Below are 121,896 nucleotides of genomic sequence, written 5' to 3'. Positions count from 1 at the left end.
TTATGGCTGTCCTTTAAAACTATCTGTCAGCTGAATAATAGAAACTTGAAAAGTAGTAGCATACTTACACATAGGTTTACCATTCAAAATCTACTTTATTTATCACAATCCACCCATAATAAACTCCAATTTACTGCATTCATGCTGACCTTAATGCCCATTTCATCCTTTTTAAGTTCTTTTCATGGAACTACTATTAAAAGAACTACAAAGTACAATATGTTACAAGTATTTCTTGTCTCAGAACATTCTCATAACCTAATCCTCCTCAAAACTTAACCCATTTCCATGATTGAAATGTCTCAACTTTTGTCAACCTGTTCACAGTAACAAGTTACAATTTTAAGAAAAGTTCTCCACTATTTCAAATAATCCATTTACTGTCAGTATGGTCTCATTTAAATCCACTGAACAAAAACAAAAAGAGCACAACTTCAGTTGCCACTCAGATGTTTCTAGTTAAGGTTATAAATGCCTCACAGCAGAGAGTTGAAAGCAAACTATAATTAAAAACAATTTGCTTTGACAGAACATTCTTGAAATCCAATTACAGATCATGCCATTTATAGTTGAGAGTATAGTGCTAGAAAAGCACAGCAGGACAGGCAGCATCCGAGAAGCAAGAGCATTGACGTTACTGGTGAAAGGCTTATGCCCGAAATGTCAATTCTCTTGCTCCTCGGATGCTGCCTGACCTGCTGTGCTTTTCCAGCACCACACTCTCGACTCTGAGCTCCAGCATCTGCAGTCCTCACTTTCTCCTATGCCATTTAGTGTCTTGTTAATTCAAACAGGCACTCTACCAAGAACCTAGCAACCCATTGTGTGTATTTCATTTATGCAATCTTGGAAACCTGATGAGTAATTACTCTTTGACTAAATAATTCAATGATTTCTTCCAATATTTAAATCAAATCCAATGCAAAGTTTTGAATGACTTCCAGAGCCCCAGAGTCAAAACCACAAACATCCAGCATGCCTCTGTCATCCGGGTCAGCAATGGTGAAACCATTAGAAGCCAATCCACAAACAATCAATTTGGCAGGAACGCCCATGTTCTGTAACAAGAAAATAAACAAAAAAAAAGAGTAAGCAAACAAAAGCCTGTCAATTAAAGATAATATGAATCAATATATCTCTACAGATGCTGCTTGATTTCTCAGTATTTCTAGCATCTTCTGTTTTGATTGCAAATTTCTGGCATCTCTAGTGCTTTATATTTGAATGATTCAAAATGACCAAATCATAGGTGTTATTTGGACACATTTGGCTGTGTTCATCCTGTAGAACAATATGGGCAATATTTCTCTCAAGAAGCACAAAACTTCAACTGCTACAATGGAGTTGCCTTCCCTTTAATTATAGTATAGTATATCATGCAATTATGTAAACATACTTGTGGGGTCACAATCTTTCATTGATTTTCTGAATGGTTGGAAAAAATCATTCAGACTACTTGTCAGAGACTTGATCACTTCTGACGAGCAGTACTTCTAGAAATAGCGTCTGTAACCCTGTTAGCTTCCTGAAGATATCATTGAAAATCACCCTTTTTATTGATTCTGTTTCGGGGCATAAGTGCTAAGATAATACTGGTACGCCATTAGAGTTGATGTTGACAGAAGACTGTAAGGTGAATGTTGCATTTACTTCAACCTAGTTCAGACATTTACTGGTAATCTTTAGATCAAAGATCATTTTAGTACAATGTGTTAATTCAGGTTTGCTGAAATCACACTTCAGAAGCAACCTTAAATAGGAGTTGGGATGTACCCTGAATATTTGACACCAGCATTTGCTAATGTAAATGGAAAACAGCTGCAAGATCTAGATAACAGAATAGCCGAATTCTTTGTAATAATTTGAATGCACAACAAATATCTGAGGGACATCTCTAATTCCCTGCTCACTTAAGCAATTTCTCCTCATTGCAATACAATTTGTGCTAATCACAAATGGTGTTGGCACTAAATAGATGCAAGTAGTTCGGGAAATGGAAGAGTATGCGGGTACAACACCCAATTAGGAATTCTAATAGAATATCATCAATCATTGTCAGGAATTGAATACTAAAATAGGGAGGTTATGCTTCAATTATGCAAAATGCTGTTCAAACCACATATGGAGTACTTCGCACATTATTGGTCATTTTTTGAAAGAAGGATGTAAATGCATTGGAGGCATTTCAGAGAAGAGTCACTGGACTAATACTTGGAATAGGCAGACTGAGTTAAGAAGAAAGGTTTCACATTCTTATATCCATTGCAGTTTAGAAGGGTAAGAGGCTGATTGAAACATAAAATTCTTAAGTATCTTGACAGAGGAGATGTGGATTTTATTTTTGCAGACATGATAGCGACACTAGCTAGGATACCTTTTACTGCCCATCCCTAAATGCCCTGAGGGTAGTTAAGAATCAATTATGGATCCAGAGTCACACGGAGACCAGACCAGGTAAGGGTAGCAGTTTCCTTCGCTAAAAGACATTAGTGAACCAGATGGGTTTTTCCAATAATTGATAATGGATTCATAGACATCCTTTGACTCTTAATTCCACCATCTACTGTGGTGGGATTTGAACCCTAGTCCCAAGGACATTACTTAGGTCTCTGGATTAACAACCAGCAATAACATCATTCGGCCATTGCCTTCCCCATGTATGTTTTCTCTTAGAGAATCCACAACTAAGAATCGCTGTTCAAAAATAGGGGTCGTCCATTTTAAACAAAGTTTAGGCAAAATATTTTATCAGAGGTTCACAAACCTTTGGAACTCTCTCCCTGAAAAAATGCTGTAAGCAGAATCTTTGAATATTTTTTCAGGCATAAGTAGATAAATTCTTGTTAAGCAAAGCTTTGAAGGTTATGAATGGTAGTCAGAAATGTGGACTGTGGTTACAATCAGGTCAGCCACGATGTTATTGAATGGTGGAACAGGCTCAAGGGGCTCAATGGCTCCTGATTTGTATAGTTGTATTAATTGTCGCATTCCCAATGTTTGTCAGTGCCAATATCTTAGCCTATTAGAGTAAAGAGCTGATTCTACTGGTCAGGATGGTTCAGTACTACATTGGCTGTTAGATTTTTCTACAGAGCCATTTGTGCTAGCTCAATTTCTAGTGAACTTCCAAGTGTCAAATTATCACATATCATGTCAGTATACATTTCTGGATTTAAAAAAGAAGAAAATTATAAACAATTTACACCAAATTACAAATTTCTATCCTCACTCCTAAAAATGTTAAACTTTATTACAGCATTAAAGTTTCTCAGCTGCTGGGCATGCTAGCTGTTTCAGCCAAATGGTTATTGTTCATATTGAGCTGGATGAAGTGTGTTGGCAGCTGATCCAGCTGTGGAAATTATTAAAGCCAAGCCTAATTTTGCCTTATTCAAGAAACCAACATACAACCAGCAGTTGCCATTTGATATTTAGAGAAAGGACATCTGACCATCGGTCCCCCTCTAATCCAGGAGTGTTATTCCCAATAGCTCCACTTTCTTGCAGAACCAGGCAATGCATTTCAGGCAACAGACTACAGTGGCACCTTCCTAACTTTAGATTGCACCTACTGCACATTTCTAACAATTCTGACACTACTAACGTTCGAGTTTGTTTCACGTTTCTCAAATCTAATATTCACTTCCTTGTAAAAATTGTTCCATTGTAAGATTACTGTAAGATAATTCTCTCACCTTTCTGTATTCTCTTAGAGCATCTGCAGGATGCATATTTCCATAATATGTCTCATTATCAGTAAAGACAAGAAACATGTCTGCAACAGTTTTTGTCTTAATAGCCCACAACATTGGGAGAGCACAGTCCGTGGCACCAAAAGGGACCTGTTTGAAAAAAATTCAAAGTTGTCTTTATAATTGGAAACAAAACATTCTTTTCAGGTGTGAAAAAGATGCACAAGTTGGGAAAACTGAAGAGACAAACAGTCCAAATAAATTATAATTTAAAAAAAAATCGAGTGGGAGAAAAAATATGCATATTTAAAGTTTAAAGGAAGGCAAGCCAGGAAAATACATGCAATTACTTGGGCAGCATGGTGGCTCAGTGGTTAGCACTGCTGCCTCAGTGCCAGGGACCTGGTTTCGATTTCACCCTCAAGTGTCTACGTAGATTTGCTTTGTTTTCCTCCCACAGTCCAAAGATGTGCAGGCTAGACGCATTAGCCAATGGGAAATGCAGGGTTACAGAAATATGGTGGGTCTGGGTGGGATGATCTTCAGAGGGTCAGTGTGGACTCAATGGGTCAAATGGCCTGCTTCCACACTGTAGGGTTTCTATGACCTAGGACCAACATGTGCACAAAAATCTTGGCACCCAACACCCTCACATCAAAAGTATTGCAGTACACAATCCTTTATCTGAAGTCCGAAAGGCTCCAAAATCCGAAGAGATTTCGTGAAGTTTTTTTTCTGCATAACAAGGTAGTTTGGCATAGCAAACAGCTGATGCAACTCCACACCCACTTGACTCACGTCACTCTGTTGTGATGTGGTGGCATGGCCTAGCATTGGCAGGCATCAATTGTATCTCAGCGCTTGTACTAGTCACACGTTGGTCTGCCGTTCGGTAATTTTTAAAATTTCACTGCAAAAATGTCATTTATTCCAAAATCTAAAAAATTCCGAATTCTGAAGAACAACTGGCCCCAAGACTTTTTGATATCTTGTATGCATTACAAGATATTGAGCATTGAACTGAATGAATAAAACTATGTCTGAAACACTCACTAAATTAATTTGCACTAATACTCATGCTGATGTGAAAGTTTATTTCAAACAATACAATGCTTAATTTTTAAAGATACTTGATGAATCCCCATATTTATATGGGTTCTGAAATAATCTTTCATCCACAGCTGAACTATTACTATTAACTTTTAGAATTACAGGAACAAAGTTAGCAAAGCGGGCAAAATACAGGATTTAGGATAGGCCAATGTGGATCAAACTCGTAGTCTCTATGACAATTGAAGTTCATAAGTGTAAGGATTTTACATTACCGCATGCATGGCAGTAAATACTTCATCCATTGTCATTTCTGAACTGATGTGTATTGGAACCATTTCATCAGAGAAAGCAACTATTGTATAATTGGTTTCTGTGCGTGCAATTACCTAAAAAAAAAGAAAACTCAATGATTACTTCATAGACAGGACTCAGATACTCATGTACCATTAAAAACTTTGAAAGTATTCACTGACCAGAATTATAACAAGACAAGCCATATAAACACTGACCACAAGAGATTGGGAACTCTGTGCTGAATAACTCATCTCTTGTTTTCCCAAATCCTGTGCGCCATTCAAAAAACAGTCATGAGTGTGGTAGAATACTCTTCACAAACCTGGGTAACTTCATCTCCAACACAAGATCAGCAAACAAGGCAAAGCAGCCTACTGAATAGTACACCATGCACGACCTGAAACATTCAGTCCCTCCAAGATAGTGGTTGTAATATGCACCATCTGAATGATTCATAGCTGCCAATCACCAAGTCCTCTTAAACAGCTACCTCTGCAACCTAGAAAGACAAAGGCAGCAGAGGCAAGGGAACACAATCATCCACAATCTCTAGTTTTAGTACACAACGTCCTGACTTGGAAGTACATTGCAGTTCCAGCACTGTCACTGGCTCAAAATCATACAACTCCCTTCACTTATACCCACAGTATTGCAACGATTAAAAAAAAAGCAACTCATCAACTTCTTAACGGCAACTACAGATAGACACAAATGCTGGCTCATATCCCATGAATGAATGAAAAGAAATCATGGATAACAGAGTGAGCCGAGGTGGTCGTTCAAAATTGGCAGCTCTGGGAAGTGACAGCCGTGCAAGTCTCAATGCCAACACATGGATTAATGGAGCTTGGAGTCCCACAAAACTTCCCAAGTATTAATACAAGTCTAATCACCTTACTGGCTGGTACTAAGGTGATGAGGAGCATTAACCAGCTTTTCCATGGATCCTTCGACTATTTCACATTTTCACCAAAAGCAAAGGACAAATATATGAACATATAAAGGCATACAGTCAGTTTTGATATAACACGATAGTTCCGTCCTTGTGCAATCTCACATTATGAGAACATTGTGCAACAGCCGTACCATTTAAACTAATGGGGCCAGAGGAACATTATAATCAATATAGGTAAGGAGAGCTCACGTTCTACAAATAATGGTCTAAATTCTTCAATCATATTAATCCAATTCACATGGAAGAAATGTGCGTTATAGCAGAACCGACTGTACTGGAATTTTAACAGCAGCAAGTCTGTCAAATGTTTCTCATTATAAGTGCAAGTACACAAAAATAATTTCATATTTTAATAAGATTCCTGTTTACTTACGCCAAATGTGGGATAAGAGCTACCATGATCAGATCATTTCTTGTTGTACACAGTACAAACTCATGAATGGGAGTAAAGCTCTCTTGAAAAGTGCCTAGTTGCAAGATATTTCAACAGGCGAAGCTAGCTGTTTAACATTGTTGTATGCAGTAGCAATAGGAGTTCATTCCTAACAAATCAAAAAACACATCTGCCCATCATAAATGACGATTGTGGTACATCAACTTCAGTAATGGAATACTAGGTGAGTAGATCATACATCTCAAAGACTCTTGTGAATCACATCAAACTGCTTATCTCTTTGACTGTTTACAACAAGCAAAATACTGACTGTACACCCAACCACCCCGCACTTGCAAAACTCTCAACAGCGTTCAACATTAGATGTGATTTTATAATTGGACAATGTTTTATAAATAACCCTAAGTGTGCAAAGAATTAAAGTGAGAAACAATTTAAGCTGTCAGCTGGACTCGTGGTGGGACACATGTGTGTGTGTATGGAACCTACACTAGCTGGCCAATCAGAACTCTTGACTCATAAGTAGAAATGTTGTTTTCCCTGTTTTTATTAGATTTTTTTTGGAAATTGTCCTTTTGAGTACAAAAAGCTTTGACAAAATGTGCTTTTGTTCTGCAACACTACCTAACAACTATTAACACAAAAAATATTTGTTATTCATATAGATTTGAGGTTCATCGTTTTCAAATATGTTCACACAAAGAAATTTCTAGGCATATTTCCATAGAACCATTTTCTTCAACATCCAGTGATAATCAAAGAACAAACTGTCTGAGGAAAAACATAAATAGCTTAATTTGCTCATCAATAGAGCAACTTCAAATCTCTGCTATTCCCCTTAGATGTTCCTTGAGTATACTAAGGAGACAACATGCATGTGTCTTATAATTCCAGATAAACTCTCCTATGCACATGCATGGGCACCTTAACATTGATATCTCATAAGGTTTCATTGCTCAAATTATGTTGATCACAGGTGGGTATTGCCAACCTTTTCCTTGACAAATTTCAATCTCAGTTACTTCTGAGAGTGCCCTGGAAGAAACTCTCCTCAGGTTGCTTACAAATTCCTAAACATTGCACTTTTGAACTTCCATTCATAACAAATTGTCTGCAGCCACCCAATTCAGTCATGTTTTTCCCCCACTTTAATTGTTCTTATTGCCACTTCCTTACAATCAAGAGACACAGACTTTAATATTTCAGGTGGACAATTGGTTTAGCTACTGAAAACTATATATGACTAGACCATATTGAGTAACAGATGCTGCTGTTCTCAACCAAAACAGCTTCCTATTTCTGGGCAATTCTAATTCTTTTCCACTGCAAGCTGCCGACAAAATCATTGCCCTCGGGCTCCTAAATCCTCAGGACGTGTGAGGGAGTGTATGGAGTTGTTCTCAGCAAGGGTTAAGCCACTCATTTCACTGCTACTCTGCATTTTCCATACACCAGGAGTTCTCAACCTTTTCACTTTTATTAGATTTTATATCAGATTACAGTGTGGAAACAGGCCCTTCGGCCCAACAAGTCCATACCGACCCGCAACCTACCCAGACCCATTCCCCTATATTTACCCCTTCACCTAACACTACGGGCAATTCAGTCTGGCCAATTCACCTAACCTGCACATTTTTGGACTGTGGGAAGAAACCGGAGCATCCAGAGGAAACCCATGCAGAAATGGGGAGAATGTGCAAACTCCACACAGTCAGTTGCCTGAGGTGGGAATTGAACCCAGGTCCCTGGCGCTGAGGCAGCAGTGCCAACCACTGTGCTACCGTGCCATCCATTTTGATGCCCCCTCTCTCATCTTATGAAATTTCCACATACACCCTCTAACACAAGCATTACTTCTGTAGAAAAGTGTTTAGAATTAAACATAAATTTTGTTTAACTTTTATTTAATACTAATTTAAATGCTGGATGGTCAAACAGAGGTGGGTCAAACAGAGGTGGATCAAATGACATACCTCATTTGTAAATTCAATGATCTTGTGGAAATGGCCATTTGTTTGTAGTAAATCAATTTAATGAAACCAATAAATGGTCGCATTGTAAGGGCTGGTATGAACAAGCTGCAGAGTAATTCTGATAATACGACTAGAAAATTTCTGAACTGGCAGCATGGCTGGAAAAGGTTTGAGGAACTTGCCCTGCTTTCATCAAATAAAAAACAAAATACAATATCCCATGAAGAACTGCAAGCAGTTACACTTATACAGAGCTCTTATAACCGGAGATGACGACAAAAATACCAAATATTCAGGAGATAGCATCAACTGTTCTGAATGAATTTGTCAATTTTTAAATAACTAGGATGTTTTTGATGGAGTTTGAAAGGGTTCATGCACAATGCCTGGTTGCAATTTCAGAAACTGACAGTTTTGCAATAGCAAAATTTTACATATAAGGCTCCTGCAACTAGCTTGGGTGCTGTGGCCTACTTCCAAGAAGCCAGTGGTCATTACAACTTTCTAGTGCCACCTAGTGGCTGCTTATAACAAGAACAAAACGTTGATAAAACAATGAACTGTTCAAATTACTCATCCAGAGGAAAATGGGAGTCATAGTACTGTACAACAGGGAAACAAACCCTTTGGTCCAATTCGTCCAAGCCAATCAGATATCCTAAATTAATCTAGTCTCATTTGCCAGCACAAGGCCAATGTCCCTCTAAACCCTTTCTATTCATGTAACCATCCAGATGTCTTTTAAATGTTGCAATTGTACCGGCTGCCACCACTTCCTCTGACAACTCGTTCCATACACTGGCCACACTTTGCATGGAAGAGTTGCGCCTTAGGTCCTGTTTAAATTTTTCCCTTCTCAATGTAAACCTATGCCCTCTCGTTCTGGACTCTCCCAACCCAGGAAAAGGCATTGTCTATTTATCCTATCCATGCCCCTCACAATTTTATAAACTTTTATAAGGTCACCCTCAGTTCTATAAGGTCACCCTCAGCTTCCGATATTTCAGGAAAAACAGCCCAGCCTATTCAGCCTCTCCCTCCAGCTCAAACCCTCTAATCCTGGCAACATCCTTGTAAATATTTTCTGAACTCTTTCAAATTTCACAACATCCTTCCTATCGGAGGGAGACAGGCATTTCACACAATATTCCAAAAGTGGCCTAACCAATGTCATGTACAGCTGCAACATGACCTCCCAACTCCTATACTCAAAACTCTGACTAATAAAGAAAAGCATACCAAACATCCTCTTCACTATCCTATCTACCTGCATCTCCACTTTCAAGGAACTATGAACCTGCATTCCAAGATCTCTTTGTTCAGCAACAGTGCACAGAACCTTACCATTAAGTGTATCAGTCCTTCCCTGATTTGCCTTTCCAAAATGCAGCACCACACATTCATCTAAATTAAACTCCATCTGTCCCTCCTCAACCCATTAGCCCATCTGATCAAGATCCCATTGTACTCAGAGGTAACTTTCTTCACTGTCCACCACACCTTCAATCTTGATGTCATCTGCAAACTTACTAACCATACCTCCTATGTTCACATCAAAATCATTTATATACATGACAAAAAGCAGTGGATCCAGCACCAATCCTTGTGGCACACCACTAGTCACAGGCCTTCAGTCTGAAAAGCAGCACTGTCTTCTATCTTCGAGCCAGTTCAGTATCCAAGTGACTAGTTCTCCCTCTATTCCATGTGATCTGATCTTGCTAACCAGTCTCCCATCAGGAACCTTGCCGAACTCCTTACTGAATCCCATGTAGACCACATCCATGCTCTGTCCTCATCAATCCTCTTCATGACATCTTCAAAAAACTCAAAGATCGTGCAACTTGATTTCCCACGCACAAAGCTGTGCTGACTATCTCTAAGCAGCCCTTGCCTTTCCAAATACATGTAAACCCTGTCCCTCAGGATTCCCACCACCAATGTCAGCTCACTAGTTTATTGTTCCTGTGCTTTTCCTTATCATCTTTCTTAAATAGTGGCACCATGTTAGCCAATCTTCAGTCTTCTGGCACCTCACCTGTGACTGGGGCCCAGTAATCACTTCCCTATTATCTCACAGAGTTCTAGGATACACTGAATCATGTCCTGGGGATTTATCCATCTAATGCATTTAAAGACATCCAGCACCACCTCCTCTGTAACACAGACATTTTTAAAGACGTCACCATCTACTTCCTCACACTGTATATCTTCCATGTCCTCTTCCATACTAAACACTATTGCAAAATACTTGTTTGCTATCTCCCCCATCGCCTGTGGTTCCACATAAAGGCTGCTGAGCTGATCCTTGAGGGGCACTATTCTCTCTCTATTTATCCTTTTGTCCTCAATGTATGTATAAAATCCCTTTGGATGCTCCTTAATCTAATATGCTAAAGCCTTCTCAAATCCTCTTTTCGCCCTCCTGATTTCCTCTTGAGTATACTCCTACTGTCTTTATACTCTTCTAAGGTTTCACATGATCTCTGCTGTGTATACCTGACAAATGTTTCCTTCTTTTTCTTGACCAAAACCTAAATTTCTCTAGCATTCCCTACATCTACCAGCCTTTCCTTTCACCCTAACAGGAATATATTGTCTCTGGATTCTCGTTATTGAAGGCTTCCCATCTTCCAGTTGTCATTAACCTGCAAACATTTGCCCCCAATCAGCTTTTGGAAACTTGCATAGAAGGAAAGGAAAAACTGGAAATCGTATTTTCTGTTCAAAACATATTACACAATGATTAATTTGGAAACCTTGCAAACACTTATGTTTTACTGATTTTAAAAAATGTTAATACAATGTATTTGTACTAATTGTTACATAATTATAATACAACGTACAAAACTAATTGGGAAAACACTAAAGCAAGAACTGCTTTGTGAAAGCATCTTACCATTGACATAGCTGCAGCAACACGATTAGCATAAAGTACTCTGCATCCTAGGACCTGACTGCACATGGATGAACTGACATCTAAGGCCAAAACAAAGCGCTTTCCCATTGGTTCCACATTCTGTAACATTACACAAGAATACTTCATTTATTTTCTACAAATCACAAAACATACTATAAAGGCTGGAAAATGATGCAATTACCTTGAAAGCTTTATAAAATGCCTGATCAAGTACTACTAAAATTTCTGGATTAGGATTCCACTTTAGCTTTCCTCGATTTCCTTTTCCTCCCTTGTATGTTTCTAGAGCCACCAAAATGTGAAATGGATGGATTCCAGCCTAGAAGTCAAACAATAATGTGTTCTTGACAAATATAATCCATATGTGGTTGTGATATAATCTATATATGGCTCAAAAACATCAGTGCATTATTTCCCTCACCTAGTACTATGCCCTCATCACAAAGGCGTTTAAGTATCTTTTCACAGTTGTAATAGCCTTTAGCATTTTGCCCAAAAGGTTTACTTTTCACATATGCACATTTATATATAATGCACGTTTAAACTTTCTACCCAAACAATATTTTCTTACATCAAGAGAAATTTTGCAATTAAGTTTAATTATTTTTGTTTTGTTTATAAGGAATTGAGACAATTAGGAATTGAGACAATTAGGTAAGACAGGCAAAAAAAGGGAGAAAACAAATTTTAGTTTTTATTTTGTTAGAATGCTCCAATAATAAGACAAACTCTAAAGTAACTCCAGTAACTAAGATTTAAAACACATTCTAAAAATTTCACTTACATCTGAATACCCTGTCCCTAGCATTTGCTGCCCAATTTAATGGGCAAATGTAGCAACTTGGAAGGATTTGAATGCCAGGTCAAAAGAAATCAGTGGAGAACAATTTGAGTTACAGATGAGAAACTCAGACAAACACATTAGCTATTTTCTTTCAACCGCATACATGTGAACTCCAAGAATTGCTATCCATTTACCTCAATTTACTCTTGAGGCAACAGCCAAGGTAATAATAAGACCTCTTATCTTAATTACACTGTTGGCAAGCAGTAACTAATGGAGTGCCACAGGGCTGTAATTATTTACAATCTTTATCAATAAGTTGGATGTGGAGATCAATTGTATTATAGCTAAATTTGCAATGACAACAAAATAGATAAGAAACAAAAACAGAAATTGCTGCTCGAAAAGTTCTTCTGCAGAAGTGTCAGAAACATTAATGCTGCTTTCTGTTGCCACATCTGTTGAGTTTCTCCAGCAATTCCTTCTTTTGTTTCAGATTTCAAGTATCTGCAGCTCTTTGTTTCATATTAAGTTAAATTTAAAAATTAAAGTTAGAAAATCTACTCCAAATGTTCAGTAAAATGTGATTATGAGCAGGTGTGGTTAAACGTATGTTATACTGCCATTATGAACTGAATGTGAATTATTACAACTATTTAGTTAGAAAAGCAAACCTTTTTTAAGACAGTCTCATTGTTCAATCTTTCACACACTATGGTAACCGCTTCACTTTCTGGTTTAAGAATGGAATCAGCAGTCATTTTTCCCAAATGTCTAAGCATTGTAATAACAGGCATATCCTGCAATAATGCCCTCCACACCTAATAAGAAAGAAAAACAGTTTAAGATAGAAAATGGTGGAAAAACACAGCAAGTCTGAAAGCAACGGTGGACAGAAAAAAGCAGAATTGATATTTCAAGTCAGTAAAAACACACATTACTCTGATTCATATTATACAACAGGACTTAAAGATTCAACACTGTGAATGCCTATGTTCAACATAAAAGTACAATATTTAGAACTGCTCATGGAACAAAGAGAGGGAAGGAAAAAATATATATTCTGGAAAGGCAGTGGAAAAAGACAGAACATCAATCCTTACACACTTGCGTAATTATTTATTTCCTAAAATTCACCTTCTGTAGCATGCAACTTTGAAACCAACAACCACAATCTTCTTCTATTTAAATAGATACTAAATATATCTACCCATTTAATTTTAGTGATTTCCTTTCCAGTAAGTCAGCAAGTTAATACACAATCTTTCTCATTTAGACTGTTTTGATAGTGTTCATTATCCCACACAATGGATAATGTAGGAGCTGACTGTCTATATAACATTCATTCAGTATACCACATTCCATATGACCATTCTTAAAAGATTCAATATGGCCGATTGGCTAACTCACTACCGTGTTCCTGCTTTTTCCCCACATCCTTTGATCACTTTAGCCCCACGACTATTTCTATCTCCTTCTTGAAAACATTCAATGTTTTGTTTCACAATTCCACAAGCTCTCCATTCTTAGGGTGAAGAAATTTTTCTTCATCTCAGTTCAAAATGGTCTGTAAAAACAGACTGTGACTGGTTTCCATACAATTTCCTTTCATTTTTCCCTACTCCAGTGAATATAATGCGAAGTGATCCAGTTTTGCTTTGCAGTTAAGTCCCCAGGATCCCAGAGCATTGTCAAAAGCTAAGAAAGAAATCATGGGATCGCTAGCAGAAATATTTCTGTCATCTTCTGCCACGGGTGAGGTGCTGGAAAACTGGAGGGTGGTTAATGTTGTGCCTTTCATGAAGGAAGGCTGCAAGGAAAAGCCCAGGAGCTATAGACCAGTGAGTCTGACATTAGTGGTTGGTCAATTGTTGGAGGAGACTTTAGGTCACATAAGATCCAGGGAGAGCCAGCCAATTGGATATAAAATTGGCTTGATGGGAGGAGACAGAGTGGTAGCAAATAGTTAGAACATAGATAGATAGAACATAGAAAAGTACAGCACATAACAGGTCCTTAGGCCCACGATGTTGTGCCGGGACTCAATCCTGATGTAAAATATAGTAACTTAATCTACGCACCCCTCAACTCTCTGCTATCCATGTACATGCCCAGCAGTCACTTAAATGTCCCCAATGACTTCGCTTCCACCACCTCAGCTGGCAACGCATTCCATGTATTCACAACACTCTGCATAAAGAGCCTACCGCTGATGTCTCCTTCATACCTTCCACCTAATCTCTTCACTATGACTTCTCGTACCAGTCAATTCTGCCCTGGGGAAAAGTCTCTGGCTATTGACTCTATCTATTCCTCTCATTATTTTGTACACCTCGATCGGGTCTCCTCTCTCCCTCCTTCTCTTCAGAGAGACAAGTCCGAGCTTATTCAACCTTTCTTCATATGGCAAGTCCAGGCAGCATCCTGGTAAACCTTCTTTGCACCCTCTCCAAAGCCTCCACATCTTTCCTATAGTAAGGCGACCAGAACTGGACACAATATTCCAAGTGTGGTCTCACCAGGGACTTGTAGACCTGCAGCAAAACCTCGCGGCTCTTAAACTCGATACCCCTGCTAATGAAAGCCAAAACACCAAATGCTTTCTTAACAACTCCTTCCATTTGGGTGGCAACTTTGAAGGATCTATGTACTTGCACACTCAGATCCCTCTGTTCCTCCACACTGCCAAGGTTGTTTTTTTGGATTGGAGGCCTGTCACCAACGATGTTCCATAGAGATTGGTGTTGGCTCCACTGTTGTTGGTCACTGGTATAAATTATTTGGAACAGAATATAGGAAGCTTGGTTAGTAAGTTTATAGATGACACTGAAATTGGTGATATAATGGACGGTGAAAAAGATTACCCAAGAGCACAATAGGATCTTGATCCTTGAAAGTTGCGTCACAGATAGACAGGGTGGTAAAGGCGGCACTTAGCATGCTTGCCTTCATTGGTCAGAGCATGGAATATAGGAGTTAGGATGTCATGTTGTGAACTGTACAGGACATTGGTGAGGCCACTTTTTGAGTCCTGCACACAGTTCTGGTTGCCCTATTATAGGAAGGATACTATTAAATTGGAAAGAGTGCAGAAAAGATGTACAAGGATGTTACCATGACTAGAGCATTTGAGTACTAAGGAGAGGCTGAATAGGTTGGGACATTTTTCCCTGGTAAATAGGAGGTTGAGGAGTGACCTTTATAAAGGTTTATTAAGTCATGAGGGGCATAGATAAGGAGATTAGCAAAGATCTTTTCCCTAGGATGGAGGGATTATGGGACAAGTTTAGTTTAGTTTAGTTTAGTTTCGTCGGTCCCTATGGAACATCGTTGGTCATGAGTTGGACTGTAAGGTCAGTTTCCGTGCCATGTGACTCAATGACTTTATACGTCAGTCGGTATTGTTTTGGATTTCCAGCATCTGCAGTTTTTAGTCTTTTTTCCCCACTGGTAAACCTTAGTTGCACTATCTCCATTGCCAGAACATTCTTCTTCAGATGAGATGACCAAAATTACACACAACACTCCATGTGTGGTCTCACCAAGACCCTGTACAAGATATGTCTTCTCCTTTAGAACTTGCTTAAGGAGCATGGGCGACGCTTGCTGGCCAGGATTTATTGCCCATCCCTAGGTGGGGGTGGGAGTGGCGAGCTGCCTTCTTCAACTGCTGCAGTCCACGTGCTGGAAGGCTATGATGGCTAATATACCACTTGACTTCTTTACCACCTGCTCAATCCGAGTGCTTATGTTCAATGTCTGCTGTACAAGGACACCCCATTCCCAATGCTGCACCTACCCCAGTCCCAATCCAGTCACTATTCAGAAAATGATCTGCCTTCCTGTTTTTGCCAACGAAGTGGATAACCTCACATTATTAAGCATGACCCCAAATTTTAAGTTCTACTCTAATCTGATTAATACATTCTTCTCAAATTCTGCAGTGCCACCCTAAAATGTATTATCACCATGAAATATGCAGATGGGTAGAAGTTTTCCTTTCCGGTAACAATAAAGCACTGAAGGGTATTATGTTAGGTGTACACAGCCTACATTCAGCAACATTAAAAATCACACACCAGATTATAGTCCAACAGGTTTACTTGGAAGTACAAGCTTTTGGAGAGCTGCCCCCTCATCAGGTAGCTACTTGACTAGGGAGCAGTGGTCCAAAAGTGTGTGTCCAAATAAACTTATTGGATCATAATCTGGTGTTGTGCAATTTTTAACTCTATCCACCCCAGACCTACACCAGCACCTCCACGTACTTTCAGGAAAGCAGACCTCATTGTCCCTTGAAGCTTTATTCAGCTACTGAATACAGTTGCTGAGTTTCCAAAGTTTTCATTCAACATCGGTTGTCTTTGAGTTATTTCAAAAACACTTCTCTCTAAAATGCATTACCTACAGAAATGTGCCTTTTCTGCCAATTGGTCGTCTCTCGCATAAATATGTGGCCAAAAGAACGAAGATTATTTTTTAGGATCTTTTCCCAACAATGGAAGAAATTAATGTCTGTATCACCCAGGTGCTTTTCAGAACCTTAAGCAATAAGACTCTATTTGCCCTTCTAATTCCCACTTGCAAGGAATTCCAATCCATCTACGTGGCAAGGCTGGTCAACTTTTATCTACCTCAATCTAAATGCTAAACTCTTGTTAACCATCTCTTTTATTTGACACTCCTTATTTATTCTCACTTTATTGGTCATTTACAAAACACCATGATCATAAGGTTGTAGCTTATAGTCTTTTGAGACTGTTTTGTAGCCTTTATTTCATCTTCTAATCTATTCAATCCATTACTAAAATTTGCACAGAACTCCTTTGCACTGACGTTTTTCGCTGGGTACATGACTGCTTTCTGACACAAGTCACTTCTCAGTTCGGTGACTCTCAGAATCTTCTTAAGAAGTGTTACCAGACCAGAAGCATCAACTCTAATTTCTCTTCACCTGCTGAGCTTTTCCAGCAACTTCTGCATTTGTTCTGATTTACAGCATCTGCAGTCCTTTGTTTTTAATTAATCTGGGTAATTGGTTTATGGATGAAGTAATTCTGCTTGTAAGTGTTATTATCACTTACATTACCACCATACCTTTGTCCTTCAAATGCTTATGCGCCACATATACTTCAATCACCCGCTCAGAATCTGTGGTTGTGTAATTAATTCTAATTAATTAGGAATGACCTATTTGCCATGTTTGATAAATACAGTCATGACCTGTTATCATACAAGTACTTTTCCATTTTCCATGTCCTCTCTTTAGTGTCATAATTCTCCTTTAGATGGTCTACTGATTTTCTGAAACCTCTCCCTTGATGAAAGCCAAGCTCCCAGTACATATCATTCAAATACTTAGAAAAAACTCAACTAATTGTAATATATTCTGGTGCGGGAGGACGACCGAGCAGAACATAAGGTGCTCTGAAACTTCACCCAACGACTTGTTTGAGGGTGCAATCCCTATATAAAGTGAATTATTTCCATGAAGCAGCCATGTTAGAAAAGATGTCAAATTGAAGTCTGATTGATCAACTAAAAATGTTATCTGGCATTTTATCAATCATTGCCTGATTCCTTTCACATTGCTGAACTAACTTTCAGCTGCTATAATTTCATATCTTTACTATTGTCTCTGAACTAGTCATTAGCAAATTCCACTCCACTATCAGTCAGAAACTTCACTTGTGTCCCAAATCTACCTCAGTTTCTCTATGCGTTTGTCTATAACAATTCTTTTGGCCTTAAGTTGTACTATTAAACTAATCAAATCTCGTCACTAGGTCTACAAAATGTAGAATGAAAATACTCTGATCTTCACCCCATCTCCTTAGAATCATGGCAAGTACATGATGAAAAGGACACACCTACACATGAATTAGAATGGAAATGGAGACATTCTAGAACTCCTTTTACTGATTTTACATTCTTGTTAATGTCTTCTATTAACTTTGTATACTATTTCAACTGTTGTTTCCAGTTGTACTTAGATTTGACTCAGGTTTCGGCCATGGATTTTCATGTGACTGAAAAGGCCAACTCTTGACACACTGATCTTTGGGCACAGAAGCAGTAGGATTTGGAGTGCAGGAATTGCTTTCTTTCCTGCCTTCAAACAGAGCTGCAGACTTTAGGATCTTTAACATTTGACAAGCATGATGAATAAATTGTTGATCTACCTTCAAGACAATTAGTTTCTTCCCTTTCTGATGGTTATTGCGTGCTAGCATTAACTTTGTCAAATATTCTAATGAGAAACATCAGGTTTTCTTAAGATACATAATATTTTGACTGGTAAAATGTAGATTCACTGACTTTCCAAAATTGCTCCATTTAGAGTTGTAGAGATGTACAGCACGGCAACTGACCCTTCAGTCAACTCGCCCATTTGGAACAGACCTCCTAACCTAATTGGTCCCATTTGGCAGCATTTGACCTATATCCCTCTAAACCCTTCCTATTCATATACCAGTCCAGATGTCTTTTAAATGCTGTAATTGTATCAGCCTCCACTTCTTCCTCTGGTAGCTCATTCCACATACACACCACCCTTTGTGTGAAAAAGTTGCCCGTTAGGTCCTTTTTTAAATCTTTCCCCTCTCACCCTAAATCTATGCCCTTTGGACTCACCCACCCCAGGGAATACCTTGTCTATTTACCCCATCTATAAGGTCACCCCTCATTCTCTCATGCTACAGACAGAACAGCCCCAGCCACAATATGACCTCCCAAGTCCTATACTCAATGATCTGTCCAATAAAGGAAAGCATACCAAACTCCTACCGTAGGTATAGAAGAGCCTTCATTACCCAAATACCAATTATCTGAAAATTGGATTATCCAAAGTAGATCTCGAGGTCCTGATAGAAACATCACATCAAAGAAGTGTTTCCAATAGTGATCGCGTCTTTTGTTTATCGTGATTCAACAGGCAACGTCTCCAAATGACTGACCTACCCTCTCTCTCCCTACACTTTCCTTGAAGTTCTACACATTGATGACCCCACAACCCCCAATACCCCGGATAATTTCTACAACTGTATACTGTATCCTGGTGCGTGCGTGTGCGCATGCGTGTAATAGGGCGGGGGCACTGTTAAACGGGGCAGGAGGTGGTATTGGATGGGGTTGGGCGAGGGCAGTGTTGGAAGGCAGGCGGGGGCTGGGGCTCGCGTACTGTGTGCTGCTGCAGGCTCCTGAACAGGGAGCAGACTTTAAAAACTCCAAGTCCCAGAGGAAAGGCATTTAATTGATTAACCGAATAATCTATTATCCGAACAAAATAGTGCCTGCCCATCTCGTTCGGATAATCGAGGTTCCCCTGTACCTGTAACTCCACTCTCAAGGAACTATGAACCTGCATTCCAAGGTCTCTTTGTTCAGCAAAACTCCCCAGGATCTTACCAGTAAGTGTTTAAAACCTGCTCTGATTTGCCTCTCCAAAATGCAGCACCTTACATTTATCTAAATTAAACTCTATCTGCCACATCTGTCGGGCGGCACGGTGGCACAGTGGTTAGCACTGCTGCCTCACAGCACCAGCGACCCGGGTTCATTTCCCGCCTCAGGCGACTGACTGTGTGGAGTTTGCACGTTCTCCCCGTGTCTGCGTGGGTTTCCTCCGGGTGCTCCGGTTTCCTCCCACAGTCCAAAGATGTGCAGGTCAGGTGAATTGGCCATGCTAAATTGTCCGTAGTGTTAGGTAAGGGGCAAATGCAAGGGTAGGGGTATGGGTGGGTTTCGCTTCGGCGGGTCGGTGTGGACTTGTTGGGCCGAAGGGCCTGTTTCCACACTGTAAGTAATCTAATCTAATCTGATCAAGATCCTGTTGTACTCTGGAGGTAACCTTGTTCGCTGTCCACCACACCTCCAATCTTGGTGTCACCTGCAAACTTACTAACTATACCTCCTATGTTCACATCCAAATCATTTATATAAATGACAAAAAGCAGTGGACCCAGCACCGATCCTTGTGATATACCACTCGTCACAGGCCTCCAGTTTGAAAAACCAGCCTGTCTTCTACATTCAAGCTAGTTCTGTATCCAAATGGCTAGTTCTCCCTGTATGTCATGAGATCTAACCTTATTAGATAGTCTACCATGAGGAACCTTGTCGAACACCTTACTGAAGTCCACATAGATCACGTCCACCATTTTGCCCCCATCACTCCTCTTCATTATTTCTTCAAAAAACTCAAATCAAGTTTGTGTTACATTATTTCCCACGCACAAAGCTATGTTGACTATCCCTAAACAGTCTTTGCCTTTCTAAATACATATAAATCCTGTTCCTCAGGATTCCCTCCAACAACTTGCCCACCACCGATGTCAGGCTCACCAGTCTATAGTTCCCTAGCTTTTCCGTTAGCTAACTTCCAGGCTTCTGGCATCTCACCTGTGACTACTGATGATCTAAATATCTCAGCAGGTGGTCCAGCAATCACTTCCCGAGCTTCCCACAGAGTTCCAAGGTACATTTGTGCCTATTTCTTAGAGGAATCATATTATTCAGGATATATCTCACTGGAGGCTACATTAGTACTTGTAAAATGTCTCCATTCTAGTCATTTTACATGGAATTACAACTTCCCATAATTACCTCAATGCACTACAATCACAAAAGTAGTCCTTTGATCCACATACTGAGTAAATCACTAATATTTTAACTCATCTATCCTACATACAATTGAAGTATAAACAGTTTCTAGTACTGCACAGTTATCAGATTCCACAACTAAGACATCCACAACAGGATGCCTTCACCAATTCATACCTGTTTAAATCAGAAAACACAACACAGTTGTAGATTTGGTCTAGACTGGAAACAATTTGATAGTATGTTGATGGGTTGGTGATTACAGGTCTGTCACTGGTGCTGGAAATAATTTGAGGTGATGAATTCAGAACACCACACCAGGATAAATATCGCACACTAAAGTAAGTTAGTTTCACGTATAATTTACCATACAGGAAACTGTTAACAAAATGCTAAATAGGTATGGTCATAATGCTCCTGTTTTCAGTAATCGTTGAAGATTAAAATTCTGCAATTGTTCAAATCTTATAGTATTATAAAAGCAGCAAATTTGTTGTGTTCTGTTCGCCGAGCTGGGAATTTGTGTTGCAGACGTTTCGTCCCCTGTCTAGGTGCTTGTGAGCCTCCTGTGAAGCGCTTCTGTGATACTTCCTCCGGCATTTATAGTGATTTGTATCTGCCGCTTCCAGTTGTCAGTTCCAGCTGTCCGCTGCAGTGGCCGGTATATCGGGTCCAGGTTGATGTGCTTATTGATTGAATCTGTGGATGAGTGCCATGCCTCTAGGAATTCCCTGGCTGTTCTCGGTTTGGCTTGTCCAATAATAGTAGTGTTGTCCCCGTCAAATTCATGTTGCTTGTCATCTCAGTGTGTGGCTACTAAGGATTGCTGGTCGTGTCGTTTCGTGGCTAGTTGGTGTTCATGGGTACGGATCGTTAGCTGACAACGGAATGAGGACATGCCGCAACCCAAAGGACTGGCCACATTACCATACATCAAGAGCATTTCCGAACTGACAGTCAGACTATGTGACCACTAGGACTCCTAACAGCACACAAACCAACAGCCACTCTCAGACAACAACTCACCAGGACAAAAGGACTTGATACCCAGCATGAGCAAAACCAATGTAGTGTACAAAATCCCATGCAAGGACTGCACAAAACACTACATAGGACAAAAAGGAAGACAGCTAACGATCTGCATCCATGAACACCAACTAGCCACGAAACGACATGACCAGCTATCCTTAGTAGCCACACACGCAGGTGACACGCAACATGAATTCGACTGGGACAACACTACTATTATAGGACAAACCAAACAGAGAACAACCAGGGAATTCCTAGAGGCATGGCACTCATCCACAGATTCAATCAATAAGCACATCGACCTGGACCCAATATACCGACCACTGCAACGGACAGCTGGAACTGACAACCAGAAGCGGCAGAGACAAACCACTGTAAATGCCAGAGGAAACATCACAGAAGCGCTTCACAGGAGGCTCCCAAGCACTGAGGATGTCAGCTAGACAGGGGACGAAACGTCTGCAACACAAATTCCCAGCTCGGCGAACAGAACCACAACAACGAGCACCCGAGCTACAAATCATCTCACAAACTTTGAGCAGCAAATTTTAAAAAATCAGCAGGAGTGCTTTTCTGGGACATTAAGATACAGGTTGGCAACCAGCTCAACAACAGTATAGCTTGCTGCTTTTTGGCAAATAGAAAACATCATTTAGTAGAATGGAAACAAAATGTTTTCCTCCTTGCTGGATTCACAAATACTAATCACAACATATCTACAAACACTATTCAATCAGCAGCTATTTGATAAATCAGATATAGGCACCATTAGTTTCATTCAGTAACTCTTGAGTAAAGAATAAAGCATTTATTCATTCACCTCCTGTGACTTCAGATGATTCGTCAGTAGGTGTTCCCTGACCAACCTGTACTCCTCAATAAGTCGAGCAACTTCATGCTCATCTTGGGTAATTTTTACTCTCTCCAGAGCTTCGAAATACTTCAATAACTGCTGGATTCCATCAGAGTTGTCTTTATCCTTGTAGACTTCTTTGACCTCCTTCCAACCTTTCATAATATACTTAGTGACCAAAGTGAGATCTAGTTTAAAAAAGAACAAGTAAATAATTTAAAATACCATTCTCCACATAATTCTGAGACAGTAGCTTTGAATTTACAATATGCACATTTGTGTAATCCAGAACGAAACAGTCACACATTTGCATTAAATTGTAGCCACATTATTTTCTCACACCAAAGTTTCTACCACAATCAAGGAAAAGTAAATTCAAAGCTCTTCTAATTTTCTATCTATATCTGAGCAAAATGGTGGGGCAGCACAGTGGTTAGTACTGCTGCCTGACAGTGCCAGGATCCCAGGCTTGATTCCGGCCTTGGACAATCGTCTGTGTGGAGTTTGCACATTCTCCCTGTGTCTCCTCTGGGTGCTCCAGTTTCCTCCCACGTTCCAAAAGTGTGCAGATCAGGTGAATTGGCCATACTAGATTGCCCATAGTGTTGGGTGCATTAGTAAGAGGGAAATGGGTCTGGGTGGGGTACTTTTTGGAGGGTTGGTGTGGACTTGTTGGGCTGAAGGGCCCGTTTCCACAATGTAGGGAATCTAACCTAATTAAACCAGACTTGTTGACTGCATCCCTACTATATCACTAAGGTAACAGACTTAGCAAACTAAATTGTAACTTTAAATAAAACATCTTCACAATCTACACTCATTCATTAATCAAAGTCAAAAATCAAAATCAAACTTTTCAAGCTTAAGAATTTTATTGGCAGGAAATTGCAATTAGTTAATAAATAACAGCTAGCTAATTCTTAGATATGAAGAACAAACATAGGCAACATATTTAAGAATTCTAAAGGGGAGATAGGATCAGAGAAACCTAGTGCACCAGTGTTTAGATGCGATAGGGCAAACAGAGGGAGTGACTGAATAGCTATGCATGATTCTAAGCTATATAGAGGCACAAAAGTATGAATGGCATTATTAACCTTCCTAAAATACTGATTCAGTCTCAATTGGAGCGTTAGTCTCTGCCAGCACCACAGCGGAGGAACAAAGATGGGGAGCCAGTAAAATATGAGAAAGATAAATTAGAAGGTAGACATCTAATTTACATAATTAAGGGGCCAAGTAAAGGTTATGTTAAAGAATGGTCCCTGCTATCAGATATGGACTATGCCAATTTCATGCAGCAATCCATGGTCATTGGAAGCTCCATGATCTAAATTTGGAGCTACAGGAAAAGGCTCAGTCATTGTGATCCCAGCAATCAAGCTGGAGAGATATATCCCATAAATACAGGAGCAGGAGAGGTGATGTTTTGGGCATAAGCCCTTCATCAGGAATCTGCACATGCCCTTCATTGAGTATCAGTTCCCTTGGTAACAGGCAATGGCCTGCCTAGATGGAATACATGAACTGAGCTCTTTATAAAGCAGACACAAACTTCTCTTATAGCACGAGTCCCTATCCATGAACCAGGAGACCCTGGGTTCAAGTCCTATCTGTTCCAGAGGTATATAATAACATTTCTGAGTAGGTTGAGTAGAAAAATAGGTTTTAAAGAAAAACAGACCCAATTTAGCCCCTTCCTATTCTCGCTACTCTTCCATCACTTTTGATGGCTTGCACTGTCCATTATGGGCTTTGCTTGTAAACAGAAGAAAGTAAAGACTGAAGATGCTGGAGAATCAGTTGAAAAGTGTGGCACCGGAAAAGCACAGCAGGTGAGTCAGCATCTGAGGAGCAGGAAAATCAACGTTTCAGGGATATAACCTTCATCAGGAATGGAGAAAGTGAGGACTGCAGATGCTGGAGATCAGAATCGAAGAACGTGGTGCTCGAAAAGAACAGCCAGTCAGGCAGCTTCCAAGGAGCAGGAGAGTCAACATTTTGAGCATAAGCTCTTCTTTATCGGGAATGGGCTTATGTCTGAAACGACAACTTTCCTTTCCTTCGGATGTTGCCTGATATGCTGTGTTTTTCCAGCGTCAACCACTCTTTTCAACTTTGCTTGTAAGTATTCAATTGGCTACATGGGTGATTTAACTGTGGTAATTGATATTTAAAAATAAAAGGTCATTGTCCTTTTAGTGGTAGGAAAGCAGTTCGGTGGTGTATCAGAGCACTTCCAGATATTAAAAAAATGCAAACCCAAATAAGGCTCTTGTGCTGTGTGGCAGTGCCCCTACCTCTGAGCTGGGAAGCCCAGGTTCAAGTTCCAGAGGTGTGTTTTAATATCTCTGAACTTGCTGTTGGTAAAATATCTAAATAAAGCAGATCTGGTCCCTTCAAATTCGGTTTTGATTTAGCCCCTCCCTGCTTTCCCTACCTCTCCCTGCTTTCCCTACCTCTCCCTGCTTTCCCTACCTCTCCCTGCTTTCCCTACCTCTCCCTGCTTTCCCTACCTCTCTCTTACTTTTTGATGGCTTGCATTGTCCTTAATGGGCTTTATCCAATTGGTAACATGGGTGAGCTACCAGTGAAGGATAATAGATGACAAAACAAAGTCACAGTTATACGATGATGAAAAATGCCAGCTGTGTGCAAGAGTACTTCTAGATATATAAAAAGAGAAAGAGCAGTACCAAGGGCCTCTTGTGGTGCAGTGGTTGTGTCCTTACCTATGAACCATGAGGCCTGGGTTTATAACACCTGCTCCAGAGATGTATAATAATCTCTGGACAGGTTAGTTTAAACTAAATGAAGCAGACCCAGGTATAGGTCTGCAGAACTGTCTGTCCTGGGCTGGGACTAGTCTATCTATGCTATTTGTATTGGCTCTAATTTGGTGTTCAACGATAAAGCTTGTTCCTTCCCACTGGAAGTGCAGAGTCAATACACATCTGAAGTGAAAAAAATTCTAGAGTTCCAAGGAAAGGCTGGGGAGTTGGGACAAAGCTGAATAGCTCTTCCAGTCTGTCAATTCAGACATAAGGGATTGAATGACCTCCTTCTGAATCATGATTCAACATGTGCCATTTCTTTCATTCCCCAACAATACAGAGGAACCGCGATTACCCGAATACCAATCATCCAAAAATCAGATTATCCAAAGGAGATTTCGAGGTCCCGATGGAAACATTACATCAAAGACGTGTTTCCAACAGTGATCGCATCTTTTGTTGAGTGATTAAAGAGGCACTGTCTCCAAATGACTGACCTGTTCGCCATCCCTCTCCCCTCACACTTTCCCTGGAGTTCTACAGCGGGGTGTACTCTAAATCCCCCTTCACCAGATAATCTCTCCAATATTGTCCCATACAGGGCAAAGGTGGAACCTGTCAAAAAGTTGCAGTAAAAAGTTGTGTGTGGGCTGTGTGCGTGCACGCGTGCACAGGCACGTGCTATTTGGAGACTTGCTGCACAAAGGCAACTGCAGCAGTCTTGTTTTTGGTGACCAGTCCAGCTGCCCTGGATAGGTGGAGGGTGTGTACGGGGTTCGGGGGTGGGGGTGAGTACAGGGTTCGGGGGGGTGGGGGGTGGGGGGGATCTTGTACAGGGTAAGGGGCAGGGGGAGATCTTGTACAGGGTAAGGGGCAGGGGGAGGTGTTGCACAAGGTTGGGGGTGGGGGGAGATGTTGCACGGGGTTGGGAGCAAGGGAGTTGTAGCATGGAGTTAGGGAGGGGGGAGGTGTAGCACGGGGTTAGGGACGGGGGAGGTTTTGGATGGGGTTGGGGGCGGGGTCCCGCGCGCTGTGCGCTTCTGCAGTCTCCTGAACGGGGCACAGACTTGAAAAACTCAGAGCCCCAGAGGAAAGGCATTGAACCGATTAACCGAATAATTGATTATCCAAACGAAATAGCGCCCGCCCATCACGTTCGGATAATCGAGGTTCCCCTGTTTACCCGTTCATTCTTAAGTCAGTTCAACAACTGAATCCAGTTCATCGTCCTTCATAGAACTGCACCAAGGGCACTCAAGCACCTCAGTCAGGAGACCGTGCCCCAAGCCCTTTGTTTCTGCTTCAAAAAGAAATTTTCACCAAAACATTCTAGCCATCTTTGTACAAGAGAGTGGATTGTGAAAGCCAAACTAACATACAACTTAAACTTAAATTTTCTAATCAGGAACTATTGTAGTTTTTTATTATTGTTGGAGGATGTAGCAAGCAGGGTGGATATCAGTAAATCAAATGTATTTGCAAATGGTATTTAGTAAGATGTCATAAATAGGGTTACTACTCAAGATCAGAGTTCATACTGTTGGAGTAACGTATTAACAAGAATAAGGAACTGTGTAAGTAACAGGAAAGATATTTGAAATAAATGTGCCATTTTCAGTTGGCAAATTGTAACGAGTGGAGTGCCACAGGGTGCTGGACTATTTACAGTCTCAACCATTTACAGTCTACGTTATTGAATAAGTGAATGGATGGAGTGCATTTTTTAAAAATGCATTTATTTGTGGGATGTGGGCATCGCTGGCTAGCCAGCATTTATTGCCTGACCCAAGTTCCCCTTGAGAAGGTGGTGGTGAGCTGCCTTCTTAAACCGTTGCAGTGCAGCTGCAGATTAAGTAAAGATAAGAAGGAAAGTAAGTTATGAGGAAGACCGAGTTAGCAAAGGAATCCAGGTAGATTTAATAAATGGACAAAAAAAGTTGGTGAATGGAGTATAACAAAGGAAAATGGCAGGTTATCCACTTTGAAGGAAGGAATAAAAAGGTAAAATATTATGCAAATAGACGAGACCACAGAATGCTGCAATATGGAAGAATCTCATGCGTGAATCATAAAATTTTAGCATGCATTAGATAGCAAATTCCCCTTTCTCAAAAGGTTAAAATAACTTATCCCAAACAGATATGTTTGTATGTACATGTGTTGTCAATATGATTGCATAAACAGGTAAAATAGAATTTACAAGATTGTTATTTCAAACTTTGATGGAACAATTTGCAGGTTTGACAGTTTATCCCAATCTGGTGATTGTATACTCGAGAAGTGCACATTGTTCTCTGCTGCACGACAAATTGGTGGTCTTGCTGCTAGCGGCTATCCCTCAACATCACTGCTTAATCCTCATAATTTTCTTCCACATTTTTATTTGTGCAAGATTGGTGTGTCGTCCTTTGCAAAGAAATAGATGCTGCTCTGATCAATGTAGCATTGTGATCAGTAATGACTTTTTACGATCTGGGTTGGCCTTTATGACAACAGTACAGGGTTTAAAAACAGTTAATTTTCATCACTGCCAACAGATCATTGGTGAGATCACACATACAGCACTATGTACAGATTTTTTCTCTTTATCCAAGATAGGATTTATTTGTATTAGAGGCATTTCAGAGAAGGCTCCCTAGATTGTCTCTTGGAGTGAATATTGAAGCCAAGTTGACCAATTTGGGTAAACCAGGTTTGGACAGTGGGCTTACACCATGCCTGGAGGGACTGTCTTTCAAGGACAAGGTGAGTAGGGTGGACCTGTACTCATTGGAATTCAGAAGAATGGGAAATTACCTTATTGAAACAAAAGATTCTTAGGAAACTTGACAGGGTCAATGCAGAAAGGTTGTTTACTCTTGTGGGAGAGTCTAGGACCAGGAAGCATAATGAGAGAGTAAGGGTTTGCACACTTAAAACAGAGATCAGAAGGAATTCCTTCCCTCAGAATGTAGTAAATGTAAGGAATTCTTTACTGCAGAGGGCTGCCGAGGTTGGGTTGTTAATTATATTCAAAGTCCAGTTCAACAGATCTTTGACCTACAAGGGAGTCAAAGATTATGAAGCACAGGCTAGAAAATGGTGTTGAGGCCACAAGGTCAGCTATCGTACCTAGAATCTATTTAGACAGTAATACTTGTGAAGTGCAAACCCCTGGTTTCTATTAACCTGGGTCTTGAAGGCAGGTAAAATAGGGAGTTTGCATACTTTGATGAAATCTTTAACTTTTATAACCACTTTAGGAAAAGTGTGGCATGATTTCCAGCATGCTGACCCAATGAAGCACAATAATATAGTCAGGTGTAGTTACTCAGACCAAAAGAAATTTCAAGGCAAAGTACAAGAGCCACCCAGTTTTGTTAAAAGCTATTAAACATCCCTGTCTGGAACTTATTAGCGATACCAGGAATTTATGATAAAAAATATTCCAATAACAAAAACAGGCTTCAAGGTTACAGTTAATTTGTTTTGAGAATTTTATATTCACTAACTTTATTTCCACACTTTTGGACACATAATCGAATTGCTATATAAAATGCACTTTTTAAAAAAGAGCAGGAAAAATCAATTAGTAAACAGGGACACAAGATTCAAGCAGATGGTGTTTGTGTCTATAATTATTCGTGTATTCATTATCATTTGCCAGTTAAGAACATAATCACTTAACTCTTAAAGAAATGAACATCACTGCAATTCACATTCACGGGTCCATGATTTTGTTGACGATTGAAAGAAACTGAATCAAAAAAACTTCAGCAAAAATGGTACTCCATGATATTTACTTTAACATTTTAAAAAAATATCTGCCATAGGCAGAGGGCGTGAAACATTGAACTTGACAACATCCAATCTTATTAGGACTGATAAGATCACTGAACTTAGCCTGATCCTAACTTGCAAGCACGTGCTTTCAGTTCGATCATCTAAATATCATGGCATGGAGTAGGTAGCTAAGAACCACTGTTAGAATGAATTCAGGTTATATTGCAATATTTTAAACAATAATAATATGGTGAAAATTTAAGTTTTATTCACACCAAGAGTCCTGGACACTCAAGAGTAAATGCATTGCCAAATGTTACATGATAAAGGTCAAAATTCAATATCCAGCCGATACCAAGTTAACTGATCTAAGCTAAGGCAGGATTTTGAGCAGATGACCACAAGTAACTGATAGAAATCATAGAATCAACAATTTGTTGGTACACAAGGAATTGCATCTCATTGAGCAGCTGCAGCTCTAGTCAGGTGGTGAAAATGTTAAAATCAAAAATCAGTGAACCACAATGTTATTACTCACCTTCATTAGCTGGCTTCAAATGTGACAACCGAAGCAAGTCTTTGTGTGACCATCCTGCTCTCCGCTTATACTTTGTAACTGCCATTGCGATAGTCATCCCATCTTTACTGTTGTACCAATTTGCCACTGCTTTCCTTAGGGCTCTTCCCCATATACCACATTTCGTCCCACCACTGAGATCCTTTCTAAACTGAATATATGTGAATAGATGGGTTGGAATGCGACAGATTTCAGCCAGTGCTTTGTACGCAGCTTGTTTTGTGGAAGCATCTGAGCACTGCGTGCAAAGAGCCAAAGCAAACAAAACAGGTTCTTGTGTGACTGTTTTGCCTTCGTTACCAAAAGTCTTTATTTCCTGGACAACCTCAGTCCCTTTACCTTCTTCTATTAGTCTCAATATGGCCTGAGCGTTCTCTTTTTTAAGTTTGTCCTCACTGGTGTAGTATGTCCCACCCTCATAACCAAAACAGAGAAATCGGCGCAGACGGGTTATGTCGGTCACTTGCCACATGGAACTACTTTCAGAGTTCACTGCATGCTGCTCATTCAATAGCTCTGTCTGGTGTACTTCAGATTCTGACGACATTCTAACAGCTTTGAGTCCATCTGTGATACACTATGGAATGAGAAAAATAAAATATTTTATGAATACTGAAGCTAATCTTTTCAAAGATAGAATTTCTTATTGCTCTACCTAGCAATAGCAAATTTAAGGATGGAAATAGGTTGTCAACCTCACTGGCAGAAAGCAAGGACTGCAGATACTGAAGATCAGAGTCGAAAAACGTGGCGCTGGAAAAGCACAGCAGGTCAGGCAGCATCCCAAAGAGCAGGAGAGTCGACGTTTCAGTCATTACTCCTTCTACACATACAGGTGTTCCCAGTATCCATGGGTAGTACATTCCAAGATCAACCAAAACAGTGGATAGTAGTGAACCTTCTCATTTAAATGAGAAACTTACCTCCCCAGCAGCCCCCGGAATTATTTCTGGAATGTTCCATATATCTTTGGACTGCAGTAAACCGCAGAAACCAAATCCGCGGATGAGGGGATGGGGGGAATCTACTATACGTTCTCCCATCCAACCACCTAATCAGTACTTTTCTACTTCATGCACTTGGTATTTTTCTTTGTTCTTTGATTAGATATAGGTGTCACAATCCTTGCGCCTGTCCCCATTGTCCTTGGCTTGTCGGATCATTTCAGAGGACAACCACATTAGTGCAGGTTAGGTCAGACTAGGTAAATGTAATTTTCAGTTAAGTGAATCAGGTGGACTTATAACAATTGACATAACGTTCATGGTCCCCAATACTGCAGTCACCATTCAACTTCAGATTTATTAACTGGATTCAAATTCCACTAGCTTCCTTATCAGGAAATAAATCCTTGTCAAGGGAACATCAAAGTAAAAGCAACATACTGTGGAAGCTAGAGATCAGAAATAAAAACAGGAAGTGCTGGAAGAACTCAGCACTTAAGGTGAGAGAAGAAACAGTTTTAATGTTGCAAGTCCAATATGACTTTTCCAGATATATTTGGTTCTGAACAAGTCATGTTGGACTTGAACAGCCAACTTAGATCACATGAGATTCAGGGAGAGCTTGTCAATTGGATATAAAATTGGCTCAATAGTAGGAGACACAAAAGGTTAAGGTAGAAGTTTGTTTTTTTGGACTGGAGGACTGTGATCAGTGCTGGGTCCACTGTTGTTTTCACTTGCATAAATGATTTGGATGAGAATATAGGAATCGTGGTTAGTACGTTTACAGATGACTTGAAAATTAATGGCATAGTAGACAGTGAAAAAGGTTATCTAAGATAACAAAGGGATCTTGACCAATTGGGCCAATGGGCCAGGAAATGGCATTTGGAGTTTAATTTGGATAAATATGAGGTGTTGCATTTTGGTAAGACAAACAACGGCAGGACTTACAATGTTAATGGGCCTCATGAATGTTGTCAATGACATTGAATGACCGAGGGGTTCAGATAAAACAAAGGTTTGGAAATTCTTATAAAAATTATGGACAACATTTATAAAAAAGATGGTGCATTAAATGCATTGAAGACATTGTTAGAATTTGATAAATTAAGAAAGCCAGATTGTGATTTCAATGAAGAATATACAATAGAACTTAGCAAACCATATACAAGACTTTACAAATTCTATTTGGAAATTACTAACTCAGTGCTTGGTTCTAAATTGTTGGAATGTGCAAAGACATGGTTAACCCCTTGGTGTTAACTAGAGCTAGATTCTTAGAAAGAGATATGCATTCGAAAATTCCTTGGCAAATAGGACAATCAACAGTAACACAAAAGATAGAAGATTCAATGTCAGCAACATCTGAAGACTATACAAGTATTGGGGGCACGTGTCAATATGAAATAAGAATCAAATAAAAGGGTGAGCACTGAGATAACTTTGGCAATTTTTGACAGACAAAAGGAATTGCATAACTATAACAGAACAATGAATCTCAAGAACACCTGGGGAAATGTCAACACAACATAATTATGCAATGAATTGCTAACATTGTTATTCTGTTTTGGACAAGAGGGCAAAGTGGCACAAGACAGTGAAGATTCGGATGGAGAAAATAATAATACTGATCAGTCTGAGAGTTATGTACTGCTCACACTAGTCCAGTAATGAGTGTTCAGGTTGTGGATTTATTCAATACACTATGTTGGATCGGAGGTGGTCACCCACATTGTACAGAGTTAAAAGATGTCTAGATAAATAGAAAGGACAGAGTATGAAAATCCCACTCACTTCAAGTTTGGGCAAAACAAAACGTTAAAGTCCGTGAAGAATAATGATTCCATTTTATTAGCAATAATGTAGAATCCAGTCATTGGCACTTACTGTGGAACAAGTAGTCTATGAAAAACTTTCAAACAAAGCTGGATATGGATTAACAGTTTATCCAGACCAAACATTAGGACATCACTTTGACAAGACTGAAAATATTCAATTAGCACAATAAAAAACGCCACTGGCATCAGGGAACAGGACTTTAAAGGGAAAAAAAAAGCAAGGTGTATTAAAACTACATCAACAATTTACTTATTCACCGCAAGTTAAAAATCCAACTAAAGCACACAGGAGAAATGGATGAGGAACCATATGCTTCACACGCAAGGAATAAGCAATGGCTGATACTGAACTGATTGAATATAGAGAGTGAAATATTGAATAAGGCTATTTAGCACAAAGGACAATGACTGACAATCACATGAATGTAACATATATGCCAGAAGAGTCCAGTGTATTGAGGGATGTCAAAGATTAATTAAAAGTGCAAAATAAGGAACAGAAGGTAAAAATGCAGAGAGTTAGAAACACTTTGAGATCTCCAGAAGCACAACCCGAGAGAGAAAAAAAAATCACAGCCTAATGACAGATCCTCTTATTATAGCTGGGAAAGCTCTTGCAACAGTAATCTTTATACAGAGAGATAGGAGGGTCAAGCAGAGGCCATAGCATGATGTTAACAAGAATGATAGAATAGAATAGGAATGCTAGGAACATTATGATAAAGAGGTTTAGTAGCTACTAACAAATTAATAGATAAAATTGATCAAGGATGCAAAACAAGGAGTTGGATAGTTGGAAAGAATTTGGTGCATGCTCTGACGTACCAGTTGGAAAACAGCCAGACTTATCACACATATGATATGAACAGAAAAGGTGCTTCATGATGGGGCTCAAGTCAGATTATTGGCTTGGTGTTCTGAAGAGAGAATTGATCATGAACATGTTACAGCCTATTCCTTGAATGCAAGAAAAATTATCTTGAAGACTTCCTCTGCACTTCCAGCAACGCATTCTGAGAAATGCAAGTCAATCTAAAAGCGGCATTTTCACTTCATGAAAAGTTCCAAAAATAAGCATTTTTAACCATCGAAAACAGGGAAAATTAAACTGTTAATGGGTTGAATGGTGCAACAAGGATCGGTGGACATGATCTTTATAGACTTAAGTAAGGCATTCCATAAGGATTCCCTATGGGAGACTGGTTAGCAAGATTAGATCTGATGAAATACAGGGAGAACGTGCCATTTGGACACAGAACTGGTTCAAATGTAGAAGACAGAGGGTGGTTTTTTTAGACTGGAGGCCTGTGACCAGTGAAGTGCCACAAGGATCGGTGCTGGGTCCACTACTTTTTATCATTTATATAAATGATTTGGATGCGAGCATAAGAGGTATAGTTAGTAAGTTTGCTGATGACACCAAAATTGGAAGTGTAGTGTACAGCAAAGAAGGTTACCTCAGATTACGAGATGGGCCAATGGGCTGAGAAGTGGCAGATGGAGTTTAATTTAGATAAAAGCGAGGTGCTGCATTTTGGGAAAGCAAATCTTAGCAGGATTTATACATTTAATGGTAAGGTCGGAGGGAGTGTTGCTGAACAAAGAGACCTTGGAGTGCAGGTTCATAGCTCCTTGAAAGCATAGTCGCAGGTAGATAGGATAGTGAAGGTGGCGTTTGGTATTCTTTCCTTTATTGGTCAGAGTATTGAGTACAAGAGTTGGGAGCTGAAAATGTGTTGCTGGAAAAGCGCAGCAGGTCAGGCAGCATCTAGGAACAGGAGATTCGACGTTTCGGGCATAAGCCCTTCTTCAGGAATGAAGGGCTTATGCCCGAAACGTCAAATCTCCTGTTCCTTGGATGCTGCCTGACCTGCTGCGCTTTTCCAGCAACATATTTTCAGCTCTGCTCTCCAGCATCTGCAGACCTCACTTTTTCCCTACAGGAGTTGGGAGGTCATATTGCGGCCGTACAGGACATTGGTTAGGCCACTGTTAGAACATCGTGTGCAAATATGGTCTCCATCCTATCGGAAAGATGTTATGAAACTTGAAAGGTTTCAGAAAAGATTTAGAGGGATGTTACCAAGGTTTGAGGATTTGAGCTATAGGGAGAATATATGCATGAATAGGGTAAATAGACACCATCTTTTGCCTGGGATGGGGGAGTCCAGAACTAGAGGGCATAGGTTTAGGGTGAGAGGGCAAAGATATAAAAGAGACCCAAGGAACAACTTTTTCACACACAGAGGGTGGTACGTGTATGGAAGGAGCTGCTAGAGGAAGTGGTGGAGGCTGGTAATATTGCAACATTTAAAAGGCATCTGCATGGGTATATGAAAAGGAGGGATTTGGAGGGATATTGGCCTGTGCTGGCAGGTGGGACTAGGCTGGGTTGGGATATCTGGTCAGCATGGACGGGTTGGACCAAAGGATCTATTTCCGTTCTATACATTCTATGACACCATGATGTTCCTGAGTTAGGTCCATCTAGTTAAAGGTAGATTGTTACATCTGCTTTCAGTTAAGTAAAATGTTCTACTGGTATCACATAGGCAACTGGCAGGTTTATGATTTGCCGTGGGGATGTTCTGTGTAATTCAAGCTATATACAATGAATAAAATGAAAAGAGAATTTAATACTCAATGTCAGATCTAAGAGGCTCTGAAACAGATATTACACAGAAAAATAAACAGAGCCAAATGACCTTTGGCTCGGCGGTCTTTGTAGAAAGCATTAATTGCATCTCAACTGATCAGGCCAGGTTCTCATTGAAAGCTGACCTGACATTCAGGGCAGAAACAGACCAGTTAAGAAGCTGGACAGTTAAAATGGTTGCACACTCAGACTAGACTTCATGACCCTTATGATGAAATATTTTCTTTCCTAAAGGACATTAGTGAGCCAGATGGGTTTTTACAACAATTAAGAGTAGTTAAATGGTCACCATTATGCTGGGCCTTTATTCCAGCAATTGTTTTTAATGAAATTCAAATTTTACCATCTGCTATGGTGGGATTCAAACGCATAACTTCAAAACTTTAGCCATAGGTTCTGAATTACTTGTACAGTGACATTACCACTATATCGCAGTCTTCCTGAAGGAAACCCTGTATGAAGGCAATCTGAGAAATGTTTATTCAGAGGATGTTTTATGAATAACCATTCCCTTTACACAATGTTCGTTCAATAAATGCACGCTGAAAAAATTGAGGATTGGCTTTGTAAATATAAAAGAAATCCTGGGAAACAAAAAAGATTTGAGGTAAATTGTTTTGATAGAAGTCATTAATTGTCAGATTGTTTTACAAAAAGTGCTGTTCCAAGAAATAATTTTGACCTCAAAAGAGATTTATGGTGTTGCAAGAATATGAAAATCAATTTTTGCTTTTTTTGGTAATTAAACATGTTGAGCGAATATAAAAGGATGATTGTATTTTAACACAAAGTACATAAGTATTTTATTTAAGGAAAAATGAATTGTTAATATCAAGCAACTAGGGTTAAAAGGGAAATGAGTGCAGGTGCTAATTGATTGACTAATTGTCTGGAGATATGTACACATGTATAGGGGAATAGCTGGGACTGGGAAAAGGAGAACTGTAACACTGCAAGTTTGTAAAATTTTCTGTTGAGGTGAAGTGATGTCTCTCTGTTGCTAATTCAAGCTTGGATCTTGTTAACATAGATTTTCTATAAAATGTTAAAGTTTTTCATCTCAGATGGATGCAACAAAAACCATATAATATGATATCAAAAAAGAGCAGAACCATTATCCACACTACATTAGCAACAACTGTCCCTCAATCACCAAGACAATAAATAAATTATCTAGTCATTATCACATTGCTTGTTGTGGGAATTTTCTATGTTAGCCCATTTCTTATATTATAGCAGTGACCACACAAAATATTCCATTGCCGTTCAGCGATTTGAGACGTGCAATGGTTGAAAAAGGCACTATATAATTGCAAGTCTCCAGAAGGTCTGGGTTTGTTTGCCTCCCCAGATACTTGTCACATGGTGTCTCAACAGGTTGAGTAAAAAATCTATAATTGTAAGTCATTCCTTTTGTACCTGAAAATGTTTGTATTCAATAGTTGCATTAAGTTGTGAATGATTTCATGTGCAATATATTATGTTTTTCATAAAAAAGGAATCATTAAAAATGCGCAGTACCATAACAAAACCAAAAAAAAATACTTTGAAAACTGGTGTAAATTTACATGGGCAAATCAATTGTAAATATTTGCCCCATGCTATTACAGATATGGTTATAAAATAAAGGTGAGTGGGAATTAAATCAGGCTTCTTTTGCATGCTGATTTCAACATTTTCTATTTCAATAGATTAAAAAGAAAAGTATTACCTCTAAACAGATTGCATTTCAAACACATACTAAGCTGTCAGAACCTTAAGCAAAGCAAGTATCCTGATCATTCCTGGATGTCTCACAGTTAAGACAAAATGTCAAACTCATTTGCAGTGAGTATATCAAATTCCAAAAACAATATTCTAATACAAAACATTTCTATACTATACTGCAAGAATTCACCCCATGAACTTCACGATTCTACATATGGCAAGCTCACTCTTTTAGCCAATTACTATCCTCGTTCCAAAGACACTGGGATTCATGTCCGATGCTTGCCGAGCATTTTTATATTATTTCGTACCAACCATTTAACTGTTCGTTGAAGATATTTTGAACGTCCTTGTACCTTTGGGTTTGAATTTCAAAGGCGTCGTAATTAATAAAAACGAAGACTCAACTTGAAAACAATTCTAACGCGCGTCAAGTCCGCAGGTCTGTGGCTCTCACATACTAAACGGTCCAAATTTCTGATCTCCACGGCTAGCGTGCAGTGGGAGGGCAGTAGCTAGTTACATTGAAAAGGTAGGGAGCGGTTGCTGAGGCTCCTTTATCATAACAAAAGTTTCAAGGCTCAAGTACCACTATTAGCGTCTATAATGAATGGTGTATCATATTTTAGGGCGCCTGTGTAAAAGACGACAGGGAATGTGAATATCTTTCAGCCCCTCAGTCACTCGAGGCCTGCCTTATCCCAGTCAGCAGCGAATGAATCACGACAACTCCTTTCGGTTATCTGCTCCTGGGTGGGGGTACTTTAAATCCCGGGTAAGCGAAACCAAATATTAACCAGTGACACCGGTAAACAAAAGTGAGATTACCTCCATGCTGCGTTCCCTACCGTTGGGATGTGTCGGATAACGGCATACACTCAACGGAAGGTGTTACCCCCCCCCCCCCTTAACCTCTGTCTGTACACCACTCTCTCACCCTCACTCCCACAGCCGCCCGTTACCACAGCAACATCCGGGCTTCCACTCGCGCTGACGTCACTGCCAACCAATCAGATCCTCCGGCCGCAGCGCCACCACTGGCCGAAGCGAGAACTGACCTCATCTTCCTCTCTACATCCCTGGCCCCAAAGGGAACAACTCTCAGTGGCCAGAGGGGGGGAAAAAAAGACCATTGCCCACCTCCGCCTTATATTTCTTATCCTTCCAACCAGAAGGACTTTATTTTCTTCTCGACTATCCCAGTCCTGGATTCCAAAAGAATCTAGCAACCTCAGCAGCCCTGCGAGTCCCTCAGTCATGACCAACCAAAGACAGTAATTTACAGGTCCAGGATGGGTTTGGAAGTACTGGAGGTATGTTTATGGCTCACAAACGAAACCAGGAATATCTGGAAAAGCTCAGTAGATCTGACAACATCTGTGGAGAGAACTCCAAATTAACCTTTCAGGTCCAATGACACTTCCTCAGACTCTGGCTACCTGCCTTTCTCTTACCGTATTGGCTACGTCCCACTCATCTTGTAGGGGGAGCAGGTGACAATCACCGATAACCATGATGCTTCCACAACTGTTAGGCTCACCTGAGAGATCAAGGTATGAAAAGCTTCCCTGACTCCAAAACAATATTGATAGTTAATTTACTGTTAACAGTACTTTAAACATTTTAGATTAATTGGAAATTTTTGTCATTTTCTTAATTGTTCTCTTAAACTAATGTTCACACTTATTTTTGTTTGACTTCCAACAACCATGACCATCTTTCTGTACAGCTCTCAAGGCCTTAATTGCCTATGCACTGTCTATAACTTATCTCAGATTTTCTAGCATAGTTTTGTACCATATTCAGTTAAATGCTACCTCCTTATTCTCACCACTCATATGACATTAACCCCTTATTTTCAGTGTCCGGGTCAGACCTATGTTGATTTCTGGAGCCAAGTGATTCTGATACAATCAAACTAATATTGACAAGGAAGTTGTCAATGATTTGTCATTACGTTCTAGGAGAATAGTTACCTTTTTCATTATTGAGGCTGTTTGAGCTATACTGATTCTTAGAATCATAGACTGATACTACCCAGAAGGAACCATTCAGGCAATTGTGGCAGTGTTGATTCTTTTGTGGATATATCCAAATATAATTAGACTTGTTTTCCTTTTACGAATAAGAAATGCAAGGAATTTTCAATACTGTTGAGTGACTGTGTCATTCCTGCACTGGAATATCTTGGCTGAAGTGCTGGCTTTGACATTTGCAGATTTTATTACAATAACCAAATATTGTCAATCTATAGCCTCCACTTTGTCAAATATACACATTTGGTTCTTAATCTTATATGGTGTGAACCACATAGGCTGAATATTTGCATCTGTGATGGTATATATATATATATGTAATTGCAAGTCTGCATAGTGATGCAGGGTCTTTTCCATGTAAGAACAAATCCTATCCCTAAATGTTGCAAGTCTACATTTTTTCTTTTATAATGCCAACTCTGAAAAGTGAAAATTCTTCTGTTCTGCCGAATGATAAATCTGAAAACATCATTCTTCAATTCTGTCTCTGAATCAATCAGTCACTACTCTATGACATCAGCTGCTTTAAACTGGCTTCTCTGCTTTAGCATAGCCCATAATGCAATGGAATAAAAACAATATACTGTGAATGTTGAAAATCTGAAACAAATACAGAGAATGCTGGAGAGACTCAGTTCTGAAGAAGAGTCATCAAACGTGAAACGTAAATTCTGCCTTCTCTCTTCACAGCTGCCAGACCTGCTGACTTCTTCTAGCTGTGCTGGTTTCAGTGCACTGGAGCTGCCTCTCTCTCCTGGTGTCAAAATTAAACATTTAAAAGCCACCATAATCTATTTTCAAGATGGTTAGGCATCAATTTAGCTAAGTAAGATACCGTGCTAATTAACTGACAGTTAGAACAATTGGTGAACTCTGAAGCAAGGTAACTGCAATAATCCTTTTAATTCACACTACTTTTCTTCTGTTAACACAAACATGTTTTATGATAAACCTTTATATGCAAAAAAGATTGTCACCTCTAAGAGAATTTAAACCTTATCATGTCTTGCTATCCAGATATCTGTAATGTTACATCCAAATTTATATCCTATGTCCTCAACCCCTCTTTATCCCCATTGAATTAGTACATATATAATTATTTATTATTACCATGTTAGATATTCTCTGCTGTTCCTCTTCTTGTAGTAAATAGTCTCATGTTCAAATTTTTCTTGTCAATTTGCAGATTAGCTTGTGATGAGCCTGGAAGAATAGCACCTCATATTGCTGATAGAACCTGCTGACCGGTCTTTGCATGATGTCAGCTTCTTCTTTAAGTCTAACCACTGCTGTAATTCATTGATTAAGTGATGATCATATTTCCCCTGTAATACTTAACTACAGTAATGATATAAAAATAGACACACCATATTCCATCACAAAACTCCATCAGTTTAAATTGTCAGTGACTCTCGCTGAGTTCAAATTAATAGGATGATTACAGCAGCCAAATGTCTGAGCAGTAACTATAATGCAAAGTTATCTTTGTTTTCAAGAGTTGGCTTAGAGGTTCTCATCAAAAATCTGGTCTAAGGCAATGAAACCAGCTGTTCTGTGAATGCAGCTCCTTGAGCTCCATATTTAGCTCATTAATGACATTTTTAAAAAAGTATTACATCAAGGTTCTCCCTCTGGTGACTGCCTGAAAACCCAAAATGTGACAGAGGAAGTTAATAAATAGTAATTCTGAGGAAGTGTCACTGGATTTGAAAAGTAAGCCTGCTTTCTCTTCATAGATGTTCCCATGCCTGCTGAGTTTTTCACAAATATCGGGGTTGTTCTCAGAGAGTAGAAACCAGCAAAGAGCAACATAACAATGTCTTTATCAACAGAAGAGGTATCCAAAGATGTCCAAAAGATACCCAAGTTCATAATATTTTTCCTTTGGTTCACTGGAAGGATGTTGTGAAACTTTAAAGGTTCAGAAAAAAGTTACAAGGATGTTGCCAAGGTTGGAATGTTTGTGCAATCGGGGAGGCTGAATAGACAAGGGCTACTTTCCCTGGAGTGTTAGAGGCTGAGGGGGTGACCTTATAAAAGTTTATAAAATAATGAGGGACATGGATAGGGTGAATAGATGAGCTGTTTTCCCTGGGGTGGGGGAATCCAAACTAGAGGGCATTAGTTTAAGGTGAGGGGAGAAAGATTTCAAAGGGACCTAAGAGGCAACGTTTTTGCAAAGAGGGTGGTGCATGTATGGAATGAGCTGCCAGAGGAAGTGGTGGAGGCTGGTACAATTACAACATTTAAAAGGCATCTGGATCAGTATATGAACAGGAAAGGTTAGAGCAATATGGGCAAAATGCTGGCAAATGGAATTAGATTAATTTAAGATATCTGGTCAGCATGGATGATTTGAACTGAAGGGTCTATTTCCATGCTGTACGACTCTATGACTTCCATATTGAAAATATCCACCAACTGAAACTGGACTCCTCAGATATAGGTACTTCTCTTATAACACCATAGTTTGGTTGCCGTGAGATCTTGCTTTATGAGGAAATTGTGCAATAAACTATTGGGGCCGGAATCATGTTATAGCCAATACAGCTATGGAAAGTTTGTACTTTGCAAATATCAGTCCAAATCAGGCAATCGTTTTATAGCTAACTGGTGTTGTAGAAATATGTGCTTTGGGGGATTGCCTGTACTTTCTCCCTATCACCTGTCCAACTGATAACAAAATAGAACACAGTGTTCAAAGAAAATTAAATACACTTTGTCTTTGGTAATGTCCAGGTTGTTTTGCAGTCATGCCTAGGAGGGAAGTGTTTCATTCAATCTCGGAGAGTTGACAATGATAGGATGAAGTCAAATAGTTACCTGATGAAGTAGCAGCGCTCTGAAAGCTAGTGCTGCCAAGTAAACCTGATTAGATTAGATTAGACTTACAGTGTGGAAACAGGCCCTTCGGCCCAACAAGTCCACACCGACCCGCCGAAGCGCAACCCACCCATACCCCTACCCCTACATTTACCCCTTACCTAACACTACGGGCAATTTAGCTTGGCCAATTCACCTGACCTGCACATCTTTGTGACTGTGGGAGGAAACCGGAGTACCCGGAGGAAACCCACGCAGACACGGGGAGAACGTGCAAACTCCACACAGTCAGTCGCCTGAGTCGGGAATTGAACCCGGGTCTACAGGCGCTGTGAGGCAGCAGTGCTAACCACTGTGCCACCGTGCCGCCCTGTTGGACTATAACCTGGTGTTGTGTGATTTTTAACTTTGTCCAACCCTTTGTCCAAATCCCACACCTCCACATCAATGATAGGGTGAGATAGGATGCTACGAGATCACCAGCATCCCTGCTGTCAATCTCCTCCTGCCGTGGTCCAGTTTGCTGTCGGTTGTCGTGGAAACCAGCGGCGCGCTTGCGCGAACGATGGGTAGGCGTGGCCGAGGCGGGTCGGGGTTGAGGTTGGGGGGGGGGGTGTGCCGGGGGCGCGGGGTGTGCCGGGAAGGCTGTGTTGGCCTCCTGTCCTCCCGGAGTTTTACCAGCCCCCGTGCGAGTCGCAGGCGCACGCTGCAGAAATGGCGGGCAGTGCCGGGGAATGGTGCCTGATGGAGAGTGATCCCGGAGTGTTCACAGAGCTAATCAAGGGTTTCGGTACGGCCGTAAACACTCCTGTGCTCTCCGCGTGGTTTAGGTGTAGCGGCCCGATAGGGATGGAGCTGGAGGGCGAGTGGCCAAGATGACACAGAGAGAGGGAGAGGGAGCTGCTGCCTCTGGCCTGCTCGCTGCAGCCTGGAGCTGAGTGCAGGTCCACTCATGCTGTCTTCAAGGAGCAGGAAGCATTACTTGAGCATAACTGCACCACCGTACTGATTTTGTTTTTCTTCCCTCCCTCCCGGGCAGTTGTTGTTTCCTTTCGGTCATTTGTTTGGCTTTCGTTGCCGTTGTTGCCCGCACCGGAGCATGTCAAGTTAGGCCCAATCTTTGAGCTTCCCCTGCAGTGAGCCTGCGAGGGAGTTGATAGTTTTGTTTGCGGTGCAACAGAGTTTGAGTGTTGCCAGCGCTCAAGCTCGCGACACGATTTCAAGGCCGCAAAAGGTGAGGCGAAGTTTGAAAGGTATTACGTCTCGTTTGTAATAACTTTGCTTGCTTTGCCCTAACCAGCCCACTCATGCCCCAGATTGGGTTCCGTCAGGGCCGCTCAACTCCTGACCTCACTGTAGCCTTGGTTCAAACAAGGACAAAAGAGCGGAATCCCAGAGGTGAGATGAAATACCTACTGCAGTAGGTATCAAGGCTGCATTTAACTGACTATGGTGTTGAGGAGCCTGAACAAAACTGGAGTAAATGGGAACACTCCCCTTGTTGCCGTCATACGGAGCACAAAGTGTTACTTAGTTGGTGTCTCAGTTCTATAACATCTGTACAGGAGTTTGTCAGGCTAATGTCCTAGATCCAACTGTCTTAAGCATCTTCATTGATAACCTTCCTTCCATCAAAAGGTCAAAGTAGGGAATCTGATGAGTCACACTGAAGCAGGCTATGTTCAAATGCAAGAAGACCTGGACAACATCCAGATTTGGACTGAAAGTGACATGTTACACACAAATGTGAAAATAGAATTAACTTTCTTACTGTCTGTTACCATCACTGCATCCCCACTTCCAATAGCTTGGGAGTCACCATTGACCAGAAAATGAACTGGATAATAGTGGACCAGAGATTAGGATTACTGCAGTGAGTGCCTCACCTCTTGGTTCCCCAAAGCTTGTCCACATTTAATCAGAAGTGCAATGGAATACCCTTGGAGAGTTCTAACAACACTCAAAAAGTTTGAAACCATCCAGGACGTTGTGGCCCACTTGATTGGTACCACACCTTCAAACATCTACCACTACAGACGCTCTGTTGAAAGAGTAAAACTATCAACTTGATTTTGTTCTTGATCCATCTGGGGTATCCTCTCTCTCTCCAATAGTGTAATGTTTGCATTTGTCAATATAGCTTTTTTTCCTTCTCTATCCTTTCTGAATGATTTGTATCCTTGAATATTTAATACCCAGTACTGCTGTTTTTTTGAGTCAAGTTTCTGTCATTGTTCAAGCACATTTCTATGACTCGGTGTCTCACTGTTCTTTCATTAGATCAAAATTGTTGAACTCCCTCCCTAAGTACACTGATGGTTCAAAAAAATCTGAATGCCAGATTCTCAAGGGCAATTAGAAATGTGTAATAAATGCTGGTTTTGCTGTCAGTACCAGTGAGAAGGTTGTATGAAGCAAATTTTTTTTTCATTTTCATACTGTTCATTAGAAGATATTTATTAATGACTTGGGGTCGGTTAGCTCAGTTGACTCAGCGGTCCAGAATAAGACCAACAGCATTGTATTGATTTCTGTTCTGACTGGGATAGACTTGGGACCTAGGTACTTTTCCTACCCTGAGAATAATGAAAGAAGATGGCAAGCCACCACTGACAAAAACTGCCAAAAGAAGCAAGTTGGGTTGAAACTGACAAAGAATCAAAGATCTAGGGCAGAGTACTCAGATAGAATGTATTGCTTAATTGTGTAATTGATGCAATGAACATGATGGCCTTAAATGTCAAATGGACTGCGTTCACAGAGGCATGACATACAAACCTCCAGATAGAGGAGATAAAATACAGAGAGCAAATGTTCGCCTCATCATGATGGCTATGTATAGACTCTTGGTGCGCAAACCATCAAATCGCGTAACATGCTGAGGTTCTACTGGTCCTGAATATCGTGAACAATGGGTTTGTCCACATTGAGATGGAATGCTCCAAATAGTTCTCTTGGAAATATTTATACAAAACAATACCTTTTAACTACAGCTTTCCTAAGTAGTGGTTAATGTGTAACATCCTAGAGACCCTGTAATAAAAGGAAAGGACTGATCCTGTCAGTTGGTTCCCATTAGAATGCTACATTACAAATAAGCCCCAAGATGCAGCTTAACTAGTAGTGAGAAATGTCTTTCCAGTCATAATCTTCCTACGTGCCCAGAGTCATACTCTTTCTCGCACTGCTGTTGATGTGTCTGTGATGGGAGAAGAGACTGTTGGGGTACCTCCTTTTGAACTGTGCCTTTGTAAAGAGGTTCTTGAGAGATTAAATAGTTCATTTGAGGTTCATCATTCACAGCTCTATGATGTAGGATTCTGTGTGCTGGGCAGCTCTCGGATGCACATCAAACCAACATAACCAACTTGAACACAACCTGTTCAAGGTCCATCAACTCAATGAATGACATTTTATACAAAGAGTTGTCCTTGACCCAGTGTTACAGACAGAGATACATTCCAAGGTCCAGGACTGTGTGCTAACTTGTGCACTAAAATTTGAGGCAGCTGCCCCAAGCATGATAGAGTAGTACTACCATGGGCAGCACGGTGGCACAGTGGTTAGCACTGTTGCCTCGCAGCACCAGAAATCTGGGTTCAATTCCCACCTCACACATTGACTGTGTGGAGTTTGCACATTCTCCCCGTGTCTGTGTGGGTTTCCTCCCACAGTCCAAAAATATGCAAATTAGGTGAATTGGCCATGCTAAATTGCCTGTAGCGTTAGTTGAAGGGATAATTGTAGGGAAATGGGTCGGTGTGGACTTGTTGGGCCGAAGGGCCTGTTTCCACACTTAAAAAAAAACACCGCATGCAGCTTTTTTGGCGAAAAAAAACATGAGGGAGAAACCAAAGGATCCCAAGCTTTCCACGTTTTCCGTGCCTTTACAAAGGAAAGGATAATATTTACATACTTTAAAATATGCTGAGAAGTGACAAATTATCGTGAAATGTTTGTCATTTGTAACACTGAGCTTTGCCTTACTGGTTTTCCAAAACATATCATCATTCCATAACTTTGTTTCTGTACACGGATATTTTATTTACACTAAAATCTGCAGTTCCAAATAAATAAGGAACCGTTACAAGGTTAGAGATTATGTATGCATTCAGCTTGTGTCATGTTTACTATCTCAGACCTTTTGCCACAGTCCATTTTAACTTATTGATCTATAACTTGAGAGTTGGCCATCATGCAATGAGAGTTTTTCCCATCATGCAATGTTAAATATTCCCCACACTACCACAGGCATCCGCCCTCCCAAGATGATCTAATTAAAACAATTAGTTGGCGCTGCATAAGACAAATCTTAGAAATATGCAAGAAATTGGACTAGTATTTAACAGCACTGCTGTTGTTTTTCAGGGTGCAAAGGTGTTCAGGTAGAAGAAATATGGAGCCTAGAACCAGAACACTTTGACAAGTTAAAGTAAGTAACCAGGCCTAAGTAAAACACAGCTTGAAAAACTGTTATTTTTGTTTCAGTTCTATTTTATCTAGACATACAATAAAGAAATCAGCACGTTGGTTAAGGGAAGACCACTATGGTAAACAGCTATTGGATAGCAACAGACTTCAAGAGGATTTGGACAGAGTGGGGTTAATGCAGACAGGTGAAGATGCTGTATGACACAAGTGCACGTTGATATGCTTTGATAGGAAGAATGAGGAGAAGCAAGAAATATTCAGAAGTACAATTTTAATAGGAGTTAAGAAACTGATTTGAGGGTGAATATGCACTCATTTTTATCTAGGACAAGTTGAGAAGGTTCATTAAAGAAGACTTTATTAAAAGGAATAGACTTCACGAGCCAAGGAGCTATGTTAACACTGTATGACACACCAGGTATATCCCAGCCGAAGTTTTGTGTCCGATCTGGCAACTACTTTATAGGAGAGATGCCAAAATCTTGGAAAGGGTATGGGTAAGATTGAACTAGAGTGGGTGAGGAATTTTAGGCACGTAGAAAAACAAAGAAGTTGGGTTTGTTCTTTTTAGAGTACAAAAGATTAAGGAGTGGTTTAATCAAGGTCTTCAAAATCATGAAGTGTTTTGACAGGGTAAATGAGGAGCAACTGTTTGAAGCAGCAAAAGCATCAGTATGGGGAAGTGGTGGGAGAAAGGGATGAGTTGGCTAGCTTTTACAAAGACAAAGCTGAATAACCAACTTCAGAGGGTATCACTATATTACAAGCTATAGGAATAAAACCTTTTGCTGTACTTGTCAGTGTGGATATTCTGATATTTTGTTTGTCGTTCCACAAGAATAATTTTTCCAACTCCTCAATTACTAGGCATTGAAGGTTTTAATAATTTTTGTTTAAAATGTACATATGTATGTATGAGTGTGAAACTGAACAATTTGGTAATGGATTATCCTGGGAATATGAATAAGGTAATCTTATTAGATTTCTCTTAGACTTTCCTATTTCTAATGTCTCATTTGGCATTCGTCAGATTCCTCAATGCTGTGTTGTTGTTTTTTGGGGCTTTCATAGTAGTTGAAATGAAAAAAAACGTGGTTTTATTTGGAGAGCTTTGCTGTTTCTAGAGATTAGTTATGGAGTTTCTAAAATATAATGCATTATACGTTGGAAAATGGTTTGCAAAATTTTTGTCAAGCCTCTTGGCTATGCTGTTATTTGTTGTATCATGTTTGTTCTCCATACTGGGGTGGCTCAGTGGTTAGTACTGCTGCCTCACAGCGCCATGGACCCAGGTTCGATTGCAACCTCGGGCGACTATGTATGTGGAGTTTGCACGTTCTCCCAGTGTCCGCATAGGTTTCCTCCCACAATCCAAAGATGTGTAGGTTAGGTGAATTGCCCATTGTATTCAGGGATGAGTAGGTTAGATGCATTAGTCAGGGGTAAATGTAAGTAATAGGATAGCGGAATGGATCTGGGTGGGTCTGTGTGGACTTCTTGGGCAGTTGGCCTGTTTTCACACTGTAAGGATTCTATGATTAATTGTAATTTTGCAAATGATAAAACCCCTTAATAACAGGCAATTTGTTATGCAGCAGGAACTGTTGATACAGTTCTTAATGTACTCTGTAACACGCATTATTTTGGGGCAGAAGTGATTTTTTTTTCAATTTTTGGATATGGAACAAAGCGACCTGTGGCAGACTTTGTTCCAGAGATGGATGTAGACCACAAATTTGTTGAGGTGAGCAAATAATGCCAAACAAATTTGACTGTGCCAACATGAATATCAATATTACTGAAATCCTGAGACCTTAAGAGTACATAGTTCCAAAAGTGCATTAAGTAGGTGGCAAATATACAGCATAAACGTATCCAAATCTACCAAGAAATCTTGAAGAAATGTCAAAGTGATTGGCAGTAGAAACATGATAGGAAGTTTTATATTTCAGGATGTATTTAAAAACTAGGTGAGCTGAAGAGAAGATGCTGTGCACTACATATAGTGGGAATATGCAATTAACCGATGTACATGATATAATCCCATTTCTGACTGTTTATGTGCTTAACTTCAATGTCCATTATTAATGTGAGCAAAATGATTGCATAAAATTCCTGTCCAATATAGAGATTTTTAATTTTTAAATATTTAAATATTATTTGAACCACGTCAAAAATTTTTTTTTGTTATATTATTGGTACTTCACTGACTAATCCCTGAATTTCACAATGCATCAATAGCAATACCAACTCATACAAAAGTAACCAATGTTGAAGGTAGCTGCGATAATATTAGGTGTCCATTATTAATTTAGTAAGATGCCCTTGAATGATTCTAATATGGTAATCTGATGTTTATATTCAGAGGACTGTGGTGAGCATTAAAAAAAACTCTACCTTTTGCTATGTGGTTAATGATTTGGTTGCATGAGCACATGCATTATGTGTGCATTTAGATCTTTCAGAAATGTTAAACAATTTTTCTCATGTCTAAAAACAAATTTATTCTGAATAAATCGCAGTAGAATGCCAAAAATAAGAAGAAGAGTTCAAGGTGCGTTGTTTCTGGCCAACAAATCAAAAGTGTATCAGTTTGTTCATCTGAGTGCTGCTTCAGCCCTTATTTCCAGTAGTTTTTAATACAGGTATTTGGTTTACAAATCGTGAACCCCAAAAGTCCTGATGTTTTGGTAGAAGTCCGATGATAAAATAGATTTCAGTCTAATTTGTATTTTGGCATAATAATTTTTATTCGGATGTAAAGTCCAAATGAACTGCAAACTGATGAAAGTGCAGGACTGCTCAAAACGTTAGATTGATGTTGAGCCATGGAGTTGGCATTCTTTGCTAAACCAGAAAGTTGTATTCCTGTTTTAATTTTTGAAATATTTGGTTAATACAGTCATTGAATCAGAGTTATAACTAGGTTTAATAAATCTGAAATAAATGAACATGTTTTTACAAGAGTACAAATTAGGTGCAGGCCCAAAGTATGTATCTGTTCAATCTTTCATAAGATCTTGGCTGATCTGACTACCCTATATTCTTGCTCACCCCTTTACTTATCAAAAATACATCCATCTCTGCCTTAAAAATATTCAAGGATCTTTTAAGGAAGAGTTCTAAGGACTCACGACCCTGTGTGAGAAAAGATAATCCTTCCTGTATCTGTCTAAAATGGGTGAACCCTTGTTCTAGATTCTCCCACATGAGGAAAGATCCTTTCCACATCCACGCTGTCAAGATCTCTTGGAGTCTTTTATGTTTCAATCAAGTCATTTGAACTCGCAACATGCAAGTCTAGCAATCCCACCTTCGCCATGAGCCAAGCAGTGGTTGGCACTGTAGCAGTTGCTGATCCTGGGCAGGACTTAGCCCATCATGAGTGAAAGTGTGCCCTGCCTGGGGAAGAGCAAGCCTTTGTGGGGAAAGGTAGAGTGGAGTGTCTGCAGATACATGGCTTAAGGGAGGACTGTAATGTTTAACTTTTAACTTTATTTCTTCATTTTTCTACTTTATGCTAAGAAGAACTGTAGTGTTGAACCTTTTAAATATATTTTTCTATTTCTATACCTAGGATTTTGTGCCTAGGTACTCTTATACCTAAAATGGTGTTGGGAATAGCGACATTGTACACTCTTCACTGTACTCTTGTACCCCTGTATTTGAGTACATGTGACAATAAAACCTAAATCTAAATCTTTCCTAATAAGACAACTTATCCACTTCAGGTATAAGTCTAGTAAATATTCTCTGAACTACTTCCACAGCATTTATATTCTTCCTTAAATAAGGCAACCTCTACTGTATACAGTACTCCAGATGTGGTCTGATCAGTGCCCTGTATAACTGAAGTGTATTCTCCATGCATGTATATTCAATCGAAATAAACTTTAACATTTACTAGCTTTCCTAATTACTTGCTAAACCTGCGTACTGACGTTTTGTGATTCATGTAGTGGGGTAGTTGGTTCCCTCTGCATCTCAGAGCTTTGCAACTCTTACCATTTAGTCAGTATGCTGTTTATACTTATTACCAAAATGGATAAGTTTCACATTTTCCCACATTACTCCATATTTGCCAGGTTTTTGCCTACTTAATCTATCTTTACAGCCTCCTTATGTCCTCTTCATGACTGACATTCCTGCCTGTCTCTGTCATTGGCAAGTTTAGTAAATATGCCTTCTTTGTCCAAGTAATTTTTTTTAAACTTCACTCATGGGATGTGCGCGTCACTGGCTGGTTATTGCCCATTCATAGTTGCCCTTCAGAAGGCTGTGGTGAATTGGTTTCGTAAACCGCTGTTGTTAGGGAGGAAGTTCCAAACATTGAGCCAATTGACACTGAAGGAACAGTGATGTATTTCCAAGTCAGGATGGTGACTGTGAGCTTGGAGTTAATAGTTTCCCATGTATCTGCTGTCCTTGTTCTATAGATGGAAATGGTCTTGTGTTTGAAAGGTGCTGTTGAATGAGCTTTGGTGAATGTCTGCAGTACATCTTGTAGGCGATGCACGCAGCTGCTATGAACTTGGATGGTGGAGTGAGTGGATGTTTGTAGGTGTGGTGCCAATCAAGTGGGCTGCTTGTTCGTGTATGGTGTCAAGTTTCTTGAGTATTGATGGAGCTGTACTGATCCAGGCAGGTGGAAATTATTTCATCACACTCCTGACATTTAGGTGTTGGACAGGCTTTGGGGAATTATGAGGTGAATTACTAATTGCAGGATTCTTAGCCTCTGACCTGCTCTTGTAGTCATTGTATTTGTACGTTTCATTCATTTCAGTTTCTGGTCAGTGGTGACCTAAAGAATATTGGTAGTGGGAGTTTTAGTGATGGTAATGCCTTTGAACATCAAAGGATGATAGTTAAATTCTCTCTCGCTATAAAAATAGTAAAAGGTTGCGGCTTCAGAATTAATGTGGCACTCCACTGATTATATCTTGCTACACAAAGTAAACCATTTATGCCTTGTGCTTCCTGTTAACTAGCCAATCTTCTAACCATGGCACAATGTTGACCTGTACATCATGGGTTTTTATTTGACCTGTGACACTTCAGATTCCTTCTGGAAATCTGAATACTTTATCCACAGCACATGGTACTTCCTCAAAGGACTCTGACAAAATGCTGTTGGCACTGCCTGAATTATCTTGAATTTTTCTGAGTGCCCAGCTATAATGTCTTTAATAATAGCTTGTAACGAGTTTTTAAAAATCTTCCCTACGGCAGATGTTGAGCTGACTGGCCTATAGTTTCCTGCTTTTTGTCTCCCTCTATTAGGGAATAAAGGCATTACACTTGCGAGTTTCCAATTTAATGGAACCCTCCCTGAGTCGAGAGAATTTTGACAATTGACAACATTGAGTTCTCCAATTTCAAATAAGCTCCCTTCCCAGTCCCTCCCCCCTCCTTTCTACTCATCACAGACACCTACCGAATTTATTCCTCCCGTTGACCAACCAGAACGTACCCTCTGCCCGTCTTCACCTGTCCTTTCTTCACTCTGCCTAACCATTCCTTTTATTTGCAGCTCTGCCTACATCCACTCCCAGCCCTGAAGAAGGGTTACACCCGCAACAATGACTTCTCCACTTCCCGGTACTGCTTGGCTTGCTGTGTTCCTCCAGCTTCCTGCCTGTCTAAATTAAACCTTAAGCATCAATTATCTGGTATAAAGATGTTACAGCAATGTCCATCAGGACCTGAGATCTTGGCAGCCAGCATCTCCAACAGTTTGCTCAGTACCACTTCCGTGATGATTTATTGTAATTTTCTTCAGTTCCACCCTCCCTTTTGTTTCCTATTTACATAGAACATAGAAAAGTACAGCACAGAAAAGGCCCTTCGGCCCATGATGTTATGCCGAGTATTATTTCTAATCTAAAACGAAATGACCATATACACAGCCCTCAATTCACTCCTGTCCATGTGCATGTCCAGCAGTCACTTAAATGTCTCGAATGACTCTGTTTCCACCACCACTGCTGGCAACGTATTCCATGCATTCACAACTCTCTGCGTAAAGAACCTACCTCTGACGATTTCTCTATACCTTCCTCCTAACACCTTAAAATTGTGACCCTTTGTGGCAGTCAATCCTGCCCTGGGGAAAAGTCTCTGGCTATCGAATCTATTCATGCCCTTCATTTCCTAATCCTTTACTGACTGAAGAAACACGTTACCTAGCAATCCATGCGGATATGGGGAGAATATGCAAACTCGACACAAACAGTTGCCCGAAGTTGGAGTCGAACTCGGTCTCTGCCACTGAGAGGTAGCAGTGCTAACTACTGCGCCACTGCGTCACCTACGTTTCTAGGATATAACTTGTGTCCTCTCTAATAAAAATGATGTAAAATATCTGTTCAGTTTATCTACCATCTCCTTATTTTCCATCCAACAATTTACCACTTAAGCAGCTAGCTTTCAATGAATGATTATGATTCAATATATACGTTGATGGAACAGAAGTGCGTTTGGAATCTCGGTTGTAATAGGAAGGAAAGATTTTTTTGTTTGATTTGCCCGATGCTTAAAGATTTACAGAATTTGGAACTAAACACCTGCTCAGCCTGCTTGTGATATTTGTACAAATTCTTCAAACATGCTTCTAGAGCAAGGAACTTGCATTTTTCAAGTACAAGTCCTCAAGCACTTTCAGCCTAGTCGTGGTGCATTTGTGATAGTTTGCTATATCTCGTAGTGAACCCACATACTAACCATTTGGTCTGCTCAAAGTGATCGCATTAATGTTTTAATAGAGATGGGATGGGTGTATATTTTCTATTGGAGTATGCATTTCATGTAATGATTTACAAAATTATCATTTTGAAAACTTCAGTATTTGTCATTCTTTCTAGACCAGTTCATGGCCTCATCTTCCTATTCAAGTGGCAGCCAGGAGAAGAACCAGCAGGATCCATTGTCCAAGATTCAAGACTTGAGAAGATTTTCTTTGCTAAACAGGTAAGCTTAATGATTATATTTTATTAATTGGAAATGAAAGACAATTACAAAACAGCTGGGTAAAAGCTATTATTTTATTGCTAAAGCAGTCAGTAAGAATTCTTTTTGCAATCTCATTTTCAATTACCTGGAATAAACGTGCCTCAGTACGGACTAGGGAAGCTGGAAAAAAACTATCCAAGAAAAACTGAAAGGAAAACCAATTTACAAAATGAAGCATATAATTTAGACTGACCTCACTAATCTCAACAACAGCTTGATTTTGTCTTTAACTTAATAAAGTAATCTAGGACATTTTATTGCTGGGTTATAAAGTAATATTTGGCATTTGGAGGTAGTTTTTGAAGGGAATCATCAAGACCAAAAGGAAGATGGAAAATTCTAGGGAGGGATTTCCTTTGCATTTGGCTTCGATAGCTAAAGATACCATGGAGCAATTTAAAATCTAGACTGAAAAGCCCGGTTGAGTGCTGATAATCTGGAGGACTGGATGAGACTAAAGATGTCATGGGATTTACAAACAAGGATGAGAATTTTAAAATCAAAGTTGTCCTTCGCAGAGTTAAAAGTAACCCCAGCACAGCTCATTAGCGTGGAGTATTGATCACAATTGTACATTGTGTTGGCTGATCTTCTGTCTTTTTTCTGATGATCAGATAATTACATGGCAATAATTTTTTGTCCCAGTTATTTTCTGGACATCAGAGAAAATGAGAGTTAGAAATGATGATTTAACACATGAAAAGTTGGATACATGGTTGTCACTATGCTTTAGCTGCCTGATTAGTCTCAATTATCACACATTCTGCTGACCTGTTCACTGTTGGCTGACAAGTCTATTTTAACAACACCTGAAGGTTATTATTTGTCCTGTTTGAACCCCTCCTCATAGAGTCATAGAGATGTACAGCACGAAAACAGACCCTTCGGTCTAACTCATCCATGCCAACCAGATATCCCAACCCAATCTAGTCCCACTTGCCAGCTCCTGGCCCATATCCCTCCAATGGGGATATACCCATCCAGCTGCCTTTTAAATGTTGCAATTGTACTAGACTCCATCACTTCCTCTGGTAGCCCATTCTACACATGCACCATCCTCTGCATGAAAAGGTTGCCCCTTATGTCCCTTTTCTTTCTTTCCATCTCACCTTAAACCTATATCCTCTAGTTCTGGACTCCCCAAGTGAAGAAGACCTTGTCTATCTACCCTATCCATGCCCCACATGATCTTATAAACCTCTATAAGGTCACCCCTCACCCTCCGACGCTCCAGGGAAAACAACCCTCGCCTATTCAACCTCTCCCTATAGCTCAAATCCTCCAAAGCTGGCAACATCTTTTTAAATCTTTTCTAAATCCTTTCGAGTTTCACACCATCCATCCGATAGGAAGGAGACCAGAATTACATACAATATTCCAAAAGTGGCCGAACCAATATCCTATATAGCTGCAAAATGACTTCCCAATTCCTGTACTCAGTATTTTGGCCAACAAAAGGAAGCATACCAAATACCATTCTTCACTATCCTATCCACCTGCAACTCCACTTTCAAGGAACTATGAACCTGCATTCCAAGGTCTCTTTGTTAAGCAACGTGCCCTAGGACCTTACCATTAAGTGTATAAGTCCTGCTAAGATTTGCTTTCCCAAAATGCAGCACCTCACATTTATCTAAATTAAACTCCATCTGCCAATCCTCAGCCCATTGGCTCATCTGAACAAGATCCCGTTGTAATCTGAGCTGCTGAAGGCTTCCTATTTTCTAGCCATTCCATTACTTGTGAACATCTGCCCCCAATCAGATTTTGAAAATTCTTGCCTAGTACTATAAAAATTGGACTTATTCCAATTTAGAACTTCAACTTTTAGATCTGGTCTATCCTTTTCCATCACTATTTTAAAACTAATAGAATTATGGTCGCTGACCACAAAGTGCTCCCCCACTGACACCTCAGTCACCTGCCCTGCCTTACTTCCCAAGAGTAGGTCAAGTTTTGCACCTTCTCTATTTGGTACATCCACATACTGAATCAGAAAATTGTCTTGTACATGCTTAGCAAATTCCTCTCCATCTAAACCTTTAAAAATATGGCAGTCCCAGTCTGTGTTTGGAAAGTTAAAATCCCCTACCATAATCACCCTATTATTCTTACAGATAGCTGAGATCTCCTTCCAAATTTGTTTCTCAATTTCCCTCTGACTATTAGGGGGTCTATAATACAATCCCAATAAGGTGATCATCCGTTTCTTATTTCTCAGTTCCACCCAACCGTCTCTTGAAAATTATATATTATTACTTCTATGAAAGTATGAACACTACTGTATTTTGCTATAGAATTAAAGCTTGAAATGTAGCTCTTTTGTAGTCATAAATAATTTAAGGTAATGTCTTCTGGATATTGCTGGAAACAAGGCACATTGCCAAAGGTTTTTCCTCTTGCAGTCATCAGAACAAACAGGAGAATACTAATTTCAAATGATTACAATAATTCATAATACAGGAGGAAAGGAATGCTAATCGGTTGGCACGTTAGCTGTAATTGGCTGAGCATTGCCGTGAAGAAGAAAATGAGAAGCCATCTTCGTGTTTGTCCTGATGCGTATTAGACCAAAAACACATCTTTCTCTTGCAGTGGTATTCGAGTTCTGTCGTATCAAGAGACTTTGTTATTGCTCTTGATTATTTTTTGTCTATTTTGTCGATATTGCACAGATTTAGTATAATTGGCATCTAATTAATAACACAGGTTTTGTGCTTGAGTTGAAATTACATGGTGGTAAAACCTTGCTGTAGTATTAAGTAGAATGTCCAAACTTTAGTGAGTTATGGAATCTTTCCTTTTGCCATTTTAAGTGAATGTTCACTTTAAGTTTTGAACAGTACCAAATTATTTAGTAAATTAAGATGTATATTTAACTTATGCATACAATCCTAATAAGTGAATCATGTATTTGAACTTCTGTCTTGTCTGCATAGGCATACTACTTACAAGAACTCAAGCATTAGGTTATTTGACTGTGGTATAATAGGTAATCCTGATTTTCTCCAGACGTATACTTCCCAGCAAACATCTTTAAGGTTATGAAAGAGCACAATAGGTAAACACAAAAGATGCTTTTACTTGCAGGCCAAACTTGATCTAGGGTTCGCAATGGTGTCTAACAACTGTAATAATGAATTCAGGAGAAATTTCTTGACCCAGAAAGTGGAATTAAATGTCACAGGGTGAGGGAATTATCATTGTCTTAAGAGGAAGCCAGACTGAGATTAAAAGTAAAATAACATGTTGATTTGTTTAAATGTAGAAGGGTAGAAATGAGCCTCATGTGGAGCATTAATGCTGCCCTAACCCTGTTACAGCCTATAACCTATTTATGTGCTTTGTGTACATCACAAGTCCCTTGATAATCAAGATGGTCAAATTTGGCTGACTTTGTTTTCTCTTCCTCTTCTCATCCTGAGTGTGCTGCTTTTACCAAGTGACTTTTTAAAAATGTAATCTTAATGCAAGTTTAGGTCAAATATCTCCCTTCTTTGACTGTTCTATTATTGCTTTTCCTCTTAAGGTTATAAATAACGCCTGTGCCACACAAGCCATTATTAGTGTGTTGCTGAATTGTATCCATCCAGATATAGAACTAGGAGAAACTCTTGGAGAATTTAAAGAATTTTCACAAAGCTTTGATGCTGCTGTAAGTATAACTGAACAGTTTCCTTATGTATAACCTATTTTTCTATGATAATATGCATTTTCTCTGTAGTTATATGTTCAATATTACCAAGCTTTAGATTTTTTTTTAAAAAGCTTTTTGTTTCTTTTAGGTGTGAAACTTTTGGTAAAGATAGTCTAAGTTGATATGTGGCAATTGACATGATACTGTTTTACTTTATTTTAAATGTAGCTTGCGTTGACTTGATAATAAGAGTCTTTAGTATTTTCAAATTGAGCTTGTCTGGGTCTTGAGATGAAATGGCCTCTTGGAGATCTTTAGGAAGTTATGTACGCATTTTGGAGCCAATGGCTGTCACTTTGCTGTTGTAGTTCCCAGTTAGCAACTTCCCTCCTTTGTTGAAACACCAGCTGAGTGCAGACCATACTTTCCCTACGAAGGGAGAAAGGATGATATGAATTGACTGTCACTTGAAGTATTCATTTATATTTTGTGACATTCAGTCCTGGCAGTGACATTGAAATCACAGTTCTACTGGCTTTAGCTGCAAAATTCTCTGTGGCACATGTTGACCTGAAAGGGGTGAGAGGAAGAAAACAATCTAAAATGTAATCAGTATTTTTTAAAAAGCTTAAAAACCTAAGGGACAGCTTCTTCATGCAGAGGGTGGTGCGTGTGTGGAATGAACAACCAGAGGAAGTGGTAGAGGCTGGCACAATTTCAACATTTTAAAAGGTGTCTGGATGTACGTATGAATAGGAAGAGTTTAGAGGGATATGGGCCAAGTGCTGGCAAATGGGACTAAATTAATTTGGTATATTCGGATATCTGGTCAGCATGGACGAGTTGGACCGAAGGATCTATTTCCTTGCTGTACATCTCTATGACTCTAAGTCACAACTTACTCCAGTTTTATTCTGCTTGACCTTATTTTGGATTGCTGATGTGACATTTTAAAAACATACTCTATCTGATTGGACTTCAAACTGCATCACTCCATGTATAATTCCAACCCAAACGTTTAACGTTCACTTTTTTTATTATGTAGCAATAAAGTACTCTTTCTACTGCTTGTCTTTTTTCATTAAAACAGATGAAAGGCTTGGCACTGAGCAACTCAGAAGTCATTCGACAAGTTCACAATGGTTTTGCCAGGTATGAGGAAGCCTACACCATGTGTCTTGTTTCCTTGTCACCTTTTCCCAAAGTTGTTCGTAACTTAATCTGCCACTTTCCTTACCAGGCAGCAGATGTTTGAGTTTGATGCTAAGACTGCAGGAAAGGAAGAAGATGCATTCCATTTTGTCAGTTACTTTCCCGTCCATGGAAGATTATATGAATTAGATGGATTAAGAGAAGGACCGATTGACTTGGGTAAAGACGATTTTGATATTTAGCATGAGCTACTTACACATTTGTCTGTTTATACATTTAGTAGCTCAATTGAAGCTAAATAGGACTGGGGTTAATTAGCTTTTTACAGGCAATGAGAACCACTTCTTAAAAAGATTGTGCGTATATATTTCACTTTCCTTGTGTATAATTAAGATTGCTACTGCAATAAATTTAGCTTTTCAAAGAAATCAACCTATTTTGTTTAATTCTACATTCTCCTTCCTTCCCAGCTGAAGATGGTGATATTTGTTGGGATGTTACTTGATGGCTGTGTTAATCATTCTTCACTTAACAACTTAAAAAAGAAAGGACGTGTCTTTCTGTATTGCCTTTTATAATTGAATGTTAATTATAAGTTGACTATATTTTTGAAGCGTAGTCATGGTTCGGTCAGCAGCTAGCAACATCTCACTGACAGTAACATGTTTAACAGACCGGGTGATCTGGTATGGGGTGTTGTTGTGGGATGAATGTCACCCAAAACATCAGAATAATGCCTTATTCCTTCTGCAGATTGTGCTATATGATCCTTTCTGTCTACCTGAGCAGATACAGACCGTAATCTAACATCTCATCTGAGACACCATATCTAGCAAAGCTGCTCCCAGCAGTACTGCACGTGTCAGCCCAGATTATGTTATCATCTCTGGAACGGTGCAGTGAATTTCGATCTGATGGAATCTCCGTTGAGCTCAATTCTGCTGTGTAGACTTCCCAACAGAATTACTTGATAGCAGTTTGGAGTTGTGCAGTATTACCTCTTTTTCTGTTTGCACCCTGAGCATTAGAAGGCCAAAGTTGTGGCCTTGATCACAATCTGACCAAGGTCAATTATTCAGATAGTTTACTGCTTACCTAAAACTGGTGACTGGCCAGAGCATAGCAATGAGCAAATTCTGCTTCAATCCTTTTACTATTCCTTCACTGCCCCTACTTAAACTTCAGCCCCTTACTCGCAGTCTGATTGAGAAGCCTTGCAAAGTTGATTAAACTTGTTTGCCTTGTCTGTTTTTTTTAAAATTACGAACCAAGTAGTTTGCTTAAATGATTTTTTTAAAAAAACAGTAATTTGGTTGAGGGAATGGAATAAACATTTGAATTTATCAGGATTCAGCTGTACTGATGAGCATTACTGAATCAATCGGAAATGCAAGATTTATCGAAGATGCATTTGGAATGTGATTTGTATGATACAATTGGACTGAAGTTACACGTGTGCTGCTTAGCATTTGATCATGATAAAGATGTAGCCCATATTGCATTCTGTTTATGCCACCTTAGAAAAGCGACTACTGTGATAAATGTTTGTTGCAAATTTTAATTTTTTACAGGAACTATTTTATGAAATACAGACTGAATTGATGCTAACACTTTCTCCTGACTACAACTGTTCTCCATGAAATACAGAAGATACTCCACAACCTAATAACCTTCCTGAGATTGTTCTGTTTCCTTCTTTATTGTATTGACTGTAAAATTGCATATGTATTTTTTTCTCTCTGTGGTTTTGGGCTCCTGTTACTGAAATAACTGGCTAGCTCCTTTCAGTGTTGCCATCCAATTAGCCTATATAGAACATAGAACATAGAAAAATACAGCGCAGTACAGGCCCTTCGGCCCTCAATGTTGCGCCGACCGAATCCTACCTAACCTACACTAGCCCAATAACTTCCAAATGCCTATCCAATGCCCGCTTAAATGACCATAAAGAGGGAGAGTTCACCATTACTACTGGCAGGGCATTCCATGAACTCACAACCTGCTGTGTAAAGAATCTACCCCTAACATCTGTCCTATACCTTTCACCCCTTAATTTAAAGCTGTGTCCCCTTGTAACAGCTGACTCCATTAGCGGTAAAAGGTTCTCAGTGTTTACCCTATCTAAACCCCTAATCATCTTGTACACCTCTATCAAATCTCCCCTAAACCTTCTTTTCTCCAATGAGAACAGCCCCAAGTGCCTCAGTCTTTCCTCATACGATTTTCCTACCATACCAGGCAACATCCTGGTAAACCTCCTCTGCACTCGTTCCAATGCCTCCACATCCTTCCTATAGTATGGCGACCAAAACTGCACACAATACTCCAGATGAGGCCGCACCAGCATCTTATACAACTGCAACATGACCTCAGGACTCCGGAACTCAATTCCTCTGCCAATAAAGCCCAGTACACCATATGCCTTCCTCACAGCACTATTTACCTGGGTGGCAACTTTCAGAGATCTGTGTACATGGACACCAAGATCCCTCTGCTCATCCACACTACCAAGTAGCCTACCATTAGCCCAGTAATCCATCTTCTTGTTACTCCTACCAAAGTGAATGACTTCACACTTAGCTACATTGAACTCCATTTGCCACCTTTCTGCCCAGCTTTGCAACTTGTCTATATCCCGCTGTAACCTGCCACATCCTTCCTCACTATCCACAACTCCACCGACTTTTGTGTCATCCGCAAACTTACTCACCCAGCTTTCAAGCCCCTCCTCTAGATCATTTATAAAGATAACAAAAAGCAATGGTCCCAAAACAGATCCTTGAGGTACACCGCTAGTAACTGCACTCCAAGATGAACCTGTACCATCAACTACTACCCTCTGTCTCCTTCCAGCCAGCCAATTTCTAATCCAAACCTCTAATGCACCCTCAATGCCATACCTCCGTAGTTTTTGCATTAGCCTACCATGGGGTACCTTATCGAACGCCTTACTAAAATCCATATACACAACATCTACTGCTTTACCCTCGTCCACCTCCTTAGTCACCTGCTCAAAGAACTCAATAAGGTTTGTGAGGCACGATCTGCCCTTCACAAAACCATGCTGACTATCCTTGATCACGTTATTCCTATCCAGATGTTCATAAATCTTATCCCTTACAATTCTCTCTAAGACTTTGCCCACCACAGAAGTCAGACTCACTGGCCTATAGTTACTCGGGCTATCCCTACTCCCCTTCTTGAACAAGGGGACCACATTCGCCATCCTCCAGTCTTCTGGTACTATTCCCGTTGACAATGACAACATAAAAATCCAGGCCAATGGCTCTGCTATCTCCTCCCTAGCTTCCCAGAGGATCCTAGGATAAATGCCATCAGGCCCAGGAGACTTATCTATTTTCATCCTTTCCAGTATTCCCAAAACCTCTTCCCTACATACTTCAATGCCATCCATTCTAATCACTTGTGACTCAATATTCACACCAGCAACAGTGTCCTGTTCCTGAGTGAATACTGACGAAAAGTATTGATTTAGTGTCTCTCCAATCTCCTCCACCTCCACGCACAACTTCCCACTACTTTCCTTGACTGGACCGATACCTACCCTAGTCATCCTTTTATTCCTGACATACCTATAGAAAGCCTTTGGATTTTCCCTAATCCTACCAGCTAAGGACTTTTCATGTCCCCTTCTCACTGTTCTTAGCTCTCTCTTTAGATCCTTCCTGGCTACCTTATAACTTTCAATCGCCCCAACTGAACCTTCACGCCTCATCTTTACATATGCCGCCTTCTTCCCTTTCACAAGGGATTCCAATTCCTTATTAAACCACGGCTCCCTCACAAGACCCTTAACTCCATGCCTGACTGGTACATACTTATCAAGGACACTCAGTAGCTGTTCCTTGAACAATCTCCACATATCATTAGTATTCTTCTCTTGAAGCCTGTTTTTCCAATCCACACATCCTAAGTCATGCCTCACCGCATCATAATTTCCCTGCCCCCAGCTATAACTCTTGCCCTGCAGTGCACACTTATCACTCTCCATCACTAAAGTAAAAGTCACCGAGTTGTGGTCACTGTCCCCGAAGTGCTCACCTACCTCCAAGTCTAACACCTGGCCTGGTTCATTACCTAGAACCAAATCCAGTATAGCCTCACCTCTTGTTGTCCTGTCTACATATTGTGTCAGGAAACCCTCCTGCACACATTGGACAAACACCTAACGACCATCTAACGACCTCGAGCTATAGCTTTCCCAGTCAATATCTGGGAAGTTAAAGTCCCCCATAACAACCACCCTGCTACTTTCACTCTTCTCCTGAATCATCCTCGCAATACTATCCTCTACTTCTCTCGGACTATTAGGGGGCCTGTAGAAAACACCTAACAGGGTGACCTCACCTTTCCTATTTCTAACCTCAGCCCAAACTACCTCAGATGGCAAGTCTTCCTCCATCGTCCTTTCCACCGCTGTAATACTATCCTTGACAAGTAATGCCACACCTCCCCCTCTTTTACCCCCATGTCTGACCCTACTAAAACATTTAAACCCTGGAACCTGCAACAGCCATTCTTGCCCCTGTTCTACCCACGTCTCTGTAATGGCCACAACATCGAAGTCCCAGGTACCAACCCACGCTGCAAGTTCACCTACCTTATTTCTTATACTTCTGGCATTGAAGTATACACACTTCAAGCCACCCTTCTGTTTACAGGCACCCTCCTTCGAGATTGCTGCCTTGTTCATAACCTCCCTACACTCAAGGTCCTGTACCCTAAAGCTACAGTCCAGGTTCCCATGCCCCGGCATGGTCTCTTTGTGTCCTCCTCACAACTTGCATTTCGACTTAGCTTTATACTGTCGACAAGCTTAGTTAATAAACATGATTGCTTCATCAAAGTCATTGGTGTGTGTTATAAATAGATGAAGCCCCAGCACTCCACAACCTTTCAACCTTTAAGTGTCCTGACCGTAGAAAGTATCATAACCCTCTACTTCTTGTCCATTAATCAATCTTCTATTCATGCTAATGCATCACCCCAATTCCATATGCACATATCTTCTACATTAGCTGTTTGTGTGGCTCAAGAAATTAAATTCTGAAAGAATTAACACATTTGTCAAATACTATTCCCCATGTTAAATTTGTCTGACCCTGCTATATTTTTTAAATGCTTTTTGAAATTTTGTCAATAAGAAATTTCAATGTCTATTAAAATGGGAGAGCTCTTTCACTTGGTGCTTGGTTCAAAATTTACGTGAAGTCACCTGTCAAACAGCAACATTTTTCTCCTGCTTGCGTTTGGCATTTTGAATGCAACAGTTTGAAGCTATGTACTAATGGATTTCCCATTTTATAAGCTTGTGTTAAGTTGAAAGCCATGTTTTGTAAACACGAGCTTTTACATTGTACACAATTTGTTTATTATCATGCAGGATGTTTACATCTAGATTAGCCTTTTCAAGTGGGTATTGAGAGACTAGAAAAGGTACAGAGGAGATTTATGAGGATGTCGCTTTGTTTGGAGTATTTTAATTGTGAAGAAAGACTGGGCAAACTAAAATTAAAATTATTTTGGGAATAGAGGAAGTTGAGGGGAGATGTAAAGAAGTGATATGAGATCCAGATAGATAGGCCCTATTCCTTTTGGTTGAGAGATCTGTAATGAGGAGCTATGGATGTAGTGGAAGTAGTAGGAAGTTAAGAGGGGAGTAAAAGGGGAAATCTTTTCACCCAGAGGTTGATGTGGTTTTGGAATTCACAACTTGAAAAGATAATGGAAGCAGAAGCCCTCAATGTTTAAAACGGATTTGGATATGCACTGAAGGTGCCATAGCCTTATGGACCAAGAACCGGAAGATGGGATTAGGCTGAATGGCCATTTGTTGACTGGTGTGAACACGTTTGGCTGAATATACTCCTGTGCTGTAAATTTCTTTTTTGATTCTGTGGTTATGTTCTCCTATTGTGGAATGTTGTTATTGTTGTAAACTAATCTCTACTTATAGAGAACAACTCTGTGAGAGGCATGAGTTTTCAGAAAAGGCTTTATTTTTAATTGACCTTGGCACGATATCATTTCTATATTGACATATGCTTTCCTTTTCTTAGGGGCCTGCAATCAAGATGACTGGGTCAGTGCAGTGCGACCAGTCATAGAGAAGCGAATACAAAAGTAAGTCTTCCTTTTCACTCAGTGTGTTAATGTATTTTAAGTGTACTGTAGTGCACTGGTTCTTTCACACTCTAAGACAAAATTGTTCTTGAATGTTGTCTACACATGAATTGTCTGAAATATAGAATGCCAAGAGTAGTTCCAAATTGAATATAACAAAGAATAAAGGAAAATATTGAAAACACAATTGAATATGATGGGGAAATTTAGATCCTCCGCGTTTGCCTCAATTGAGTACATTTGTTTTTTAAGATGTCTTTTATATTATCTGACTAGGAGAAAATGAGGACTGCAGATGCTGGAGATCAGAGCTGAAAATGTGTTGCTGGAAAAGCGCAGCAGGTCAGGCAGCATCCAAGGAGCAGGAGAATCGACGTTTTGAGCATGCCCGAAACGTCGATTCTCCTGCTCCTTGAATGCTGCCTGACCTGCTGTGCTTTTCCAGCAACACATTTTCAGCTATTATCTGACGAGGCTGTGATGATAATGCAAAAATAAGCTTCAGCTCCCTGGACTAGTAACAAGAAAAGCAGAAAAGCTCTCTTATCCCAGAATCCTTAGGTTCTGGAAGAGTGCCAGAGGATTGGAAAACTATCAATATCACATGTTTATTTCAAAAAAGGAAGGAGCCAAAAACCAAATGACCATAGACCAGTTAGCTTATGAGCTGTCTTTGAGAAAAAGTCATTGTATAATATAGGATGTTAGAGAAACCTATAATATATTCAAGCTGATTGAGCATGGCTTCATGATGGAGAAGTCATGCCTAACACATGTTCCAGTCCTTTTGAAGAGGTCAGTAATATATCTTGGTTTACAAAGGCATATGATAAGGTGTTTTACGTAGGCTAGTTAATAAGGTTGGTGTTGGGATAGTATATTAGCATGGATAGCAATTAGATTGGCTAACTAATAGAAGATAATGTTGGGATAAAAGAGGATATTTTCAAGATAGGAACCTGTGACAATTGGAGTGTCACAAGGATACTGGGCCACGTTATTTTTTGATACATGAATAATGAATAACAGGGGTGGATGTAATATTACCAAGTTTGTGGATGGCATAAAAATAGATGGGTTGGCAACTCGTGAGGATATTCTAAGGGATAAAGGCAGCTGAAGTGAATATACAAAAAGCTTCTAGATGGAATATAATGTGGAAAATTTGTGCACTTTGGCAGGAAGACTAGAGGAGCTGAATGGTATTCGAATTGGGAGAGACTGTATAAATCTGCAGCACAGGATTTTTTTGGGTCCTTTTGCTTGACTCTCAAAGCTGGCACCGAGTGCAACAGGTAATAGGGAAGGCAAATGCCCAGTTGGCCTTTTATTTCAAAGGGATTTGGGTATATAAAAATAGGGAGGTCTTACTAAAACTGTGTATGACATTAATCAGATCAGACCTGGAATACTGTGAAGTTTTGATGCCCTTATCCAGGGGACAGATACGCAATTTTTGGAGGTAATCCAGAGAGGTTCACAGAGTTAATCCACAGTATGGAGAGATTTTCTTATAGGCAAAGGTTGAGTAGATTGGGCTTGTACTCATTGGAATTTAGAATAATGAGAGAAGACTTTACTGAAATATAAAAAGTTCTTAGGCGCTTGATACACGGTAAGCTTGGAGTGGTTGGCGTAGATTTGGGGGAGAGCCTAGGATCAGCGAACGTAATCTCAAATTAAGGATTTGCCTGTTTAAGACAGAGATGAAGAGGATTTTGTCTTTCAGAATGTTGTGAGTTCATGGAGTTCTTTATCACAGTGGGCTATTGAGCTGTGTCATTAAGTACATGCAGGACTGAGATAGGTAGGTAGATGTTTCATCGGTAATTGAATTCCGAGTTATGGGAAGAAAGCAGGAAAGCGGGGTTGAGAATTATCTGATCAGTTGTGATCAGAGTGGAGCAGACACAGTGGGATGAATAGCCTACTTTTGCTTTTGTGCCTTATGGCCATGCTACCTAGACTGCAAAGAAAAGGCATTAAAAAATCTGTCTTGTGTGTCATTGTTAGATAATCTCCAGTAGTAGCTAGCTCTCTTCCACTCACCTTTCTCGACAAATCCTGTATTGAAGGAGGAATAAAATACCTCTAAAAAGACTTGGAAGATGAATTCTAGACAGCAAATGAAAGCAAACATTGGTGTGCAAACAACCTTGTGTCAAATAACTAAAAGAATTTGAAAGAAACCAAAGAAATAACTCATCAGTGCCTATGGTCTGGGCTGGTGCTATTGAACAGTTTCCTTTGATTTTTTTTATCCTTTGCATTCATGTCTTAGAGTCATACAGCATTGAACCAGACCCTTCAGTCCAACCAGTTCATGCCAAACATAATCCCAAACTAAACGAGTCCCACCTGCCCACTCCTGGCACGTATTCCTTCATATCTTTCCTAGTCACATACTTACGCAAATGTCTTTTAAATGCTGTCATTGTACCCACCTCCACTATTTCTTCAGGAGGTTAATTCCACATGTGAACCACCTTTAATGTAAAGAATTTGCCCCTCGTGTCTTTCTTAAACCTCTCTCCTCTCACCTTTATCATATCAAAATGTACTTCTGTGCATTCTCTAGACTTAATTTCCTTGAGAAAAGACAGCCATCTCGAATTATTTAAACCTTTCGTTACCTTATTAGCTTCTATCAGGTTGCCTGTCAACCTCCTAAGCTCCAGTGAAAAAATCCCAGTCTCTCCATCCTTTCTTTATAACTCAAACCTTCCTTACCTGGTAACATTCTGGAAAGTTTCTTCTGAACCCTCTCCAGCTTAATATCCTTCCGATAACTGGAGACAGTATTCCAGAAGAGGTCTCATCAATGTCCTGAACAGCCTCAACTTGACTTCCCAGCCCCTAAAGCCAAAGGACTTGAGCAATGAAGGCAAGCTTGCCAAATGCCTTTTTAACTATCCTGTGTATATGCCTCTCAATCTTCAAAGAATTGTATACCTGCATCCCAAGGTCCCTCTTTCACAACACTACCCAAGGCTGTACCATTAATTGTATAAGCCCTACCCGTATTTGTACAAAATGCAATACCTCACATTTATCCCAATTGAATGCCATCTGCCAGTTTTCAACCCATTGACACATTTGATCAAGACCCTTGTAATGTTAGAAAACATTCTTCGCTGTCTACTATGCCAGCAGTTTTAATGTCGTCCGCAAACTTACTAATCATGCCTGCTATATTCTCATCCAAATCATTTATATAAATGATAGGCAAAAGAAGATCCAGAACCAATCCCTTTGGAACACTGGTAAAAGGCCTCCTGTCCGAAAAACACCCCTCCACCATTACTGTCTGTCTCCTGACATTAAGTCAATTATGTATCCAATTGGTAAGCTCACCCTGAATCCCATGTGATTTAACTTTACTAACTACTTACCATGTGAAGCCTTATCAAAGGCTTTGCTAAAATCCAAATAAGCAATGTCTACTGCTCTGCCATCATCAATCTTCTTGGTAACTTCATCAAAAAAACTCAATCAGGTTTGTGAGATACGATGTTCTTCGCACAAAACAATGCTGACTATCCCAAATTGATTTTTGCCTCTCTAAATGTCCATAAATCCTATCTTTTGTAATCATCTCCAACAATTTACCTACAGCCAAAGTCAGCCTCACAAGTCTACAGTTCCCTTGTTTCTCCTTAAAACCTTTCTTAAACAAAGGTACAAATTAGTCATCCCCCAGTCATCCGGTACCTCACCTGTAGTTATAGATGATGCAAGTATTTCTGCAAGGGGTCTCGCAATTTCCTCCCTTTCGAAAATGTCTGAGATATGTTAGATCAGGTCCCAGAGATTTATCCAACTTTATTTTCTATGAGACCTCTCTAACTTGCTCTTCTGTAGTGCTAACTGTTTTTAAAAATTCAAAGTTTACTTCTCTGCATTCTGTAGATTCCATTTCTGACTGTGTGAAGGGGGAATGTTTAAGAACAGACAGAAATTAAATTGAATGATTATAAGTTAGGTATCCTTATTTCCTGGTTGCCAGTAGTTAACCAATTTGTTCATAACTCATTCTCATTCAGAAACTGAGTGTTTTATTTTCACCTTGATCTTTACAATGTGTAATTGTATGCACAGTGGTTAGAATAGACTTGATGGCCTAAACAACTTTGTGATTGCTTCCTACTTAAAACAATTTTTCACATGTAATATGAGCTGTGTACTCTCGGATTTCACCACGACTTAAGTTCAGCATGTACGCTGCACCAGCAGCATGCTGAACTATTGCTGCATTGCTGAAGACCTTTTAGTTTGGATGAAACATAATAAGGCATTATAATGTGGATACAGTTGCAATGTCTAAAATACATATGGATAAGTAGATGAATAGGAAAGGTTTAGAGGGATATGGGCCAAGAATGGGCAGGTGGGACTAGTTTAGTTTGGGATTATGTTTGGCATGGACTAGTTGGTTCCATGCTATATGACTGAACTAATTGAGATATGTGCTTTCAGTTAGGTGTAAATATTCCATTGGCATTTTTCACAACAGAGCAGAGGTCTTTGGGAGCATCTTCAATTAAATCAATTCATTGTTCATATCATTTAAAATTTTTGGGGCCTTGTGTGCATACAAGATTCCACATTTACTTTAAAATTAATTTATTGGTAACGAAACACTTTGGCATAACCCAAGAATTTTAAATTAAGACTAGAGAGCTAAATACACTCAGCGTACCATGTTGAAAATAGTTCAAATCTAATTGTTTTGTTTGGTTGTCTAAACTTTATTCCTGGTTTTATCTGCCTTGCCTTTTTGTTTTGCTCTAGGTACAGTGAGGGAGAGATAAGATTTAATCTTATGGCAATTGTGTCAGACAGGAAGATGATATATGAAAGAAAGATTAAAGACCTACAGAGACAGCTGTCAGAGGTGAGATTTATTTAACGATGCAAAACCAATCAATGGATATCTACTGCTGTTTGATTTCTAGGGCTTTCATACTGTGAATTTAATTGCTTAAGTTTTGTAAATGCATAGTAACCATACATGCAGTGAGCATTATGGTTTTGCAGTTTATTTTGTGAATTAACTTCATGTACAGCTCTTATACAAACTTTAGGCTGAAGAATGTTTGAGGCGCACTTTTATGTCTCACTGTTGCACTTTAAGGGATGTACAGCTGTAAACCGGTTTCATACCCAATGGTTTAGTTGCTACGCGTGAGTTTGGCTGCGTCTGTGATTAGTGCTTTCCATAGATAGCAATGTCTGTGTTTTTATTTGTATCATTAAACTTTTAATTACACCATCAGAACTTTACAGGCCAAATTTTGTGCTACATCTTGCTTCATTGCAAGACTTGTAGAAATCAATTTTTGCTATTTATATTTCATCTCTTGCCCATTAAATCTCTCTGTATTCTTCTGCATAGTATGTATTTCCTGTGAATAGCACATTACTGTATTGTATTGTATGTGTGCTTAGGACTCTTTACATATCACCAACAAGACATCTTCTGTTATTGTGGATAACAATTCCACTGGAGAGATGTACAAATATGATGTTTCTGACCATCAGCATTATTCTTGGTGCTGAGTTTTGCTATGTATAAATAAATAAAAATGCTTCATATGTTCAGCAGTTCATGCAGCATCTAAAATCTACACATGGTATTGCATTATTATAATTAATTGGTGTATATTATTATCATTTACAATATCTCCTGATTACAATATAAAGTTAGTTTAGTAGTTGCCAAAAAGCCAGTATGTGTCCCAGTTTTGATCTCCTACTTGACCTGTATCAAATGTTTGTTGAGCTAGCTAAAGTTTGGAGATTATAATATTCAGCCATTTCTTGTGGGGAAAATATTCACAGTGAAAATTGTCACACTGTAAGGCAATTCAAAATTGCAACAATTTAAAATCTTAAAGTTGGAACAATGTTGAACTATATTTTTGACATCACATCAGCTCCTTTCACTTGGAATGTATAACTTGGGAGCACCAGTCAGCCATTCAGTTCCTTGAGTGCCCAAGAGGATGGGATAATACCCCAGGTGGGTGTAGGGTCGGACAGGTGGCACAAGGTAGTCAGGGTATGTGGCATATGTTCAGGCCAGGCAATTTCCAAAGAGGTAAGGGTTGTTGTTTGGTCTGGGCTAAGTCAATTGGTAAGGCAGGCAGGTGTCCCTTCCAGCACAGTGCCAGTTAGGTCAGTTGAAGTAGTTTATTGGGTCTGGCTTTCAATATCATATCAGTTTGTGAGAGTGGGTGGCATGTCAGCTGTGTAGGATGGTAGGTGGATATGTTGGCAAGGCATGTGTTGGGAATGAGGTCTGGACAGTAGGGTCGTTGAAGAGACTGAATTCAGTTGTATAATTACCCAGCAGTTAAAGCAGGTTTTAATCTTCCTTTATTTTCCTTGGTCACTGTTCAGGTATTCTGAATGATCCAGATGTACAATTCCTATATTCTGAGAAGCTACTCTCTGGCCAATGTGTTGCATCACCTATTTAGCAATGACTGTGGGGGATTCTTTTGATGAGTGGTAATCGGATCAATTCACGGTGCCTTTTTTATCTTGTGACAGAGCACAACTTTTATGACTGGGCATCTGTATCTAACTTCTTCAGAAACGCAACTACTGCACTCAAGAACCTTATCACTTAATTTGACACCACATGCACCACTTTCAACATTCACTCCCTTCACCAGTGACACCTAGCGACAACAGTATGTATTATTTGCAAGATACACTGCAGCAGAAAGGTTCCTTCGACACTGGTAAAGGTCATGCGTTTGCGAGATGGAGAAGGACAAAGGCAGCAGGTACATCAACTGCAAATTCCCCTCCAAGTCATTTATGATAGAGGATTGGAATTGCAGCACCACTCTTTCACTCGTGATGGATCAAAATCCTGGAGCTCCCTTCCTGACAATCACCTATCTACACCCCAAGCTCTGCAGCAGCTCAAGAAGTTCACCTCCAGCTTCATGGACAGTTGGAGATGGGTCATTAATTTTGACCTAGCCCGAAACACTCATCTCCCATGAGTTAATTTATTAATCCGTAGAATGTACTGAAAGACAGGGAATTGTCCCTCTGAAATGTAAGATTCCCATACAGTTCCCACAGAATAATCAGTTTGGGAATTCTGAGGGGTCATGAGATGCCTTTCAGGTTACGTTTGGTCTTCTCTGGAGTTTGGGAAATCTGGGATCCTGTGATCCTCACGTCACTGGCTTGTTTTGGACTAATGGGTTGCCTGGACAACTGTTGATACTATTCCCCTCTGAGCTGATACCCCTTGGTCTAGTATGTGGTCTGTTTGGAAAGTGTGCATTTAATTATGTCAAAAGGTAATGAGGCATCAATCCTGGACAGGCCAGAGAACTTATTCGCCTGGATCTTAAAAGCAATAATTAAAAGGAATACCATATATTTCTATGTTTTAAGTTTTCCTTCTTTTCCTCTTTCTTTCTGCTTTGCTTTAATCTCTCTGCTATCTTAAGTATCTCTGATGTTTTGCTAATTTTCTCACAGAGTCAATTGTAAGCATGTTTGCCTTGGCTTTCAGTTGTTACTTTGGTTCCTGTTTTTGTATTTCCTTTTGTTTTCTTTACGTTTGGCAGCGCACTTCTGTGTCTTAATTTATTACTGCTACTCCAGAAACACATTGTTCATTGATAAAGCCTTTGGTTAATATGCTCAATACTTATGCAGTTGTATAACGCTAAATATTGAACTGTTAACTAAAGAGGCCACTGAAGTTCATTCATTGAATTCTTGGTCAGGGCAATAAATGTAAAACTACTTTTCTTCTTCTCTTCTCTGATTTAAGTTATGTGGCAAAACAACCAATGTCCTCTGGTTATTGATCCTCTTACTGATATCAACAGTTTCTCCTGATTTACTGTAGCCAAAGCCACTGATTTAGCTTTGAATCCTCTCTGATCTGGAACAACAGTTGAAATTTGTCTTAGATTCTTGACAGCAGGAGCTTCTCATTCCTGATAGTCTAGTAAATCTCCGCCTCTTCTCTCAAGCCTTGACTTGCTTCCAAAGGTTTGGGACCAAGAAGTGGATACGTTATTTTGGCCAAGGCTAATTTTATTAAGTTTACAGACTTATTTGCTTTGGTATTTCATGGCTATATTTATAAAGCTAAGGGTCGTGTGTTGTTTTGAGCAGCTTTATCAACTTACCTTGTCACTTTACACTCTTGCTTATGTCTTTAAAATTGCAGTGTTTAGTTCGTATTGTCTTTCCTCATTCTTCTTTCTAAATTTATCACTTCATATTTTCTGTATTAAATTTTATCCCACATATCTGCCTATTTCAACAAACTGTTTCCCCTAAAAATCTGAATCTATCATTCTCCAGATTATTGTTTTTGGTGTTTAGAAGAGCCTTGTAAATTATAGAAAGCATATCATTACAATTTGCCCATTGACTGACTTCAAATATTTCTGTCATGTACTTTGCTGTCATTTGTTCATGGTAAATGAGGAATGCTGACAATATAAGATGATATCTGGTATTCCCTCCTTAGATTGTAAACAAGTTTACTTTTTAAACTACATCAGAGTTTGAAAAGTCTCTGAGTGATCTCAAGACCTGTCGGTCATGGATTGGGTTTTCTATTCATTCCTCAGCTGCTTGTCAGCATTTCCCACACCAATGACACTGTTTTGTAGGTAACTTCCTTAGCTCAAGCTTATATAACATCTAGTTTATAGGGATCTATGACTCTGAGTCAGTTTGGCATAAACCTCTTTCATAGTGGGCGGCACGGTGGCACAGTGGTTAGCACTGCTGCATCACAGCGCCTGAGACCCGGGTTCAATTCCCGACTCAGGTGACAGACTGTGTGGAGTTTGCATGTTCTCCCCGTGTCTGCGTGGGTTTCCTCCGGGTGCTCCAGTTTCCTCCCACAGTCCAAAGATGTGCGGGTCAGGTGAATTGGCCATGCTAAATTGCCCATAGTGTTAGGGGTATGGGTGGGTAGCGCTTCGGCGACTTGTTGGGCCGAAGGGCCTGTTTCCACACTGTAAGTAATCTAATCATATGGCTCCTCCTTTTGTGGCTTGATTGGTAAAAAGCTGCAACTGAGTCAAACAGACCAGCTGGTTCCTTGTTCAGTTCCTGTTTGGGCTTCAGCTGGTTTCAGTTCAGGTGGCAGCTGGTATATCATAATTGACCACCGCACACTTGCAGTAGTGAGAGAAGAATCAGGAGTGTGTGGTACTGGAAAAGCACCGCAGGTCAAGCAGCATCCGTGGAGCCGGAGAATCGACGTTTCAGGCATAAGCCCTTCATCAGGAATTATGCACAAAACGTCAGTTCTCCTGCTCCAAGGATGCTGCCTGACCTGCTGTGCTTTACCAGCACCACGGTCTTGACTTTGATTTCCAGCATCTGCAGTTCACCTCAGGAAAAAATCAGACAAAATGTCCTCTGCTGAAAAATTAACCCTCAATGTAAGACAGAATGGGATTCTGCTGTGATGATTTCTGTTCACAGCCTGGCCTTGAAACATGAAGAATGGTCGTTTAACTGAAGGACTGGAAGAAATGCATTGACCACAGACCTTCAAAAGTAATAAAATGAGATATTGGCCAAATGCAATACTTCAGTTTCTGCTCTGTCTGACGCCATTTAATCCTGGACACACTACAAATTGTAGATCTTCTGATTAGTCCTTTTGCCTGCTAACGATTAGCTTTCCTGAAGACCGATTTCACCAGAGTCAGCCAGTGGAAGAAAAAAAATGAGTTGTTGAGGTATGTTGTTGCTCTGGGTTTGTTATTCCTCTTCCTGGTTATGTTTTCAGTCTGTTCAATAGAAATGCAGAATGAAATTCCATGGGAAAATCAGCCCAACTGGCTATTTATACAAGCTTTCACTAGAATTTAGCATATTGTGGAAGATGAGAATTGTATTTCCCCAGGAATGTATGACAAAATAAAATTTGTCCTATAGGATGTATGCAATGGGATCTTGGTTATCTTTTGGGTCTCAATACGTTAGAAATGTAAATATAACCAATGGCTTCCATTCTGTCTCTCTGGTATTTCCAGGGAAGATGACATTAAATTTGGTCATCTTTCCTGTAGTGCAGGATGCCACTTCTCAACTTTATTGAAAAGCTCTAATGTCAATTTACTTGTGGAAGTTGGGTCTCCATGTCCTAAGAGCTGTAGTGTTACTGCATAGACAGGATCACAAATCACATCTACTTCACCAGCTCCTTGTTTCTCCAGGTCTTTTGTGATTTATGGAGTTTGATATATCTGCCCCTCAAATCTCCCAATTTCTGAACCATTTTGTTCCTTCTGACTGCAGAGATTCCTAACACTCAATGCTTTAGCTGTCAGATGATTTTAACTACTACGTGATTTACTATATCTTCAGGTTAGTTATCATTAATTATTCAGCTGCTTCTTGTAAAAGTTTGGTCCTCATTAGCTCAGATTCCAATTGCTTTGTCCACTTGTTGACCACCTTGTTGGAATGCCAGCCTTTGCATTGAGGCTTTCTCCAAATTTGACAGATATATTTGACTATCGTTACTATTTTTTTCATGTCTCAGTTAGCTTCCCCCCCCCCCCCCCCCAACCCCCCAGATTATTTTTAGCTGTGCTTAAAAGGCTACTTGAAATTTGCAATGACTTTCAGCATTATCATTTCCAAATTCACATTTTTCCTTCGATTTCTTATAGCAATTTAACATACTGATAACATCACAAAAATTCTGCCCTCAAAAGTCTCACTTTCCTATTGACTGATGTTTGCAATGTTTTTTTTTGTTCTTCCTTTTTTTTTATTCAGAAATTTCTATGTTTTGTATGGTTTCAAATAATTTCTTCCTCTAACTACACTGATGGGTTCCCTGTAGTTTTAAATGAACAATGTGAGCTTGTAGTGAACTTGAGGAAAATGTGTCAATTCAGTGTCCTGGAATAGCAGGATGAAGCAATTGCTGACTGTACTAGTGCAGTGTTCACTTTGGTCAATGGCATACTGTGAAATTGTTTCATTAGGAGGAAAATCCGAGAGAATGCTGAGGGAGGATATAATCCAGGTTTTAAAAGAATCTTGAATTTCACATCCCAAACAGAACAACGAATTTCATTTCTAGTTCATGGCTCTAAATTGTGCAGCGCTGAGTCATGACATCCTCTCAGCATTCTCATTTTAAAACCTCTAGTTGTCCTTTAGTTTCCAATGTTGCCTCAGCAACCGGTGAAATCATGTTGCATAATAATATGCATTTTCCGTGTTTGGAATAATTTGGTCCACAAACCCAGCTAAAACCATCTTGTGCTCCAGAGTGTGTCTGGGTCACTTGTTTTCAGTTCCTTTTTGTCGCATCACTACCAAATGGCCATAAGCTGAGAGTTGTATACTTTTGAATTCAATGATTTGTTGTCTGCAATTTTGAAGAGTAAAAGTTATTTTTGTGCTGTGCGTTTGGGACTCATTAAGATCTCTTTATATAATTGTTTTTCTTTCCATTGATGCTTTTTAATGTTGTCTTGTGTTGGACATTTTTTACCTTCTTTCTGCCCGTGGATTTTCTTTTTATATTTCACCTGTTTTAATTGTGACAACATTCACTTTCTAAATTTCATCTGTGGCTGGTCATCTCTTTCCCCTACCATTTATAGAGATGTTTGACTTGTCCCTCTTCGGAGTGGATTAACCATTTGTTATGTGACTATTCTTGAACTAAATTTGCATTTTGCTGCTCTGCATTAATGCTGTTTTACTAAGTCATTTGTGTCTATTTCTGTCTTTTAGTTTCCTTCTTTTTCAGTATCCCTTTTTTGGATGTTTCTTCGACCCTGATTTTTAAGTTAACTTTTAAGTTATTTTGCGTTAAAACCCTCTGCCCTCTTAGCTTTCAGCTGTTGTAAAACTGTAAAAACTGGGATGTTGTAGATTTTCCAGGCACTTTTTCCACATACTGGCTGCTGCTGAGTTATGTAATAATTTGAGGTAAATAATATAAAATATAGACCAAAGTAGAATTTAGTTCTGAAAGTATTTGCATTATTAGATTATTTGAATACAGCAAAATAATTTCAAGGAGTTAACTGAATTCTGTTTTAAGATGCAATCACAGCTCGTGAGAACTGAGTGGAGTAGCAACCATTTACTTGTTTTATTGTTTGTTTTCATGATTTTATTTTACTTTCAAATTTCTTTGTACCTTGCTGAAAGTTGTACACTCAGAAGTATTGATTTAAAAAATGGTTCTGCAATTGATGCCTTAAAATAGATTGGATGCCAAAAACATTTTCAAAAAACACTTTTTGCCTGTGCAGGAAGAACCCATGGATACAGATCAGAGTAACAGTGTCATAAACTCAATTCAGTCAGAAGTCGCTAAATATCAGATGCTGATTGAAGAGGAAAATCAGAAATTAAAACGCTATAAGGTGGGTTTTATCAAAACTAGCTTCTTTACATGGTATATTAGCCTCACTTATTCGAATGATTTGTCTTGTGTTAATAAGAAAGTAAAATCAGACCATAAAATGTTGGAAAACCAGACATAATTGTAGGAAAGATGTTTGCCATGGAAGTACTAAGCAATGTATATTTCATTCAGATTTATTACAAAGCAAATATTATTGGTTCGACATTACCATGAACTTCAGCTGTAAAAAATCTGGTGCGGCTGCACTTGGAGTATTGTGTACAGTTCTGGTCACCGCATTATAAGAAGGATGTGGAAGCTTTGGAAAGGGTGCAGAGGAGATTTACTAGGATGTTGCCTGGTATGGAGGGAAGGTCTTACAAGGAAAGGCTGAGGGACTTGAGGCTGTTTTCATTTGAGAGAAGAAGGTTGAGAGGTGACTTAATAGAGGCATATAAAATAATAAGAGGGTTAGATAGGGTGCACAGGGAGAGCCTTTATCCAAGAATGGGGACAGCGAGCACGAGGGTGCTTTAAATTGAGGGGTGATAGATATAGGACAGATGTCAGAGGTAGTTTCTTTACTCAGAGAACAGTAAGGGTATGGAATGCTTTGCCTGCAATGGTAGTAGATTCGCCAACTTTAAGTACTTTCTGTAGTTGTGGTGAAGTTGATCTGGGTGTTAAGTAGGATCATGCGTAATGATCTTCACACTTGGTGGGCTGTGCAGCAATCAGGGATTTGCTGTACGTGAAACAGGCCTTGCACAAGATAAAACACTTATGGATTACCGTGCATCAATCGTAAAAGGATTGTGCAGGGCAGCAAAATGGCTGTGTACAACAAACAAAAGTTAGAGGAAACATTATGTGACTGAATCAATCCAAAAATAGGCATTGACTGCTCATAGATGCGTGGATGAGGCAAAAGCCTTGCATCCCAACAATGCTGCTCACGAGGACTTAGCTCAACTTTGTCACCGAGGATGCCAAACAGAAGCCAAAATAGGCACTTGTTTCCGATATATGATGAATGATGGGCAATATTTGTGAAATACTACCTGCAGATCCTGTATCAATCTCTAGAAATCAGCTGTTTTCAGTTGAAATGAAGATGACGATCGATCTCCCACAACTTCCATGCCTACGCTTCCTATCAAGCTGCCAGTGCAGACAGCATCCTCTTTCTGAGAATGTCACCAAGTGTTGAACTTTCAATTCCATATCCTCTCCCATAACAAAATACATCTAATTTCATTTTCATCACATCTTTCTAAAGTCCATCTGCCTTTTAAAATCTTCAGTAATGCATGTTTTATTTCCACACTTAAGAACTCCAGTGCTTCCCTAGTCATCCTCCTGTGCTCCATGCTCTTAAGGTCCTTCTCTCTCAAGGCTCTGCAGTTTGAATTCAATTGCATGTTAAAGCCAACCTTACTGTGACCCTGACTTTATCATGCTGCATAGTTCCCATCCCTCTAAAATTCTCATTGTGCTGTGTCTGTTTATGAACTTGTGTCTGCTTATCACTGTAGTCGACTCCATCCCTACCACCACCACCAACCCCACATGACCCCATGATCAGAACTCTGTTTACTCTGACTCTGGCTTCTTGTAGGTTTGCTATTCTTCTTTGATGTGCCTTCAAACACCTCAGGCGTATGCTCTGGAATTCTGTCCTGAAATTCCCTTGCATTTCTACCTTGCGCTTCTTCTTTCTCTAAGATCTCTCAAAATCCCTAGTTTTTAATTAAATATTGGGATATTCCATCTAGTAACTCATTCTTTGCTTAATCACTTATTTTTGCTGACTCTATCTCTGCATTGGTTTTCTATGGTTAAAAACTATTTAAGAATGCAAGTTTTGATTATTGTGAACCAGGTTCCCAAATTGGACCTACCCCCAGTGAGTGGTACTTACAAATGATAACAAATTTGATAAGTCATGTGGGTGGCTGTGCTGGATGAGTGTCACTGGATGTTCTAGATGTATATATTGCAGTATATGAGCTCACTTCATTGTGTCTTGTCTTGTCTTGTGTCAGATTGAAAATGTCAGAAGAAAGCACAATTATCTGCCCTTTATCATGGAACTTTTGAAGACATTGGCAGAGCACCAGCAGTTAATACCACTTGTAGAAAAGGCAAGTATCTCTTTATTTATAATTCATTCAAGGAATGTTGGTATTTAATATCGACATTGTTTTTGTAAACGTGAACCACCATCTTGACAGTTATACTGCTTGTGGTCTTGATAGACCTTGCTATAGGAAAGATTATATTAAAACTGTAAAGAGTGCAGAAGAGTGTTGCCAGGATTCAAGGGTCTGACTTCTAGGGAGTGGTTGGACAAGCAAGGACTTCTTTTCGTTCGAGTGTAGGAGACTGCAGTGGGATCTGACAGAAGTGAATAAGGTCATGAGAGGCAGAGTGAACACACTCTGTAATGTTGGAAGCAAAGTAGCATGCTTCATACTTGTCCAGTTTTATTAACGTATTAATTTCAAATGATTAAATCTTTGTATACTTTACAGGTCCAGCTATTATCTGGCAATGGTGTTCTGTGCTTTCATTGCATGGTAGGACCTGAAGTTTAGATTGAGATGCTCCACTTGGTGATTTGGTAAAAGTTATTTAGGGAGTTCCAAATCAGCACGGAGCTTAAGAAGAAGAAAACCAAACCAATGCAATTTTTAAATATGCTCTTCTGCTTCTTGTTTCAAGGCTAACACAAATGTAGGCCTGTGAGCAGGTCAGCTGCACTCCTGGAGTGGAATCTTCCATTGACGCTGGGCACCTTGCCTACCCATCTGGAGAGCTAATAAGAGACCCATGTTGTCTGTACCAAGGAAGACTCACTGTATTCTTGTAGTCAAACTGTTCCAAGCACACTGGTAAAGCCTTCCTGTTCAATTAGCTCCCCAGGGATTCGAGACTAGCCCACCATGAGCTCATGTGCCTGGCAGCACCATCAAGATGGCCCTGGCTACTGTCAGAACCCTTGAATCCAAGGGCATGGGTGAAAAATGTGATTTTTTTTCAGGGAATGGGGAGCTCCAAGGGTAAGGGTCATGGGGGTTAAGGGATGCCGGGTGTTGAAAATTAGAGAAGAAAAGTGATTCTCAGTGGGTACTCACTGCCCTTTGTCCAATGTCCTCAATCAGGCACTGATTGACTTTGGTCAAGACTCCCCATACCCCCAATATTTGCCGAGCAACCCTCACTCTTTGATTCTGGGATGCGGAATATTGGCAGGTCTGCTTGCTGCTGGATTAATCACAGTGGCAATAGGCTGAAGCCTTCACATGATTATTAATTAGCTACGTAAGAGACTCATACGGTGAAAGGACAGGAAGGCCAATTGTGAATCTTTCCAGCCTGTACTTCAAGATGGCGATTGGGTTTAGGAGTGATGCACAAGTATGAAGATCCCCGAAGAGGGAACAGGAGCAGAAATCATTGATCTGAAGAACCTCTATTGTTGTTGGTAAACTGGAACTGTGTATTTTTGCAATGAAGAGCAATGCCTACTGCTCCAGTGCTTAGTAACAGGGTTAGACAAAGCCAATAATAGTTGGCTTGGAGCACAGTCCTAATGAAAAAAGGCACTATGCACAAGGGTATTTGTTATTTTAGAAAGAAATAAATACAGACAACTCCCCACCAATGGCATCATGAATAATCAGATCGCAGTGATCTGTGTTGACATGGAGTATGCTCACTGTGTTTGTTATTTTGATCAAGTGACAATAGGCCAAGTATATGAAAGTATGTAATGTATGGCTATATTTTGAATTTTTTTTTAAATGTTAAGTATTTTTAACAATGTCTAAAGTCATTTAAATGTAGTTTATGATTTAGCTAATGGTTTGAAAAGTTTACAAGTTGGTTTGGCTTATAAGCACCATTGGGAATTTTAAATGATATGTGCAGTGCAGTTATGACAGCGCAGTGAAGAATCACATTGGTGTAATTTCCTCGTGCATAATTGCCAACTATACCTCTCACAATATACTTTGGAGTAGACATTATTGAGCATATGGATATGAGGGCCGATAGATCACTCATAGTTTCCCTCGTACATCTACTCTACCCAATTATGGAATACCGTGAAACGATAGGAAGAAACAAAAAGTTGAATACATCTTGCTGGATTCACATGACAAAATCATCTATCTGTTTACCAACACAGGCTAAAGAAAAACAGAATGCCAAGAAAGCTCAAGAAGCCAAGTGAAACTTCCCTGCGTTAACTTTGTGACCATTTGCTGCTGATAATTCTGTTTTAAGAAGTAGAATCTGACCTATAACCAGTGGACTTTTCGTATAGTTAATGAGTGCAAAGCACTCTCATTTGTAATTATATGTCTCGTACAAGACTGTTAAATGTTCTCCATTTGCATCACGTGCATGCACTATGTACCATGTTTAATACAGAAGAGGTTTTTAAAATATATCTTTTTCTGTCCTTAAAAGTTGTTCAAGTGCTGCAACACTGTCCAACCCTAATTTCAAGATTTCTCTGTCTTGTGTTGAGTACTGACATTGTCTAGGTGCATGACAAGATAAATGCTAAATAAAAATTATTTTCAAGAGTTGTTTTACATATGTATTTGTTCCTCTTCCACGTTTTTTTCCCCATTCTGAAAGTCAAATTAAGCTCAGTGATTGCAAGTTTGAGTTGTCTGAGAACACCAATACTCTGGAGGAAAACAGCAGTTTGATCCTAGTGGTAGAAATTTTGTCTATTTTGAAATATCAACAAACTTTCACCTGAGATTTTCAGGAATACATCAGTTAAGTAATGATTGCCTAAGCAGCAATGAGGTAAAAAGATCTTTTTGACTGATATTTAATGCACCACTTTTGTTTCTTGTGTCCTTTCCTTTTCCATCTGATGGGATGAGGTCATAGCAGACAGCATTGCAGATATCTAGAATTTGGATAGTATTGTTGAAAGAATAGATTTAAAACTGATCAAAACCTCAAATAAAGATGTGAAACTTACAACTGTTTTGCTCATCCTTCACCCCTAGCATTTTAGAATCGTTCCGTCTAGCAGCCCAGTAAATTTAGTGTAATTGTTTTCTTTTTCTGTTGAATGAGTTTCCTGTTTTAAATCGATAAAATTCACACCCTGTGCATGGAGACAAATACTGCCTAATTATTTAAATCTGCTTGCCATCCAAAAAAAAATTATTCATCCTCCAAATTAAAATCCACTTCATTTTCATTTGGCACAACAGAAGTTGCTGGTTTGGACTAGACATTATTGAGCATATGGATATGAGGGTCTGGCAGCAGCTGTGAAGAGAAATCAAAGTTAATGTTTTGGGTCCAGTGATGCACAAGGGTAAGACTTATACAATTAATGATAGGGCCTTAGGTAGTATTGTAGAACACAAGGACAGGTACATAATTCTTTGAAGTTTTTATCACATATAGACAGCATGGTTAAAAAGGCGTTTGGCATGCTTGCCAGTCCTTTTGAGTATTTGAGTTGAAAGTCATGTTGAGGTTGTACATATTATTGGTAAGGTCTCTTCTGGATTACTGGGTTTCAGTTATAGGAAGGATATTATTACGCTGGAGATTTGGATGTTGCCAGGTATGGAAGGTTTGACTTATAAAGGCTGAATAGGCTGGGACTTTTTTCACTGGAGCATAGGGGGTTGAGAGTCAATTTGATAGAAGTTTATAAAATAATGCGTGGTATAGATACAGTTAATGGTATCTGTCTTTCCCTTGCATGGGGGATTTCAAGTGTAGGCAGCACATTTTGCAGGTCGAGAGGAGAGAGATTTAAAAAAGACAAGGCAAATCCCTTACACAGAGGGTAGTCTGCTTGTGGAATGGTCTTCCTGAGAAGGTGGTGGATGTGGATGCAATTACAATGTTTAAAAGACATTTGGATAGATACATGAATAAATGTTTGGGAGGGATATGGGCCAGGAGCAGGCAGGTGGAACTAGTTAATTTGGGATTATGTTTGATATGGACTGGTTGGACTGAAGAGTCTGTTTCTGTGCTGTATGACTCTAATTAACATTGTTGTTCTTCAACTGAACACTAGGAGGCACTTGTGTAGTGCAGTTTGGATTTATGCTGTCATAAAGTAGCATTAGAGTTATGTATATGCATGTTAAATTGCCATCTGATTTCCTTTCTCTGGGAGGATTTGCCTTGGTAGGGGCAATCTGGCTGTGGATAGAAGATCACGATAAGAAACACGTGAAAGAATTTACATTTTGATGAGTATGTTAGGACAGTGTGCGGTTGTGGAGTATAATTGCAAATGTACTGGATCACCTGATGTGTACATCTTTGACACAATATGTTTCAGCACAGTGGGAGGAAGCTGCAGGGCTATGGCAATCTTTGTCCCAGAATCAGTGTAATATGGCAATTATTATTTCTCATAGTCAGTTGAATCTGTAATTGGTTTGAGAATGTTTGAAAATTACTTGAAAGCGTTGGTATAATTTGTAAATGGATTAACGTTCTTGGATCATAAGAAATACTGGTCGATGTGGTCTGGTGATCCTTGACCTGGAACCAATACAGACAGTGAGGTTGGGGGGCGGTGGTGGCACGAGAGTTAGGAAAGAAACTGCTGGCAGGCACACAAAGTTGCAGGTATAAGGGAGTACAAACACGAGGGACAAAGAGACAGATACAAACAAACAGGGAGCAAGGGCAGGAGCACAGAATTCTTGAGAAGAAGTGAATCACTGGGGAAGAGTTAGTTGTTTGAGGACACAAAAGGAGAGAACGATTCAAAAGTAATGTGCAATCTGGTTGAAAAGATCTAAAACTCGGAGACTTGTTTGCATAGCTTGGGAATACTCGAGGCTTGCATACTTTGTCAGGTGGCTGTGATGTGAACCAGGCTGTTATGGTTGGCCAGTTGAAATGAGTTCTGCTTTGAATGTGGTCTGAAAATAGGCCTAAATAAATTTCTAGCTCCTTATGTCAACATCAGGACTTTTAGGTGTTAACATGTTTTGTCCTAACCCTAACCTTGAAACAGCAACTTCTTGAAGGTTCATTATTACTGCCCAAAATTATAGCTAAGGGCTTAAAGGCTATAGAGATCAAGTAAGATTAAGATGTTGCCCTTAAAAATGACAATACCTGAATTGATTCATGTTATCTCCTGAAATTGGTTAGAGGCAATGCCGGTGTTGAGTGCTACAGTTCTGAGTTGTGGATCTGAGTTATGTTAATTGCTTGGGGTGGCAAGTGGGGCAGAGGAACTACAGCATCTCCTAACATGATGGAAAACTGAGTGTGTTGAGGGAGTTTGTGTAATACCATGTTAGTACCATGGAGACAAGTCAGGAGCTTGCCACAAGGAACTAAAAGTACAAAAGGGGAACCTATGCAAGCACAAATACTTCACCAAATTCTGTATTGGCAAAAATATAGCTTGTTTCTATAGTTATCGATTAGCTAATCAAGTTAAAGATGTTCCTCCAGTTGCTGGTAATTGGCTGGGTGCATACTGTACTCATAACAGCCTATGCTTGCAAAATCTAAAACAAAATGTCAACTATTAGATGAAATTCCCTGATTCTACAGCACTTGTTAAATAAAACCATAAGACATAGGAGTGGATGTAAGGCCATTCGGCCCATCGAGTCCACTCCGCCATTTAATCATGGCTGATGGGCATTTCAACTCCACTTACCAGCATTCTCCCCGTAGCCCTTAATTCCTTGTGACATCAAGAATTTATCAATCTCTGCCTTGAAGACATTTAGTGTCCGGGGGCCTCCACTGCACTCCGCGGCAATGAATTCCACAGGCCCACCACTCTGGCTGAAGAAATGTCTCCGCATTTCTGTTCTGAATTGACCCCATCTAATTTGAAGGCTGTGTCCACGGGTCCTAATCTCTCCACCTAACGGAAACAATTTCTTAGCGTCTACCCTTTCCAAGCCATGTATTATCTTGTAAGTTTCTATTAGATCTTCCCTTAACCTTCTAAACTCCAATGAATACAATCCCAGGATCCTCAGCCGTTCCTCGTATGTTAGACCTATCATTCCAGGGATCATCCGTGTGAATCTCCACTGGACACACTCCAGTGCCAGTATGTCCCTCCTGAGGTGTGGGGCCCAAAACTGGACACAGTACTCCAAATGGGGCCTAACCAGAGCTTTATAAAGGCTCAGTAGCACATCGCTGCTTTTATATTCCAACCCTCTTGAGATAAATGACAACATTTCATTCGCTTTCTTAATCACGGATTCAACCTGCATGTTTACCATTAGAGAATCCTCAACTAGCACTCCCAGATCCCTTTGTACTTTGGCTTTATGAACTTTCTCACCATTTAGAAAGTAGTCCGTGCTTGTATTCTTTTTCCAAAGTGCAAGACCTCGCACTTACTCACATTGAACTTCATCAGCCATTTCCTGGACCACTCTCCCAAACTGTCTAGATCCTTCTGCAGCCTCCCCACCTAACTTCGTATCATCGGCAAACTTCGCTAGAATGCCCCCAGTCCCTTCATCCAGATCATTAATATATAACCTGAACAGCTGCGGCCCCAACACTGAACCCTGCGGGACACCGCTTATCACCGGCTGCCATTCCGAAAAAGAACCTCGTATCCCAACTCTCTGCCTTCTGTCAGACAGCCAATCCTCAATCCGTGCCAGTAGCTCACCTCGAACACCATGGGCCCTCACCTTACTCAGTAGCCTCCTGTGTGGCACCTTATCAAAGGCCTTTTGGAAGTCGAGATAGACCACATCCACTGGGTTTCCCTGGTCTTACCTATTTGTCACCTCTTCAAAGAATTCTAACAGGTTTGTCAGGCACGACCTCCCCTTACTAGATCCATGTTGACTTGTTCTAATCCGACCCTGTTCTTCCAAGGATTTAGAAACCTCATCCTTAACGATGGATTCTAGAATTTGACCAACAACCGAGGTTAGGCTAATTGGCGTATAATTTTCCATCTTTTGTCTTGATCCTTTCTTGAACAATAGGGTTACAATAGTGGTCTTCCAATCATCCGGGACTTTCCCTGACTCCAGTGACTTTTGAAAGATCTCAACCAACGCCTCCACTATTTCCTCAGCCACCTCCCTCAGAACTCTAGATGCAGTCCGTCGGGGCCAGGAGATTTGTCAATTTTAAGATCTTTTAGCTTTTCTAGCACTATCTCTTTTGTAATAGCAACCATACTCAACTCAGCTCCCTGACTCCTTTTAATTGTTGGGATATTACTCATGTCTTCCACTATGAAGACTGATGCAAAGTACTTATTAAGTTCTCCAGCTATTTCCTTATCTCCCATCACTAGCCTTCCAGCATCAGTTTGAAGTGGCCCAATGTCTACTTTTGCCTGTCGTTTGTTTCTTATGTATTGAAAGAAACTGTTACTATCATTTCTAATATTACTGGCTCGCCTACCTTCATATTTGATGCTCTCCTTCCTTATTTCTCTCTTTGTTATCTTCTGTTTGTTTTTGTAGTCTTCCTAATCTTCTGATATCCCAGTGCTCTTGGCCACTTTATAGGATCTCTCTTTTTCTTTGATACATTTCCTGACTTCCTTTGTCAGCCATGGCTGTCTAATCCCTCCCCGGATAATCTATTTTTTCTTAGGGATAAACCTCTGTACAGTGTCCTCAATTATACCCACAAACTCCTGCCATTTTTGCTCTTCTGTCTTCCCTGCTAGGCTCTGCTTCCAGTCGATTTTCGTCAGTTCCCCTCTCATGCCCTCATAATTACCTTTATTTAACTGTAACACCATTACATCCGATTTTGCCTTCTCTCTTTCAAATTGCAGACTGAACTCTACCATATTATGATCGCTGCTTCCTAAGTGTTCCTTTACTTTAAGATATCTTGCTGATTTTTATGGTCACTGCTTTCTTTCCCAGCTGCCCCTCCGGTCCATGTCACTTCCTCTGCTGCTCCCGCTCCTTCTCCTCTGCTGCTCGCACTTAAAATGGCCGTTGGCGTCGAAGGGTGAGTATTTATACTCACTGCTTACCTTCCTGGCTACCCCTCTGGTCGCCGTCACTTCCTCCGCTGCTCCCGCTCCTTCTGTGAAAGGGAAAAACACCGCTGCCCACTACCGATAAGTAATTTTAATGAAAACTGCCTTACCTTATCTGCAGTCTTCTGAGTTCGTCCTACCTCTGCTGCTGCTCGCACTTAAAATGCGAATTACCCCGAATATGCTAGTATGGATACCAAAATCACCAATCAAGTTAATTTAAGTTAGCTAGAGGTGTCATCCATTCAGATGTAGGAACCTATTCTCTGCAAACATGAATATGTTCAATCTTTTCACCCCTTTGAAATTGCACAGGAACATGGCGAGTTTGCGGTTCCATGTCGGCCATGGCATTGCCATGAAAAAGGCAATCAGAAATTGTTCCCAACCAGTCAGCACCATTTTCTTCTATAATATAAATAATTGTGTTTGTTTAAAATTTTGTACTTTGCATTTGTTTGACTGAAAGATTGAAAGTTTCAGCAACATGTCTCTCTGTGAAGCAATAGAAAAGCTATTCTCAAACATTTTGGCATGCCTTGTTTTGTACTTGCACTCATTTATATTTGAAACAATCATAAAATCAGATATAAAGCTGACAAACCATTCATGGATTCTTTCTGTTCTGCTTTTCTAAACACACGTTTTTGTTGTTTCAGTGGTGCATTGTTTCATCTTTATTTGTAATTAAACAAAATCACCACCAAGTGGCAGATGCTTCAAGCATTAAGTTTTTAAGGTTAAGTACAGCCAGTTGTACACAGTCTTCTGAACAATCTTCTGAATTTGTAGGTAGGTTAAGGAAAAGTTTTTTCCCATGCATAATTCCCATTAAGTGATGCTGACTAGAAAACCCTGATTGATATCTCTACCTGGTTAGGAAATGTATTAAATCATTCAGAAGCTTTCAGAGATTTTACCCAGAAATTAGCGTTGTAAGCTTTGTTATTCATTCCAGTTATGGAGCACCTTTTCTGAGAAGGACTGTGAAAAGTTTCTATGCATTTGTAATTGACTTCTGCAGAAGACTTTTCCCGGGGCAAAGGAAGAGCCAAATAACAGTAGAAAGATGGAAGGTAATAAATAAAGGTAGCTCCTCTGAGATGTAACAACTTTACACAATATTTCACTGCTTTGCAAATGAGGCCTTAATAATATTCAGAGAATTCCCACATTCTGTTTCCTCTCAATTCAGAAACAAAGTCTCATGGTGCTGCTCCTGACATGCTTTCCTGCACTCTTCACGGTTGGCCCACTGACTCAATGGTATTTGTAGAATGGGGTGTGTGGGAGGAATATGCTGAGCCTAATCTGCAATTATTTTCGAGCCAAGATACACAATGAGAGTGTAGGAGGGCATGTCAGGAGCTACACCATGCATACCAAAGAATGTAGTTTGAACCTGGTGAATTTACAAAACAGAATTCCGCGTATGCTAAGCAGCGATAAACAAAATGAATCAATCTCTCAATCAACTGATCAGATCTAAACTCAGCAGTCCTGCCACATATAGTCCTGAATGTTGGTGGAACAATTGAAACAACTCATTGAAGGAAAAGGCTCCACAAGTACTCCAGTTGTCAGTTATAGGGGAGCCCAGTATACCAGTTCAAAAGATTAGACTGAAACTAATCTGCAGCCAGATTGCTGAAGGGGTGATCCATCTCAGCCTTCGGAAGTCTCCAGTGTCACTGATGTCAGTCTACAGCCAGTTCAATTAACTCCAAATGATACCATGAAATGATGGAGGCACTGCATATTGCAAACTGACAATGTTCTGGCAATAGTACTGAAGACCTCCAGAACTTGCTGTGCACCAAGCCAAGCTGTTCCAGAAGTTACAATACTGGCATCTATCTGCCTGACCATGTAGAAAATTGTCCACTGTCCACTATTTGGAGTCATTCAAAGCACACAGGAAGATGGTTGTTATTGTTGGAGGTCAGTTATCTCTAGGTATCTTCAATTCCAACTCTTAGCAAGTATTCCTCAGGGTAGATAGATTTAATCAACTTGTTCAGAAGTGTTATTACACAACTCTGGTACATGAGGGACTTGAACCTGGGTCTCCTGTCTTAGAGTAAGGGCACTTGTACTGCACCACACTATTCTTCAGGGTACTGTCCTAAATTCACCTCTCTTAGCTGTCACCTTTGCTTCATCATAAGGTCAGAAGTGGGAATGTCGCTGATGACTGTGGAATTTTCAGCACCACTTGTGACTTCTCAGAGGTCCATATCTACCTGCATCAGCATCTGGACAATATTGAGGTTTAGACTGACATGGCAAGTCACATTTGTGCCTCACAAATGCCCAGGCAATAACCATCTTTAATAAGAGGCCATCTAACCAATGCCTCTGCACATTCAATGGCATTACCAGCATAGAATGTCCCCATTATCAACACCCTTGGGTTTACCATTGACCAGAAACTGAACTGACCAGCCATATAAATCCTATAGTTACAAGAGCAAGTCAGAGCCTAGGAATTCTGCAGCAAGTAACTCATTTCCATGCTCCCCAAAGCCTGCTTACCATGTACAAATTACAAAGATGAAGGAACACTCTCCATTTGCCTGAATGGGTGCAGCTCCAACAACACTCAAGAAGCTCGATAACAGCATGACAATGCAACTTGTCCTATAGGGATCGTAACCACAAATAATCAGTCCCTCCATCACTGACCTTCAGTAGCAGCAGTGTTAACAATCTACAAGACACACTTCACAAATTTACCTAGACTCCTTAAGCTGCATCTTCTAAACCATTCAATCACAACCATCTAGAAGGACAAGGGCAGCAGACACACGACAACACCAAGTTCATCTCCAAGCTGCTCACCATTCTGACTTGGAAATATATATCACTTGCATAAATATTACTGTGTCAAAATCCTGGAACCACCTCCTTAAAAATACAGCAAACTTTGTTTGAACTGGCGCTTTATGAACTAGCATTCTCGATAAACCGGCAAAAATGATATACCTCAAATACCGCGATGGTTACTATGTTATTCTGTCCAATTATTAAAGCTTAAGTGAAATATCACACAAATTATCAACAGTTGATTCATTTTCGAGTCAATTTCTCCTCAAATACCATGATCTACTGCAATTTCCAATAGCTCAGGATGTGATTGGAAGGCTGTCTGCCTTCCAACTTACTTAAGGCAAAGTTGCATTGTTATTTCAGCGATTTATGCTGTAAATAAAGTATAACAATGATGTATATACTTTCCTATTACTCAGTGCATGTTTTCACATTGCTTATGTGAACTCTTGATTATCCAGAACAAAAGTTTAATGTAGATAAGTGTGAGGTCTTGCATTTTGGAAAGTCAAATAAGGGTAGGAGTTTCATGGTGAATGGTATGGTCCGAAGAAATGTAGTGGAACAGAGGGACCTTGGAGTTCAGGTGCACTGTCCTCTGAATGTTGAGTCATAGGTAGACAGAGCAGTTAAGACGGCTTTTGGCACACTTTCCTTCAACAGTCAGGGCATTGAGTATAGAAGTTGGGAAGTTATGTTGCAGTTGCACAGGATGTTGGTGAGGTTGCACTTGGAATCTTGTGTTCAGTTTTGGTCACCTTGCTGTAGGAAGGATGTTATTAAGCTGGAAAGAGCGTAGAGAAATTTACAAGGATGCCGCCAGGATTCAACAGTCTGACTTATAGGAAGAGGTTGGACAAGCTAGAACTTATTTTCTTTAGAGCGTAGGAGACCAAAGGGGGATCTTATAGAAGTGTATAAGATCATGAGAGGCATGGATGGGGTGAATGCACTCAGTCTTTTTCTCAGGGTTGGGGAATTAAAGACGTGAGGGTGTTAAAGGGGCAAGAATAAAAGGGAACCTGAGGGGCAACTTTTTTCCACAGAGGGTGGTATGCATATGGAATAAGCTGTCAGCAGAAGTGGTTGAGGCAAGTACATTTACAATATTTAAAAGGCATTTGGATGAATACATGGATAAAATCATAGAGTCATACAGGTATACAACACAGAAACAGACCTAGCGAGTTTTGAGGTGATTTATAGCTCAGGTTGAGGTTTTGGATGTAGGTTTGCTTGTTGAGCTGAAAGATTCATTTCCAGACGTTTCGTTACCTTGCTAGGTAACATCTTCGGTGGACCTCACGTGAAGCAATGCTGAAAATGCCTGCTTTCTATTTATATGTTTGGGCTTCTTTGGATTGGTGATGTCATTTCCTGTGGTGATGTTATTTCCTGTGGTGAAGTCACTTCCTGTTCCTTTTCTCAAGAGGTGGTAGATGGGGTCTAACTCGAATTGTTTGTTGACAGAGTTCCGGTTGGAATGCCATACTTCTAGGAATTCTCGTGCCTGTCTTTGTTTGGCTTGTCCTAGGATGGATGTATTGTCCCAGTCGAAGTGGTGTCCTTCCTCATCCGTATGTTCCTCATCCCTATCCTCACTAATATTCCTTCAAGCTTAGCATTGCTTTTTTTTACTGTTGGACTGTTTGGAACAGACTCAATCGCACGCATCCACAATTTGTACAATTGAACATTTTGTACCTTCATGGTGAAATTAGGTTGGGAGATTTTGAAAAGAAAGTTGTTTTAATGCAAATCATGTTCATGTACAATTTAAATTTTATGTGGAATGAATGAGAATCAAGCCACAGAAATTTGCATTATGTTCCTAAACCTAACCTTTCACACATATTCATAAACATATTGGGTTTCACACATTGTTCCTAAACACACAGCTTCATGCATTCACATTTTCATGTGAGGTCCGTCAACACATGAAGCTTAATCTATTGATAGATACAGCGAGCTGCATGTGCACATAATTACATCCTGTACTTACAATGATTGAAGTATTATTTTAAAATGCTTTAGAGTCTATAAACCTACAAACAAAGGGAACAGACAGCAGGATATAACCTTTGCATCTACTAGCCTAATTCCCTGTTTATTTAAGCTTCCCAAATATCTTTTTCTTTTGTTATTTGGTGACTGGGTGACTGATCCAGTCACACTGATTTCCTGTTCTCTGTCACTCTGATAAGACAGTGATGGTCCTACTTGAACTGATGCTTCTTTGTAAAGGTCATTTTGAGAAAACATGTGAAAACCTGGTTGAAGTTTTTAAAAATTCAGGGAGGAAGTGGAAAAGTAAATCAGAAGCAAAAAAGAGACTATGAGAAAAGAACAGCAGCTAACATAGAAGGGACTTACATATGAGAGGGTTAGCCTAGAGGTGTTATCACTCGACTGTTAATCTGGAGACCCTGGGAATGTTCTGATGAATTGGGTTCAAATCGTGCCATGTCAGATGATCACATTTGAATTCAATGTTAAAAAAACTGGAATTATGGGTATAATGATGACCGTGAACCCATTGTAGGGAAAATTCCACCTGCTTCACAAATGTCCATGAGGGAAAGACACTGCCATACTCACCTAGTCTTGAGCTACATGTGACTTCAAACCCACAGCATTGTGGTTGGCTCTCAAGTGCCCTCTGGATTGGGTAATAAATACTGGCATAGCTGATGATGCCTTCATCCCATGACTGAATAGACATCTTCCATAAACATATGAACAGTAAAATGATAGTAAGAGGAGGGGTCCACAGAATGGTTCTATGCATGAATGGAGAGACCATGGCTTAGCTATTAAATAAATATTTTGTATCTATATTTACCAAGGAAGAAGATGGTACCAATGTCACCATGAAGGCAGTAGTAGTTAAGATACTACATAAACTAAAAATGAATAACATAATGGCACTCAAAAGGTTGGCTGTACTTATTCACCAGGATTAGATGTAATGTAGATGAGGATACTGAAGGTATCTAAAGGAGGAAATTGTCCTGACAATAATCTGCCCATTCTCAGACCCGGGGATGGTGCCAAAGGACTGGGGAATTGCAAATGTTGCGCCCTTCTTAAAGAAAGGGTGTAAAGATAACCCTGTCAGGTACAGTCATCTTAATCTATGAGGTTGAAAAACTATTTGAAACTAACTCAGGGCGAGTGTGGATTAATTATTGAAAGTTAGCTTGGAATTTTAAAGGTGACTCACGTCGAACTGACCTGAATGTAATCTTTGATTCGGTAACAAGAGTTGACTGTTTTTGTTTTATGTGGTGTACATGGACTTTCCAAGGCCGTTTGACAAAATGTCGCATCATGACTTGTCAACAAAGTTGAACAGCATGGAATGAAAGAGATAGCAGAAACATGAATACAAGGTTGGCAGGAAACAGACTAGTGGTGAAGGATTTCTTGGACTGGAGGATAGCATATAGTGGGGTATCAGAGATCACAGTGTGGACTATTATTTTCCTTGATCTATATTGATAACGTTGATATACACGACACACTTTCACATTTGCACATGAAACAAAGCTGAGCTGTGAGGAGAGTAACAGACTTCAAGTGGCCAGAGACAGGTTGGTCAGACATAGAACAGAAAGAGACCACTTATTTTTCATTTTTGAGATTATAATCTGATATGGAAGTTGATCTATGAATGAAATACCAGGAGACATTTGCAGCTTCAAAATAAATGTCATGTGGTGCATATGTTTTTGAATCATAGAATCCGTATTGTGCAGATAGAAGCCCTTCAGGTCTGCACCAACCCTCTGAAGAGCATCCCACCAACACACCCTGTCATCCCGCCTTTCCCAAGACTAATCCATCTACCCTATACATCTCTAATCACTACAGGGGAATTTAGTATAGCCAATCCATCCATTTTTGGATTGTGGGGGGAAACTGGAGGACCTGACAGAAATCCAGACTGACACAAGGAGAACATGCGCACTCAACATAGACAGTCGGCCAAGGGTGGAATCAAACCCAGGTCCCTGGCAATGTGAGGCAGCAGTGCTGGCCACTGTGCACCCAGTTGAGTTGCACAATACAATGTTGGTTTTTGGAAAAAAGGAAGAGGGAGAACTCGAGACCAAACATCACAAAGGATCTTTGAATTAAGGAAACTCAGCCTGACCACAGCCCTATGACTGTTTGAGATGTAGAGTGTTAAAAAGTTATAAATACCAAGAGCAACAGAGAGTAAAAGGAATTCCAGAGGCTGCAGACAGCCTCTATTTCTGTCTTTCTCTCTCTCTCTCTCTCTCTCTCTCTCTTCCTCACTTGGTCTGGGGAAAAGTCAGAAAAACCAAGGAAACTTAAAAAGGAAGACTTAATGCAGGAAAAAATGTAAGCTCACTGGATCAGCCTTCGGCCTTAGTGTCAACAGCATAATATCATTGCAAAAATCAAAAAGTCAGTGACAGCAATAAAGGTACACCTTGTGGTCAGAATTTTATGATCTTCGGAACTTTGCTTACCATACCTATATTATCCATTACAAATGAATTCTTTCCACTGCTGCTGTTAAAAGGTTACAGTAAATAGAGTTTTTGGTTTCAGTTAATGAAGAAAACCTAATGTGAATTGCTTTAATCCTGAGTAGCAGTCAGTCCAATGAATTGGTCATTTAAGTGTTATTATTGAGATTTTATAAGTTTATGCATTTTGTAATCTCTTGTTGTACAGTGGGGCATGATTATCCACACTCCCTTCCTGATAAAGATGAGTCAGAACAAATGAAAGTTTGTTGTAAAATGGATGCATTTAGCTAGGGAAAATGTGGAGTAGTAATGCATTCATTGTATTGGACACAGTTCTAAAGACAATGAACAGGCAAACATATAAATTTGGAGCAGGAGTAGGCCACTCAACACCTCAAGCCTGCTCTGCCATTTGATTACTTCATGTTCCTGTCTTCCCATGATAACCTTTCATCTACTTGCTTGTTAAAAATCTATTTGCTTCTGCTTTAAAAATATTCAAGGACTCTGCTTCCCCATGGCTTTTTGTGGGAGACAGTTTCAAAGATTCATAATCTTCTGTGACGAAAATAAATCCTTATCTCTGTTTTAAATGGGTGACCCCTTGTTTTGAAAGAATGACTCATAGTTCAAGATTGTCTGACAAAAAGCAACATTCTTTCCACATTGCACTGTGTCAAGACCCCTCAGAATCTTATATGTTTCAACTACGTCAGCTCCTGCTCATCTGAACTTTAGCAGACATAAGCCTAGTCTGTCCAAACTTTCCTGATAAGACACTAAGTCCATTCCAATATTAGTCTCATAAACATCTCTGAACTTCTCCCAATACATTTACATATTACCTTAAAGAAGTAAAACAATAGAATGCAATCTAGATGTGACCTCAGCAATGTCCTGTATAACTGAAGCATAATCTCCTTACTTTTGCATTCAATTCTACTTGACACAAACATTCAAATTGTAAGAACTTTCATAATTAGTTGTGGATACTTCATACTAACATTTTCTAATTTATGCACTTTGACCCCCTTAATCCCTCTGTATCTCAAAGTTCTGCGCTCTTCCCACCATTTTCATTTTCCCACCAAATTGCAAAATTTCACACTTTATCTCACTTTATACTCCACATCTTTGTCCATTTGTCCATCTGTCTATCCATTTGTATATAAATTATTATAAGTGGCAAGGCATACTGAGAGATGAATTAAAACAACATAAATTGGCTCATAAACAGATACATACAGTACAAAACCAAGGAAATTATGATGAGCCTTTATAAAATGCTAGTTTGACTGCAACTTGTCCATTTTTGGCAATCACTTTAAGAAGAAAGTTACAAAGTTTTAGAAAGGGTGCAGAAAAGGTTCATTAGAGTGGTTTTAAGGATGAGGGAGTCCAGTTGTGAAGTTAGGTTGCAGAAACTGCAGCTATTTTCCTTAAAGAGGAGTTGGGAGGAAGTTTGATAGAGCTGTTCAGCAATATGAGGGATTTGACAGATCAGATAGAGAGAACCTATTCCCTTCGGTGAAAGAGTCAAGAACCAGAGGACACCAATGTCACATCATTTGCTGAAGAACTAATGGTACCATGAAGAAAAATTTTTTTATGCAGGAAATGATTAGAACTTGGAATGAACTGCCCAAAAAACATGGTGGGGACCATTTCAATTGTGGCTTTCAAAAGAACATTGGATAAACACCTCAAGAGAAAAGATTTGCAGGGAAGGGGCAGTGGAGTCAAAATAGCTGAGTTGATCTTGCAGGGAGCTGGCACACATGCATTTATAAGATTTAGGAGTGTTCAATCTAATTTTAATTGTAAAACTTAAGTCAATTACAACCAATAACGAAGTTTGAGAAAGCCAACCTAAAGGCCTTTTAGGTTGATTAAACACAGATTTACATTAAGGATGAGTATGTTTAAACATATTTCACAGAATGGATATATCCAAATTTATCAAATAGGTTAAAAAATGTAATGATATTGAATAAGAGCAATTGATTTAGTCAATTCACAGTGGAGTCCCAGCTTATTGTTTCTGAGGAAGGGTCGCTGGACCCAAAACGTTAACTCTGATTTCTATCCACAGATGCTGTCAGACCTGCTGAGCTTTTCCAGTAATTTCTGTTTGTGTTTCATCATTTCTGGTTGTCTGATCTCTACTAACTGAAGTTTACTTTCTGTTTTTAGTCTTCTTTTGTGCATTGAACGACTAAAAGGCCCTGCTTATTAACCCTTGCATGATCAAGAACATCTTGACTTTTAAAAACCGAAAGGACTGCAGATGCTGTAAGTCAGAGCTGAGGAAGGGTCACCAGACCCGAAGCGTTAACTTCTCTTCATAGATGCTGTGCTTTTCTAGCAACTTCTGTTTTGGTTCATCCTGACTTTTAATTGGCTTGCCAATGCATGGATGGCATGTGAACAATTTCAGATTGGTCAAGTAGTGTCCATCCAATTCCTGATTAGTTTCTGTGCAAGTGTTGTCATACCACTTTCTACTTTCTCTTGATTTGTTTCTTAAAACGTTGATTGTATCCCTTTTATGACAACTTACTAACTCCATAGATTTCTGCACAGATAATGTGGCACCAGCAAAGCAATTTATATTGCCTGCTTAGAGTATCCGATGTCACCTCCTTGTGATTTAATAGCATCCCAGATATCTAACTAATAAATCTAAGTGTTCTGGAGAACCTCAAAGCTTATCAATATCTTTAAAAGCAACATGTGTGACTCCACAATGTCTGAAACCAGCTAACTAAAAATAACGAGGACAAATTGTACCAATATTGCAAGCTATGCAGTCTATGTCATTGAAAATCAGTACATACATAGCCCTATTTTAAAACTGAGGTGACAAAATACACATATAAGATGCAACATTATGCATTCAATCTATATGTGTCAAAATTATTACAAAACCAATTATAAATATATAAACCTGTTAAGTGCATGATAAGTAAAAAGCAACTTTCTCATTAAAGTACTAAGTTAATAAACTAAACTAATTTCAATTAAAGTTAAACATAAAGAATGCAGTAGAGATTTAGTACATATTTGTGGAGACAGAAACAGTTAATGTTTTGAGTCTTATATGACTCTTGTTTGGAACTGAAGTTCTGAGGGTTCTGTATTCTGAGGAACAGTCATTCGAAAGAATCATCAATAGAAAAGGAACATATTATTTAATTGAAGAGAGACTATAAATTCTAGGTAGGAAAAGGAAGAATCATCAATAGGAAAGGAACATATAATTTATTTGAAAAGAGACTATAAATTCCAGGTAGGAAAAGGTTGTCTTATGAGGAAATGTTGAGCAGTTTTGGGCCTATCTGATAGAAATATATAAGATCCTGATAGAGTTTGACAGATTAAGTGCTGAAAGGATGTTTCCTCTTGTGTGGGCAATTTGGAACTGATGGACAGAGTTTCAAAACAAGGGCTCTCCCATTTAAGATGGCGATAAGAAGTAATTTCTTCATTCAGAGTCGTTAGTCTTTGAACTTCTCTCCCACAGAGTGCAGTGGAGGCTGAGCTATTAAATTTAGTCAAGGCTGCATTCATCTGCATTTTAAAAAAATTATTAGAATCCCTACAGTGTGGAAACAGGACCTTTGGCCCAACAAACCCAACCAACCTTCCGAAAAGTATCCCACCCAAACCTGTTCCCCATTATCTTACATATACTCTTGACTAATGCCCCTAACCTACACATCCCTGAACACTATAGGCAATTTAGCATGGCCAATTCACCTAACCTGCACATTTTGAACTGTGGGAAGAAACCAGAGCACACAGAGGAAACTCACGTAGACACAGGGAGAATGTGCAAACTCCACACAGACAGTTGCCCGAGGCTGGATTCAAACCCGGGTCCCTGGCGCTGTGAGGGAGCAGTGCTAACTGCAGAGCCACCATTTTGATCTACAAGAAAGTCAATCATTGTGGGAATAGGCAGCAAAATCGAATTAAGGCCTCAATCAAATTAAAATGAATGGCAAAACATGTTAGATGGGTCAAAAAGCCTAATCTTGCTCATAATTAAAATGATTTTATGTGACTACCAAAGGTTGCACAAGCGGATGATCGCCACATTCTCCTAAGGACCATCTTGGCCCTTACTGGTTGGCAATGCATTCTTTTACAGGTTTTGTTCAACATATTCAATGGAATTTGAAATAAAATATAATGAAAATTAATGTTTTGATTTTCCTTTGTCCTGTTAGGAGGAATTCTAAATCTCACACTTAGTCATGCCATTTTCCTAATCAAGAGATCATTTAATCCTTGTTCCAGGCTCAGGCATTCTCAAAAGCTGCTTGTGGTCATCTGAGTGAGAGTATGTCCCAGCGTTGCCCTGACCCCTCAGGGTATTGTGTGTATATTTTAGATCACAGAACCTCTGCTTCAAAGAACATTTTTAAAAAATAATAAGGAATCATGGAACATTTTCTTCAGGCAATTCTCAGGGGATATTTTTAGTTTGCTGTTTACGTGGTGTCAATTTTAAAATAGAACACTTCTTTCAGAAATGAAGCAAGATGATGAAAGAAGCTGTTATTTGGAGGAATTAGTTTTTGGCATGTTTTTGAGATTTGCAGTCTTCATGCAGTCACCAGACACTATGAACTAAAACTATTTGACTTTCTATCAGTAATATGTTAAAAAATCTATGCCTTTCTCCACATTATGACTTGCCCAGTATTGGACTATTTCTTAATTTAGACCATCATACTGACATGTCTCAACTTCTGACAACGCATTCCAGTTGTTGCTAGAAACTTCTGTTTGTCTGTGCTAACCATGTTCGAAACTGTGCCCTCTTCTCTTTATACTTTGGCATTTTAGGAAGTACTGAGACAGTATATTCCTGTTAGGGTGAAAGGAAAGGCTGGTAGGTGTAGGGAATGCAGGATGACTAAAGAAATTGAGGGTTTGGTTAAGAAAAAGAAGGAAGCTTATGTCAGGTTTAGACGTGATAGATCAAGTGACTTCTTGAAAAAGTATAAAGGCAGTCGGAGTATACTTAAGTGGGAAATTACGAGGGCAAAAAGCGGACATGAGATAGCTTTGACAAATAGAGTTAAGGAGAATCCAAAGGGTTTTTATAATAAATTAAGGACAAAAGGGTAACTAGGAAGTGAATAGGACCCCTCGAAGATCAGCAAGGCGGCCTTTGTGTGGAGCCGCAGGAGATGGGGGAGATACTAAATGAGTATTGTGCATCAATGTTTACTGTGGAAAAGGATATGGAAGGTATAGAATGTAGGGAAATCGATGGTGACATTTTGAAAAATGTCCATATTACAGAGGAAGAGGTGCTGGATGTCTTGAAATGCATAAAAGTAGATAAATCCCCAGGACCTGATCAGGTGTACCCTAAAACTCTGTGGGAAGCTAAGAAAGTGATTGCTGGGCCCCTTGCTGAGAAATTTGTATCATCAGTAGTCACAGGTGAGGTGCCTGAAGACTGGAGGTTGGCAAACATGGTACCACTATTTAAGAAAGGTGGTAAGCGCAAGCCAGGGAAATATAGACCAGTGAGCCTGATGTCAGTGGTAGGCAAGTTGTTGAAGGGAATCCTCAGGGACAGGATGTACATGTATTTGGGAAGGCAACGACTGATTAGGGATAGTCAACATGGTTTTGTGCATGGGAAATCATATCTCACAAATTTGATTGAGGTTTTGAAGAAGTCACAAGAAGGTTGATGAGGGCAGAGTGGTGGACGTGATCTATATGGACTTCAGCAAGGCATTTGACAAGGTTCTCCATGGGAGACTGGTTAGCAAGGTTAGATCTCATGGAATACAGGGAGAACTAGCCATTTGGATACAGAACTGGCTCGAAGGGAGAAGACAGAGGGTGGTGGTGGAGAGTTGTTTTTCAGACTGGAGGTCTGTGACCATTGGAGTGCCACAAGGATCAGTGCTGGGTCTATTACTTTTCATCTACCATTTTGTTTACTTTTTTATTTGCTTGCCAGCAACCTATCGCATGTCAGGTATAAATTGTTAAAAGTTTTCTTCAAAATTCACCAGTTGAAAATTCTGTTTATGCCTGATGTAATCATAAGTACCATGCTTGCTTCCAATATAAAGTCCATTTGGAATTTATTACTTTTAATCAGTACAAATGCACACTTCACTGAATTCACTTTAAGGTATATCATTTCCCCTTAGATTCCATAATTCTCCTAGCTAGGTATATTACGTACATTTGACTAGATCATACAGAGATGGCCTTCTCTTCTCCCTGTTTTATGACCCTAATGGCTCACTTCTGTGGCCCTCAGTTCTTGCTTAGATCCGCAGCGTTGAGTTCAACCAGCTTTTAAGCACTTCTACCCTCTTGTGAAGTGCCCCATTCTGGTGCTTTGGCAATTATCCCATTAAATGTCTGTAGTCTCACTGAGAGCTTGCCAGCCACAGTTAATCACCTCCAACCCTCAAAGCAGGATCGGGGTTTGCAACAATCTCAGCAGGGTGCACAGAGGTAATTCCCAATGGGAGTGTCACCAATAAAAGGAAATTACTCCTGCCACATTAAGAGGTTTTGGAATAGGGCACTGTCAAGGGATGAGCCTGTGACCTAATACTCCCTCTGGGAACTGTGTTCCATTTTGCCACCATATGGTAAATTGGGATGTGTAATTTAGGATTATCAATCCACTCATTGAAATGAGTGGAGCATCTAAGTGCTACACACCCCAGCCTTTTGAAATGTAAATAACAATTGGGTGGGTTCTGTCATATGTGGGCTGTAGCAGGTTAAATCTCAAGTGATGAAGATAAAAACTACCTCACAAGTAATTCATTAAAATCACAATGGAAGCTATAGCCTTATCATTTAGGGCAAATTTTAACCAGAACAGAGGTCATCTCCTCTCTCCAGGAGCATTCTGACTTCCTTTACTGCTTGAAAATGTGCCAAATTGGCAGCAAATTGACAGAAGGAAAAGGCTTGCATTTGTATAGTGCCATTCATGACCAGTGGATGTCCCAAATTACATTACAGCAAATGAAGAACTTTTGGAGTATTGTTGCGGTTTTGCAACATTGGAAACTCCCAGAAACAGCAATGTGAAAAGTGACCAGATCATCCATTTCTTTTCATTCTTTTTTTATTCTTGGGGTATGGATGTCGCTGGCTGTGCCAGCATTTGTTGCCCATACCTAATGAGCCAGTAAACTGACTTCATGTAACACTTCGGTTCATTTGGTGCAAGTATAATCCATGATGTCACTGGGGAGGGAGTTTGAGGAGTTTAATCCAGTGATACTAAGTAACGAAGATATGTTTCCAAGCCAGGGTGGTGAGTGGCTTGGAAGGGAGATTGCAGCTAGTGATGTTCCCATGTATCAGCTACCCTTGTCTTCTAGATGGCCATGTGTTTTGAAAGCAGCTTTGATGAATTTCTGCAGTGCATTTTGTGGATGGTAACCACTGCTATTATGTGATTGGGGCTGGAGAGAGTGAGCATTTGTGGATATGGTGCCAATTAAGCATGCTGTTTTGTCCTAGATAGTTTCAAGCTTCTTGATTGTTGTTTGATCTGAATTCATCCAGACAAACAGAGAATATTCCATCATGCTCCTGACACGTGCCTAGTAGATGATGAAGCCAGGAGGTGAGTTACTCACTGCAGGGTTCCTGGCGTCTGACCTTTTGTTGTAGCGACAGTATTTATATTGCTAGTCCTGTTCAGCTTCTTGTCAATGGTAACCTTCTGGATGCTGAAAGTGTTTGGGAAACTACTGCTGTCCAGGATAGTGGGAACAACTCCCCTGTTGGTCTTTGAAAGACTATGTGGGATCCAAAAAGGCAGACAGATTTCATTTTAATGTCTCAACCGAAAGATAGCATGTGTGACTGTGCAGCATTCCCTCAGTACTACACTGAAGTGTCTGGTTGTGATGCTTGTGCTTGAGACACAGAGTTGAGACCATTGCCACTGAACTACAGCTGGCACCTAAAAGAAAGCTGCCAAAGCCTTAGTGTACTCAATGCCCCAGAATTCAGCATTTCACAAGTCAAGTAGAATGGCCATTTTCCCTTGTGTTTGAAAATACAACATTGCTTTGTAAAGATACGCCTCTATGATTAGGTTTCTAATATTGAAGGGGGAGAATCATTTACTTTGTGCAATACGTTAAAACAGGTTGAAAAATTCTCACAACAATACTGTCTTCCCCTCACTGAGCATGTATGCAAAAAATAACATAGAGGTGTGATTGTAAGAGGCAATGTGAGCCATGATTGCAAAGTTAAGATCTTGCAAGCTGGTGAGTTTATGCCTGTTAATTCTGGTGAGATGAACTGTGGCTGGCTTTATCAAGCTTCAAATAGAAATGAAATTAATGATAATCAGTCACCTAGCATCTCATCTGATTTAATAATAATTTTGAGAGTACTCAAACTCATGCTCTCTAACCTTAATGAGGCAATTCATGTAACGATAATGGAAGTGTGTAACAAACAAGTATTCAATTTAAATTGACATTTGATTGTTATAAAAAAAGGTCAAAAATATGAAACCTTTCAGACTACTATTTGCTAGCCTGTGTTGGGTAGTGACAGCAGTTGAGGTTTACTGATCTGTAACTTTAATTTGCAGTCCTATTTCTTATTGTTTTGCTTTATGGTGCATAAAATGGGAAGTAATGATTTTGCTCAACTGTACAGACAGTTCTAGGTGGTTAATGTGTTCTGCAGGCACGGACTATTTTGGGTCATGGGCTGTATAGAGACATTTTACAGGAACATTTGCTGTCTGATTATCTTACCACATGCAGGGTTGGATTACTTCCTGAAACACAAGGGAAAATGGCCATTCTATTTGACTTTGTAAAAAGCTGAATTCTGGGCCATGAGCACACTGAGGCCTTGGCTGTGTTAACGGACCATCGGATAAATAAAGATCGATTAATCTAAGAAGGCTCACCTCGAGTAGCTAGATTCTCTTTTTCCGAGAACCTTTTTCTCTTGTCCTAAGAGATGAAGGAGCTAACCTTCACACCTGAAGCAGACGGTTCTCTTCAGCAGGCTGTTCAGAGATTTCTAAGAATAATGTTGCAGTCATTTATATTCCACCTTGACCTGAGCTTGAAATGTATTTTACCAGCTTTTTAGTGCTTTTAATATCTTGGCTAAGAGCAGACTGCACAGTCAATCATTCAAGAAGTAGCACAGTATGTTGGACTCAACACCATAATGTGATATTTTTCAGATTTTTTTTGTTTCTCTTCATATTTCTTCTCTCTAAGTGCAGCAAAGATCATTGGGATGTCAGCAGCCAGCCTTGCCAACAAGACCATTATTCATGCATCTGTCATGTTTAAAAATCCATGAAAGTTTTCTTGGCAAAAAAGCTTCAGCACTTGACTGCTTTTCTATAAATAACCTATGATTGATTGTCCATCAACTAAACTTGCACAGGCTATATAAACCAGACAATAGACATCACCACAGCTTGGCGTTTAAGAATGAACATGGATAGACAGTTAGAAGACATGGCAGCCAAGTTAGATCTGTCTTCAATTATTCTGCCTCGACCATGCTTGCTGCTTTAGCTTCTCCAATCACTGGTTTCTTCCCTTATGATCCTGCTTCAGAGAGAGACTCTATGATTGGAGGAGCAGCAAGGCTGGGAAGAAGAGAAGCTGTGTTTAGTGCTTGAGAATTAGTCATTCTGGCCAGTTCTACTGCTGTCACGCAGGAACATGCTACCCCAGAGGACTACAGAGAATCAGACACTGAGTATATTCAAAACAGATCATTGGATGGCTCGCTGTTAAAAATGTCAAAGGATATGAGAGTGTGTGAGAAAATGATATTGATATCGCATATCTGCAATGATCTATTGTCGGTCAGAGCAGGTTAAAAAGGCTAAATGCCTCCTGCTCCAGTTTCTTTATATTCCCATGGACAATTAGAAGAGATAGATAGTGATCGGAGACCCAGTCATAATGCAGGGATTTCAGATTAGATTGAGATATGTTTTTAAACCAGTGATTCATGATCCCTTGATCTAAAATTTCTCAGAAAATTTTCTTTTATGAAAACAATCTTACTTCCCAATCTCTGTTAAAGAGCAGAAGGTGTATTTTTATCCAATTTTTGTCTGAAGATAAATTTCCCAAAGAAAATTACTGAGGCTTCATCCCTGTTGTTTTCAATGTAAGGATCTTCAAGTTGAGGGAAAGGAGCCTGTGCACATGGATCAAACCTAATGTCCCAAAATATCTCAGGCTGAAATCAGCTAACCCAGGGCAGGCAAGAATCAAAGATAGCATTCCGTCTGTCCATGTGCGTTGACATCGCACCAAGTGAATATCATTCTAGATCTGTGGCTATGACTGGAAGAGGGATGATAGGCCTTGTGTGGAGTGTGCTTGCGCAACTGTAAAATTGACCACTGTGACACTGGAGTTGTGTCTATTGCTTGCCTCCTCCAGAAGTTCCGTCAAGCATTTGAACCAAATCAGGATGGCTGTGTACCCCTGGACCAATTGAGACATTAAGTGGTCAATTAATAGCCAATAGGAGATCGCCACCACTGGGCTTTTACTGTAGCTTTTACTGCTTATCCTCAGAAGCTGTCTGTAATCCCAGAAGTGGCCATCATTCCCACTGATGCTCCTGAGACAAGAGAACTGCCAGTCATTTAATTTGCCAGAAGCCCTTGGACTGGACTTCCTCAATGGTAGGAGAAAAGGCCCAGATCAAATCACTTAAAAGTCCAGTGGCTATTAGTTGACTGCGGGACAAGCTTGATGAGGTGCTCTGGAATTTTGTGTTGGGTTATAAGACCCTCTGGTAAAGTTCAGCCAGATATGTGGGAATTTAGTTTCATCTGATGAAATAATAGTGTCTTTAGCAGTATAAATTATGTGCAACTCCTTAAAGTAGAAAGGTTAAATGGTATCTTGTTCAATGCTTTAATGTCCTCAGCAATCTTTCCCTGGGTTGCTTCAACAGGTTCATATCTTAAAAGCTTGCACAACAGTTCTGTCACAATTTTCTTTCAAACCTTGTTGGAATCCACTGACACTGTTAACTACATGTTAAGTCGTACTAATGGAAGTTACCAATCTATTGCACTCCCTGGGGAAGTTTATGTGCATGATTGAGATCAAGCCAGGCTTCTCCACAGGGTGACCCTGTGAAGAGTAAAAATTATATTCTGCGAAGTTTTCTTACTTCTGCATTTATGCTTCTTGACGTACAGCTTACTGAAATGTTATCAAACAATGGAATTTACACACAAAGCCTTTATTCCCTGTGCATAATTTATATGCACTATATAAACTTTCCACATCATCTACTTTCATCAAAGAATGAAAGTTCAATGTAATGAAGCTATTAAAACACATTGACGCCATTCGACTTAGTTTATGTCATTTCTTCTTTATTTGTGCTCCAGAACAATCACACCCATGTAAACTAGCCAACTAAGTGCTAGGAAAAGGGCAGAAATCAATTTAAAGAGGCAAACAAAGATATTTTAATGTTTTGCTGAATCCTTGCTCCTCTAACATTTTCAATGTTTGTGTTGTTTTTGTTCCAGCCGACAAATTAATTATCTATTTCTCCATCTCCTGTCGGACAATCTTTCTCCCTCCTTCACATTGGGTTTTCTATTGTGGATATAGAGTCATAGAGTCATAGAGATGTACAGCATGGAAACAGACCCTTCGGTCCAACCAGTCCATGCTGACCAGATATCCCAACCCAATCTATGTTTTAAGAAGTGGTGAAAGAATATGGATAGTAGTCAGGCTGGACTGTAAACCTTTTACTGGAGCACCATCAATAGTGGTTCATGCAGGAGATATTCCTATCTCTATTTCCCTGAGCCACTTAAGAAACTGCCAAGAGAGAATGTGCAGGGCAATCCTTTGATAATTACAAGGCATGTTCATGCTAGGTGGACACAAAGGGGTTTGTCTTAACTATCACATTTTATCTGTTGCAAAGACATTTCATTGCTAATGTTCTATAATTCACAAAGCCTTCTCTCCATGTCACAAATCACAAAGTGCCCACTCATCCTGTAAGATGAAAGTACATTCCAAATTTTGCAAAGGGTAGTATCGTGCATCAGGCCAGTTAGCCAGTTTTTTTAGCATGCGATTTAGAGTATTACCAACAGCATGGGCTCAATTCCTATGAAGGAGATTGGGGTACACCTCCTTGCCCTGGCCCTGTAATTGAAAGCCATGACAAACTACTACTGACAAAAATAGCCAAGAAAACAGTGTAGCTTGAAGCTTCAACAGACAATGAGCCAAAGACCTGCCTTTGGACAGAGCTCTCCTGACATGAATGTTGTACGGCCAAGATGTTGATGTAATTGCTAACTCTAACAGTACCTTCTACGTCCTTCCTGTGCTTCGTTTTGATTCTTGTGCCTTCTTATATTCTGCTTCTAAATGTTATCTGAATTTCAACGCACTTGCGGTGAGCAACTTAAGTCTCTATATGAATCCTTTGGGACTGAGCTAGACTGCTGTCACTGGGATTGAGCTGTACTGGCACTGACTGGGAATTAGCTGGTCTGCCCACTGGGACTCAATGGAAACCACTGTGCAATGTCATGGCAGGTGATAGTCTACCTTAAGAAATTTCAGCCTAATATCCAGCGTCACCTGAATACCACACAAATACCAGTCCATGCTTAGCTGAAAATCCAACCTTTTCTGTCCATTTTTGAAATTATATCCAGCTCTCTTTTTAAATATAAACCAGCTCCTGCACAATATAATATTCCTCAGAAGAAAGAGCATTACCTACTCTTCTGTTCCTTTGCACCAGTTTCTGTTGTATCTATTCTTGGTGAACTCGCTGAACAGGTGGGCATTGTATGAGGGATCACAACATCATATCTGGAGATTTGTGTTGCTACAATGCCCCATTGGACAAAATCTCAAAATTTAACTGAATAAATTAGGGCTTCTATCAATTGCAACATGCTGTGGCAATAAGATACAGTTGGCCTCATCCATAAATCTAATCATTGTGATACTGAGACTTAGAGACAAGGAAGTTCTCAAGTTCAATAGCTGGCGAAGTTTGACTTAGCTGACGTCAGCCTCAATGTTGCTGAAGTGAGGAAAAGTAAAACTTGCCACTGTTCTCATTTTAGTTCACCGTCTTGAGTCAACAATGGCTCAGCGGTAGCATTCTCATGTCTGAGTCAAAGTTGTAGGGTCATGGAACATGACCATCTGGGGATATATAGAAAGTGACTTCACAACTGACATTCCCTCTAAGCTGCGTGTCTGTGCGTGTAGCCACTCTGACATTCCGTGCATGATGATTGGCGTGTTGACATGGATTGCCTAGTTGACTTCCAGTTTTGCCACCTGTGGTCCAAAAACATTCAAGGGAACATTATTCACAGAATGTAGATGTTGCTGCCTGGGCATTTAATGCCAACCCCTAATTTGCTCTCGGGGAGGTGGTCATAACCTGTCTTCTTGAACCACTGCAGTCCATGTATTGTAGGTAGATCCAGTTAGGGTGGAATTTCCAGGATTTAGATGGAGCAACAGTAAAAGAGCGGTGATATATTTCCAAGTCAGGCGGGTGTGCAAGGAGGAAGGAAGGAGATTTGCAAATGGTGGTGTTCACCTTCTAGATGTTGTCTATGGAACCTCAGTGAGTTACTTGAGTGCATCCTGTAGATGGTGTACATAACTGCCACTATATGTCAGTGGTGAAGGGAATGAGTGGTGAGTTACATGGGGTACCAATCAACTGGGCTGCTTTGTTCTGGACAGTAATGGGGCTGCACTTATCCAGGCAAGGGGAGAGTATCAGACTTTGTATCGGTTAAATACAACTAAGTGATTTGGCAAGCTATTTCAGAGGACATTAAAAAGTCAACCACTTTAGAGTGTAGACAGACACTCTTTCAATCTTTTGTGGAATTTGGGCATCACTAGCTGGGCCAGCATTTATTGCCCATCCCAAATTGGCGAAAGTGCAGTTGAGAGTCAGTCACATTGTTGTGGATCTGGAGTCACATGTCGGCCAGACCGGGTAAGAATGGCAGTTTCCTTTCCTAAAAGGGCATTTACTGAACCATATGGGTGTTTCCTGGTAATCGCCAATGGATTATTGATCATGATTCCATTGGTGATTAATGGGCGGCATGGTGGCACAGTGGTTAGCACTGCTGCCTCACAGCGCCAGAGACCCGGGTTCAGTTCCCTCAGGTGACTGACTGTGTGGAGTTTGCACAATCTCCCCGTGTCTGCATGGGTTTCCTCTGGGTGCTCCGGTTTCCTCCCACAGTCCAAAAACCTGCAGGTCAGATGAATTGGCCGTGCTAAATTGCCCGTAGTGTTAGATGGAGGGGTAAATGTATGGGAATGGGTCTGGGTGGGTGCGCTTCGGTGGGTCGGTGTGGACTTGTTGGGCCGAAGGGCCTGTTTCCACACTGTAAGTAATCTAATCATGATTAGACTCTAAATTCCAGATTTGTTCTTTTTGAATTCAAATTCCACTACCTGCTGTGGCAGGATTTGAACCCAGGTCCCCAGAACATTACCTGGGTGTCCAGATTAACAGTCTAATAAACATACCATTCGGCTGTTTCCTCCCCACAGGAGGGCCAGCTAAGGATTGCTGATTTTGCTTCCCTAAAAGATACTGGTGAACCAGATAGGATTTTATCACAATTGACAGTAGTTTCATGATTATCATTAGACTCGCGTTTTATTTAAATTTCAGATTTCTATTAATTGAATTTAAATTTTACCATCTGCAGAACCCTTGTTCCAAAACTTTACTCTGGTATCTGGATTATTCCTTGGATGCTGCCTGACCTGCTGTGCTTTAACCAGCAACGCATTTTCAACTGTGATCTCCAGCATCTGCAGACCTCATTTTTTATCTGGATTATTTGTCCAGTGACAATACTGCTGTATCATCACCGAGACTGACACCCAGGGAGTGCTGTAGTTTTGAACTTGTTGTCTTTTGATGAGACATTAAACCAAAGCCCTGCCTCACTCACTTCTCAAGTGGCCAACCAAAGTCCACAGAACTTTGGTATTGAAGAGGAAGGGGAAGATACCTTCAGTCTCCTGGTCAGTATGTATACCTCCAACAACATCACTACAAAAAGAGTAATCTAATCATTACAATACATGTCTGTGGGAGCTTCCTGTGTGCAAATTTGCTGCCACATTTTCTTTACCTTTTAAAAAACATTTCATTGACTGATAGAGTTCTTCTGGGCTTGTGAAGGTTGCTATAGAAATGCAGCACTGGAAATTGTCTACTGAAAACAATAGTGTGTATGTGGCTGTTAGTTTGAATGAGGCTTAACTGTCATGCTTTCCATTGTTGATTAACAAAAGATAATTCACACCTGGATGAAGTGCTGAAGGTTTGAATACTCTTGTGGTGCTTTAAGCTTCCAAGCTATATGGGAAACTCATTTACAGCAACATATAAGACGACAACAGAGTTGAAACATTAGATGAACTGGGAGGTGGGGAGAATTGCAAAAGGAAGAAATGGATGAGGTCTGTGTTCACTGATAAAGTGACGCATTTATGAAGGTTAATGAGTGCTCTCAACATTGGAACTCATTAAAACTCGGGGTTGAGGCAGTCATGAAACAAACAGAGTTCAGCAGAATCCAACAGTCGAATGATAATCAAAGTTTGTGGAGAACACAGAAAAATTTCACTTCTTCTTCAGTGAACCTCATTCCCTATCTTGTGCAATATTTCACAAAGCATAATGAGTTGACAAATCCACAATACTTCTTCTTTTAAACCTCAAGTTTTCAGTGAGCACAATTGCAACATCTTTACAGCCGAAGAAAAAAAAGTGCAGACTCAAGTTGGTACTTTTTTCACTTAATCTAACAGAGGATTTGGTACTTCCATTTTGAAAATGATATCTATAGAGGATGGAAACAGGTGTTTACATGTTCAGCCATTTTGCTTCCACTTACTGTTAGGGCAAAATAGTACAGTGTAGGTGCTAAAGACACAATTCATAATAACATCACAAAATGCTTTTACCTATTAGTTAAATATACAGCAATTGACAAAATTGCAACTCAACGATAACAGCTAAGCTGTGTGTTCTGTATGACTCTGACATAAGAGGCTTAATTTTAGACCATAAACAATGAATACTGGAGATCACAGCGGGTCTGAATGTATTCAAGGAGAGACACCAAGCTAGGTTCAAGTGTCTGTGGTAATTTGTTCCTTAATTTTAGCCTGGTCTGGATTGTCCAGCAGGACAAAAGTGGCATCAGATTGGTTTCCCCTTTTAGCGCAGCTCCTGATGTCATTTTCCTTATAATTTATAGTGGAATGGCAAAATGCAGAGCCAATCAGACCTCACCTGTTTCTCACTGAGCAGATCTCTCTTTCAAACCCCACCCCCATCCAACCTTCCCTTGTTCTCTCAACAGGCTGTGAGCATATTTTGTCATGAATCAGTCGAGGCAGTGAGCTTTAGGCTGACATGCCTATGTATGACTCTAATATCCATTTTCCACTCAGTAGTACATCCATCGTAGGAAGAGGAATCCCCTGTCTAGTGTTGTCCTTTCCTGGAAAGCCTGCAACTTGGCATTCCCTGGCAATTAAACTAGGCATAACCCACATTTGGTGTTGCCTTAAGCTTTCAAGCTATATGGGAAACTCATTTCCAGCAACATATAAGACGACAACAGACTTGAAACAATCTGCTTCAATTTGCAAGATATTGTAGAATTTGCAAAATGAAAGCGCCAATTAAACTTACAGATCCATTATGAGCTAAAAGTTTCATGATATTCTGTGATACTAATTATCTTCCTCAGTATTACTGTCTGATCTAATTTGTGTCATTTTGCTTTTTATTGGTTCGTGGGATGTCAGGCCATACAGCACTTATTGTCTAACTGTAGCTGTTGTGGGAACTGTGGTGATGAGCTACCTTTTTGAACTGTTCCAGTCATATTAGGAAGGGAGTTCCAGGATTTAATGACACTGAAGAAATGGTGACATGTTTCCAAGTCAGAGATAGTGCTGAACATTTTATCCATCGACCCGACTTCAGACGTTATGTTCCAACCAGACCCTGAGCGAGGTTCTTCAATTTGTTATGGTTCCAAATGGGATGGCCCAAACTGTTAAGGCTTGCAATGAGAAGGGATGATCTGTTACCGCTTCTTTATTCAAACACCCACTCGGTTGGTTTCAATTAAATTAACTTATAAAGGAGTACTTCCCTGGTGAATACCTTTCTCCCAGACTGAAAGGAACTTATGTTTTAAAAGGAGCCAATTAAACTTTCTGAGTTAGCCAAAGAGTGAGTTTATCAGTTACTGAGCATGACAAGAATTAGTAATGCAACACATGTATACACCGATTAGGAATAAGAGTGAATCCAAGAAGATAAAAGTTAAAAATAAAAGATAAAATCAGTCTCTGCATTGTTCGCGAATAGTGGATAGCTGAAAGTTGTGGCTATTGCATTAGAGATTACTGGTGAGGAAGTTAGACAGCCACAAAGGGATCAGTTCCATTTTTCAATTGTTTTTATGGCATACTGGGGATTCAAGGGGTTAAACATTCCACTGCTACAAGGACTGTCTGCAGTATCAATTCCATACCTGTCCTCTTACAGAGTGAGACAGGACATCTCGGGGTGGGGGGGAACGTGGGGGGTGTGGGGATGCTGGCTGACTCTCAGAGAACTGAATCTCAGGAGCCATACACGTGGATTCAACTTGCAGCCTCAGACAAAGATATTTGTCCTCCCTAGACAAGACTGATAGCCTTGGCCATAACCCTATTAACTGCGTCCTGCTCCCATTATCATGCTTCCCCTTTCTATTAACATAGGTATGTGAATCCCACATTGAGAACAAGCAAAGTCCTTCTGTTTAAATCTCTTCCCATTAACAGATGATTATGAAGAATTATTATTATTACCAGTCCCTGTAATCCATCCACTAGTTACCACAGGATATTGACAATCACCGGGCATTGTAAAATTACAATTGCCCAATGTAACAACAATCAACCATGTGACTTATAGACCTTTTGTATTATTCCTATAAAAAGTACTGCCTTTGTGTGTAGAGCAGAGATGCGTGGAGAAGTATCACCACAAGTAGACACATGACTTGGGGATATTGAGAATCTCTTGCCGGCTGTCCAATAATAAAACATCTACCGTTGTACAGAAACTTGTATCGTTCGGATATGAGGAACAAAATATACATCAACACTGGTAGCATTAAAGTTGATATTTGAACAATTAATTTCATGGTCCTTTGCTTTGCAGATTTTGTTTTTCTGATGCCTTTTAACCATCACTGAATTTCAGCTTTCAGGATGAAGGAGGGGCTTTTTGTTGGCTTATTTTCTTTTTTCTGGTTTGCCGTACTCAGGGTAAGAGAGAGCTTTTGTTTAGCTGCAATACAGACTTGTTTTCAGTTGTGACCTTCACAGCAAGTCTATGATTAAACACTGGCTAATACATGTGAGAATCATCAGTTTTACTAGCACACTCCAGTAGAGTTGAAACTGGCAGTTTAATCCCTGATCTTATGTATTCTTCAAAGGAAAAAGCACAAAGTGTGTCTGCAATTTGAGGCATAATCTGAAGGGAATGACATACTGTTGAGCAGGAGTTGTCTGACCCATATTATCTTTGTAGTCACGAGAGATCACAGTCCAGTCAATTTTGATTTGTCTCTTACCCCACGCCCTATCCTTTGAACAACAGATGTTTGCAATTCCCTTCATATTCCTTGAGTCTCTCTCCATCTCTCTCCCTCCCTTTCTCCAGACAGCTAGTTAATTTATATCTGCAACTATTTTTGGTTGTATCAGTCCTCTTTTATAAAACACATTTTGGAATTATGAGTTAATAATATCCACAGTAATTCAAGCTTCCATCCTGTTGTCTTGACACTTATGAAGGGAGGAGAAAGTGAGGTCTGCAGATGCTGGAGATCAGAGCTGAAAATGTGTTGCTGGAAAAGCACAGCAGGTCAGGCAGCATCCAAGGAGCAGGAGAATCGACGTTTCGGACATGAGCCCTTCCTGAAGAAGGCACGTAAAGGCACGTAGTCTTTGCAGTATTCAATCAGATATTTCCTGATATCAAATTCATCTATTTGATAGTCATTTATAAGCATACAAAAGTATGGATTGTTCTGAATGGGCTACCAAGTACAAATTAAATTACTGGTATCAGAATGGAACCCACATTCCAAATGCATGGTCCTTTAAGGCTATATACTGTGGCAAATATATAAAAGAAGTACATCTCATGATAAAGTTGTACCTTGTGGAGTTTATTTAAAATAATGCAGTCATCTCCATTTTTGTCTCATTCTCACACTGTCACTGAACAGTCTAGAACTGAGAAACTGTAATAGAAATAAAACTGGACTTTGTAAAGAACCTTTATTTAAAAAAATGAGATGGAACTCGAGCAGAGTAATGCACAGGGTGAAAACTTACAATGAATAATAAAAAAAAGGACAATATTTAAACTAACCAAATCAGGAAGTATCAAAGCCATGGTTAAGGATTTCATCAACAGATGGGCTAAAGTATTGGTTGAGTGATGCTGGAGTGAGAGAAGAAATAATTGTCAGGATGCAGGTTTAAAACTCAGCAAAGCATCAAACGATACACCCCAGGCTGTCTCACTGAAATTAACAGTGAGCAGAGTAGCATTGGATTTTGTAGCAAGGGAACATTTGAACATTTAAAAAGAACTTGGAGCAGAAGTAAGTCCCTCAATCCTGTCGTGTTTTTCAACAAGATCATGGCTGATCTGATTCAGGCTTCAATTCCTCTTTCTTGTCAGCTGATTATAGCCCTCTACCCCCTGACCCCACGACTAGCTGGGTTAGAGAATTCTGGACATTCATAACCCTTTTGGAGAATAAATTCCTTTGCATCTCAGTTTTAAATGGCTGCCATGATGTGGAGGGACTGGGGTGGACAAAGTTAAAAATCACACAACACGGGCTTATAGACCAACATTTTTATTTGGAAGTACAAGTTTTTGGAGCACTGCTCCTTCGTCAGCTATAATCTGGTCTTGTGTGATTTTTAACAGTTTTAAATGAACATTCTTTCATTCTGTAACTGCATCCCGAGTTTAAGATTCTCCCCCTAATGAAAACGTTTTCTCAACGTTTACCTTGTCAAGCCCTCTCAGAGTCTTTCTGTTTCAATAAGATTTCCCTTCATTTTTAATCTGTAATGAATTAAAGCCTAACCTGTTAGTGTTCTTGATAAGTCAACCCCTTCAACCAGTAATTAGTTCAGTGGATCTCTTTTGAACTGCTTCCAACGTCAGTACATTTCCTTCACCCAGAACTGTACACAATCCTCCAGGTGCAGCCTCACCAACATCCTGCACAGTTGTAACAAAACTTCCCCTTTTTAAACATCAACCTTCTCGCAGCAAAGGCCAAAATTCTGTTTGCTGCCTTAAGCTGTCTTAATTATCTGTTGCACCTGCATGATAGCATATTGTGCTTCATGCTCATGAACACCTCCCTATGCCAGACGTTTGTGGAGTCTAGCGCTGTTTAAATAATAATCTGCCTTTTGATTCTTCCTACCAAAGTGCTTGGGCTTACATTTTCTAACAGTAAGTTCAGAGTTGAAAAATGTGTTGCTGGAAAAGTGCAGCAGGTCAGGCAGCATCCAAGGAGCAGGAAAATCGACGTTTCGGGCATAAGCCCTTCTTCAGGAAATCCTGCTCCTTGGATGCTGCCTGACCTGCTGCGTGTTTCCAGCAACACATTTTCAGCTCTGATCTCCAGTATCTGCAGTCCTCACTTTCTCCTAACAGTAAGTTCAGTCTTGCAGGTTTTTACTCATTTACTCAACTTATCTGTACCACAGAAGATACCACATCACAACATACCCTCCCATCTATTTTATATATTCAGTAAATTTGGATAAATTACCATCTGCCTCTCTTCCAAGTCATTAATGTGGATTCCAAGTCAATCAATAATTGAGACCCCATGATTGATCCGTGTCCGCTAGTTCTACATTTTCAACCTGAAAAAGACCATTAATACCAAATTTTGATTTTCTGTGTGTTAACCAATCTTCAACCCATGACAATACAATACCCCCGCATCACTGCCCCAACCCCTTAGAGTGAGTTGCTGTCTTGTGCAGTAAGTTTTTATGTTACAGCTTGTCAAGTACCTTCTGGAAATGTACAATATCTACCAGTTCCTCTTTATCAACTCTGCCTGTTATATCCCCAAAGAACTCAAAGTAAATTTGTCAAACATGATTTCCCTTTCATAAAGTCATGCTGACGTTGTTTGATTATGTTAAGCCTTTCTAAATGTCCTCGTATTCCTTCCTTAATATTGGGCTCTGGCATTTTCCTAATGACAGATGTTTAGTTAACTGGCCTATAGCTTCCTTTTTTTTCCTCTGTGTCTTCTGGAACAGGGAGTCACATTTACCATTTTCCAATCCTCTGGAACTCTCTGGAACCCAGTGATTTCTGGAAATATTTTGACCATGCCTTCACTATCTCTGCAGCCACTTCCTTTAAGATCCTTGGTTGCAGACCATCAGACCCTGGTGATGTGTCTGCCTTTTAGTCCCATTAGTTTGTCAAATACTTTGCCTTCGTGATAGAGACCATTCCAAAATCTTTCCTCCTTTAGTTATGTGTCATCTTTGGTATATTTATAGTTTCCTCCACTGTAAAGGCTGATCCAGAATATTGGTTTGAATTATCTGCCATTTCCCTGTTCCCCATTATTAATTCCAAAGTTATAAGCCCCAAAGACTCCCCACATACTTCAGGTTCTTTTGAAAATATATCTATAGAAGTGCTTGGTGTTTTTATTATTTCTTGTCAATTTGCTTTCAAAATCAATTTTATCTCTTTTTATTAGCCTTTCAGTCATATAGCCTGATTCCTAAACTATTCCCAGTCCTCCAGTCTACCACAATTTGTTTGCTAATTTGGATACCTTTGTTTTTGATTGGATACTCTTCTTGACCACTTTAATTAACCAAATGTGGTTCATCCCTTTTCTACTTTTTAATCAGAATAAATTTTTGTTGAGCATTATGAAATATCTTCTTAATTGTTTACCACTGCTCATTTACTGACTTTCCCCATGTCTACTTTCCTGGCTTGCTTTAGACCAATCTTTCTAAATACCTCTGTAATTTCCCCTATTTAAGTTGAGGACATTGGTTTAAGACGTGTTGTTCTCCCTTAAATTGATTTTGCAATTCTACCAAGTTATGAATGTTACCCCACCAGAGGATCCTCAATTGAAATCTCTCTTATTGATTGCACCTCATTATAAGATCTAAAATAGCCTGTTTCTGGGTAGGCTCCAAATAAACTGCTAGGAGAAAGTGAGCACTGCAGATGCTGAGATCAGAGCTGGAAAATGTGTTGCTGGAAAAGCGCAGCAGGTCAGGCAGCATCCAAGGAGCAGGAGAATCGATGTTTCGGGCATAAGCCCTTCAGGAATGAGGAAGGTGTGCCAAGCAGACTAAGATAAAAGGTAGGGAGGAGGGACTTGAGGGAGGGGTGTTGGGAATGCGATAGATGGAAGAAGGTTAAGGTGATAGGCCGCAGAGGGGGTGGGGGTGGAGAGGTCGGGAAGAAGATTGCAGGACAAGAAGGCGGTGCTGAATCCAAGAGTTGGGACTGAGATAAGGTGGGAGGAGGGGAAATGAGGAAGCTGGAGAAATCTGCATTCATCCCTTGTGGTTGGAGGGTTCCTAAGTGGAAGATGAGGCGCGCTTCCTCCAGGCGTCGTGTTGCCACAGTCTGGTGATGGAGGAGGCCAAGGACCTGCATGTCCTTGGCGGAGTGGGAGGGGGAGTTAAAATGTAGAGCCACGGGGCAGTTGGGTTGGTTGGTGTGGGTCCCAGAGGTGTTCTCTGAAATGTTCCGCAAGTAGGCAGCCTGTCTCCCCAATGTAAAGGAGTCCACATTGGGTGCAGTGGATGCAGTAAATGATGTGTGTAGAGGTGCAGGTGAATTTGTGATGGATATGGAAGGATCTCTTGGGGCCTTGGAGGGATGTGAGGGGGGAGGTGTGGACGCAAGTTTTGCATTTCTTGCGGTTTCAGGGGAAGGTGCCGGGAATGGAAGTTGGGTTGGTGGGGGATGTGGACCTGACGTGGGAGTCGCAGAGGGAGTGGTCTTTCTGGAACGCTGATAGGGAAGGGGAGGGAAATATATCCTTGATGTGGGGTCTGTTTGGAGGTGGCAGAAATGACGAAGGATGATACGATGCATCTGGAGGTTGGCGGGATAGTAGGTGAGGACGGGTGGAGTTCTGTCCTGGTGGCAATTGGAGGGGCGGGGTTCAAGGGCGGAGGAGCGGGAAGTGGAGGAGATGCGGTGGAGAGCCACATAAACTGCTATAAGGAACAATCTGTTATGCTCCCTACAAAATCAGCTTCCATGTTATCATTTCCATGATTGTCCAACCAATATGATGATTAAAATCACCTGTGACAGTTGTTATTCCTTACCTACATGCCTCCATTATTTTCCAACTTCTACTTTGTTCTAGAGTGAGACAACTTTTTGGGGACCTATAGACAACTCCCATCCATAACTTCTTTCCTGGATGTTCCTTAATTCCATTCAAACTGGTTTCACTTTATGACGTATTGCACTCATACCATTACTCACCACCACACCGTAGCCTTTCCTTATTAACCGTGTTACCCCATCTCCTTTTCCTTTTACAGTATTCTTCTGGATGCTTGAAAATCCTTGAACATTGAGTTCCCAGTCCTGGTGATCCTGCCACCACATCACTTTAATAGCTGTCAAGTTGTACAGAGTATTCATTTATTTCTGTTTGTGGCAACAAATAATTTATCTTATCACAAATGCTGCATGCAATCAGATAGAGAGCTTTGAGTTTGACCTTTTACAACTGATACTAATTTCTGCTGGGCTCTTCCGTGTTTATTTTCTACCCTTTCCTGTCATATTTTGATTATCATCCATCGCTTCACTACCCTGCACACTCATTTATTTTTGATTTTTTAAACTTACTTTCAATTGAACCCTCCCTCCCACAAATTAGATTAAAGCCCTACTTACAACCTATTTATACGGTTCTCCAAGGTCTCAGCATGGTTCAAATATAACCTGTCCCAACACCACAACTCTCCTCCCCTTGTACTTGTGCTAATGTCCCATAATCCAGAACCCACTTCTCCACACCAATCTTAGAGCCCCACATTTACCTTTCTTATTTAACCTATGCCAACTTGCAGAGGTTGAAGGGGGCTCTCTGCTTTGCTGCTGTTCTAACCGAGGTCTGTTCTTATCTTTATAAACTGCTGTTCCCAGCCTCTCTCACAGTATATGAAACCACTTTCATCGCTCTTTCTCATGCTACTTATGAATTTGCTATCCTGTGATCTCTCATGCTGTATTCGGAAGCACAGAATCCTCTGCTGTCTCCCCGTCTTGAATGTTGGAACACAGAGTAGCATAGAGCAGGGTGGAGAGTTTACGGAGAGACCAAATAATCATAGGTCTGCCCAATGATAAATGAGGGGAATTCAAGATTCAGAATTTGAAGTGTCATACTGAATCTGTATGAGGCAGTACTATGGTCAACAACTGTTCGTGTGTAAATATAAGGTGACTTGGTGATGGGATACAGGCCTCTGTGGAACTATTTCCGGTTGTAGGTGTTAAACTGAGTGGCTTTATTGTTGTAGATTCTGCAGCCAGGACAACTTGTCACACAGCATTTACCATTCAGTTCTCTAAGAATGTTCCATATTTCAATGAAATCATCTCTCAGTTTCCTTACCTCGAAGGAACATACACCTAGTCAACTTAATCTCTTCTCATAGGGCCAATCCCTTATTAGCAGATTAGGTCTATAAATTATGCTGAAACGTGCTCCCTGAGATCAAGAGATCAAGATAACTCACCACTGCTCTATGTAATTGCAGTTAAAAACAAATGTCTTATTGTTAAACCTAGCACAAATACTCTGAGGAATTCCTTCAGCAATATTCTGGAACTGAGATGATTAGCCTCAACAATCACAAACAACTTCCTTTGTGCTAGACATGACTTTCACTGGAGGAAGATTTTCCTATTAACGTGAAATTTGCTTAAGTTTCTCAATACCACTTAAGGACAGTGTCTCGCATCACATATTTTTCCTGTCAGTCTCTCATTCCATTCTACCCTGATTAAATCCCTTCTCATCACATTGAAATTAGCCTTCCTTCAATTATTATCTCCTATCTTAGGTTATTCCATCCCTTTTCTCCATTGCTCATCTAAATCTTAACCAAATGTCCCATCATTGACACTTTATCCACCTTATTATGAACATAGAGCACTCAAGACAGCAAAAGAAATGGGACTGCAAAGTGGGAGGGATGAAGGGGAAAGAGAAAAGTGCAAGAGAAAAAGGGAAACAAAGAAATGGATCTGGATTGGCAAACAACAGGCACGTATGGAGATAGAGAAACCTAACATAGATGTGGTAATGTGCTATGTGAAGATTGTTATGCCTTGAAGTGCAAAATAAGTGGAGAAGAGGACAAGATATGGGTAAAATTATATTTAAAGCCAGACTTTTAACAAGTAAGAGCAAAATTCGGTGGGTGCTGGAATTGAAAAAGAAACAAAAATGCTGGAAAAACTCCGTTTATCTGAACTCAAAGAAAATTTTTTTGACTTGAAATATGAACTCTGTTTCTCTCCTCCCAGATGCTGCAGGACTTGTGAGATCTTTAATAAAGTTGATTCAGATTGGGTGATATCGCTGTCGAGCTGTTGACTAGGTGAGTAAGATGGGCAAAATACTGGTGCATGTATTTCCAACAATTTCAGTATTTCCTATGATTGTGAAAAAGGCAACTATTCCTGTTGTCTAGATTTCCACATGAAGACAGCACAGCAACTGTCAATGCTTGAACATCACTGCTGATAAGACGAAAAGTGGCAAAGTGCTTTTTCCCAACTATCCAACTGAGAGTCAAGAATAATTTGAGGGAAACAGGTTTCATAGTAGTTTGAAATTAATGTTACCCTGCTTAAAAACACAGTGCCACTGTGGTTGAATATTAATTGCCCTCTAGGTAATTAGGGGTGACGATAAATGATATCACTTACATCCCATGAATTGCTGTTGCCTTATAGAATGAGACTGTTAAATAATAGGATTAGAATTGAATTAATTCCTCAGTTGCAATTGCTGATAAATCAAAAGTCATAGCAGGTGGTTGCAATAGAATTAGGGTTATTTATAATAACCCTAATCCTAATCCTAATCTTGGGATGATTTGATAGTAAACCAGCTTCAGACTGTGCAGAGTACCCTCAGCTGCCTAGCCTTCACAAGAAGATTAGTCATAACTTCCTGAAATTTACCAGTGGTGACACTAATATTGTTAGTTTCCTTTTCACTCACTGCACTGTTGGTATGCCAGAAGACTTGAAGTTGGCTAACCTAGTACCATTATGTAAGAAAGATGGTACAGGGACAACTACCCATTTGGATACAGAACTGGCTTGAAGGTAGAGACGGAGGTTGGTGGTGGAGGGTCAATTTCAGACCAGAGGCCGGTGACCAAAGGAGTGTCATAAAGATCTCTTTTTGTCATTTATATAAATGATTTGGAAATGGACATAGGAAGTATAGTTAGTAAGTTTGCAAATGATATCAATATTGGAGGTGTAGTGGACAGTGAAGAAGGTTACCTCAGATTACAATGGAATCTGGATCAGATCGGTCAATGGGCTGAGGAGTGGCAGATGGAGTTTAATTTAGATAAATGCGAGGTGCTGCATTTTGGGAAAAGAAATCTTAGCAGGACTTATACACTTAATAGTAAGGTCTTAGGGAGTGTTGCTGAACAAAGAGACTTTGAAATACAGGTTCATAGCTCCTTGAAAGTAGAGTCGGAGGTAGATAGGATAGTGAAGAAGGCGTTTGGTATGCTTTCCTTTATTGGTCAGAGCATTGAGTACAGGAGTTGGAGGGTCATATTGTAGCTGTACAGGACATTGGTTAGACCACTTTTGGAATATTGCGTGCAATTCTGGTCTCCTTCTTATCAGAAGGATATTGTGAAACTTGAAAGGGTTCAGAAAAGAAAAGGCTGTTGCCAGGGTCGGAGGATTTGAGCTATAGGGAGAGGTTGTAAAGGCTGGGGTTGTTTTCCTTGGAACGTTGAAGGCTGAAGGGTGACCTCATAGAGGTTTATAAAATTATGAAGGGCATGGATAGGATAAGTAGACAAGGTCTTTTCCCTGGGGTGGGGACGTTCAGAAGTAGAGGGCATAGGTTTAGAGTGAGAGAGGAAAAGTATAAAAGGAACCTGAGGGGCAACGTTTTCACACAGAGGATGGTGCATGCATAGAATGAGCTGCCAGAGGATGTGGTGGAGGCTGGTACAATTGCAACATTTAAAAGGCATCTGGATGGGGATATGAATAAGAAGGGTTTGGAGGGATATAGGCTTTCTTCACCCACTGATGCAAAATGATATCTCCTTCTGGCTCCTCACAGCCTCCAGTAGGATATCAAGGAAGGCATCTGTGAACTGGAACACAGCCTTTCAACATTTCATCTCTGTTCTGGAACTTTTTCTTCACTTTTTCCCAACCCAAATTATTGCAGATGGCCTAATTGGTTTGGTTGTTTATACCAAAGTTGATTGGAGGGCAAATAAAACCATAATGAGTTCAAAAGCCGCTGACAGAAAGTCCTGAACATACTTACAGAGATATACACTATCCTAACTCCAGTGCTATACAATGTGGCAATTAGCAGGGAATTTGTTCTTTTGATGTTGTTTGGGAATTAAATATTGGCCAGGACATTGGCAAGGACTTCTACATTTCACAGCAGACCTTTGATGGCCACTTGAGAGGGCTGACAGTTCAATGCATCAACTGAATGTTGGCATCTTTGGCAGTGCAGTGCTCCCTCAGTGGAGCATTAACCTAGATGATGTGTTGAGATTTCTGGAAGAGCACGCAAACCTTTTGATGCAGTGACGAGTCACAGGAAGCACAACCTATTCAGGTGTCCAGCATGTCAGAAAT

At 39.9% G+C, this 121,896-nt stretch overlaps 2 protein-coding genes across 2 annotated transcripts; one reads left to right on the top strand and one right to left on the bottom strand.

Annotated features, from left to right (window-relative positions):
- Positions 1-397: 397 nt before the first annotated feature.
- Positions 398-37,729, bottom strand: ro60 (Ro60, Y RNA binding protein). The gene is made up of 9 exons (XM_060829708.1): positions 37,638-37,729; positions 29,623-30,238; positions 22,516-22,736; positions 12,740-12,886; positions 11,463-11,600; positions 11,261-11,380; positions 5,018-5,131; positions 3,696-3,842; positions 398-1,058 (listed from the first exon to the last, which is right to left on the bottom strand). The coding sequence occupies exons 1-9, from the start codon at positions 37,641-37,643 to the stop codon at positions 906-908; spliced, it is 1,662 nt and encodes a 553-aa protein (XP_060685691.1). The 5' UTR covers positions 37,644-37,729; the 3' UTR covers positions 398-905.
- A 4,572-nt stretch (positions 37,730-42,301) lies between these two features.
- On the top strand, positions 42,302-81,029 carry uchl5 (ubiquitin carboxyl-terminal hydrolase L5). The gene is made up of 11 exons (XM_060829707.1): positions 42,302-42,458; positions 46,037-46,100; positions 52,963-53,068; positions 56,640-56,765; positions 57,838-57,899; positions 57,988-58,118; positions 63,980-64,043; positions 68,835-68,937; positions 76,340-76,453; positions 78,480-78,578; positions 80,627-81,029. The coding sequence occupies exons 1-11, from the start codon at positions 42,383-42,385 to the stop codon at positions 80,669-80,671; spliced, it is 990 nt and encodes a 329-aa protein (XP_060685690.1). The 5' UTR covers positions 42,302-42,382; the 3' UTR covers positions 80,672-81,029.
- The last annotated feature ends 40,867 nt before the right edge of the window (positions 81,030-121,896 follow it).

The sequence above is a fragment of the Hemiscyllium ocellatum genome, chromosome 9 (genome assembly GCF_020745735.1).
Source record: "Hemiscyllium ocellatum isolate sHemOce1 chromosome 9, sHemOce1.pat.X.cur, whole genome shotgun sequence".
NCBI lineage: Eukaryota > Metazoa > Chordata > Chondrichthyes > Orectolobiformes > Hemiscylliidae > Hemiscyllium > Hemiscyllium ocellatum.
This window is presented reverse-complemented; position numbering and strand designations above follow the sequence as displayed.

Bases quoted from the DNA above. Each gene is read 5' to 3' on its own strand.
- uchl5 (XM_060829707.1), top strand. From the start codon at position 42,383: ATGGCGGGCAGTGCCGGGGAATGGTGCCTGATGGAGAGTGATCCCGGA. The intron at 56,766-57,837 runs GTAAGTATAACT...TCATTAAAACAG, and splicing joins CACAAAGCTTTGATGCTGCT to ATGAAAGGCTTGGCACTGAG. The intron at 57,900-57,987 runs GTATGAGGAAGC...TTTCCTTACCAG, and splicing joins GTTCACAATGGTTTTGCCAG to GCAGCAGATGTTTGAGTTTG.
- ro60 (XM_060829708.1), bottom strand. The intron at 11,381-11,462 runs GTAATTGCATCA...GTAATGTTACAG, and splicing joins CATTTTATAAAGCTTTCAAG to AATGTGGAACCAATGGGAAA. The intron at 3,843-5,017 runs GTAATGTAAAAT...TTTTTCAAACAG, and splicing joins TATTTACTGCCATGCATGCG to GTCCCTTTTGGTGCCACGGA.